Raw genomic sequence first — 142,807 nt, forward strand, 5'->3', positions numbered from 1 at the left:
GCCGGCAGAGAGGGCTCTGCCCCGAGCCCAGCGCGGCCCTCACTGCCGCCAGCACGGTCCTGCGCCAGGTATTTCTTTTGCCAGGTTTTGCCTCAGGTCATCAGGCATCTCCCCACTGCTGGGAGGCATCCGAAGGGACTTCACCCTCTGTCACCGCATGGACACCAGGCACCATGTCCCATCGCTGGAGCCGAGGCCCGTCCCGGCAGCGTCCCTGTGGTGCCCGTAGAGCGCTCAGTGCGCGGCCGAACGCGAGCAAAGCCGGGACACGCCACACAGACTGTCAGTCACAAAAGCACGGCACCTGCCCTGCAACCCGCACTCCCACCTTAACTTCCATCTCATAAACACAGCCGTAATTCAGCGTTGACTATAAAACCCTGTTTATTTCTGCAGAATCCCAGTTTATAATATTTGCATAAACCAAGACTGCGGAGCCCTGAGCTGGGCTCTCAGCCTGCAGAAACGCTCCCCCCGGCCCTGGCGCAGCCTCCATCCCCCTGCGCCAGCTCCCAGCCGAAACGCTGCACCAGAGAGCGGCGGCTGCAGTGGCCTCCAGGCAAAGAGCCCTGCCCAAGAGAGAGCCCCATCCGAGAGAGCCCCATCCGAGAGACCCCTGCCCGAGAGAGAGCCCTGCCCGCTGCCAGCTCACCGTGCAGCAGAGCAGGCAGCGGGCAGGGACCTGGGGGACAGCGGGCTGTGGTGAGGTATCGTGCAGCCCCACGCAAGCTGCACACTGCTGTCACCCACTGCACGCTGCTGTCACTGCAGCACGTGGCTGCAGCGGTCCATTGCTGCTTCGGCTGCAACGCCGGAGCTCCTGGCGAGAGCCGGCCCTGCCCTGCGCGGCAGCAGGGAGGTCCCTGGCACGTCCGTACAGAAACGACGGGGGAAGGACTGGCCACACACAAGCACACACACGTTAAAAACATTTAGTTCAAAGAAAGCTCGTGCTGACGAGTCAAGCCCGCGCTGGCGTTGCCAAGCATCGAGGCTGACTCCATGACTTGAACTTGACTTCTCATAATTACACACAATTTTGCAGTTGATAATTATGAGTGACTAAAGTTGTTAATCTTTATAGAGGATAAACAAGTTGTTTCACCGATGTTGCCATCATTTACTGTAGTGACACACTTGTTGCCACATGTATTTGGGACACGGCCTGCGTGGCGATGTAGATGTCACGTGTGGTCCCTTACGCTCCAGAAAACGCCAAAGCTGAGCTATTTTGACTTCTGTCTTCTGACTTTGCAGCACACCTTTTGAGAGACATTTGGGACAGATCTTCCAGGGCTTTTTTTATCTAATTCCCAAGGACAAAAAAAACCACAGCCAAAAGCCAATCACCTCCAGGGGACGGTGCCATCACCTCTGAAGGTGGCCCTTCAGATCCAGACGGTGGCTTTGGTTGGCCGAGAGCAGCCAGCACTGCGGGCAGCCACCGTGTCCCCAGCTCCCTGGGGGCTTCCCAGCCCCTGGCCCGCCTCCAATGACGCCTCTGCTCCTGCTCCTTTATTCCTCCTGTGCCTGCAATTGGGTCCCACCTTTCGCAGTATCCTTCACCTTCCCAGGCAGCTTGAGAGCGGAGGAAAAGGCGTCCCCGGTCTTGGCCCTCATGTCCCACCAAAACTGCTCAAAAAGTCTCCCAGGCAGAAGCAGAAGGAACCTGCTCAGCTGTGGGAAAGGAAAAAGCACCTTGTGAGTGAGTCTCACACTAAGGCACCCGCAACCCCTCTTCTTTCCTGAGACTCTCCAGTCCGAGGACTGACACGTGTGATTTTCTTCCAGAAGCGGACAGGAGACGGGAAGGATGCTCCCCTCTGCAGGACACCACTGGAAACACCCACCAGGCCACAAACATGGTATCATACCTTGGCAGTGTGTCAGGCCGACCCCGCACTGTTCTCGTTCCTCGAGCGCCTGTCGGGGTACTCGGCCCGATGCCCGCTGAAGCCCGAGCTCACGGTCAGAAGCATCACCTGCACCACGCAGACCTGTAATCCCAGCAGGTGCCACAGCTACAACCGCTCCAGGGCGGCTCAGTTCAGAGTAAGCACTGACTCCTGTTTCATTCCTCCTGATGTTTTTAACTACTTTCAAAACATCCAGGTTTGGGATCTGAAGAAGTCAATGCAACGATGGTGCAGAGGGGGTCCCAAGGGATGATCCTTTCCACTCCTGCAAGTCAGAGCTGGAGCGTTTTCAACTTCTCAAACTCCAAATTTAAAACACAAAGCACGTAGAATAAACTGATTAAACCAAGTTTTATTTAACAAATTATATTAAGAATACAGACTAAGTTATCACACAATGAAACTTCCCTTTGTAAAATACAGGAGGGTCATCTAAAATAAATATAAAACGTAGTAACATTCATAAGATTAATGCACAGTAAATTCACTTTCAATAACCCAACAAAATGCATAGCATCTTAGAAAAACATTTTGCAACTGCATAAAAGGTTTCTCTTCCATTTGCATGATGACATTTAAAACTGTTGCTGTTAGGAAACAATTTCACAATAAACGACCAGAATATCCAAACTGTTTGGTTTCCCTGTACTGAATGAATTGAGCAGCACCTTACTGAGCGTGTTTATCAGCAGAGGAGCACCCCCGGCTGCCCCACTGCCAGAGCTCCATGGCTCCGGGTAACACCGACGCCGCTCGCCTGCCCCGCTGCTGGCAGAGGTTCCCGGCTGTTCGTCAAGGCTCGAAGGCTGAGGTAATTATTTGAACGCAGCGAGACGCGCGTGCCCTTCAGGGGGAGCGAGAACGGCTCTTGGTGAGCGGCTCCGTCAGCACCCATGGGACGTCCCCAGTGCCACCCCGGCCAGAGCAGCCGGTGGTCAGGTCTGGGGACAGACCCCGTCTCGCCCGAGGGCAGCGGGGAGGTGAAGGCAAACGTGGGACCTGCCAGCTCCAAAGGCGCCGCACCCCATTTTCCCTCCCCCAAGGAGGTGTTCAGGGCCCCACCACAGAAGGTGCCAGACCCGTGCCGCTCGCCCTCCCACAGCGTCCCACTGGCCCGTGCCGTGCCCACGCCAGGACTCCCCCCGGCCCCGCGCGTTCAGGCCGAGGAGCTCAGGAAACCAGGGGGGGCAGGGGCGGGTGTGAAACCAAACAAGCCCAAAGCTACAGACTACCAACAACCTCTACTACACAGGAGGCGCGGGGGATCCTCGCCTACAACACCGTGGGCAAACGCAGGGACAGTCAAAGGAAAAAAGTTTGACAAAGTTTATTCCTACGTAACTACAGCTATGAGATGCTCCCACAGGGAAGGCACCTGCTACGTCTGTCCACACTTGAATTTTATCACAAAGTTCACACTCTACATTACTTTCTGGACTAATTTCTTGCCTTTCCATCGTTAACACATCAGACAGCACAGCCTGGCCTGGATGGCCCACGACTCATCTCGGCACGCTACCTGCTCCTGCCGTGAGAAATCCAGGAGGCAGCATGTCACTATTAATTCACATCAGAAGGTGTATTTTACAGTAAGCAAACCCCTCACTGCTGCTTTTCTGTCTCTGTTGCAGACATACGCTAATTTGGCAAACTAATTTCTCCATCAGCCACAAGATTAAGCTACCTAGAGACTAGTTTTGTTCTAGAAACAGAGGCAAGGTAGCCAAGCACATCTGGCAAAGCTCTGCAAATCCACTTCTGCTGCTTTCCAGTGACTCATCCCTCCCCTTAGGCTCCAGAAGGCTCCTCCGCAGCCAGACACCAACATCAGGCTCCCTGAATATTTATTGCCCAGGCCAATGTTACCACAGACGCCTTTTGGACAGGGAGGGAGGAAGATGCAGAGATGCTGGTACTGGCAATGGCACATGCCGGCGGGGAGGGCTTGCTGCGAGGACGCAAGGACCAGCCTTGCAATGAGCTGCTGTGGGTACAAAAGTTATGGACCTGCAAATAAAACCTGCCTGTGGAAATGCTGACCTGATGCCCAAGATCTTGGGAATTCAGAGGTGCAATAAAAAAGCTTCCAATAATCCGTGGACTGAGAAGATGACACACAGAGTCAACCACCCTGCACTGTGTCTTGCCGCGCTTGGAAGCTCTCCCCTTTGGAAATGCCCAGTTTTCCAGCCTTCGGTCAGCGGGTCCGAGAGCTTGGCTGGCTCTCGGCAGCGGTAGCTCCCTGCTCAAAACCTCTGTCACGTTTGTACCACAAGAACTGCGTTTGCACTGTCCAGTGCAGGGTATCCTTGCAGTGCCGCAGTGCAGAAACACACTGTGAGGATCAAACCAATCCCAAGTTTCTTTGCAGACGCACCCCTGACGCAGCTTTGCTAGGCCAGTGTAAGAGAAGGAAGGTAAGAACCAACTATACAAATATCTCCTGAAGATTTCTTAGATGCTGTCGCAGCCGCAGCGTTTTGAGCCATCCAGTGTTTCTTGTAGGTCACTGAGGAGAAAGCTGAGCTCACCACCTCCAAGAAGGCTGAACAAATGTGACTGTTGCTATAAATACTAAAGCACCGATTTCAGCTACCGATGCCCTCTAAGCTAAATCTCCCAGGAAGGGACTCGAAGCTACACTCCTGTACCCAGGGGTGTACATACCCAGGGGTGCCCCACTGGACACAGGGCTCAGCAGCCATCCGACCCCGCTCCTGCCGAGCTCCAGCCCTGCCCTCGGCGTGGGAAGACGCGGCTCGAGGAGGGGCTCCTGGCAGCCGTCCCCGCAGGAACTGCCTCCGGGGCTCTGCAGACTCTGCGCTGGCTGCCCTGCACCAGCCCGCGGCCCTGGCTCCTCCACCGCCAGCAACAGGCAAGGGCAGCTCTCTGCAGCCCTTCATCCCCAAGCAATGAGGAGGCACCACTGCGGACGGCGTCTGCCTACCTGCAGCGTCCGCTAAGCCACAGGAGAAGGATGCCATAGAAAACTACACAACAAATTACAAGCAGAAAAATAGAAAGACAAAAGATGGATGAGATGGGCATAGTACTACAGCATGGAGTGGATTTGAACTTCAAGTGAACCTGAGCCGAATGACCAGGCTGCCATGGTGTGTTCATTTGTCGATGTCGGCATCATCAATCTCGCCTTTGTGAAGCTTGGCAGCGAGGTCTGGCTTTGCTTTCCTGCAGGATAAATACGAACTAAAAATGGTGCTGCAACCTCCGAGTAAACGAGCACTTCCAGGGGGTCACCCAAACCTCCGGAGCTGGTGCAAATGGCAGAGCTTTAATTCTTTTGCCCATATACGACACACCTGCAACCAAATCGGCTTCTGCTTTCCAATCACACGGCCTTGCTTTACAGAGGCAGCTTTAGAAAATGATTTACCTGATTGGAAGAAGTTGAAGCAAAGACTTGGAATCAGTCTGTCCTGAATGTTACGGTATTTTGTGCTCATTATCCCAGGAATACGATATGGTGCCTTAAGACCAGAAATGGATCTTTGGACAAGAAATATTTTACATATGTACAAATAAAAAATACAAGCTGACAGTACAAAACCTACCGTTAGTCACCATTCTGTCCAACTAGAAAACGCAAGATCAATCAAAAGCAGTGCAAAGCGGGTCAGGGCACACGTATGACCCAGACTGAGAGCGACAATACTGTTATTTGTTACTATGGCAATTGCATTTCAATAGGGTTAGGTAATCAGTATTTTACAATATAAAAAGTTGTACGTTTTAACACTTACTTAAAAATTGCCATTTTGCTGCCATGATGTAGCTTTGTTCTACAGCAGAGACTTGAAAAAGCAGCACAGAGTCAGATGGGCACTTCTAAATAACTTATTACAGCAACAGACTTCTCCAAGACATGCATTTGGCTCGGGAGCGAGCTAAGGTCAGCGATCACAAGGAGGCGGAGGTCAGGGTTTAATGCATCCCGCTCTCCTCCTGCACTACGTCAGAGTTCAGTGCTTCCCGGCAGCGCGCAGGGAACAGGCACATCTCTTGTTTTAGCAGCCAGCGGGGCAAATATTGGAAAACTGTCCACAGCGACGGGCAGGTGACAGCATCCACCCTGTCAGCAAGGCCCCAGCTCCGCCGGCAGCTGCGGCCAGGGCTCAGCGGGGCATTGCCAGCACCCAGCCCAGAAAGAAACACGGGCCGTTCGTTGCTCTAGGTGCTGATGGGCACATGGACACCCTGTGCAAAGCAGAGGTGCTTCACCGCAGGAGCTGCAGCACAGCCTGTGCTCTCTGCGCCCTCCGCCCTGCCAGTGCCCGGGTCGAGAGAGGGCCCCAGGCAGGTCTGAGTGAGCGGCCCCGGCCCCGACAGCAGAAACAAGCGATCACAGTCCGAGGGTGAGCCCGGCCGCAGTGGAGCTGCTGCATGCCCGGACCTCGGCGGAGGCAGACGGGGCATCCGCCGCGGCTCGGTGCTGCCCGCTGGATCGAGCACCGCAGGGGCCTCCCCCCACGAGGTGTGGAGACCCCATCGGCAGCTCCACGCCAGCTTGGAAGTATGCCCGGGGGCTTGGGGATTAACCAGCTGTATCTTTTCCTTATTTTTAGGGCTCGCTTCTGAGCATTTCTTGACGGTCCGTGAGTTCGCAGCTTGCTGTTGGCAAGAGTTTGTTACAGCTCTGGTTTTTGTGACTGTCCTGCAGCAGGGGTTATGAAGTGGGGACAGCTGAGGGGCTGCCGTCAGGGTCTCGGTCACGTACTCACGTGGGGAGGCATCCACAGCAGCAAGGGAGGGTGGGGGCAGCTGCCGAAGGGTTGTGCAGTCCCAGGGCGTGGAGCGGCGTGTGCAGGAGGAGGTGGTGCAGCGCAGGGCGGGCGGCGATGGCCGGACAAGCGCAGGTCTGCCGGGACGGCCCCGGCGCCGCGTCCCGCTCAGTAGTATGCACACACACGCCTGCTCCAGCGCCGGCGGCCCCTCTCAGGACTGCGGGACCGGTGGGCACCTGGTGGGGCTGGGCGGCAGGCGGGCGGCCGCGCTCTGCTCCGTCCGGAAGCTGTAGTCGTACTGTGGGGAAAGCGAGAGAGGGGGAACCGTGAGGCACTGCCCGACAGCAGCCCCGGCCATGCAGACACGTTCCCTGGCCCATGCCGAAGAGCAAGCAGAACAATGAGGTAGGAATTGTGCCTGGCAGCAGTCTGAGCTGCGATCTCGTCGCCCTGCCCCACCAGGGCCGTGCTGGATGAGCCCGTGGCACCAGCCGACCCCATGTCAGTAACCGTCTGGGGTAGGATCCATCCCCCGCCCCTAAACCCAGTGTTAACACAAATGTGACCACTCTCATCCTGCGCGTAAAGCACCAAGGTTCCCCTTTGCAGGCCTGATTTACCCAACCTGGTACCGTCATAATTAACATTTTCGGTTTGGCAAGGTGGGTGAAAACACCTATATACCCTGCGCCCCACAGATATCACTGCAGCTGGCTAGACGCTGCTGCAGCCCGCGGGACATCCCTGCCGCCGAGGGACATCCCTGCAGCCCAAGGGACATCCCTGCCGCCGAGGGACATCCCTGCAGCCCAAGGGACATCCCTGCCGCCGGCTGGTGCAGGCCTGGCGCCGCAGTGCGCGTGGAGCATGCCGTAGCAGTGCCATCTCGTGGCACGCCGCGGGCCGCACCCCGACAGCCCCAGGCCACCCTGGACGCTGCTGTGGCCCCTTGCCATGCCCCGGCAGCCCCAGGAGAGACCGGGGCCGCAGTGGCTTTCCCGTGGCGGGCGGTGCGGCCGAAGCGGAGTGATGCGCCGGGGCTGCTTGGGCAGGAGTGGCACACGGCGCCGGCGCATCCACTGTAACAGCTCTGAAACGGACCATCCTCCCCCACATCTCCCAGTGTCCTGTTTGTGGCTCCTGGGATGTCACCGAGACATCGCCCTCTTCCCTTGGGCCAGGCCCGTTTGTCACCCACCACTCCTTGCCGGCCAGCCTGGGGCAGGGGACATGCTGCCAGCGAGGTGGCCCCACACTCAGCAACTTTGCTGGTGCCTGACCCTGGCCACCGCGTGGGGACAGGGCCACGGTGCCGGGTGGGCTGGCTGTGCCAGGGCTGCCACCAGCTTGTCCAGGGGGCCATGACCCCTCGGAGCTGTGGGAGGGCTCTGTGCAGAGCTGGCCCTGCTGCTCCAGCCGGCTGCCAGCGGACGTGGCCTTGGCCACCTCTGCTTCAGTGCCGAAGCCTCCTTGCCGTCCCGGTTCGGGGTGCCCAGCAGCCGTTCTAGTGAGCCCGGCCACCGCCGCCGTCCCCACCGAGGCGCCGGGCTGCCCCCGACCGCAGGGACCCGGCACCCGCCGAACCGACCCCGGGCGGAGCGGGGACACGCTGCGGGGGGGGGGGGGGAGACACGCTGAGGGGGGGGGGCACGCTGGGGGGGGGACACGCTGAGGGGGGGGACACACGCTGGGGGGGGGGGGCACGCGGGGGCTGCAGGGGGGCGCGGGGCCGGCAGAGGGCGCGCGCGGACCGCGGCGCGTGCCCCCGCGCCCCCCGGCGGGACCGGCGCCTCGCGAGCTGCCGCCGCGCCGCGTGCCGGCGGTGCCGCTGTCCCGGAGCATCTTCCGCAAACCCGGCTTTAACGGCAAACGCGTCTTCATTAATTTTACCTCAATGTCATGATGTCACAGCCAGCAGCGCCAGCCCCAAGCTAAATAAGCAATAAGCCTCATTTTTCAACACACAAACACATAAAGATGTCAGCTCAAACTGTTTACTAATTAACACTTAAAAAGACACAAATTAGATATGCGTGGCTAAGAGCAATTATAATCAAGACGAATTTCTCTAGTCATTTGGGAACTGAAAAAAATGCCTAATTGCTGGAACCAATGTTTTAAAAACTGAAATCATGCCAGTTAGCAAATATGTTCATTTAAAGAACATTTCATGTGACTACGCTCTGGAGAATTGACTACAAACATGAGAACAAGGAAAAATATTTCTGCATAAAATTAAAATTTTAAGCTCTTTTAGATTTACAACTTCTTCATTAAATATATTTGCAAAGAGCAGCCCATGAAAACTTGTAGCAATTAAGTGGTTAAATGAACTGCCTTCCTTGTCAGTTTAAAAGGAATGATTAATATTAGATGCTCACTTTGCTAATTAGACTCTCTCCAGACTTTTCGCTCAACGCCAAGCTGAGGACGGGGGGCACTCGCTGCCCCGCCAGCGCGGGAGGCACATGGTGGCCGACGGCCGACCGCGCTGCCGACAGCCACGCGGCACTGCCGCACCCGCTGCCACCGGGGCCACAACCGGTGCCACCTGCACCGCCTGCCGCTCGGTGACATCCCTACACCAGGACAGGCAGGACCAGCGAGGAGAAACCCCTGCAGCCCCGCGGGGAGAGCCAGAGCGGCGCTGCTGGGGCTCTGCTCCTCTCCGCCCCGCGTCCACCCGAAGAGCTGCGGGCAAACGGTGCCCTCAGTGCAAACCCACCGTCGCCCGCTGGGTTCACCCTCTCTTCATCCTCCCCTTCACGCGCTCCCCGGGCCCGGCCGCGCACCCCGGCGTGGCGAGGCGTGACTCCAGGAGCAGCCTGAGCGCGCAGTACGGGATTTGCGCCTACTCCCATCAGCTTTCCTGAAAGGATGGAGTCCCTTCCTTCGGCTCACCTCGCAGCGTGGAGGATGGGTGCACGCATCTGCAAACGTGGCGTCAGAGAACAATAACTCTTGGAATTCTTTGGGAATAGTTTTTGCAAGGCATCTAGCTCCAGGGAAAATGTTCTCGCTGCTTTGGAAATCCAGAAGATTTGCTGTAACGGTGCTATTGCTTGCAAGGGAAATAAAGCCATGCAGAAATTCACAATATTTATATGCGTAGCTATCTATGTGCAGACAAGATGCTTCATCAAGGAATATGGGCTGCATAATTATACTTTTCATTACTCTGAAACGCACACAGCCTGTATTGGAACAGGAGGGTGCGGGGACAGCCAGCAGGTATCAACTTCTCCCAAGGCCACACCAACGCCACTGGTGCCGGTGTCCCCGCGCTCCACAGGCCTGCGAGGGACAGGGACAGGGCTGCACAGCCCACCCCTCCGGGCAGCGCCCTGAGCTGCCGGGACCTCTCCCCGCGCGAGGCGGCACGCAGAGGGCTGCAGAAGCAAATCCAACGCCACTTTGCTTCCCCTTCAGTGAAAGGGACTAGCTGCCCCGCGGCCAGCTCTGGGGAAGGCGGCAGGCACACGCAGGAGCCACTAGCCCCAAGAACCCCCTGCTCCCAGCACTCAATGCCCTCGCGACAGACGCAGACAGTCCCCAACAGAAGCCACACGACAGGACTGCAGTGCCCGAGGCAGCAGAGGCTTCTGCCAGCTACCGTCCGCATGGGGCAGCATCTTCAGAGACGCTGTCGCTGCTGCCCTGGCCCAGCGGGTGCCTGGAAAGCCCTGGCAAACAAACACCTTCTTTTGGCACTCAGACAAAACTTCCAGGCAGGAGAAGGGTGGATTCAGGAAACTGGACTCACAAGCAGAATCAAAAAGTAGTGAAGCCATGAGGAGTCAGCAAGTTTTGCAATGCCTTCTTCTTACCCTTCACCTTTAACCCAGCTGGTTGGCACAAGAGAAGATGTTTGGGACTGATGGTCCCCAAAGCAGCACGTGCTGCTGAGACAATTTTCATCCTGGTCCGAGACTTCAGCTGAGAGCACCACGCCACCCAAGTCATGCATGTGCCAAAATGCTCCCTCAGGAACACGAGACCATCCTCAGTTTGATGGCTGTCTCCTCCCTGAGCTCCTGGAAACTCACACTCACTGAAAGCGCCGCCTGTTTTTCCTGGGAACAAGTTACCAGCACCATCAAACTGAGAAATGATGAGGTAGTTTACCTGACATTGCTTAATCAAGTTCATTTGCTTCCCTGAGATACAAGAGCCAACCTAACACAAACAGCGTCCTGTGCGCAACGTGTTTTGTTAATAAATGAGAACGAAAGGTTACATGATAAAGACATCTGGAATTAAACAGAGGGCAGCAGACTTTGCCATTAGTTTAAACGCCTAAAGCATCTTCACCCAGCGCAGATCACAGAGGACATCCCTAATTCTGAGCTTACTGTTTGACTCGGCGTTGACTTTACCCACCAGCAATGACTTGGGAACGACAAGAGCGGCCTTTTCCACAGGGGAAGGGATCTTACAACAGAGTGAACGCAGCTCCCATGAGACTTTTGCTTAGTGCCTGGCTGGGTACCTACCTCCTTTTCGATTTCTGCAAGGGTTTTGATTGTGATGCCCAAGAGATCAACTGGCTGCATCTGGCAAGGAAGAAAAAAAAGAAAAAAAGTCAAATTTAGAGTTTGTTTTGGTTTGGTTTTGTTTTGTTTGAAGTCAGCAAATACTCCACCACCAGAGATTTCGAGGCACCATCTGTAAACACATGCGTAATCCTGTTTCTCAGGCCACCACGAGAGTGGAGCAGCAGAAGGCGGGTTAGGGATAACAGCTCTAACGCCTTTCTCCCTCAGCGGGGACAGCTGACACTCATCTCAGTGTGGCTTTGCACAGGTAGGTCTTCAGCCATCTCCCTGCCGCAGGGCGGCTGTTACTGCAACGCGCTTTGCATCACTCCATGGATTGCGTAGGGCCGCAGCACAGAGGTGTGAGCGGCGCCGGCTGCGGGAAGCCCCAACCAAACTGACCATATGGTGGCAATGGTGTCTAAAGGATCCGAGGGGAGGATTAGCACAATCTAATCTCTCTGCATTTGTCCTCGCAGCAGGGACTCCAGCTTTCTGGGAATAGTGGCCCATAAACAACCCTTTCAGAAAGCAATGGTTGTGAAAAACCGCGTCCGGCTGCACACGCAGGTTGTGTCAGCAGGAAGAAGAAAGCACAAAGCGGGAGCACAATGTGAAAAATTAGATACAGCTGATGGCTCGGTGTTTGCTGTAACGGCTTCTTGTAAACTGATTTTTAAAGAGATAGTATTTTAGGATCACATGGATTAGGGAACTGGTAATGGGATGCTGAGCCTTTGAGCTCTGGATCACCAATTCAAATTAGTGCTGGGCCAGTGACGCTCAAAAGTCACCCTGAATTGGTACCGGGGTTTCCACTTCGGCTGAGCAAACCTGCCGTGCCCAGGCCGTGGGTGACACCCTCTGCTGGCCCCGCAGCCCTGGGCACCGAGCAGAGAGGACGCAGTGAGCAGCGCCAGGTAGCACCATGCCGTGACCAATGCCTTCAACTTCTGGCGGGCAAAAGCAAAGTGGGAAAGCTGAGCCCACTACGGCATCTCCACTGCAGGTTAAATCTAGGAGAGCTGCACATTTGCAGCTTTCGTTACAATCGATGCTAAGAAATGAGAAACGCCTCCAGCGCTGCAGGGTCCCACTGCCATTCCTATTTCTGATGGTGATAAGCCTTCACCTCCTGGGAGAATTCAGTTTTAGAAGAGATCTGGCAAAAGCCATTCCCACCCTATGGGAAAGTGTTGCGAAGTGCAGCTGTGGGGCATCTCAAGCACTGGGTATACATTAGGCCCCACAAAAGAAAAGCTCCCAGAAGCAGGCAATTTGTGTTGAGGCTTTGTGATCGTTCTCCATGAAAAGACGGATTTCAGACCCTGGGAGAACAAGGCAACTCACCCCTTCAGGAGCACAGGCAAACTTCTCCGAAATCATAAAAGGCACTCCGTCCATTGCTGAAAGGGACAAAATGAGCAGACACGTCACATTTCCAGCTGACTTCTGACATGCAACTTCCCACATTCCCAGTGACAGATCAAGCATTCATGGCACTGACACATGACTGATAGCTCGCAGAGTTCCTGCCAGCCTTTTCCTGCCTCTGCCCTGCCACTGATTTCCCTCTGTTCGAGACACAGCTGGGCCAGTCCCTACCAAATCAGGAATTCAGTGACCCCTCCCAGCTCTATCCATATACAATTTCATGGTCTCTATTTTGAGTCTTCCACTTTGGTTCAGCTGCCAAGCCAGGACAGTATTTGAAACCAAAACCAAATACAAATGGTTCAAGAGGACAGACATCTCTTCCCCACTGCCACAAAGAACCACCGGAGCGAACTCGGCAGCGTCTGAGCAAGAGGACACGGAACACGCCTGGCTCAGGCGACTTGTGCCTCCCCAAAGCAGACGTACGACGGCCCAGGCAGAACGAAGCCCAGCACCTGGGGCCCAGCACCCCCTGGCCTGGCTGCTGCCAGCGCGAGCTCTCAGTGACCTGCGGAGCTCAAACACCTGCGAATCGCAGCTGGGGGACGGAAACCAGCAGAGAGCGAGGGCAGACCCAAGGAGCCGATGGCACAGCCTCGTGTCACTGTGCCAAGCTCTCTCTGTAGCACAGCCTTAATGACACGAAGGGGATTGTTTGCCTTTATACTGTCTTGTGTATTCTTCTTAGATAGTGCAACGACGTGCGGTGTTTCTGTCTTGCTATCGCCACCTCGCAAACTGCACAGAAGCCTCCCACAAGACGTGTCAGTACAAGCGAGACACTTACTTTTAAAACGTGTAACTCAGCAATTCCTACACACGACTGAAAAGGGCACATTTCTGAGGCAGAGCGCAGCCCCAAATACACCTGCTTTATTTCAGTTACACCTTTAACATTTTAAGTCTTTAAAATGCAGCTCTGAAAGAAATCAAAACTTCAAACTAGAGCAAACTTAAGCCCTGAAATGCCCCCAAGTAATCCTCAAATAGGGTTTTCTTTCACAAAGCGTCTGCCCCCGTGAACCCAGCGTTTCTCTGCTTGCTCTTTGTAACTTCCCTCAGCACCAGTGAGTTACCAGGTTAGTGATTTAACAACAGTTATTTAAGAATCCTTGGCATTTTACATTTGCTTTGTATATTTTTGACTTAACTCCCCCCTCCACTAGAGTCATTTCATTATCAAAGGTGCTATGTGGCAGCCACAGCACTACTTGAAACAAAAGGAAACAGATGAAAAGCAGCATCACCAAACCCAGGAAGTTTTGAACCTGAAAGACCATCTGCGTTTGTTATCCCGACAGAAACCTGCTTTGATCAGTCGCACGCCAGCTTTTGTAAAGTAATTTAAAGACTAAGGCGCGATAAGCGCGCGCCCGTTCCCCCGCAGCCCCGCCGGACTGCTCCCTCCGGCCCCCGGCCCCGCGTCCTCGTGCGCTCCAGCCCTGCCGCAGCTCGCAACCGCCGAGCGCAGCAGCAGATGAAAGCAGGGTGTGCCAAAGGCTCAGCAGCGCAATTAGCACTCTCCTAAACAAACGAGCTTCAACAGAGCTGTAATTAAGCAGGCCTGTAATTAAGTATATGCCCTTTATCATAACGATCATGCTTAAAAATGGCATGATGCATGGAAGTGTGTTATTAATGCTGCACTCCCAACGCGCGCGAGCGTGCAGAGGAGCCGGCGTGTCAGGCCCGTCACCGGGCTGCTGGTAAAATACATTAAAGGGAGAAATCGGGAAACAACACGCTCATTCACCAGCTCTTTTCACAGCCAGGCACCGGGAGTCATGAGGATTTAAATACCCACCACAATTCAGGAAACTTTACAGAAATACAGTGGCAGGCGGCCACCGCTGGCCGCCCCCCCAGCCCTGGGAGCGCGGCAGTCCCACTGCCCCGTCCCCCCCGCCGCGGCTGGGCTCCGGCGGCCGCGGTGCCAGCCCGGGCAGGAGCTGCTTGGGCGCGTGAGGGGCTGCAGGCCGACGGCGGGGACCCCTGGGACAGGCAGGGAGCGGACGCTCGCCCCTCACCTCTGCTTCCCAGCTGAACAATGGCCCCGGACAAAGCAAAGGCTGCGCAGGAAGGACACCCCCGCGTCCACACCTTGCCCTCAGAGGTGCTGCCCCGGGAGGAGAGAGGTTCCAAGGTGCTCCTGCCTGAGAAGGGATTTTTCATGTTCACAAGGACTTCAAGGGTGAGGGACTCAGCTTCCTTTTAGGAGTGTAAATCCAAATCCAAGAATATCGACAAATGCAGGGACGATTTGTTCCAGCACAGCGTTGAACCACCTCCCGATCACGTTAGCTTTTCTATCTTGCGGACGAGAGCGTGCTTTGCGAGGGCCCCATGCACCAGGCTGTCTGCACAACCCCCAGCCGCAGCGATGCATTTTGGCAGCGATGTCAGAGGGGAGGCTCGGCGCTGCGCACCCCTGCCCCGCCGCCACGCGCTCTCCCAGGGCCAGGCTACAGCTGGTCCCTCCGGGTGCCCTACAGCGCACAGCTCCCGCGCAGCCCCGGCCCCGTCACCGCCGGTTCGGCAGCGCAGGCCCAGCCCCGGCAGACGCCTCTCCCCGCACAGGGCCTACGTCTCTGTTTCCCAGGAGGAGAACGGCCGTGCCGCACGAGCAGCGATGCTGCCCTGATGGGGCCGCACACGTGTAAGCTCGCGCTCGGAGCTCGTGTGGGTTAAGCCCTTGCAAGCAGGCCCCCACCGCACACCCGCTCACCGGGAGGTGCAGCGGAGGGAAGGCAGTTCCCGCAGGAAGCCGTCTCCAGGGCCAGGCGGGAATGAGCTCCCAGCGCTGCCTGCAGTCCGCTGGGGTGTCCAGCACCGGGGCCTGGCCGCGGGTGCCATCACTCCCACTGTGCACCGCGACACAGTACACGACTGCCGTTTACAGCAGCCAGTTAATTTCATAATAAAATTAAATGAAACCAGAACTGTAGGAGGCTTTTAATTCCATGTCCCTTGTTCTGATGTTGTGCTGTAAATAAACATCAGCAGCAGCCTCTGATTCCTCTCTTTTTCCTTTTTTTTTTCCCCCTTCCTTTGAAGCATTGCTGGCAGCCTCTGATGAGCCGAGCGCCGTGCTGAGATTCTGCCCGGTGTTACCATTTCCATGGGCGGCAGCAAGACTCACCAGCCAGGCTTTGGCCTGGAGCTGCAGTTCTTGTTTCAGTCTGGCCAAAAGCCACTGAAGGCTCCTCCACGTCCATTTGCACCACGTTGGAGACCAGCAGACGGTAACACAGAGAGATAAAAAGAATCGGTGCTGGTGAACGTCAAAGTACAGCTCTCCTTCCAAAGGCAACGTGTGCTCATTCAGAACAAAGAAGGTGGGCAAGGTCCCGTTTCTACAGCATCACCACCAGCAGCGTTACTCATACCACCACGTGACTAAGCTCACGCATTGACCCACTGCGGTTTCAACATCTTCAAAAGGCTGTAACTTTAAAACATTTTTAAAGACCTATCAACTGTTTGCACCTTGCACGCTTCACTTAAAGCCTCCTTGCACAGGTCGGCAAAGCTGCTCTTGCCCTCCGTGGCTCTGAGCAGGGCCAGCGGCAGGGCCAGCAGGGCCACCACCTCCACCAGCGCCTTGGTGAGTCCAGGAGGCAGCCGGTCCTCCCTGTGCAACTACACCCACAGCACCCACACCAGATTAGGGAGATGCCCGTGCGCTTCTCCCTCAAAGCAGAACAAAATAAAATGGCATTTCAGAAAGAAAGATGTTTTCAAAGGCCGTTTGCTGTTTCCCAGGAGCAGCTCCTCCCTGAGGGTCCCATCCAATTAGCTCAGTCGCTGCAATTAAATAAAAGAGTCAAAAGGTGCCAGTGGCCAGAGCCACCGTCCTAAAACCAAACCCTGAAGACCAGTGTCCCCGTGAATCCCTGACGGCAGGATGAAGGGCACCCAAAAGGGCACCAGAGCCACCCCCTTGGTCAGGGCGGGACCACCAAAAACCATGACCAACTTTTAACCGGTGGCTATTTCCTGATAATTTACCAAGCCTTACTCTCAGCCTTTAAAGGGCAGGCCACCAAACTGTGCTCTATAAATACAACTTGTTAGCTTGCTTAGAAATTCTCTCTTTAATCTGAAAAAGTACTGTCACCCTCCTCTAAGCACACGATAGATCCTGCCTTCTGTGCTGTAGACTCCAACTAAATCTCAGTTGTCAAATTAGTAATTCATCTTTCTTGAATAACTATATTTTTAGCAAAGCTACCAGATTTAAATAATCAGACCTGCCAATGCTACCCTAATTTAAACATGCTGACGAACTTTCACAGGCAGCATCAGCTAACATAATGACTTTCTGGATGACAAAGAACTTCAGCCTGTAGTTCTCTACACTACCCAGGGTAATAAGCACTTGTTCTTTTCTACAATGCGCACATAAAAGAGGAATCTAAATAATAATTGCTGTAATTATCTTGAAAAATATGTGGTGATTAATGGTGATTATGAAAATCTGTATAATTGTTCATTGAAATCTCCAATGATCAGATGCTTTCTTGAAACAGCCATTAACGAAGAACTTAGGAAGACAAAAAGCATCAAAACTCAAGCCAAGCTGCTGCCCGTCGGCAGCGGGCGAGGATGCGACTGCGCGCCCGGCCTCACCCCTCCCAAACTCTCCGCAAGAGGTTCCGAGATGTCCGCGATGTGACGCGCGTGTCATTGCGGTTCAAAGCCCCAAGTTCAACCTGTTATTTATGCAAATAATTAATTACTCTTGTATCCAACTAGCAGTTTGTCGTGACACATTAATGACTTGATAGACTTCTATGAACTAGTGAACACAGGACAGCAGAGCGCTTTTATCGTCATTTAATTTAAAAACGATCCTGTGTGAAATTATCTAGTCGTGAGTGATGGAAGCATAAAGAACAGACTCAGCAAAGCTTCTTTTGGATCATTGCTTTATTAATGGTAACGTCAGGGAAATGAAAAATGCTAACATTGTCATATTTAGCTCCTGGGTATAGATGAATAGCTGCCTCAGTGCTTGGCGGGTTCAGTTTGCACACTGCAGTGAGCGCTAATTCTTCACACCACTATTGTGGGGATACACAGCCATGGAAGAGTTTATACACCTCAACTCCCAAGGAAATAACAGCTGTTTCTGCATTTAAATTCTCACCATAAGCTTTTATAGCTTTGGAGTTCTTTATTGCTATTTTTGCATGGCCTTTTACACTTGAATTTTCAACTGCTGATATTAAAAATATTTAAATAAATAAATCCCTTGCAAAACACTTTCCTGCACGACTTTGAAAACTAAGCATTGCGAATCCAAACCAACAAAAAAAGCCCAACACTGACTGTACTATTGCCACCTTTAAAACTTAAATGATCTTAGATTTCGGAGCAAGCTTTCTGTAATACTGCAAAAGTCTTCAGATTTTCCCCAGACCTGAAACACTAGCAGAGCGTTTATGTTTTACCAAGATGAATATCTCATAAACCAGCCTACAGCGATACCATAAAGCCAGCAAAGCTCACCCGTTTAGAGAAAACCTAATTTTCAGCTAAATGACACCAGGGGAACTTGGAAGTGGGTCTTCACCAGGGGCTGGTAGGGAACGTGGGCACGGCAGCGCTGGGACCGGGTGGCTGCACGCACCCACCAGGGGAAGGCAGGGTTAAACCAGAGGGACCCGCGAGCCCCCGTCCTGCCTGGGGATGCTGCCCCCAGCACCCAGCCTGGCCTAGGGTGGGCACCCCGGCTCAAGGGAGGGCCCCTCAAACGCCAGTGCCACCTGAGGGAGAAGGCACAGCCCACATGTGGCCCTGTCCTCAGGGCGAGGAGGGCAAGAGACAGCTCTTGCCACCAGAAGCAGTGCCCTGCGCGGGGCGAGGCTGTGGCTCAGCCGCAGAGTCACCCCAGAGCACACAGAGATGGCTCTGCCCTGGGGGACACCCGCTCTCTGCAATCGCGACTGTGAACGCGGGGTGACAGCACTAGGCTGGTGGCCTTCCGAGGAACAGGACAGGGACTTCCCAAGCCCTCGCAGGGCACGGGGGCTGCCGGGTCTAACACCTGCCCGCCCATCGTGGCTGCTCCCGCCAGCGACACGCCAGGACCCGCGCTGGGTTGGCTGACCAGCCATGGGGAGCTGGTGGGCCAGCACCGCGCTGGCCAGGCAGGGACCAGGACATCGCCCTTCATGCCCCATCCCAGCCTCTGCCCGCCATGGCCACCTCGACCCCGCGCGCACACACCAGCGCCTGCCGCGCGCCCGGCGCGAGCTCGGCACACCCCAGCCTCCACACCTGCGCCTGCCGGACAGCACGGGACACCTGCATCAACCCGGCACGTTGTGTGACCTTGGTACAGGGGGAAGTCATTCAGAAGTATGGAAAAAATGTTTTACAACAGTCTGCAACGCATCAAGGGAAGGACGCAAGCTTTTCAAAATAAACCGCACTCTCCATAATGTAGAGCTAAGCCTCCTACTTCTGTATTTCTGTACACAGCCATTTAAATAGCAGTCTGAATAGTAAACATGTGTGCGTGCTCTCTGTGCTACCGTGCACGAGTCCCAGATGGAACACCACCACTCTGCCTTTCCAAATCACTAATGATAGCAAAACCTCAGGGGGAAAACAAAAGCAAACTCTCCCGCGAGCTCCTGCCAAGCCGGCTGCGATGGGGATCGCTGCGACCGCCCCGGGCTGCGCTCCTTGGCTGCAGACACCGCCCCCAAAATGCACACACTTCTTTCTTTAAAAAAGAAAAGTACCCAAACATTAAGACATTGACCTCGTTTCCTCTGGCTCCTCTCTGGTCCCTTTTCAGAGGGACTCGGAGCAGCCCCACAGCTGGGGACCCCCAGGCGAGGGGCAGGGGAAGGCAGAGCCACCCCCAGCTCAGCAGCCCCCCGCAGCACGGCAAACCCGCCGCAGCCGCCGGCTCCCAGACATATTGCAGAGTGCGCTACCGCTCGGGCTCGCCATCTGTGCTGTTCCCACAGAGGCTGCCGTCGCCGGCTGTGCCGAGGGGATCCGTGGGTTGCTGGCCCTGCGCGGCCCCTTGTTAGTTGAACACGCTGACGAGAGGAGACCAGAGCAGCCGGGATGGTCCCACGCTCCGCTCGAGCGATCGGCGCGGTAGGCTCAGCTGGCAGCACTGGTGGGCTCTGCCCGCACTCCCGGCCCTGGAGGTGCCTCCAGCAGCCCCCGGCCAGCCCGTGGCCACCTCGGCCCTCGCTCAGCTCCTCCAGACCTCAGCGCAGGCTGGAGCTCGCGAGACAGCCCCGAGCAGCGCACCCAGCTCCGAGGGAGCAGCAGCGCGCACCAGGGAGCTGTGGCGGCAAGCGAGGAAGCGGCACGGCGGCAGCCCCGTGCCAGTGCCCAGGGCTGGGCCAGGCAGCGGATGGCGGCAGCACCGACCCCCAGGATGCTCGGTGCGGGGAGCGGGAGAGCAGGGGCCTCCCGCGCTCTGGAAGGAAACCTCCGCCATGGGAAAGGTTTACAGCTTTCCTGTTCATCTTGAAACGACCTTGATTAAAAAACCAGACCTGGACTAAATTTTCATTTTTGCTAATTTGATTGTCAACCTTGATTTTCTCTGTTTCCTGCATAGCTCACGACATGGCACAATTAGTTCTTTACTGCTAGATCAAGCCACGACAACACTTGAGAAATACTCCTGGTTTTGATTATTTTCTTTTTTAAATAAAGTGAAGGTTAAGTACTGCATGGTGACGGCTAAGTAGTACCTCAGCGCTGCGGCCGTATCAGCACCAGAGAACATGGAGAGACTTCAAACAAGCTCTTCAAATTGCAAGTGTTTAGGAGCTCTTGATTTTATTATTTTTTAATAAAATGTCCCCTTTGAAGTCTCCGCACCACACTAAACTTCAAAGATCACACCTAAGCATGTGCTACTTCCAAGCAACAACCCTTAATTAATTATACCGGAGCAGATACAAACCAGGGCCCGGCGCGGGGCTGCGGCAGCGCCGGGGCAGGGCCCGCTGGAGGACGGGGCGGCGAAGCGGAGGCACCGCTCCAGCCCGCGCACGGCCGCCGCGCTGAAGAGAAACACAGGCGCTTTTCAATTACTTTCAGCTCTGGCTGTAATGACAGACAGACTCCTTGGAAGTCATTAAACATGTAATGTCTGTCTGCCGCAGAGGCAGGGAGGCGCAGGCAGGACTGGGGCTGGAGCAAGCTGTTGCAAACAGCATCTCGGGAAGCACCCACAATAGCTGCAGTGTTCCCCGGCCGGTGGCTGTAAATCCTCCCTCTTGATGAGAGAAACATCCTGTTGGGGAACGGCTGCTTCCTCCCAGCACTGGTGGGTTTTGCACTTCAGTCATTCCAGTTCTGCAGGTTAGGAGCAGGGTAGGTTAAAGAAACACACTGCGTTTTGTTACAATTTCTGGCCCTGGAAGCTTTGATTTCCCCTTGCTGAGACCCCCCCCGAAGGGGTGATTTCATACCACAGGGACAGGGAGGTTGTCACTGTGAGGGTACCGGGTCCCCTGACTCGGAATCCTCTCCGGACAGGGCCAGGGCACCGGGCAGCAGCAGACGCTCACGCTTGCAACGACTTGTTGCGAACTGGCCCACCACCAGCACTGTCACCTCCAGCTGTGCACTGGGCCACCATCTGTCCCACAGGGCTCCCTGGGGAGATAAGGGTGCACAGCACCCTCTCTTAACAAGGTTTTATTTTAAAGGACTTTTCTTAAACACACAGGCAGCTTTTTGCTTCCAGTAAAAGAAGGGAATGAAGACGGATGAGCTGTTCTGAAAGCCCCATGCTCTCCACACCGCGGGCACTGCTAAAGGGGAACGGAAAGCAGAAACTCACCACGAGCACGGACACAAAGGCCATGGCACCCTCGCCTCCTGCACACCGAATGTGGGCTCCCACCATCCAGGGATATAACACTCATCCAGCCAGAAGAGCCGTGCCACAGCCCCAGAGCCGATGTCTCCAGTGCAGGAGGGGACAGCAGCACGGCAAGGGCGAGTGCGGGAGAGGATGGCAGCATGGCAAGGGTGAAGGCCGTCTGCAGGAGACGGCGCCCAACGCCGGGGTCTGGGGAGGACTCTCACCCAACGCCAGGGTCTGGGGAGGACTCTCACCCAACGCCGGCGTCTGGGGAGGACTCTCACCCAACGCCGGCGTCTGGGGAGGACTCTCACCCAACGCCGGCGTCTGGGGAGGACTCTCACCCAACGCCGGGGGTCTCCCTAAGCCGGACCATGGAGCCATGGCCCCGCAGAGCCACAGGCTCTTCTGCAGGAGGAGATCACCATGCCACGCACAGCAACTCGGGATCCAGCTCTCCTAATGTAATTTAATTTTTAAGTGCTCAGAGTCATTAGTGTAGCCACATATTTCTATCAGGTAAATTTCATTTGCATATGCAAATTATATCTAAATACACTGCACCATTAATATGATCACTAATTACATAATAATAGTCACCAATCTCCACACAGATCAAACTTACAGTTTTGTAGCTATTAAGGAAATTGTGCTTTGTAATTAAGATAATCCTCATTTCCAGATGCTAATTAACTATATAATAATTAGCTTCTTTTGCTAATGCAAATTAAGTATTTTCATCCTTATTGGTAAAAGAGTTGCTTATCACTTAAAAAAAGAGACAACCTAGAAATAATCCCTCCTCCCCCTTAAAGGTGAAAAGGTAACCCCATTTTTATCAGTCTCATTTGCAAATGCAAATTAGCCCTGATTAATTGAGTCACAGATAAATGCGCCCGTCTCATAGCATGGACGGCTGCCCGGAGCTTCTCTCCTGCCCTCGGAGGAGAAGGACCACTGGTGGCCACGGGGTTGCCCACCCGGGCACAGCTCCTCTCCCGGTGGTGCTGCCAAGCCCCGGCCCAGTGCGCGGCAGGGAGCAGCTGCGAGCCCTACCTGGGCCAGGCCATGGCGTGCCTGTGCCAGCCGCCGTGCAGAGCCGCGACAGCGCCCGGCTTGTGCCATGACGGCAGCCGGCTCGTGCCGTGGCGGTGGGCGCAGGGCAGGAGCCCTCCCTGGCGCCCAACAGCCGCCCCGGGCCAGCCCGGCCACCTTGGCAGGGCTCAGCTTCAGCGGCAGCGCATTCATCATCCGCTAAACCAATCCACCCGCTCCGCACCACCATTTGTCATTAATTATGCTAATCAGCAAACCATTACTCTCTGATGACACCACGGCACTTATTAGCTAGTTATGGCTTTTCAAAAGCACAGCTTATTGTGTATGCAAGTGCCGCGCATACATTAGCCTACAGGGAAGAAATGTCCAATTATGAAAAGAAGAAATTTGCTATTATCTCCTTCTAACAAACCAATTTAGTAATTATAAAAGTCTCTGAACTCAGAAGGATTTTTTAAGAAGAGCTGAGTGATGAAACTGGAGAATTTTGTTTGCAATAACTTTCCGAGTTGGAACTAAAGTGACAATAGGGGAATGAACAGTTTTTATTATCATAATTATAATTCTCGCATCTTAACTTCAGATGATCAAAAAGCAGAATTAATCTAAAAGCACGACTGTATTCAGCTCTTTCCTTAAAGTTTAAATTTATTTATTTCAGTAGATATACAACCAAATTATTGTAACTTGTTACAGATATTATCGCAGGTCTGGCCTATTCCCAGCCCACAGCGCTACCCCAGAGGCGGTTATACGAGCGCCAGCATCCCCTGCTCAGCCCCGGGGACGCCGCGCCGTGAGCGGGACTGGCCGACCTTGGCGGGGCGCAGGTAGCGCGCGCCGGAGGGACGCGGGAGGCACACGCAGCCGCCCAGCGGGGACACGGACACAGCCCTAGGGCACCAAAGCGATGGCAGAGGGTGCCCGAGGCCTCGGCTGAAAACCAGCCTTGTTGGAGCACCCAGTTCATTCACCATCCCCGAGTTGTTTTGCTCACTGCGAGAGGAACACCACTAGTTTTAGAAGCTTAATATGTGTTAAGAGCTCATTAATATCATCAGAGTAAATGGGCCTATTAAAACATCTTTAAGCAATATCTGAACATAAATCTCCCTAAACTATATTTAATGACTGTACTTAAGATACATTATATGCAAGTCTTAATGAGACATTAGATAGCATTTTGAAGATTAAAATTAGAGAATCCATATAAAGTCTGTCCACTTAATGTAGCCTTAAGCTACACTGATGAAAAGCATTACTACCAAATTATTACTTCATTAGAACAAATATTTTCTAATCATTTCTGATTTATGCCATTAGTTGTCTCCATATATATTATTCGTATATATATATAAGAGTATACACAAAACAATTTTCTAGTTCCACAGGACATGGGAGAAATTTTGAGCTTTTTAATGGCTGAGTTAATTACTTGTCTTTTTTCTATTGAGTTAAAAATAAGCACTCTTTATAAAAGTCCATTTACTGTATCCCCACTTTCCTAATTTAATTGGAGATTTTAATTCCATTAACCACAAGGTCATTTTTTAAACACTTACTGGTTTGCTTTGCAAAGATTCGTAAGAGGGTTCAGTGGTGGTTTTGGCAGCGTTGGGTTGACGGTTGGACTTGATCTTAAAGGTCCCTTCCAGGAACGATTCTATGGTTCCATAAGATGTCTTGGACTCAGCCCCTCCGTGTCCCTTCAGCCCCTCCGTGAAGGTCCTAGCATGGCGGCAGAGACCCCAGGACGAAGCTCGAGGGACACGCAGGACCCTGCACCGCACGGCTGCTCAGTGGCGACGGCACAAACTCACGTACGGCTCCGTCGGGAGGAAGGCGGCAGCACAGCACGACAAGGGACGGGACGCGACATCAAAATTAACCAGGGCCCGCGGCAGTGCGTGAATGCCCGTTGCTCCAGGAAGCCCTGCCCATGGCAAGCCCGCGGGATGGGCGCCCGCTGCCGGGACACGGCACGGCACAGCCCGGACACAGAGCGGCACTGCCGGGAGAGCGCGGCGGCGGCGGGACACCTCCTCCAACTACTGAGTCACCGCCAAAACGAATTGCAATAACCTTATTAGCAAGAGGGCTTTATGTGTGGTTTATTTTGTATAAACAGCTTTTCATTAGATAAATGAAGCCCAACAACCTTTATAAATGTTTTCAATTATGAAATTATGCCATTGAGATATCCGGATGACGATAATCAGGGAAAACACCAGTGACACCTCTTGATAGGAGTCAGAGCGTGCTGCCTGGATGACTGCTCCTCCCAATAAAATACAGCCTCGCCACACCAGTCATTTAAAAAAATCCCTCTTTATTAGATGAAATCTGTAGCAACAAGACTATTTTCATTTGTTCTGCCCAAGTCTTCTATCCAAAAGAGAGAACATCTCATTGTAACAATTTTGCATTTTTAACTGTGCAAATTAAGCATTCTTCATAAATAACAGCCTGGTTTTCTGCACTAGAACTCCTTTTTATTAGCAGCACAGTAACGAACAATGAGCAATGTGTTCTATTATTCTTTGTCAAATCACAGAATGCTACATTAGAATAACTCTGCTGGTCAATGTAATATAGTAGATTAAATTCAACTTCTGTGCAAAAACCACTGTAAAACAGCATGATAAGAAGGCTATAAAAAATTTAATTTTACTCCAAACTCCATCAGAAAAAAAAAAATGGTGTGAAAAGTAATTTTGCATAATCAGTACACGCCATCTGGAACAATTAACCGATTTCTATAGAACTATGAGGATCAGTCATATCTGCTTATTAAAGATCAGAAATTATACAAGTAATAAATCCTTGAAAAAACTAAGCGTACTCCCGCCTGTCAACGCTATTTTAACTTCAAATACTGAAGAACGCCTGATAAGGCTGAAAAGAAGAGATTAATATATGCAAATTACATCCAGCATTTAAAATCCCCAACAACTGTCTCCGGTTTTCTGTCCCTTATTGCTGCCTTTATGTTTTATTCATACACCAACTCACCTGTCACTTCATAAGCTATAATATTATGGGGGTATTATTAAACAGCATAAAGCCGTGCTTTAATTGGAAAGCTTCATTGCATTTTCCAATTATTTGGAGTAAATTAAAAGCAGATGCACATAGTTTAATAAGGAGTCTAATATCAGTTCCGGGAAATCAAAATTCATTGTCATTACTATGCCGTGATAGTTTTGCAAACTGTACTCAATTTCTGAGGTTTTGAAAAGAAAATCTGTCTGTGCAATCTGTTAATTGTCATTCGGTTAATAACTGTTTAAATATCCAAACCACAGAGTGGCTTCCTATTTAAAAAAAATTAAACTACGGCACTCCGAAAAGCAAAACAAACCCAGCGCAGCCGGCCGCAAAGGTTGTGCTCGCCACGCGTCCCGCCGGCTCCTCCTGTGGCGGGCAGGTTCCTGCCAGCAGCGCCACGAGCACCGAGCTGCACCCCTGCCCTGGCGGGGCTGCACCGCAGCGGGGTCCCCCCGGCGTCACCTCCCGCCCTCGACACAGCCCCACTCCAGCCGCTCGCCGTGGCTGCGCCCCGCACGCCGCGCGGCGTCAACGCCTGCGCCACCACCCACGCCGCCGCCGGGAGAGACCCTGCCCGTACACCTGCTCATGCATAATTCACAGCGTGGGGGCAGCAGCCAGAGAATCCTCCCAGCAGAGATCAGCCGGCAGCTTCCTCGGAAGGTGACGTGTGATCCGAGAAAAGTGGGCAAAGGCTGTATGCGTGGTGCGGTACAGCGGGAGAAGGCACGCCACGCCGGCCTCGCGGGACAGCCGAGGGAACACGGAGCCACGGCCAGAGCTGTCGCGCTCTTGTACACGTACGCGGCAGTGAGGAGATGAAGATAAAGAATGCCACTTCGGACAAGAGCAGGTTAATCAGAAAATCACACGTCTGAAAAACGACACGGGCGGGAGGACTCGTGGCTTCATCTTTCACCGTTTGGGCCGAGCCTGCCCGAGCGCAGCACGGATAACCCAGCAGTACCCGGCAGCTGCAGGCACACAGGGAATCGGCACACCATGGATGAGCTAATTTAATAAGAAATACACTTTTTTGAATCTTGTTAAATACAGTATTAAGTAACACTTACATTTCCCCTCCTGAAATACGCAGCTGCAGCATTTTACAGGAGACTTCAGTCTCCCTGAACTGCTGGATATTAATAGAGCCTTTTATATTTTGAAGATTATCCAGGTCTCTTAGTCCAAATTGGAAATTGCAATAGGGCAAAGAACAGGCTGACTTTAATCTCAGCCTCAGTAAAGAGGTTTCAATGCAGAATAAAGCTTGTGTCACAACTTGTCTGTTTTTTTGGACCATCCTGATTAAAATTCAGTGTCACAAAAAATAAATTTAGTTCCGCTTCTATTCTTAAGAAGCGCAAAGAACACACACGTGGGAATCGGGATCGACAGGAAAATGTAGCACAGAGCCTCCCCCTTTAGAGAGCGGAATGTACTAAAACACTCAAACAGAGGAGGGTATCGCAAAACCACCAGAAACTATGCTGGAAGATGAAGATAAAAGCAATTCTTGTGCAGTGATCCAAAAAATAGCATCTTCCTTTTTTTCAAAATTACCTGTTTTAATAAAGCAGACACACTGTGCCAAGTGAACCATTTAATTATCTGCAAAAATGATGAAGCAAAACAATAGTTTGCAAAAATAAATGACTAACCTCTGATTAAAACGTCTGTCCTTATTACATACAGATAAAAGATACAGTATCTTTTAAAAGGAAATGTACATTGAAGAGAGGTAAGTGGCAGCTGTGGCACAGATAACCTGACATTTTGCAACAAGAAAGAAGCTGACATATGGGCACCGAAATGGAATGAAATCTTAATTTTTCTTCCATTTCTTAATCTAGAAAGACCTCCGAAAGATTTCTTTTGTAATTAAATAAAAAAGTGTAAAAACAAGAAAAAAAAAAAAAGGGGGGTACAAGCAACGAGGCACTCGGAGTCCCTCGCTGAGCAGGGGTAACACAAAGTGCACCCCCAGCCTGGCCCCGCAGCGGGGGCTCTGGTCACCCTCCCAGGGCACCCTCCAGCCCCCCCGGGCAGCCCCGGGCCTCGGAGCAGAACTGTCGGCCCCGCTGAACACGTGGAAGGAGCTCCGGAAAGGAAGGAGGAATCTGGGAGCAAACTGCTGCCGCAAGAGCGGCGTGTGAAACAAACGCTTCCAACAAAGCTGCCCAGAGAAACCACAGCTGCCCCCTGCCAAGACCGGCATCACCCAATACAGAACAGCAACTCCGTTTCCTTTTCAGGAATTCACTGGCTTTGATGTTTTTCCAGATCATTACCAGCAGTTTCTACTCTCTGCTGCCTCCAGAGACCTGGGTTACAAACCAGTGCAGATGAACACCAAGCCCTGCTGGATTTCCTACCCGAGCTAAGGAGCATCCCCCTCTTCCCGCAGCGGCCCCGGGGCACCGACCCCCACACCCACTCCCGCGGGGAAGCTCCCCTGGGTGACCCAGGGGGTCCAACTCCGACTGGAACCAGCGATTGCAAACGCTTCCCTCCCCAGCTGCAGCCCGACCCCCCCACCTCGCGGCCACGACTTCCGCCACTCGCCTGCGCCCAGTCACTACCCGCGGCCCAGCAGAGCGCGCACAAACCCGTCCCGCTACCCCGGCAGACCACAAAGGGTGTTCTGACCTTTCTACAAAGTGTCTTAAAGAGGAAAATAAATATTTAAATATCAGAAAGAATTATTTACATTTGAAATGTAACAATAAATAAACATTTAAATAAATAGTTACCTCCTTAAGGTAAATATTTAAGGTAACAAATATTGGTGCACAGTTCCAAAATAAACAAGCTGGAGCCCTGGAGACAGCATGCTACCTCTGAGAGCTGCCCACAAAAACATCCTTCTTCAGGGCGAGCTGGCAAACACGCGACAGCCGACGCCAAGCGGCACCTGGCTGCCTTTCCCTTCCTTGATGCTCAGTCCAGTTTCTCTGGGAAAAATACTTCCCACAAGCAACTGTGTTGACAACGTGGTTAAAGACAAATCACAAAATAGTACTTTTAAGATAAGAAATATAGATAAAGGCATTCCTGCATCAAATAACTGCTTTGAAAACACGTCGCTCCTAAGCAAACGGCCGGCCGGTATTGCAGCCTGGAACGCTGCTTCCCAGCAGATAAAGTGTGTGACACGTCCCAGGATGTGATATCTCGGGTCTGGCACTTGTGTTCGAAAAAACGAAACTCCGATCACCTTGTTATCTCCCAGTTGCTGCTAGAACAACCACCCTTCGCGACAGGATTATATGACTTAAGTTACGTTTCTGACTACGAGACGACAGCTGTAGCAGTATCTGTAAATTCATACACTTGCTTCATACACAAAATTGGGACAGAGAGGCTCTAATTACTTTGTACGCACACCGTGACGGGCCTGTGCAGAAGTACCTGGTACGTGCCATGCAACACCATTTCTGTCTTGACAGTCAGAGCAAGTCAAGAGAAGGTGCAATTATCAACTGCCCTATATTCAAATTCCCTAAGTTTGTACGCTACAACCGACAAACACATCCACCTGCAACACGACTTGGAAGTTGGGTACAGTAAAATTTCAGGGCAAAAGACGGCCATCCTACCCAGCAGCGCGCAGGGTGCCACACCGAAGCCAGCAGCGGCTCTGCCCACCTGACTTCAGCAGGGAAAGCCTGCGCTGCGGGGAGGGACGCGCCTTGGAGCACCCCGTGACACCCCAGAAACCACAGCTGAGACCGTAACAATCTCATTTTGCAAACTCGGTCACTAGTTTCCAGCCCAACACCCTGCCACGTGCCCTGCAAGGTGCACGAGGACTTTTTTCCATCCCTAATCCTCTCTCTGAGAGAGGGCTGGGCACGTCTCAGACTGGCAGGTCGAAAGGATTCTGAAAGCGCAGACGCAGCCCCGAGCCGGTGCGGGACGGGAGGCTCTGCCAGCACTGTCCCCCCTCAAGAGGTCGTGCATGGCCGGCGGAGCAGCCGCCACGCTGCCGGCCTCGTCCCCAGGCACAGACAGCTCGCGCCTGCAACCGGAATTTGAAGGGGGCTTTCAATGGAAAATTTTGTAATTCGAAAGGTTTACGTTTCAGTGGCACTTACACAGCAGAAAACTTATCGGAGACAGGATGCCCAAGAGGCACCAGCATACTGGTGTGAAACACGCTGTTTATTAACTTCGGGGAGCTACGGCAGTATCTGAGCCCATCCAATTAGTGGGGCCTGCAGGAGTATTTGCACTCCTAAATCTCTTGGCTTCTGAAAGGGTTAAAGCTTATTATTAGCATATAATTTACAGGTCCTTTCTCCCAGGAAAGAAATAATGCACAGTAAATGCCACATTCATTTTAATAATACATGTTACAGTCTGTGCCCAACATCTGCACAAAGGTAAAGCAGACAGATTTTTTTGACATGTCCCACTCTGCCACCCAAACACAGGCTTTTTGTTTCTTAAGTGACGGAAGGTTTAATCAAGAAAGCAGGCAATTCATCAATCGAAACAAGGCTGCTCGCACCGCCCTGACAGCACACACATGGTTTTATACAGAAGAAACCTGGCCACCTGTCAGCAGCACCTTTTACATCAGGATATACAAATACACCGAGTGATCAATCCTCCAAGCTCTTCCCATCCGTTTCTTCGTTTTCTTATTATATTTTTCTTTATGCTAGATGTTGCGCTCATTCTCTGCTGGGATAGATGGGAGACAAGGCAAGCTATGGCTGTTTATACACTATCATAAAAATTTATATACCCTTAGAGTGACTTATTTCCCTTCTATTTGAGTACCATTATTATAAATAATTTTTCACTTCATTCAGGAATTTTCCCTGTACGTTATTATCTGTGGCTGCCTGAGAGGGCTCCCTCTCTCCCTCACTGTCCTTGTGGCTCTGATAAGCCAAAGCAATATGCAGCCAGAAGATGCTGAAGGCTGAAATGAAGGCAGTATGTAGTCACAACAACATCTTAATTAAGCTGAAGGCCATGAAGAAAGACTACGCTGTGAAATACTGAGCAGTGTCTGTCGACAGGTCTGTCTGGAGCGAGGCATTCTTCTTCCAGCAGCTGCCCATTCCAACGCGCACATTAAACCTGTCAGCTCCCGGCAGCACCCAGACACCTTCTGCACACCGGCTTAGGAATGATTCTGCCTTTCGGTCCCGGGCGCATGGCACAGGGTGGGATGGGAGCCTCCGGGCGCAGGGGGCAATGCCAGCAGCACAGGCGGCAGCGCTGCGCCGCAGCGGCACGTGGTGGGCTCCCGGCACAGGGCTGCAGGCTCCGGGCAATAGTTTCCTATATGCACCTTGTCAAAGACTGATTCATTAGTTTACCATGCAAAGAGGAGTCTCCCTAACTTTGAATGTTTCATTGCCAAGACTGGAAACAACAAAAGGCTGGTTAAAAACTGTAATTACTACTTTCAGGTCCATTTTTTCCTCTACTCCAGCTTTGTGATAATAATTATATTACACACCCCAAGGAATAACGGGACAGTTCCAGTGGGGATCTGGCTATTTCTGCCAAAGTGTATTTTGAGATACAGAGGAGGCTCAACAGCCAAAATTCACTTCACCTTCCATAAATAGGCTATACCCCAGATGGAAGTGTCCTTTTCATTGACTACTGAGAAAATCTTGGGTGTCTACAGACAGAGAACTGAGACCGTGGTGCAGCTCTTAATTTTCCCCTCCATTACAGCCCACCCTGTGCCCCCACAAGAGCTCAGACTGAGGCAGTACCAAAATTGGAAGGTAAGAGACGGTTTGTAACGGCTTTTGTTTCCCTGCGCCAGCACCAGGAAACCTCCCATTTTGCTGCGAGCCAAGAGAGGGAGCCCGCAGGCTCATCCATGCACGGTAGGGCCGGAGCGGAGTCCTGCACCCACCGGCGCCCCAGTCACCTCACCCGCCACGCTGCCCGCTCGCCGCCGCACACCTTCCCCGGCATCAGGGCCCGCAGCAAAAGCACGCTGCAGCCAGGACCCACCGCGGCAAACCACCTCCCGGCAGAGCAATTAGGGACGACAGTGGAAGCGCGTTAATAAATTTCCCGTTGCCATGGCACTGCAGCGAGGCACTCGCATTGCGGCGCAGCTAAAACGGACCGGCTGCAAACTGCACCGACGTAACAGGAAACTTCGGAATGGTTTCCACAGCGCGTCTGGGGGCTAATCCACCTCGGCAACGTGTAAGCACGCAAAGGGAATTGTCCCAGCACCTCATCACAGCTGCTGAAAAGGCAGCAGTGGTCAGGAGTTACGCATGAAGATCCCTGCCAATGCACAGGATGTTTCATATGACGAGACCCTTTCCTCAGAAAGGATCGCAGCTGCAATAGCCATTACAGCACACGTATGCACAACAGCTTGTATAACAACGTGTCTGGAGGAGAATGTGCAGTTGGGGGGAAAAAAAAAAAAGTTATATACTTGGACTGAAACGTGCTCATGCAAATGTGGACTAACGCCATGCCCAGTTTTGCAGGCCTGTTTTCTGCTTTGCCTATCGTTATCGTATCTGGTAAAGCGTTCAGGTTCTTTGCAGAACGGGCACCTTTCCAGGCTGCACTGCAAGCAGAGGCCGTCTGCGGGAAGCCCCGGAGCAGAAGCGTTCTCGGTAACATCCACGCAGAGTTGCTGCCTCGCTGTTTGTGCATTTGATGCTTTCTCAGGAGAGAAAGCGCAGCTTCCGTCCTCCATGCAGGACTGTCTCACGTGAACGCAAGAGCATGCCTTCCCTTACATTTCTAAATCTATTAGGGCAGGAGAGTAACAAGGAAAACGAGTACTGACAAGAATTATGCAATTGTTATATTCCATCTATTTAGGAACCCGAAGCTGCAGTTTCAGTCAGAGATTACCTTTTAAATAACCCTTTGATTATGGTACATGAATTAATGCCATGTTCCCATGTTAGAAGTGTCACTCACTATTAATAGCAAGAACCTGTGAATGGCACATTTTTGCCATCTTCTCTTCCCTGATTATGCACAAGCACTATCTATTGTACAGCCCACTGAAGCCACTGCTGCTTTTTCTGGGTTTCCAAGCTGTCCTGAAATCTGAAGTTCTCCTTCAGCCAGATGAAGGGACTGTACCTTCATTAGGTTTTGACAGAGTCAGGTTTAAAGCCAATATTTTTCTCCTCTCGCAAAAATGACATAACAAAGAGAAAACTGTGGCTAAGTGTGATTCTACCACGCCTATCACAATATTTGTTCAGGTGTAACATTACTCCAAGAAAAATAATTCTAAGGAAAACCCCCTTGCACCCCAGCACTTCTCGGCTGAAGCCCAGAATACGAGCCAGCCCCAGCGCAGGAGAGGCAGGTGAAACCCACTGTTGCGCCCCAGCTGCACCTCACGTTTTTCTTTAGTTTGCAGAACCAAAAGCCCTTTTGCTGTGGTTCATGAGTAGCTTCCAGACCACACAGCTCTCGGCACACCCAGGAGTGACAGACTCCATGTGGTACAAGGCTGTAAAGCATCCCTGTCTCTCACTCCCAGAGACATTTCTTCCCGGGCCCAGAGCACCCGGCTACGCTCTTTTTTAGCTCGCTCCTCCTTGCAGAAAGGCAGGACCCGCTCCGGAGGGGCAGAGCTGTCAGGGGCAGCTCACAGGGACCCCAGCTCCAAACTGAACCCCCTGTATCATCCTGACGCACAGTAACAAGTACCTGTACCTGCAGGGGCGAAGGAGTGGGCTTGAGCCTCACCGCTCTAGTTAAATACACATTTTCCCTGCAGACTAGTACTAGTTAAAAATAAAAAACAGCTAAAATATTCATTGGCAGATTTTTTTTACACAATGACACCTGCAAACTATCACTAGCTCTAGCACTTGTATACTCGCCTGGAATGGTGAACAGAGAGAAAGCTGCAGCTAGAGAGACCAAGCGTGCATGTGCAAGCGCACGCTTCTTAAAAATAACACAGAACCCCCCCATATCCTAACATCCAATTTCAAATTTGCCCTAATCTAATGCAGTACCAGTATTCAGAATATAGAAATTAGAAAGAGTAAACATCTCATCTTTTTTTAACGTGTCTGTTGAGTGTAGCAAAGAGCAGTGTGTACAAAACTCATCCTTGCTAAGCAGGACAAAGCCTCCCGTGAAATGGGCAGAGATGTCGTCTCTTATGACTCACCTGTGAGACCATGAAAAAGATGAGGAGGAAAGTTTGCGTCAGTGTTGCTTTCCATCACAGCTCTCCTCTAGCACCTCTGCAGGCAGCAGCATCCCTCCCCAAGGGCTGCGATCGGTGATCAGTACCATTTGCTGCCAGTAACACGTGTGCCTGGGCACTTTCTGGGGTCTCTCTGCACCCCTTCTGCTCTCGATATTTACACAGCACCGCGGAGAAGCCGGGTGTGTGTTCCATGGGTACCACACACGGGGCTGGTTGTGTGAGCAGGGCTGCTTTGCTTGGTTACACTTCTGATTACACAGAAGAGCAGAGAAACCATTGCGTGCGCAGCTTACCTGATATGGCATACAAATTTGAGTGCTGGTGCTCCAAGTCCAGGCGAGTGCTGTGACTTTTCCCTCGAAAGCTGGCGGGAAGCGTCAGTGAGATATGTCTAAGGAAGAGAGATGGGAAACGGAGATGATGTTACTACAGAGTGGAAGATGCTGCTGCCATCGGCTCGCTCTTGCCTGATGGTTCCAACCAGGTTAAGCAGCAAACATCAATTTTAACAAATACCAAGAGGAGGCCAAGGCGGTGATTCAGCCATTACAACCAAGGCTGGTTCAGATGTTTTACCGGCTCCTCAGTCCAGCTGTGAGCAGGACCGTCTACACCCCAGCGCAAACCCCCTCCGCGCCACTGAACACTGGACTCGGCCAACATCCGAAGCGCCAAAGGCAGCCATCCCCCTCCGGCGGGACGCGGAGGCTCCTCGCGAGCCGGCACCGGGGACAGCCTGTGTGTGGCTGGGGAGAGCCATTCCCCCCGCACCAGCCTCAGACGGCATCGAGAGCGCGGCCAAACACTCTGTGGGACTCAGCCGCGCCTCCTTCAAGGTAGAGAGCGTTAACAGCAAGTGCTCTGGATTTATCTGTGCCAAAAAATTCTGAGTACATTCATAAATACGATCTTTGAAACTCTCTTGATGACGAAGGCCTGCCCAAACCTACCCAGGGCCCGCTGCATGCTCCCGCGCTCCCCGAGGCAGGGCCGATGCAGCCCCTGAGCAGAGGGAAGCCAAATTACACTCATCACCTCTAGCTGCAGCCCCACGGCCTCCCTCCCACCATCGCCCTGCTCAGCATTCCTGCAGCAGAGAGATTTGTTACACCTTCCATTAAACCTTCCTAGGACTAGGAAAAAACAGAGCTCATGGAAGTGAAGTTGAAAGTATTTTCAGCGGTTCAGAGCCTATTAAAAGCAAAACCCAGCACACGGCAAACCTGGACATGGGCTGGAAGATGAGGTGGGCGACCTTCCCAGGACCAGGCGGTGCAGGAGGGTGGGATGTGGCACTCAGCGAGCCCCGCTCCTGGCAGGCCCTGGGCCCGAGCCGGGGCTGCACGCAGAGCTGCCAGACCTGGAGTCACGCGGTGCCAGGCTCTGGCACCGCAGATGGACCTGACAGACCCACGGACAGGACAGGACCAGCCAGTGCTGGCACCCTGACAGCAGGACACAGCCCAGGACAGCTCAAGCGGGGCTGCTGGCCATGGGGGACATGGCACTGCCTCCGCCATCACGGTGCCCCCGGCGCGGCCAGCGTGGTGCCCAGCCAGCCACAGGGCTCCCCTGAGAAGTCTGCCAGGAGAAAAGGCTTTTTGCTAGTAACCGCTACTGATAGCCCACAGATTTCCACGCTTTGATGAGAAAGTCAGGCTTTTTCCCTTCTAATTCAAACCTGTATTTTTCTAACGCTGATCCCAGGTCTGTGTGAAATTTTTATAAAACACTGTCATTAATCTTCTGGACCCCATTGCCATACGTAATGAAGATGCTCCCTTTTCACAGAAGGGCTTAGCGCAGCGCGAGAGCCGAGGCAGCAGCTACTATTTCCCACCAGCGAGAGCTACTGGCCACGGCCAGACCCCTGGCATCGCCCTCCTGCCCGGAAAACCTCGTGTCCTCCCCCAAACGCCCTACCTGCGAGAAAGCCCCTGTGCATTCTCCAGCAGAGCATCAAATCCACGTTCTTAGCTAGCAGGTTTTATCTATTGAGCAAATCATCTGGAAATTATCTGCCTTTAAAAACAGCACACATTTTGTGAAGAACTATGTATTTTTAGACCGTGATGCAGCTGATGGTGAACAGCACGGATAAAATAAGAAAAAGCAAACCTCAGTTTGAGTTTGCTTGTGCTTCCCAAAGCTCTTTCTAACCAAAAAAAGATGGTGTGAAAATATTTTCGAATTTGGCTAACAGTTTGCTGTTTAAAACACAATCCATATGAGTCTCTTTGCGAGCAGAGGCAGGTTTGTCATGAACACACTTTAAAACAGAAGACCAGTGCCTGTAGGCATTACATGCTTTTCATTTGTTTTTTAATAGCAGTATCCAAAAATACTTTCCGAGGCACCAAAACAGCTAAACAGAAAGACTTTTGAATTTCTCTTGCTTGTAAGGGGGACTGCTTTCTTCATCCCAAACAAAACAGCAGGAATTGGTTTGGAAGTAAACAAAGCAGATCTACATAAAAAGCCCATCTCTGAGCAGAGTATTTTAAAAGTTTCTACCAGCTTCTGCTGCAGGAGAGGCTGACCCCCTGCCACCCCGCCAGCCCTTTTCCGCAGCCCAGGCTGCGAGAGAGGTGATGAGCGTCCCTTCGGCCAGAGGGGACAGTCCCACGGGTGGCTCGCAGCGGGCACCGCGTCAGCGCCAGGAAGGGGCCGTCGCGTAGCAGCCTTCCAGTAGAGCTACGAATCCTTCCTCTGCAAAAGGCTTTCTGACCCAAGTCCCCGGTCGCCACTGGTGCGTCTGGCAGCTCACACAGGCACCAGGCTTCCCGATCGCCATATGCTGAAGCGGTGCGCACGTTCCACGCGTGTAATTAAAATGAATCGCTCGCCATCCGAGGGACTGTGACCACACACGCACAAATCGGTGGCAGAAGATGACGTATCCAGAGCTCGCTGCCTAACTCCACAGGGTATCCTCTTTGCTCTCCATTTCAGACGTATCAACGCTGGAAGACACGCCGAGGTATCCCCTTGCAGCAGGGGAATTGCACGTGCCCCATGTGGGGACGCGCCGTGAGACCTGCTCTCAGCAGACCGGCACTCCTGCGACCGCTCCTGGGGCTGGCGAGGAGAATGTGCCGGCTCAGCCGCTGCCAACGTCGGCTTGGCAGCCCCGGGGGGCTGACCGCGGCTGTTTACAAGGGCATTTGTCACGACAGCCTGTGTCCCCCCTTCCATGGCCACTTTTCATCTCCGAGGTAGGACGAAGGGGCACTTCATCACTCCCACCGAGCTGCGCCCAGGAGAGCTGGGTCTCTCCAAGGAGAACATTCAGCTGCAAGACCACAGGATGGAGGGCAGCAACTGCTAGGAGGAGATCAGCTCTGCCCTTCCCTTTTTTAAAAGCATGACATTGTTGTAGGGAAAAATGGGAAACAAAGTCTAATTTATTTTAAATTAATGCAAACTTTGTCCAGGATCAATATAACTTATACCTACTGAGTTGATTGCATAATGCATTTTCCTTATGTGTTGTGAAAGCCAAATCATTTTGCATTGTAGAAGACAAAAAAAAAAAAAAAAAGAAAAAAAGGCTGCCATTGAAAAGGAAGAAAATCCCAATTACAAAGTCCCCAAGTTCCTAAACACATATCGTGAAAGTATGTGCAGCTCTGAGGCATATGGCAAATCAATTACTAGTTTAAATTTTAAAACAAAAACATGGTAAATGTGTTGCAGAAATAATCAAGAACAACGGTTTGGTTTAGATTACAGCGGCCACTAGAGTTTTGAATACAATTAATCATCATTCCAGGCAATGGGAAGCCATATTGACACTTATTCCTAATTTGAATATTTAATTAGGGTGAAGTTCTTCATCAAATTATCACAGAACTGGGAGGAAAGCCTAAAAGATTTAAACAATTACTACTTTAACCCTTCACCAACTGCTCACCTGTGAGCGCAAGAATCTTCTCCCCATTCTGCAAAGCAAGAACCTGCTCAGGCAAGAGGAAGAGACATCTTTGAAAGACACTACCAACACCCTGGGAAAGGTACACGGGCACTTGGCATCCCGCAGGGCTGCTCCGGAGATGCCAAACCCGCACAGGCTCCTGCCCACCTGCGCTCTGTGACCTTTACCACAGCAAAGCTTTCAGGCCAGATCTCTATTTCAGCATCAAGTCCGGTTCCTATTACAGCTTTAGGGTTTTGGTTTGGGTTTTGCTGGGGTTTTCTTTTGTTGTTTGGTTGTTTTTTTGGGTTTGTTTGTTGTTGTGTTTTTGTTTTGTTTTTTTTTTTTTTTTTTAAAGCCTGTCCAGAATCATCCGCCAGGTTGACATGTGGAGGGACAAACCCTCTCCTGAGGGACACCGCAGCGGCCACCCACTGGCTGTCCTGGCGCAGCCGCCCGGTCCTGCCTGCCCCTCTGGGGGCTCTCCCAGCCCCTGCCCCGCACCGGGAGCTGATGGGACCGGACCCACTGCACCTCCCGCCACACTGCGGGCTCCCTCCCTCCGCACAGCTCTGCCTCAGATCACTCAAACATCCCTCTATGTGCTGTATTAATCCATATAAGAAAATCTCTTTTAATGAGGAGTGATACAGTTATGAACTCTCTAGAGCCATAATTAGAGCAAACTAATTGAAGTTGTGTTTTGACACACTTTCCAAATTCACGGGTACTGCATGACATATTCACAACACTACTGCTGCACAGCCATGGCGACAGCAAAATCATTAGGCTAATAACGCTTATTTGCATTCTTATCATGCCAGCAGCATGCCGTTAAATAGTGCTTCAACCAGTGCTAGTTTACTCTGAAAGTTTCCACTGAAAGATATTAACAGTAATTATTAGTACTTTAGTGGAATCTCTGATGTTAAGGAATGGCAACTCACGTTAACTATCCCCATGCCAATTATTTTCCTTTCGAACTGTCACAAAAAGCAGCTTTTTGCCTCCCCGCTGGACGAAAGCAACAAGGCGGATCTGGTGCTGCTGGGAGGGACAGACAGACGCCGGCCCCAGAGAGGCTCCTGCCCGCTCCCTCCGATGCTGAAACCACCCTGTTCCAGCACGGGTTAAATACAAAAAAATATTTTTCCCCAGCAGACGATAATTTCCAGGCAATATAGGATGAAACAACAGCAACAGCACAGTTCAGGACCGGGCAGATTTAATTACTCTCTTAACTTCAGTTTTTCTTTTAGTCTTTAAATCTACAGAACAAGTCTACATACGACAGCAACAGAAGCAGCACGTGCTGAGAGAGATCCTGCACACGCCAGCAAAGGTAGTTTGAGGTCTGTGCACATTATGGCCACTTTTTGAAAGTTTTTGGAGAGAAACTCGCATAAAACAGGCCCAGGAATGCCCGACAGTTCCAAATCAGTTATTAAGAACTGTCTGCAGGAAGGTGATGAACTGCTTTTGAAGTTACGGGGCAAGTACTCATAAAAAGTAACAGAGGATCATAAGGGGAAATGCCAGATATCAAAGGATGCTTCATAATTCATATAAAAATATCAACAACGCACAGCCAAAAGAACGGTACGTTTTCACTTTCCAACTGGATTGGATGAGTGCAGTGGAGAAATCAGGCAAAACTTTTTAAGAACTGCCCCACGTAATCAAATATATTAGAAACCATACTGCATGCTGCAGATGAATTGTCCTGTTCTTTGATGTACCACTGTCATGACTACAATTTATTTTAAACAAATTTAAGAACAGCACTGCAAGAACTGCCGTCTCATTGGAACACCTTCAGATAAAAAGAACCAAATCTTCCGCAACGATGGCTTATGCAAACATCACGCCTCATGAAAAACCGAGGACGGAACAATTAAATTCCAAGCTGTAGAAAGCTGAAAACACGCCTACAAGAAGTTAATATCAGGCTGCAGCTCTCAAGAAACATAATCCAACCTGAACGCATTGCCTCTGGAGGGAGGAAAAAGCCCGTTCCCGAGAGAGGAGCTGCCCGAGCTTCACTGACAGGCAGAGGACTCTCAGCAGCTGCTCACTCTACCAAATGCATCTTCCAAACTGCAGCTTGCAGACAGCACCACAGCAGATACCTACGGCTGCGGCGGCGGCCAGAATCCCATCGACAGTATTTATTCACAGCCCTTAACTTTTACTGTGCTCAGGCATTGCGATGCCAGAACACCTACCTCATACTCCAAAGAACTGCAATGAAAAACAAAACTGTGAGGCAAGAATCACCTCGGGTAATGGACTTCATTCCAGACAATCTATTCTAATCGTGTAAACCAAATATTTAAATACTTTCTAAAACCTTCCTGACCCTTTCCCTAAAACAAGCAACATATGGGCTTACCAAGCATTTCATCTCATTCCAAGCTACTAAAATATCCTGTTTCCCAAAAATCAATGAGAGCTGGTGGTGCCAGATTCAGATTTTATAAAAGCCCAAATGCATGAGAGAATGAAAAAGGGAGTGAGTGATTCTTTCCACTTTTAGATTTACCCGTTTCATTTTCCCAGCTGTAGAAAGGAAGAAGGGCTGTCCACAGCACACGTACCCAGCGCACTCCACACAGCACAGCGCTGCGCATCCCCCTCCCGAAACACCCCGCCGCGAGGACAGAGGAAAAGGATGCTGCGCTTTCTGTCAAAACTAAAGCCGTCACCAGCTGAACGGAACAAGCCCCGATGATGCTAACAAGGGAGCATGATCTGCTGCAGACCAGCAACCCAAAATGTAAGGCTTAATGCAGAACGAAGCTCCTGCAGCTTCCTCTATACAGGGATTAATTTAGATCAGAGGACTTAAGTAACCAGGATAGAACAGCTGCCAAACAATAGCAAAACCCCAACAAGTTTAATTTACGCTGCTTGAAAGTCTGAGCTGCAGCCCATTAAATTGTTATAGGCAGAGAACTGCATCAAAGAACTAAGACCTCATACTGTAAGCATGAAGTGCTTATGAAGTGGTTGTCGGAGATGAGCAGCGCGGCGTCTCTGGAGGCTGCAGCGGGAAGAGCGCAGCTTTCCACATCCTTCACTCCCCGCTCTCCAGAGTCAGGAGTTTTCAGATAATGAAGCAGTAGGGAAAAATTGCCAAACAGCAGAAATACTCCAAAAAGATAAATTACACACAGTGTGAGCGTCCTCAGTTAGGATTTTAAATTCCGTCAAATTAATCAGCACAACAAAGCCTGGGCTCCCGCATCTGAGGAGACGCGTACCTGCGAGGGGAGCCCCTCCTGGGGGGGCTGCGTGGGGACCCCCCCAGCCCCGGGGTGCTGCAGGCCCAGCCCAGCTCGCAGGGAGCAGCGACACCCCCTGCAAAACCTGCTAAACAAATATTCCACATAAAGACTCATTTGGGAAGAGCACGTTGTCAGCACTTTGCCAGTAATAAATAATGACAGTCCAAACACTTTACTAAAAGCAATAAACTCAAGAAGTGTTTTGGAAAATGGTGAAAGTGATTGATTTAAAGAAGGAAATATCTGAACACAACCACATGCACTTCAGGGTGAAAGCACAGATTACAAATCAACAGTGGCAGAGATCATATTAAATAGCAGACAACACAGAAGTTTTAGGGAAAAAACGCTCAATTTCCCTGCAGGGCTTATTTAACAACTGAGTATATAGCTTCTGTGAATGAATACCTTCGGTTTGTGCTTAATGACCTTACGCTATACCCTAAAGAAAATATGCCTCCAGGAATATTACTATACCAGGAACAGGGCTCTATAAAGAAAAATGACTCTACGGATATCGAACCCTCTTCACTCAGAGCACTCCACAAATTTTTCAATGCATCCTCAAAATCAGCTAAATCAATCAAACTTCTTCTAACTACAGTTAATGTCTCTCTCTCTCGGCTGCTGCAAGGGGTTCTTGTGCCTGGAAACCACTCATATTGTTTAAACATTTTTTCCTAATCATCATTTTCTACCACTAAAATATACTGGACTGTGACCAATTTTTGCACGTCTTCATCCAGCTGAGTTGGACGCGAGCCATACGGTCAGTGCCGTTTCATAACAAATTCCTTATGGGAAACAGGCCCTGGATAAATGGATGCCAGCACCCCGTACCCACTCCAACCATCCTGTTCAGATTTGCACAGCGTACACGCATCACGGACATTTCATCCTTAAATTGTGCTTCTTACCGGCCCACTGGAATGGGTCTACGGAAACACTTCCTCCAAGCTTTAACTTATTATTTCAACCTCATTGGGTTTTTTAATCCATAGCTACTGTGATGTGAACCCAGCCCTTGTACCATCCTTGTCCTCTTGTAGGGTACATAGTTTAAAAACTAGGGATATTGTGCTGTATTGCACAAGTGATCTGAGCGTTCAAGCCAAGGAATCTGTTTTATTAGTTGTAGATCAGAAGGTAGTTTTACTTTAGAGCTCTTTTGATGAAACAAATTAGAAAACATAACTCCACCAAAAAGGGTGCATTTGGTAGAAAGGATGAGACTGTCAGAAGATCCCACTGGCAAACCAGAAACATCCATCCCAAAGTACTCCTGATTTGGCAGCATCTGCTTCAGATGAAGGCCTTGAAGGTAGACCCCCACCACGCTGCGAAAGCATCCTGGCCATCAGGCTACCCGCGGTGTCTGCCTCCAGCCCATGGCAGCCTGCTCAAGTCTTGGCTTTGTTCCCCACCAGAGCAGAAAAGCATTGAAACCCTGGAACCTCTTCCTCCACAGACTCTCCATAAAATCTATTTTAAATGTCTTAAAGAAAAAAAATTAAGATTGTTATTTATAAATAATATTGCTGCTACTTAAAAAATAGGGAAGGTAAAAGGCTTCCCACTTCCCTTCAATTAACCCAGTGCAGAGTAAGGCTGGCTGGTCGTCAGCGCGAGTTCAGGTCTCCAGCACACCGGGCTGGCGGAGCTGCTTTATTAGCTGCCACCTATTGCACATCGTCAGCCTCCAGCAAAAAGCCACACACTGATCACTTTCCAAGCTCACACGACAAAGTCCAAACACCATTAATAAATCAATTTGAAAAATCAGACTTCTCTGCCTAGAAAGGAAATTCTTACATTCCTTAACATTAAGCTCCACTGGGAGCTGAGGACCAGGAGCAAATCATTTCCCTTTTCTAAGGAGGGGTAGCATGGCTATTTAAAAGGTAATTGGGAGCACAGGAGGAAAACTTACACATCCTACTCTTATTTCAGGGGTTTAAGTAGGGCAGTTGCTATCTTCTTATCAAAGCCAGAGCAGCACTTCCCCGGTGCAATACTCCTGCCAGATCGCTATTTCAAGACCCGAGCACTTGGTGGCACAGACTGACCACGCTCAGAGGACGGAGAGGGTGCGGGGAGGAATGGCTGCCAGCCACGCTGCAGACCCACAGCTGCGAGGGATGTGAGCTACAGCAGAAACGAGCTGGTTCTGTACCTTATTAGCCATGCGGATCAGGCAGGAGTTACAAGCACAGCAGCCGTATGCTGGGGTCCCGGCTCTGGCATGGCACGCAGCCCAGACACCGGGCAGGAGGCCGGGAGAGGTGCGACGCTGCTGGCCCTGGGCATCGCTCCTGGGCTGGGGCAGAGCTGCTGCAGGCAAAGTCCGGAGGGACTGTCACCTCCTCTGGGACAGAGCAGCCCTGTGGCCACACTGGTGCTGCCGTAGGCGCCAGTACCCCACCTGTGGCCCCCCCCAGCCAGGGCAGTACAGAGCACCCACTGCCTTTTCCAGCTGGGCCCCACCTCCAGCACCGGCAGCCCAGTCTCTCGCCTGCCCACGGCAGGCATTTTGTACTGCCTGGACACAAACCCCCTGCACCCAGGAGGCCTTGCCTGCTTCCCCCCGACTGTGACCGGCTGCCGTGCTCCAGCTTGCCTGTCGTGGTTTAGCCAGGAGAAAACCGTGCCCCTTAGATCCGGCAGGCTTGTGCCAGCTCCAGCTGTCCCTGTGGCTGTGTGCACGGGAGCCACACGGCACCAGCGCCATGAGGCTCTCGGGGAAGCGGTCACCCCTCTCCCCATCCTCCATCTGGCTCTGCAAACCACTGCCTCCTTCTGCGGGTGCCCGTGACAGTTCGTGCCTGGCTGCACCAGGAGCTCCATGTGCAGAGACCTGACCAAGCCACTCAGCGTTCCTGACTGCCACCCACCAGGACGGCAACTCCCTCCCGAGCTGCAGCATGCCCGCACCGCTGGCCTCTCCTGGCCGGGCCAGGTGTCCTGCCAGCCCTGCCGCCTCTCCTGGGCACCGGGCACACTTGGAGGTGCGGCACTCAGGGCTGACACGGTTTTCTCACCCGTGTGCCTTTCTGGTCAACTCGTGGCTCTGCCTCCCAGACAGCGGCAGGCACCACAAGCCCCACTGAGACCTGCAGCTGGGGCTCACCTGCCCTCTCCCCTGCCCCACCGCTCTGGTTCTCAATTAGAACAGCCATGGAGAAGTGCCACAGGCATCCCAGGAAAGCAACCAGAGGGGTTCTGTCCTTCTGAACGGAGAGGCCGAGTGCTCAGCCACACTAACGCATGATATGAATACAAGCGGACTGCAGCAAGATCTTCCTTCTCCCTGGTAAGCCATTAACCTTTCCGATGACAGCCCTGCAAACTAAATGACTGAACGATTCCCGGGGTCAGCACGAATCTACATTTTCAAAACCTGACATCAACAAGTAAAAGTTGTGACTGAATCCCAGTCTTTCCGAGAGGAAGATTAAACGCCTGTGACACATCATCTGCAATCAGAGTGCTCCGTTTCCCAAAGTATCCGTCACAGATTGATAACATCCACGCAAAAAGTTAAGTGCAATTATGTCTGTCACTGTAAAACACACTTCAGCAGTACTGACTGACATCTTGCTTGCAGCTGACAAATTGTGAGAGGGCTGTTTGAATGACGGTGGTAGAGACTCCTGCAGCACCTTGGGAAGGGATGCGAAACGCACTCCCCAACCACAGAAGCCACAGGGGCTCACAAAGCTCCGTGGCTGTGATGGAAGCCATCGCGTAGGCAGCCACAAGGCAAAATGGTTCGAGGTTGGCTCGGGGTACATTCACAGAAGTCAGGGACCTGCTCCCAAAAGGCTGGAACTGGACTCACGAGAGAGGAGACCGTCACACGCAACCCGTGCTCTAGCCTACTGCAACAGAGCTTGAGGCACCCAGGGGCTGAGCCACAAGACGCTGCTCAAATGCCCCTGACATGAACTTTTCTCCAAGTCCAGCCATGCACTGGCAACCACCGATCCAAGGGCTGGGTGAAGCAAAAGCATGAAGAGGGCCAGGCGAGTTACCCATTACTAGCACCTTTTTTGGGGAAGGATTACCTTCTTGCTCCCCAAAGCCACGTCACCACGGAGGACCCAAGAGCGCAGGCCTTGAACACGGAGCAGAGGCACCGAGGAAAGTCACATTAAACTCCCACTGGTGACTCAAGTCAACAAAAGCAGCTCTTTAGAAGCAGCCTTCGAGGATGGGAAACTGCAAGTGCATTTCTCCAGGCTGCCAAAAGTGCCAAGAAGCTGTCGCAGGATTTGGAGAGAAAAGACAGTAAAGCAGCTTGATGCCTTGCACAATGGCACGGTTGTGCTCCACAGCACAGCATGCCATCCTCACTGGGACGCGCAAGGGCTGCCGTGAGAGACCATTAAGCCAGATGCCTGCAGTAGGAAAGACCAAGGAGAAGAAATGGCTGAAAAACAACATATGCAGTCCAGCACGAATATCAAACAAAGCCTCCCCTTGCGCAGCTCTGACTGCGAGCCGTAACCCCGCGACACGAGCTGCGGAAGCAGCATTGCTGACGTGCAGCAAGCTATGGAGGTCAAACCCCTGACACATGACACAACTCTGATGTGCCGCCATCCGCTGCCATCAGTAACTGACATCATGGAGCAGAGGCGAAAACGTGGCTGGTGCAGAAATAAGCATCTCCCACAGTAAAAAGTCTTCAATTTAGGAAGGTTTTGCTGTGCAGAAGCTCACTGGTGTGTTTTACCGGTTTAGTTTATATCCAGTGTTAGCAATTGTTCCGGAGCACCCAAGCATACACTCTTGATTTAAAATTATTTTATAGTGGTAGACAGCAACTGAAGAGAACAGTCTAACAGCAGAATCTCCATAGCGCTCTCCATTCGGCACTGCTCACAGATTTTCTCTTAGCATTCATGGCAGCATCAGAATAACTCACTGCTGTTTCTGTCAGGATATATCCACACGGAATAAAACCACAAACTGGCTACCAGCGTAATCTCATCTCTCTATGGTGATGTAAAAATAAGAGGTTACTTGTGACTACAATCTTCCACAAAATATTAAGTGTTGAGTAACTTACCACATTGCTGATAAAGTATTAGAAAAGGCTCTCAAGCAGTATGTGTTCCCCGTAATAATGAAATATTTGCAGGATGTACCTTTATATACATTTCTATTTCTTAAAAAATATATTGGATAATAAATAATCAGAGTAAAAAAAGAGACATGAAAGATGCTTTGAATGATCAGGCTGGTGGTGTAAAAGTTACCTGTAAATCACGCGCAGGGCATGAGAGTGGAGCTGGCTACAGACAGGTGGTTTTTACTAGGAGGCATTAATGTAACATTCAATTATTCCACTGCATACTGGCTGTTTTAACTCAGCCAAATTAGAATACATTTTATATTGACTATTTTGACATTTGCTTTATTTGGCAAGTAAAACAAAACTGATCCAATTTCCTTGCAGCCATTGTAAACCATAAACTGTACAACAAGAGGTTATAAAATATATAAGCCTTGTAAACACTTCTTTTCAGACTGTCGCTGATGCTCTGAGCTCTAATTTTGGCCCTGTTCCCAACAGCTCTGACGCTGCTCTGCAGCCTTCCCTGCTCGGCCATAAAGTGACCCTTCCGCACTTAGTGATTAAGGACCGCCATTGACATTCTCTTGCTATGATAATTTTTTCTCTTTATTGTGGAAATCTGCCCAGGCAGGAATTTCTTGCAGACAGAAAATGAAGATCTGTGCCCTAAAATCAAGACATCTTTTCCTCTGATCTCACATGGCCTGTGCCAGCATGTAGCTTATGTCCAGTGGAGCTTCAAAACAGCGTACCAGGTCCCAGTGGGACAGGCTGAAGTCTCCAGCAGACTGCTGGCTTTTCATCTCTTTTGCCTCCATTTCTGTTTGAGAAGCAAGACAGCATCTCTGCCTGCAGCACACCTGACAGCACAGGACAGCAAGCAGAGTGCCGTGGCGTGGCAGGCGACCGAGCAAAACTCTCAGTGAGAGAAACGCCCAAATGCTTTGGAGAGTTCACGGAGCCACCACAAGACAGTAGATTTACGCCTGGGTCATAGGTGAAGGCTCAAATGTACACGCCTGCCTTACAAAGATATCCGATAGCTTTTTCGGGAACAGTTTACAGCAGTTCAAAAGCGTCACTCTCTGAAATGACCTGTAAATCAAGACTCCAAAGGACATGAGTATTTTCCACCCATACGATACAATACCCTTTGTATACAAACCAATCCCCTTGGAATTCCTCTCCACTGTCTCCTTCAAAATTCTAGCTCTCAACAGTTACTGTAATCCTGTAAACTGTATCTGCAGTGTACCAAATGCCTGGTGCAAGAATACATGTTCGCTTAATTAAGCAAAAGCCCAAAGGGACCCATAGAGAGCGTGCTGTGCCCTGGCAATCGCGCAGCCCAGAGCTCAGTCCGCGAGCCCGTCTCTCTGGATGCTGTGCTCTCATCGCAAATGCCAGCAGTATAAAGCACTCACTTTAACCTCTGTCTGGGTTAGTCTGTTGCTTAACACCACTCTGTCCAGAGAAATCCAGCAAGTAAGCTGTCAATACAGGACTACTGTTACATGCCAGTATACACACAAGTGCATACATTAATACACACACACACAAATATTGTCTACAATACCGGAAAAACAATTTGGGCAGACACTGGCCAAAGTGCTGCTCCTGTCAGTCACCGCAGGACGAGCGGTCTGCTCTGCACACTCAGGGTCAGTTGGGTCCAAGAAAAGAAAAAACAAGGCCAGTACTTCAAACCGCGAGTGGGCTGACTCTGAAGAATGAGCAAAACTTGTCTCCCTATACATTAAAATCTGCATGAGTGCTTCTCCCTCCCTGTGGTCAAGGAGAGAAATCGACTTGGCTACAGTTCTGCCCCATCCTCCAGGGACGACCCATGTGTACTTGTTGAAAACTACAACATCCTGCAGAGTTCAAAGCAAAGAAAAGGTGTGGTTTGCTGTTTCCCTTCCTCTGCGGGCTTTTTCTTTCTTCTGACTTGTTCACCCATATGTCTTTATGCAACGACAGCCAAAGGAACTTCCAGTAGGCAAATACTTGAAAGAACAACACACTCCCTCACTATCAGCTCATGCCATGTAATCATTCCTAGTGAAGCAGTACCCTGCTCTTGATTCTGACAGGCGAGGTTAGTAACAACACACCACACAGCACCAGGCAGAAGGGGCTGGAAAGCAGAAAGCTTACCTCGGCAGGTTGGGAGCTGGTGTCGAAGATGGTACTTGGGAAGGAGGAGTTGCAGGCTGTGAAGATTCATGGTTGCGTGGAACTTTGCCCATCCGGTACCAAATGCCCATGTTGTTCAACTCCCTGTGCAATCAACGCAGAAGACATTAATGCTCCAAGCAAATGCTGCACAGTACACAAGTATCAAGCACTGACGTGTTTCACAAACACCTTGGTTAGTGAGAACCAGTCTAATTGGAGGAAAAAAAAAAAGGGGGGGGTAGTTAATTTCTATCTCAAACTCAGTAAACACTTGTACTTATGTAGACTTTTCTAATGACAAGCTTCAGCTCTTACAACCTACTACTTAGTAATTACAGGAAAACAGGGTGCCGAGCCTTTGCACAACTGAATTCATGACAACAGCTTCTGGAGCGAGGGGCACTTACCCTATGAAGGTGTACTGAGGAGGGGCTTGTTTAGATCTACCCAGGATTCGGATATCGCAGATCGCTGCCTCTGTAGAATCTCGAGGGATGAATTTAATGCACAGCCTCTTCTTTCTGAAAGCTATTTCTTCTGCAAAAACAACCCAGGACAGAGGGTGGTTTTTATGCAAGATTAGGGTATAAGTGTTATTTATTGTCTCTCCAGATATTAGGCAGGTAATTATGGCAGGAACTGGAGCCAAAGAACAGATATATGTCAGCAAACCAGACAGTGCAGTGCCAGTCAGTGACTGGAGAAATTTCCTATCAGGAGCTCTCTGCACACTGTGTGAGATTTGTTATTAGGCACTGCGATAAACCAATACTCCCTACTACCCTCTGCAGAGAAGATAAGACATCACGTATGCCACAGCGTACTGCGCCACAGAACAGACACGGCAGGTGATTCTTCCGCTTCCACGTACTTCTCACATTCACTTTCTCTTTCCAAGGTAACGTTTGCCTTACCAGCCTGGATAGTCGTATCTAAATATTCCTCCCACAAGCATCACCTCTAGGAACATTCCTGGAAGCTGCTGACACAACCGGTCAGTTTATTCTGCCAAGTGCTTCCAAACAGCCAACCAAACCGAGAGGAGGAACAGGCAGAAAAGCAGACTGACGTGCAGAGGGGCTAACAGTAAAAGCGCTCTGCCCAAATCGCATGCATATTAAGCGCTAATGACCTCTCCTGACTCAGCGAGCACTGAAATGATACTCCCGCCGTGTTTGCCCTGGTATCTTTGTAGGAATAAACCAGATTTACAAAGCAGTAATTGCTAGGACCTCCTACGGGGCACGTGTGCTGCACTGCCCTGTGTTCAGAGGGTGGGTGAACCTGCTGCACGGCCCTTTCCTGCTGTGCACCTCACAGCAATTTCACTTGCGTCCATGTTATCCATCAAGAAAAACTCAAGCCCATCAGAGTTCAGGCTTATCTGTATAATGAATTCATGCATATGCACGCTGTCTGCCTGCATGCAGATACAATCCACATCCAGCTATGGGTCAGCCGCACGACGACGGGTGGTGCTGGCACACAGACAGATTTGTGGTGCTTGGAAACCATTGCTCCACCTCACCCTAGAGAGTCTGCGAGAGTCTCAAGGGGAGCAAGGTGAGGTTTCTATTTGTGAGCGCAGGCACTTGAAAGGCACGACAGAAGTCTATTGATAAACTGAAAATCTAAAGTGCAGATACTGAATGAAAATCTGGAAACAACCAACAAGTACAAAACAAATGCCTGCAAAATAAAACCCCATCAGTTTAATATGAAAAAATATCCTCCAGTTTAAAAATGTGCTCTCACTTCAACAGATGGCAAGCAGCCCTGTCTCTATAGGCTCCTCCTGCTTTGTAATCCACACGTCGGAGAAAGCAATCCATCCCGGCCTCTGAAATCTGCTGTCACACCAGCACCAGTAAATGTACAGGCAGCGCGAGGTGTGTCACAATACAGCATCTGTGCATGCAGCTTTGCAGCTACAGTGCTGCTTTTTAGAGATGGTAAATACCTGCACCCCTGAAGTCTAGTCTTCTCCTGCTTTGGAAAGCTAGGGCTTTTATCTGAAGTGCCTAAAACTGATTTTAGGAGCCCAGCATTTAAGGCTTCCACATTTGAAAATTTTGCCAAAACCTAGTAAGGATTACTATATTTAATATACTTACTACAAGTCAACTGTCACTTAGATTAGATCACGGAAACACATACAACCACAAATTTTACCCCGAACAAAATCAGTGCCTCTTATTTGACTTTCACAGTAAGTGCAAAGCTGGCTGTTTGCGTTTGTCTCTTCCACACTTGGCTAGAGTCTGCAGTCTGTAGCAAACTTGGTTTAGGAGCTGGATTCATTAATTACACATGCTTAACCAGAGTTAATTTTAAGTAAACGTATTATAAACAGTCAATCGAAATGTGTTCATTCATCCTAACAGAGGCAGGTATACGCACCACTTCACTAATACAGACAATGCCTCTGCTTTAGAGATTGTATGGGTCGCAATCCAATGCATTTTAAATTAGTTATGAAGTTTCATTCCACCTTTCCACCAGGACTTTCACAAGAATTGCAGCAGGACACGGTAAGCGTCCAGCACTCCCAAGGGCGAGCAGGATTTTCTGACAACTCCTCCCTGCACCACACGCGCCCAGGAATTCTGCAGGGAAAGGGGAGGACCCAGGGGACTGGGAAACGGGCTGCAGAGCCTCTCACTTCTAGCTCACGGTTCAAATCAGAACCAGGTCAGTAGTGACTGAAAAACCATCCTCATTTGCTGCAGACCCAGATGACTTATTCCCTGCAAAGCAGGCTCGTATAACTCCTTTCCACTCACAACTAGGCTGGATTTCATTACTGACGAGCCCTGGTACTGGCCCTGCTCTTGAGCAGCAGCTGTAGACTCAGCACCCGCGCGTGGTGTGCTGCCGCCCTTCCACACGCAGCTCCAGGGGCTCGTCCCCAGCCTCCTCCATGCCGCAAGCCCAGAGCCCTGCACGCCTGCTGACAGCAGAGTGCTGCACCAGACCTGGCTCCAGCTGCCGTGAGTCTCAGGGGATCCGAATACACTGTTTGGGAACTGCTGGCTTAGATGTTGCAGCAAAGCCATTTCTGCCTCACAGAAATGAGGATGGTATTTTCCCTGGACATTCCACTTGTGCCTTCTCTCAGCAAGCGCAGCCATTCCCTGCTGTTCCATTGCAGCCCAGAGCTGCCCCCAGCCATGCACACGGAACCCCAGAGAGCAGCAGGGCTGGGAGCATCCCTCTGCCCGGGACACAGCCCTCCACCACCCAACCCACAGGCACCCATGGAGCAGCTGCTCCCAAGGCACGGGACTGGAGAACAGACGCCAGCTTACGAGTATCGATGGTCTCCTGGATGGGGATGAAGCCCACAGGTAAAGTGTCCTTGATATCGATGAGCTTCATATCAACCAAGACGTTGCCTAAATGACTCTTTGGAGAGAGAAAATAAATAGGTGACTATGACAATTTCACCAAATTCAAACCCAGCTTTTCTCACCTGCTGAGCCCCAAAACACCTTGTCATTGTATCTGGCCACCAACTTAAAAAATGGTAAGGAGGTACCAAGCCAACACTTGCAATTGTCCTCTCTGCAGGAACTACATGATGATTGACTAGGAGATACCGGACAGCTTTCAGCATTTACAGATTCTCACACCTCATCCGCTGCCATACTTCTGGATCCTCGGAAGCACAAGCAAATTCCTCTCTTTGAAAACATGGCAGTTCAAAGTATTACCTCCACCAACTCACCCACTAAGCAGGTCACCTGAGTTCTCACACACTTTACATCTACAATAGGAACATGACATTTCCGTGACAGTAACAGCAGAAAGCATTACGGGAAGACGGTTCATGCAGACACAGCCAAAGTTATTACATGCATTAGCTAATTAGTACTGAATAGACATGGTTCTAGCTCCAAACGCAGGCGCACTCCAGAAGAGCAGGCCATTTGGAACAAAGAACTTCATTTGGAGTCCATATGAATTCTGAACTGATGCCTTGTCCTATTAATCAAGGCTTGAAGAGCTCAAAACACAATTCAGAATGACAGCCTCCACAATTGTTTAGAGACCAGATTTTCTTTGCAGTTCTCGTTAAAGCCAGCATTGCTGCCAATAATCTGGATTCACGTATGGAAGAAAAACACTGTAGTTACTGCACAGCCTTTATAAACAGAAATGCAATACAGAACAATTAAAATTTCATCCTAAGCCACCAAACCACATCAGCGTGTTTTACTGTTACTGGTTGCTAAGTATCTCCTTTAGTTTTTTATCTGGCAGAGTATTTCAGGCAAACCTCCACTCTCTGATTATTACACTGAACTATCTTAAAACATATTTAAATTTGCAGGGGAGATCAGGTCTGAGTTGATTTTTTGGAGGTTCTGCATTTCACGGACAACTCCTTGCCAGGAGGGCCACTCGTGCAAAGTGGCCAAGGCCAGGCAGCCCCCACATGCCTCAGCCCCCACTTTGGCCAGGGCAGCTCAGAGCGAGCAACGCTGGATGCTGCAAAGCCTGAATGTATCAGTTAACGTGGTCCTGGCACAGCAAATAGTAGAAGTGGTCGCTGCTGAATCATCTTTCGTGTTTTATTTATCCAAACTGTCTGGCTGTGTTACATCAGCGTGCAACTTCCAGCTGAACCAACCATCATTCCTCCATCAACAGCAGACAGGTAGGAGAGATGCCTCTGATAAGTTCGTTAGCTGCGGAAACGCGGGGAGTCAGCACCGATGCTCTGCCACACACCCAGGAGAAAAGGGCACAAAGCCTCCCTGTTTGAGAGATGCACCACTCTGGGTCTTCTCACCATGACACTCAAACACCAGCAACGTCCTCATAATCTGTCAAATACTGGAAGCTGTTGAGAATGATGATTCTGATAAAGACACACTACAGACCGTCTCCGTTATAAACCTGAGGTGCGTTAACTCTAACTACAATGTGTTCTTTAGGACAAATAGTTCCCAGTGTTTTGTTAAAAACAAAAAAACTCTGAGCAGTAAAACTTCCAACTGAAAGCACAGCACCACATCAGTGCCCAGGCGAGAGGAGCCTCTCCGTCCTGGATGAGGTCACTGCTACTGGAGAGGACAAAGGCCTTTTAACCCACTGAGGTCCCCACTCAGGCAGCACATTGTGCCCCTGCGTGGCTGGAGAGGACTGGGAGGGGAGGGAAAGCTCTTGCTGGGCTAACTGGGGACAAGGATGCTGCTCCCTGCACAAGGGGAGAAGGCTGTTCCCCCCTGGTCTGGTCCCCTCCTTCTCCCAGCCCATCAGCCCACTGCCATCCATTGGGTATGGCCCACGGTGAACCACACAGTGAACCGAACACAGGCAGCGGTGCCCGCAGGCTGCTGCCCAGGAGCGCTGCCAGAAGCGCCCGTGGGTCTAGTGTGCCAGTGATGCAGGGCTTGAAAGAACCTGCGTGCGGGACGCAGCGACACGCAGCACAGCTCACACACCAGGCTGCTGGGCAGCTGGGACCGGCAGTGCTCCACCACACTCCTTTTAATTCACTCCTCATCAATATGAGGAACATATTCCCAAACCGTGCCGAGCAGAGGATTCGTGCCAAAAGCCCAACAGGCACCCACGGAGGGTTTTTGCATTGTCTTTGGTAGCCAGCAGTTGCTACTATCCTGTAATTATTTCTGACAACCTCACATTTAAGGTAGCCACAGATAAACTTAATACTCAAACCATCACAAATCTTTCTGTTTAATACCCTCCCTGCCTATTCTGGGGCTATTATTCCTGCTATTGCAGGTACTCCAGGATGAAAAGCACAATTATTGTCCATTCTCCCCAGGAAGTGATATTTCCCATAGCTCTGGAGCTTTATTTTAATCTAGAGGCAAGCAGGGAAGCGGATGGAATAAAGGTCAAACGCTGCAAATTGGCAGCCCCCGGCTTTCCTGTCAGGACCCACGATCAGCCTCTGAAGTCGCAGTCGCTTTTCTGTTCTTGTCATTGGTGAAAGCACGAGTACAAAGTGGTATCTCCATACCCTGACAACTGAGTCACTGCGAATAACCAAAACACGACGAAAAGCAGGATTACCCACTAGATGGAGTGCATTCATTGTAGAATTAAATAGTTCCTCCAGAAAAGAGGAAGTTTTCACACTAGCCTCAACCAAAAACACAGTAGAAGGCATCAGGCTCTCACTGCACATGGCCTCCTCTCCTCCAGAACATGTGGGCAGACAAGCGCCACTAATCAGAAATTAACTTATGCTTAATAGCCACACTGGAAGATTACAAGAGCGTGGTAGCAAACGCACAACATGGGCAAGTTTTCAAGAATCAGCACCAAAAAATAACATAAAAAGAAATGCTAACCCTACAGAAAATATCTGTGATGCCCCTGGATTCAGAGACTAACATTTCCTTCATCAACACTACCTGCAGCATTTGCCTCTCTAGGTAGAGTTAGAAACTCGTCAGGATGATGAGCGTGAAGTGCCCATTGCTGTATCAGGAAATGCTGTCGTGAGGGGGTTGCTGAAATGCAAGCATTCCCTTTTCTGCTGCTTTTATTGCCGATTTTGCCAGCAATTTCTTTCCATGAAGAACATAGACAAAATGCAAATACCTAGCCATTGCAGTTTGCCTCCTGACTCACCCAAACTCAGTGAAATGCCTGCTTGAATTATAATTGGCTCCATAAAATGAATCACCTTATGGGTAAGAGCATACCAGGCACAGATGCAAATCATGCAGGCACTCAGCAAACACACTTACATTTTCTTTTGAAAATGATCTCGTGAAGCACAGGTATCGTGTGACCTTGGATTTAAATAAGCCATCTTTCCAGAGGTCAGCATCCAAGCCATCTGCTGTTTGTGCAACCTGCAAAGAAGAGACAGAGGGAGAGAGGAGACATGTGAGCCAAGATAAAGTTAATATATGTGCAGTACTTCTTCCTCAGACCTCTTCTAATTAACGGTAGCCCGAACTCTCACAGCATCTCATTAGTTTCTTCACGAGGTGCGGTGCAAAGAACTTCCAAGAGGAGGTATAAAAAGAAGTTCTAAAAAAGCTGCCTCTCGGGAGGCCGTTGATTAAAGATGCTCTGACAAAGGCTATTCTAATGAGGCAACAGCAACTTTGGTTACAGGCTCTAAACAACAGTTTGGAAAAGTCAGCATATCGAGGCTCTCATTACCACCCTACACGCGAGGGCACACTGGGGCAGGCTGAGAAGAGGAGGGCTCTGTGTAGACAAAGCACAGAAACTGCCCAGTCTCAGTATTTTCTTCACAGAAAAGCCACTGAGGAATTCCGGCTCCCAGGCCCAAAAGCTGCTTCCAGCAGCTGGGGAAAGCCCTGCTCAGGCGCAGACTGAGCAGCAGTGCCATGTGCGAGGATGCACCCTGCGAATGTCCCTCTCCAATGCAACCCCACGAGTGAATCAGTGGCGCACACCTCACGGAGGGCAAAGGAAACAGACCCCGAGCCCTCCACCGAAGAGACGCAGGCACGAGCAGGAAGAGAGCGGCAGAAGATCTCACCTTCGAGCTGACTCAAGCGGTGGGCACAAGGCAGCCCCACGCCCAGGGAAAAGGCTCTGCTCTGTCCGCAGCTGGGCACTCGCCCTGCAAGGTGTGAGCTCTACGAGCCTCTGCTCCAAAAGGTTTGTTGTTGAATAAGAGAGGAAACAAGAGGGAAAACACAAGGAGGAGGGTAGCAGAAATAACATCGCCCCACCAGACTAGCGCCCGACTGATGGCTCCCAACAGAAGACTAGTGTGGTCTGAAGCTACGCAGAAGCACAGCTGAACTTCTGCCTAACGCCTCTCAGATGGGGGCAAACGGCCCCACTGCAGCTCTTCCAAGTCTAATCTTACTGAGTCGAGTAAGACCTCGGCCCCAGAGCAGCCTGATAACAAAGAGCTGACATTTGTTGTTGCTGTTTGCACCCATGTTTTGTCGAGCAGAGACCCTGCGCAGGGCGCAGGAAGCAAGAGATGTGTGCTGACAAGACCCTCCAATTATCCAAAGTGCGGGAGAGAAAAGCATGTTTATTGTCTGATCAGCAAAGGAAGCGAAGTGCATTGGCTGCTCTTCACATTTCGGCAACTGCTGTCCACAAGCCCCTGCTCAGCTCAAGCACACACAGCTTTTGCAGTCAGGCTTCTGCAAAAAACATGCATTATTTTTAAACAGTAAAATTTTAAGGATTTTGGTGGGTTTCTTTATTATTCCTTGAATTCAACTTTCCTTAAGTGTTAGTTTATATAAAATCCACATGCATCTCCCTGCACTATGGGTAAGTGAAAAGATATTCAGAAAACAGACTGCTTAGAAAAACTGTTAGCATATAGGGACACTTAGCTTGAACTCCAGCCCTTGTCAGAAACAGTTTGAGGGAATACAATCGGATTTAATCACTTTGTTAATTAATACGATTTGAGTTCTCTGTTTCAGTTTTTCTTGTGTTAGTCAGTTTTGTTTTCTTTGTTCCCACATTAAAGATGCTCAAAACTCAACAGGCAGCAATAGACCCTGCAGCTGTAAAATTGGTGCTATGCAAGTTGCTGTCAAGTGTGCTTTTTATCTAACCTCTGTAAGCTTTAGGAAGTTTACGCTACTAACAACAATACCAAATAATTTCTGAGGTGGAAGTACATCACTTGAGTTGATATCATCTCCTCTACAACCCACTGCCCAGGGCACAGCTGGATCACAGCTGGCCGAGACCTTCGAAAGGCCCCCACGCTGACACTGCTGCCCCTCTGGAGGAAGGGAGGCCTGCCACTGCTTTACTCTGACTTAACGATGAAAAAAACCCCCAAAACTCCAACACACACCACACATCCTGTTAGGAACAACCCTGCCATTCTAAACCATCAAATATCTAGTAAAAAGACCCAAGATGGTTCTGCAGGGAGACACAGCAGTGAGGCACCCGACCCATCTCCAGGGAGACGCAGCAGTCCCCTTCCTGCTCCTGCCTCTGCCCGATGGCTGGCCTGGGCAGTGTGGGAGCCGGGCACCGCCGGCACCCAATGGCAGGACCCAGGTCCTCGGCTCCCGGCAGCGCCAGGCCTGGCCCAAAGCGCTGCCCCTTGGGGACAGGGTCCCTGCCGAGCAGCCGCTCGGGCCCCTCCAGCTGAGCTGCCGGTCGCTGCCCAGCTGCCTGCCCCGACAGCCCCAGGCAGGTCGCACCATGCCCCTGGAGCACCGGAGCAAAAAGCAGCCGGGGTAAGGGCTCGACAGCCCCAGGGCCCTGCGGGAACACCAGCAAAACCATTTCTGCTTCTGTTGAGATGCAACAGTCGCAGGCGATGTCCCCAGCAATTAACCCTGAGCACTGTGCCTCCGCATCATCCTGCTGAAGACTTTTTCCAAGCCTGCAGAATGTAAGCATGCATTAACTTGTCAGAAAACTCATGCGGAAAGAAAACAGAGCAATATAAACAGGAACTTCTTACATCATCTGCTGGGCTCCTGCAGGCAAGGAGGATCCCCACCACTCTCGAACCAGAGCCTGGGCAGCACAGGATGGCAGCGTGCCCTCGGTGGGGCAACATGGAAAGGAGCCAACCTGGAGAGGTCCAGAGACCTGCCCAGCAGGACGGGTGCTGTGCAGCCCTGGCTCACTGCCTCCTTCACCTGGCAAACAGGTGAGGAACGTGAGGGATGGAGGACCCGGCACTGGGCACCCAGTGCCCCAGGCACAAGGAATGGTCCTTCTCCTCATGGAGCTGGGGGAAGACACTCCTCAAGCCATGTGCCACAAACAGATGGACTTGATGGAGTGACATCCAGTAAGAAGGTGACCCTCCAAGTGTGGGGTGATCTACCTGCTGCCCAGCAGTCAGTATGGGGTTACTGCTAATGCAGAACAGGCCTTTGGCAAACGGACCCACTAAACCACCTGCCCCACGGCATGGGTCTGCCCCACTGGTGGAGCACGGGGCCGGCCCTGGGTGAGCAGCACGCTCGGCGCTCGCCCCAGAGCAAACCCCAGCACGGAGCTGGTGTTCAGCTCACAGCAAGGAACGCGGCTGCACAGCAACCACACCTCTCTCCTACCCCAGGCTGCCTGCTCCTACCTCTCCTCCCTTTCCTCCCCACCCATGCGCTCAGTCTTGCCAGTTTGGGCAGATTTTCAGGAATCTAAGTTCAGACACACTCTGTACATTTTGGCAAAATCAAGTCTTTGGTGCTTCAGCTGTTAAAAGACCTGGCTAGTCATTACAACCATCAGTAGCTGTTTCCTAAGCAGACACAAAGGCAATGGAGGTTTCTGAGTAATTAAAAAACTACTGAGGGGAAAAAGATCTCCGACCCATTCACCAAGATTCCCCCAGGTCTGGTACCCTGGGCTCTGCTGCAACACCAACTCCAGCTGGGCGGTACGCCGAACGCCAGGGCTCCATGAGAACCTGGAAAACGGAGCAGGACATCCCCTGGGCATTCAACTTACACCTGGCTTCCAGAGAAGTCACAGGGCAGTGGCAACCCCACATAACACATGCTGTTCCAGAGCCCTGACTCACGCAGAGGAGCCACCTTCCCAGACACCCAGGCAGGGAGAGCACAGCCCTGTAAGCCACTGCCCCATGGGTTTGGGCACCAGGACACCCTGTCGCATGAGGCTGGCACTCAGAGCGGCCCCATCACTGCAGGTGCCGTGTATGGAAAGGACCCCAATCGCAGCTCACAGCATCCAGGCGCAGAGCCGGACTGCTGATTTGCTGTACACGAGGCTGAAGGAGTAAGCGTGTGGAAGCCATGCTTGGGGTAGGCCAAATGCAGACAGCAGGCACCTCCCCACGGCCTGCAGTGGGCACTGCTGGCCCCAAGGTCAGAGGAGAGCTCCTTGTAAACTGAGAGGAAGGCAGAAGAACCAGAGGAAAGGCAGCCTCCTCCCCATGCCCCCTAGGAGAGAGCGACCCACATTCACAAGCATTATTACAACACCACCATAATTGGATTAAGCCACAGGAAGACTCTTTTATCTTGTTTAGTTTAAACTGCGTTAGCGCTGAAGCTCCCTATTAAACCACAGACAGGCTATCTGGGGTGAGCGCTCTCTCTGCCCAGTCATTTAGGCAGAATGCAATTCTGTTATCACAACTCTCACATTGTCCCGTGCTCCTTTATCAGGCCAAGCAGCTAATTACACAGCCTGGCTCACACAGGTAATCAACACTCAGAAAAATGCAGTAAATGCAGAAACCTTCCAGGTCTTTAAGGAGCCTTTTCACAATTCCCTCCCTCGTGTCCTTACTTCAGCCTGATCCATTTTCTTCCTTCTCACACTGAACAGGGTATGCAATGATCCAGAGCTGAAAAGGTGTGAGCAAAGCCCCAGGTCAACTGGTTTCCACTCCCGCCCACGCATGCTGTGTGACTCTGGAAAACCAAGATGTGATGTCACACAGTTGGAACAGGATACAGAGAGAGGTGAGCAGATGGACTACGGGCCAAATCTTTCCATATAGAGCTCTGCAAGGTCAGTATTTATGATATTTCACTGTTTGGGACACTAGTCTATGGGGAGAAAAATCACGCTGTTGGTTACACCACAACTATTCCAAGGAACAAGCAGCTGCTAAACAGTGACCTCCCTTTATCCATTCACATAGTCAGCTCTGCTGTATCCAGCTGCTTTTTCCTGTTTCCCAGCCTCCTGCCAAAGCCTAGTTTAGAGGTTTGCATCCTGTCCATCAAAATCATCTTTGCAGTTTCAGCTGGATACAAAACCCTTTGCTTCCCACTCTGGAGCTTCTCATCATCATTGTGCAGCGCTGATATGTGGGATTAAACAGCTGATGCGGGATCCATTTATTCAGAGATATAATTTGTGCAATACTTAGGACTCCTCCAGGATGAATGTTACTAGGATTATTAAATTTGCATGCCACAGTGGCCAGCTGTTTCTGAAAACCCCTCCTCCAGGTAATTACACTCCTCTGGAGTGGCACAGATGAAGTAGCACGATTGTACCCACAAACCTCCACTGAGGGAAGGCACTAAGTGCTGCGGGCTGAGAGGTGGGCAGCTGGATATCAAATTACTTCTTAAAGTACACATCTGAAGGCAAGCCCTCTCTGGAAGAGATGCTGTTCCCAGCGAAGTAAAGCCTCATTAGTGCAGAACCAAAGCATTAGCAACAGCAGCTGAAACAGCTCTACTTACTACATCATAACCCGTCGGTGCTCGGTTCCGGGATGCGACCACACCAACACCCGTGATGGGATCCATCGGCAAGTCGGGCAAGGCATCTGAGAGGTCTCGCACTTCAGGCATTATGGACTGATCCTGAAAGAAAGGACTAGAATTAACGGGCTGCTCGGCAGCATACCGCAGCAGAAGACAGAGAGCACCGAGAGCCTACATGCATGCCACAGTGCCTGTGCTGACACACCACAGACTGCCAAGTCAAACAGAGGATTAGGCCAGACACACCTTCTGCACTTTCATTTGCTTTTGATAAGAGGGTACATTTGTGCAATGCCCAATAGGTTTGGAATTTGGGCCAGCAGCCCCTTCTGAGATTAATTTTGATGTTTCCAGGATACTTAGCATGGGCTGGTTTCCATCTAGCAACGATGGGAAAACCCAAGCTCGTTCCCTTTCCTCCCAAACAGAGAGCAAATTTCATCCCTGAGTCAGGCTGGTTGAAGCAGCTCTGCCATTTTAAGCAGCAAGAAATCTGCTCCTAATGCCTTCATTGGGAGGTTGCCCATCCACTGCGGGTGTTAGACACGCTGGGGGTTCCCCTGCGAGTTGTCAGTCCCATCGCACCCTCCTGAACCAGACCATTTTCATGTAGCAGCACAGATGTATCTGGCGCTGTATGCGAAACCGCACTTGCTGCAGAGAGCCTCAACACCAGGGGAACACAGATGAAGCAGCACGGGATGCTCTGATGCAAAGCAGACAGAGGCCTTGAAGAAGCCTGAGCATCTTCCAGGAGAAGGGAGCCATCACCAAGTACTTCAGGGGAGGGGGATATGCACAGGGGGATAGAAGCAGGTAAGACCAACTAATTCCGGAGAGATGCTGTGGCAGGAAGCAGGAGGAGAGAACAAGAGAGCTGCTCATACAACTCGCTGAGGAGGAGAACGGGGAAAGGTGCCACTGCCTGAGCATGTGGTCTCCTGCAGAGGCAGCCAGTTAGGGCAAGTCTTCTCTGGCTTTCAGGCAGGAATGCCCCAGGAAACCGCCCCCCACGCACCCCGAGATAAAAGGGCAGTGCTTTGTGTAAACAAGCGTCACTGCTGCGCAGCCAGACAAGCCGTGAACCAGAGCTACCTAATTCAATTCCCTCCTCAGAGCAATTAAACCCCAGCATTTCTAGGCCATGTAGACAGCTTGTTACTTACTGCTTCTAGAAAAGGCAGAGGTGAGTGCTGGTGCCAGTGGGACCTGGGTTTACACTTCACAATGCCCAGTCAGAACAAACATCGTGCTGCAGGCAATAAAAAAGAGCAAGTCTGGGCCCTATGTAAATAATAACAATGTCACACGAACAGCCAGACTACCTGAGGAGTCCAAAGCACCAGAAGCTAGTGACCAGTAATGGGGAAAACACTATTGCCGGTGAACCAAACCCAGGAGAGAGCTTTGCTTCGGCACCTAGACAAGCACCCAGCAGGCACAGAGCAATGCAGTCCCACTTTGCTCCCTACGCAGTTGAAGCCTCCGAAGCATGACTAGAAGCGCACACCGAGTCGCAGGGGCTCACCCTCCCCTCCCAGAGGGCTCCCTGTCCTCAGGGCGGGTGAGAAGCCGAGGACCCTGCCACAGCAACGCCAGCGGCACCGGCACAACCCAAAAAAGCTCGCACCGCTGCCTGCGCTGCTCCACCGGCTCGGCCAGATACCTTGCAAATAATCCAGAACCCATTGCCTTAAACGCACAGTATCAAGCAAACATAATGTGAATTTAAGGAAGAACTCACAATCTGTTCTTCATACAGATGCACGTTTTCTGAAACTTTTCCAAGTCACTCTCAATAATGCAATGACTTGTTATTACACATCGGGAGGAGCTGGGAGATAATGAATGCTGATAGGAGCTTCTCTTAGGCCATTTTGAACTGAAATCCAGGTAAGTGAGGACACTCCCCAGCACACTAAGAGCACCGCACAGCAGGTTCCAGCACAGCTGCACCAAGGGGAAACAGATCCACCTCCCCGGCACCTCTGGCCTCCACCAAACCTGCCCTAAGTGCCAGCTGCTCTGCAGAGGCAAGGACGGCCGGGATGGCACCAACACCTCACCTCAGGGGAGGAAGCAGAGGGGCTGAGCCCCCTCAAAGCCCTGGTGGCCAGGCAGCCCCAACACTCCCTCCTCTTCCGCAGTGGCGATGGCAGGGACGGGATTAACACAGGCCAGGGACCTGCTGCCAAATGCTGCCCATGGTCCGGCTGGCCACACTGGGCCTGCTGCGGGGAAGCCCAGCAGGACCCCGAGCAGCAATGTTGGCCTGGGGAAAGCTGGGACAAGGCCCTGGGGGTCCCCAGCCCCACTGCAAGGTTGGGAGGGGAGGGGGGGAGTGTGCCTCTACCCATGGCCTGGTGCTGCTGGGCTGGGACCCCCGGCCTAGCAGGAGGAAGAAGGGTGCCTTTGTCGGAGGCCTTTGCGGTCCCACTCAGCGCAGCAGGGGGAGGGGACACAGCATCAATCCCCACTTTGTGCCGGCTCACACAAAGACCCTGTATGGCGGCGGCAGCAGCCGAGCACAGAGAACGGGGCTTTCCGCCTCGGGAGGGCGGGAGGCGGAAGCCATGGGGTGAGACGCCATGCAGCACCGGCACAGGGCCCGCAACAGCACCCTGCTACAGCAAGGACCCAGCGAGCTCCACGCAGCCAGCACCCTCTGCCCAGAGCTCGGACCATGCCCACAGCCGGCAGAGCATCCGCCCAGGAAAGGAGCTGGTGGGCACGTCCTGCCCGGCCGCTGCCGCACTGCACGGCTTTGCCGCGCCTGGGCCCCACTCAGGGGAGCTTCCGCCCAGGAGGGTGGCACCAAGGAGGCATCTGGAACAGATACGGAGCAGCAGCAATCAGTTTGTGCACTCCGATAAATGTTTTTGTGAACTCTGCACAGGTCAGAGGGGAGTCTCAGGCTGGGCAATCATACAGACGATCGGTTACATTGCCCTTCTCCCCCAGGGTGCCTGCAAAGTTTGGTTTCTTTTCTATCCCGCCTTTGAACTTAAAAATAAAAAACAAACACTGAAAGAACTGATTAAATTAAGGAGCAGGATTCTATAAATACTCCTATTAGGCAGCTTGTTATTTTAATAAAGTTCTCTTCAAACGACACACATTTGACCTATACACCCGCCTAACATCATGGTGGCCAAGAACTCAAACCGGCTGACCAGGAGATGGCCTTTCACCATCCAGTGCTAAGGGGCCTTTGCCGAGCTCTGCAGAAGGGCCTCAGCCACTCCACCCACTGCGGGGTTATTCTGGGAACAGCCCAAAACAATTAGAAGAACATTTTTCCCATTAGTAGGGAACATGCTCCCTGGAGGTCATTCTCAAGCAGGGCCACATCCAGCCCCCAGCACGCCCGGGCAGCAAAGAGAAGCCGGATGCGAGCCCTGGGGCAGGAAGAAGCTTCAGAACTGCTTGGACAAAGCCAGCAGGGAAAGGATGTGCCTCCACCAGAGAAAGTCACCCTGCATCCTGCTGGCACCGGACCCAAGCAGCACATGGCAGAGCGGGGCAGGATGGTCGCAAGATGAGATGCAGAGAACAGGCTCTTGGCACGCAGCCGCCACGCTGCTGGCTTTATCACAAACGCTTCCCCGCTTCCCGCCCCCTCAAACCAGCCGTGCCATGGGGCAGGAGGCACAAGGGTCTCAAGGATCTTGATGCCCGGCTGCAGCAGAGGCCTTCAGGGACCCTGCCAGCCTCTCCCACAGCCTTCTTCCCTCTGCCGTCAGCCAAGGCCCTGCTTTACCTTCTTTGCCTCCTCCCGCCCAGGGTTTGGGGAAACCACTTGCTTCATGTGGCAGACCCAGACTGGCCCCAAAAGGCCCCTGGCACAGCCCCCATCCTGCTCTCTCAGCAGCGCAGCAAGGCCCCCTGCTCCAGCCCAGCAGCGATGGCTCCATGGGCCGCAGCACACGGAGCGGCAGCAGAGACCAGTGCTGGGGTGCCCTGCAGCAGGCAGAGCTGCCGACCAGGCTTCCAGAAGCCTTTGCACCAGGGAGTTTGAAGCCAGCGGGCTGAAGGCCTTTTACACACATCAGACCAAGCGGCACTATCCTGCCCTGCCATCCCTGACTCCAGAGGCTGCCAGCCTGCACAGCAAGCCACCAGGTACGGGCAGGGGAGAAGAGCACAGGCAGCAGGCAGTGACATTTAGTCACAAAGCCACACACGTACAGTCCAGCCAGGGTCTCAGTTTGATCCCCCACCACACAACACTCATTGGTGCTCCGCTCTGGGTCCTCCAGCACCTCCTTCAACCCGCACAGCGCATCTGCTCCCTAGATGTGCAACACGGGCCCGTGCTGCCCTGGCAACGCAGCTCCAGGCAGCTGCCTCAGCACCCCGAGTCCCGCACCCTGCCGAGACGGCAAAGCCCAGGGGAGCTCATCACCCCCAAGGGGGCTGTCCTGCAGCCACACGCCTCCCTTTCTCCCAGCACCCCCACAACTGACTGTTCACGTCCCTTTCACTCGCTCTCACCCATTCTCCCGCTAGCTCATCTCCGCTTTTATTAGTTTATCCTAGGCATACTTTTCTGCTGGCTTCACTGTCCGTTTCAAGTATTCCACTGAGGTGACTGACCACACACACTGCTGGGCTTTGGCTGGGACACATATAGCAAAGGAACATGTTTTCAGAAATAAATGTATTACTGACAGTTTGGACAGTATTTTTCCCTTTTGGTGGTCCTTTTCAACAAGTTAGGCAAGTTCAAGAGCTGGTGGGTACATGATCAGATCAGGCCTGATGATGTATTTGCCACAGAAGCTTCACGCTGCCAGCAAAGCGGGTCAAGTTCTGAAGTTAAATAGCAAGTGACTTGGAGAGAGAATGGTCTTATTGTTTCTTCCTTCAACTAGAAGCCCTGCACTTTGACACGGACTTGCTCTTCCCACAGGCAGAAAAGTATGAGCTAAGGCAAAACTGGAAAAAAATTATCAACTACCTCACTGAGTTCCTGCACCCTGCAGGAAATAATCCCATCAAACCAAAGCAGACACACTTCTAAAACCCTCGCTCACATGCTCGTGTTATCGCTCCATCATTTTGAAAAGGCGGTAGGTACTGCTGGCACAACGCGGGTTGCTTAGAAGTTACACTGACGTACTCCTCCGCATGCCCGGTCCTCCCACCGCGTCCGGGAACAGGACACAACCCCAGCCAATTTTCTATTTCCGTTCATGGAATAGGACATAGTTTCAATCAGAAAAACAGGAGATCGTGGCAGGATGCAGGGTCAGGGCCCTGGAGGCCTCCATCACAAGCAGGCAGGATTTCACTTTCACATTTCGCCCCAAATGAAGGTATGTCTGGAATCACCCCTGCACCCAGGTTCCCATCTTCAAGACAGCTGTCCCATATCAGCTGCAGAATCTCTACAATTTGTGACCAAACTGCATGGAAACAGGAACTTAAGTCATGGAACGAGCAAAATCGAGAACTTGTATTGCTTCACAGTACTTCTAACTATGGACACACATTTGTGAAGAGTGTCCTATTTCAAACCAAAATAGGTTTCTGCAGACAGATGACCTTGCACCAGGGCAGCAAAATTTGAATAACATTCAGTTCAGTTATTTCTATCTTGGCACATGTGTGAATAAGTCCCTGGTGGCCACAGGAACCCTTGAGCCTGGGATTCACTTTGTCAGAGCAGCACGCCCTACAAGACCGAAACGTTGTATGTTTTACTTCACACCTCCAGAAGCTCAAACTAAGCCTTTGTCCCAATATGGTGAGGAAATCTACTGGGTAAGGCTATCTCAGCTAAAAATTACAGAGACAACACTGCCAGCCTGCCACATGATGCGCAGACTCCACTAAGGTATACGTGAGCACGTTCTCACTCAGTTAAAATAAAACACAAGATGGAGAAACCTGCATTTTAGCCTGACCAGCTGCACACCTGCTGAAGCCCAGCCCGTCTTGTGTCAGCAAAGGACTCTGCTTGCGTTGCCATGACCAAACTGTCAATGTCCTAGCTCAGAGAAAGCAGAGAAAACACTGAAGCTTGGTGGATCTTTGAGAACCTCTGCAGAAACCACAGTGAAAGCTCACAAGCCTCAATAACACAAGAGGCGAGTACATAAAACACAGGCAGCTCAGTATCACTGCTCCGGCCAGCACTGCAAGGAGAGTGTCCACATTATCACCTCCAGATATGCAGAGACCCGAGAACTGGTGAGAAAAGCGGGCAGTCAACTAAGCCCACGCTGTAAGCACTTGCAGCAAAAGACCATGCAAAACACAGGGTTTTTGTTATTTTCTCTAAGCAGTCACTAATATCTTGCAGTAGACTCCTCGAGCACGTCAAGGTCACCAGGGCTTTGCCCCAGCGCTGGTCACCGACGCCGACCCTGCTACCGACGCCAGCCCCAGCAGAGCCCTTCCACCTTCCCTGAGGGCACCGGCAGCTCCGGACCAGACCCCGGCCCGGACACCCGCTCGCCGGGCGGGCAGCGCGGCCCCTCCGTGACGCGGAGCGCCTGCAGGCCCCGGCCCGGGGGGCTCCCGCCGCCCCTCCGCCGCGGGCACCCAGGGGGCTCTGCCCCGGCCCGCAGAGCGGGGCCCTGGGCCGCCCGAGCGGGTGGGGGTCTCGGCCGGCCCGCCCGCCTCGCCCGGGGCCCGGCCGTGCGAGCGTCTCCGCCGGGTCCCCGCGGGGCCGGGGGGGGGGCGGCCGGGCCGGGCCCCGCTCTCGAACGCGCCGCCCCGCAGGAGCCCCGGGCGCCCGGCCCCCCGCCCGGGAGCGCGGCGGCCGCGCCGGGCCGGGCCGCGCCGAGGGGCCGCGGCGGGTCGGGGGACACTTAACTGTTGCCCGGGCGGCGGGCGGCGGGTCGCGGCTCCCCCGTCGCAGGCAGAAGCAGCTCCTCATCGCCCGGCGGGGCCGGCGCGGCGCGGCCCGGCGGGAGGAGCGGCGGCGGCGGGGGAGCGGCCTGCGGGCCCGGGCGGAGCGGAGCGGGGCGGGGAGCGGCGGGCAGGCCGCGGCCCGGCCCCACGCCCAGCCCTCGCCCGGCGGAGCGCGCCGTGCCGGGCCCCGCGGAGCGGCGAGGCTGGGGCCGCAGCGGCGCAGCTCGGGCTTCCCCCGCCGCCGCCGCGCAGGCCCCCGCCGCTCCGCGCCCACCGGCGGCCGGAGCGCGGCGCGCGGAGCCCAGGGCCCGCCCCGCACCGCGACCCCGGCCGCCCCAACCCCCCCGGCCCACGGGGCACCCACTCACCGGCGCTGCCTCACACCGCCCGGGCACGGCCCACGGCGCAACCGGCCCCGCAGGCCGCCGCCGCGCCCGGCCCGGCCCCACCCCCGGCTCGGCGGGGCTCTGGACCCCAGCACCCCCGGGCAGCTGGCCCGGCCTGCTCCCTGCCGGTGCCAGCAGGCTCGGGGCCCCAGCGTCAGCGAGCCCCACGCCACTGAAAATTAAACTTCATGGAGAAAACGATTCATCCACTGACCTCTGCTTGGGGGAAAGCTCCTCGGCAGCTTCTCCTGGCTGGTGGTCTCCCTCCGCGCGAGCTGTCGTCCTTCAGCCTTTGGGAGATGGGCCGTACCAGGTGGAAAGAGCTGAATAACCGTAATGTGGTCAGTGTAACCTCAGTCTTCCTCCCCAAACAGACTACATCTAGGAGATAGGCAGCAGCTGCTCTGTGCTGATGAAGGGCAAATGGTGTCAAACCAAGCTAGTTTTCTTCTTCTTGAGTAAACAGTCCCTGGGGTTAGGGGATAAGCAGCCTTGGGAGCTACCTCGACTTCAGTAAGATATGCGATGCTCTCTCTCACCGTGGCCTGAATAACAAGCATGGTCCAGAGAGATCAGCATTTGCCAGGCTGGTCAGGTAGCCAGAAGCTACGAGCAGCTCAGAACACATCCTGCCTAACCTGACGGTCTGCAGGGGTCTGGTGCTGCTCAGTATTACCACATGCCAGCAACGAAATTGAGAACACGCTTAGTAAATTGGCAGATCATGCAAATCACAGCATAACCTGGAGCAGTAGCATGGCCTGGAGCCATAATCAAACTAACTAATGCTGCAGCTGTCCTGCGTTTGGTTTTGAGCACCTTACCTCTAGGAAGGTCCTCAACCATAACGTGGAGAGCAGCAGGATTGGTGTAAGGGTTAACATCAATGGCCTTTGATGCAAGACTGAAGGAGCTGGAGCTGCTAATGAAAAAATCCTGGGGTGAAGAATAAAATAAAGGAGTGAGGAAAAAATGTTAATTTATAGGTGAATTAAAGAGGAAGGCAGTGACCTGTTCTCCTGTCCTTTGTGGCTAGTCTGAGAAGTGGTGGGTGTGAAGTGCAGCGAGAGATTCCACAAAGGTAAGGTGGCAAACTTCACAATAGCAAAGACAGCGAAGCACAGCTCGGAGGGGTTTTTATCACTGGTCAAGTTGAAAGCCCTCCTGAAAGCACTTATCAGACATCGCTCAGTTGTCCCCTCAGGGCAGGGACCAGGCAGGATGTCTTTTCCTTGAGCTGCTTTCCTCTGTTTTCCATGACATGCTGCCTGCTCGGAGCCACCGTTTCCTTTGTGCTGGAAATGTGGCCTCTGTAGAGAGATGATGTCACCCAAATTTCCTCCCACTTCTCTTTTGCCCTGACAAAATCAGGTATCATCTGAAGGGGTGGCACGTTTAACGGATGGTCCATCTCTGTTACTGGGCGAATCCTTGTCTGATATCCTGCCTTTAACTACACCACTAATTCCCAAAAAGTCCTGATTTTCTTTTTGCTCAGATTTGGTCATCTTTTGAGGAACTCTGTTTAGTCTGTTCTTTTCCCATCCGGATAACGGTTTGCTTCTTCCATCCTGTTTGGACTCTCTGTCCGTGTACATCCCTTTAGCCAGGCTGAACTGAGCAACAGCTGATTCCTGGTGTCCCACTTACTCCTGGAGCCAACCCTGGGCTGGGAGTAAACCTTCCTCCTGTCCTGGCTGGTGCTTCTCTCTAGTAAAGCATGTTAGACCAGTGCTTGCTGAACCGGGTAATAACTGGGTATTCTGAACTACGTCCCTATTCCCTCGCTGCTTGACCGAGGCTTTCTGGCTTCCACCGCACACAGCCCTGATGGCTGGTAGTGGCTGCTGGGTCCAAAGATTAAAAAAAAAATATATATATATTTTGAGTGATAAGGAATACAATGCATTTTTTTTTGATTTGGAGAGTAATTTAGAGAGAAGGAAAGATGATGCCTGGTGGAAATGAGAAATATATGTCCCATACATAATATATGCCCCAAATGCCCTATTACAAATACAACAAGATTTCCTGAACTGGAGAAGTTGTTACACATTACAGTGTGCTAATGCTCCCCCACGGAGATGCTGATACTGAGAGAGTCTTTAGTGTAATAATATTAAAAATCCTAGAGTTTCAATAAGATCCTCCCTGCTACCACGGTGGTAGGAAATGAATTGATTCCAAAGGAAGACTCTAATTGCTGCTTAGTATCCACGAAATATTCTAAGATACACTGCAAAGATATATCCCAACATGTCTGTGGTGCGATCGGCAATAACATTTTTTCCAAAGGGACAGTCACTTCCCAGCACAGTGAAGCTGCTGCCTCAGTGTTACCCTCGGAGAAGCCGCCCGGAGCCGCTGCTGCGCCCAGGGGGCTGCACAGAGCAGGGACAGCTTGGGCACTTCTCCCTGCCTGGACCTTTAAACCCTGGCAGAGTCCGGATGCCAGGAAAAGGCACCATTGTTCTCTCTCCCAGAGCATAAGCACGGCTCTGCGTCAGCAAATACTTGCACACTCGGTATTAGGTACATGAATAACTATACTGGAGTCGGTTAATCTACCAGTGTAAAGTTACTCAAAAGCATAAGTATTTGCAAGTATAATGTTTTCCTCTGAATATTTTACATAAATCTTTTCCAAAATGCATTTATTTACTTCTGTTTATTCAGAGCATGTCTTTTCTCACGAGTTCTGCAGTCACGTACATGCTGTCCAGTTCGTACCAGTGTCTTGTTTTCAGGACGCTGAATAGGAGGAATTTAAGTCAGTCCTGGCTGCGACGCCGGAGCTGTGGCTGAACAAACAGGGCTTACGCATCCTTGAGTGGATGAACGCCAACATTTGCATCCTCCAGAACACCATTCCCAATAAGCGTGCCTGCTAGCCGGGTTTGTCAGCTGTACACAACTTGCTCTGTCTGTGTTACCCGGCTCCGTCCGACAGCAGCAGCACGGCTTCGCTGGGCAGCAGCACTGGTGCCAGGACGGGGACGCGCAGCACTGCTGGATACGGGGGCACTGGCCCAACACTGCTTCACGGTCCCTGGCTCCCAAGGGCAACCACCAGTCAGGTTTCACCATCAAAAAACATCCCAGTTTGCAGGGGGAAACACGCCGACCAACTGTGAAGGATCCTGCATCCTCATCCTGACTGTAAGCTCGAGCCCTTATTTGTTTGAAATCCTTTACATTGCAGGAGTTCATCTCTCTCTGTAGCCACATTTAACGTAATGCTGCATTTACCTTTTTCCCCGTGCCTGCCTTTAGGGGAAAATCAGCCCAGAGTTTAGTTTCCTGCTGGAGCGGCTGCAGGTACTGGCTCAGCCGCTGCCTGGTGTTAAGGTTTCTTGGAGGTAGGTTTAACCTGCTGCCTCTAACTTAGCACATCAAAATGTCTCTTTGCAGCTACAACTTCCCTTCTATATTTCTGTTTTAAATCTTGATTATTCTGAAAGGAACAAAAGAGTCCTCTTATCTCCTGTGCACGTTTTAGTTCGGGCCCCTCTGTGAGTGGGAAGGCGGTGGCTGTCCCTGTACGTCCAGCCCCGGTCACCAAAGCGTCCCTCAGCACAGACCCCGGCAGGGAGAAGGTGGGGAGCGTGCAGCTGCCGACCAGGTGTGCCCTGGGAGGGCTCTGGGTGGTTTTGTCTCTAGCGATACCCAGGCAGGGGTGGCCAGAAACCCTGAGAGTTACCGAACTTCCCTCCGCCTGTCCTCAGCATTACCCAGAGCCCAGCCCTGCCCCAGGAGATCAACAACGGCAGAACTAAACCCCACTTTTACAATAGGGGTAAGTTCTTAACTAAAGCAAACAAGGCACTTGGAAGGTTTTTAAAGACCTGCAAACTCTACAGTGGGCACCTGCTTTCTCCTGGGATGCATGGGGTTGCTTTTTAATAAAGAGATCCCAAAGCCTTTCAGGTAGCAACACGATCCTGAGAAGAGATGCGGGGGTATTTTGGGAGCTCGCTGTAGCCAGAAACCCCTAGACCACCCACCAGGTTTCACAGCATTTTTGCATTTCATTTTACTTTGAGTTTAATCTTTTGTTCTTGTTCAGCAAGGCTGTGTAGTATTTCCTGCAGGGAAAATCGCTCACTATTTTACTACTGCAGTCCTCATTTTTGGCTGTCTGACACCGCACGGTGCGCGTCCCCACTGGCAACCAGGCTGCAGCCCAAGCCCAGCTCCTCACCGGCGGGACCAGGCACCCACCTCGCCTCGAGCTGCGCGTTTCTTCCCTGCCACGTCTGCTCTGACCCTGTCCTCTGTCCCTTTCCGTTGGGTCTGGGCACCACACTGAGGAAGCCCGTTCAGCCATGGTTAAAAGACATCATTTCTGAATTTGAGCTGAAGAGTGAAGTGGCACACAGCATCACCACATCTTTAGTTTTGGGGCAACGCACACAATTCTCATGTGGCAGCCCGTGGGCTGTTCCCAGCCTGGTGGCACAACTCCCAGCTCTGCTGCCTACCCCACAGTCTCTCCCACCGCCCACCTCACCCCCCTCCAGCCGCAGCTTCATTAGCGAGTGTGCTGCGTGACCCCAGGATGGGGTGGAAAGGGATTTTTAGCAGTGCCCAGTGTCTGTGTGAGCCCACGGCTTGCAGACACCTTCAGCTGGTGCCGGATTGCAGCATGCTCTTTACAGCACAAAGCAGCAGTGCTCGGCCCACTATTTATATATTATGGGTCGTAATATTTAAGTGGCCTGGCTATAACCCTGTAACTAGTTTTCCTTGACAGAATGAGTATTGCTCAGCACATACTAACAGCTGTCTGTAAAACACATTTATGAATTGTTCATAAATTTCCCGACAGTGGCAAACCCCACCTTGAGGCCCCCACACTGGTGGGTGCTGCCTGTCCCCCTCCTGCCGCTGCAGGCGATGCCGGCACTGGCCACACCCTGGGGATAAGGAGCTTGGGACCGCAGTGGTGGGTGGGTGCTGGGGGGGAGCCTGGGGCTGGGTCCCTCCCGCCTGGCCCGGGGCACGCTTGGGCAGACCCCGGCCCCACTCTGGAGTATGGCTCATCCAGATGGGACATCAGCACGGAGAAAATAACGCCCTGCTCGCTGAGTGATGAGTCCTCATCCCTGTTTCTGTTCCAACTTCGGTCCTACCTGGCAGACAAGGTGTCCCGGGGGCAGGAGCACCACCTCAGCCCTTGATGGTGGGTAGACCCCAGCAGAACGGAGGGCTCACTCCCCTGCGCTGGTGTTGCAGCTCCTGCAGCAGCTATTGCTGAGTCCTGAGGATACGCAGCAGCTCACGCGGGAGCCTGCATACAGAAGGAAAATGCCGTATTTAGTATTTAGTGTTATCAGCTCCTCACTTAGCCCCGGGTCAGCTAAGCACTAAAACCAGCGTTCAGTCTCAAGCACGTGCTTAACCAGCCCCTGAATTAGAGGGACGGCTGCGGGGTCAGCGACTCAATGGCAGCCCCCAAGGAAGGAGCCTGTGTCTGCTGGCTGCAGTCAAACAGCCCCAACAGGAGCGGCGAGGTCACCACCGCGTCCCTGCTCTGCCAGGCTCTGCAGGAGGGCAAGTCCCTCCCTGTGGGGCACATGGCCGTGGGGCTAGGCGCTCTTAGACAATGCCTGCACCCTCAGCGCTGGGTGGGTTCAGAGCCCGGTGGGCACGGGGTTGAGGCGAGCAGGGTCCCGGGCCACCAGCCCTGACTCCTCTCCCTAAGCGGGGGGGATCATCGGACACCCCAAAATACACTCGCTGTGGGGCAGGGGAGGCACTTACCCGCGTGCGCAGGTTGGTTCCTGCTGGTCCCTGCAAGCACATTCCCAGGACCCAGCTCCGGCTGGCAACCGACTTCCTCCATTCCCACCACACAGCGCTTCGGAAAATATTGTTTGCGTTCGCTACCTGGAGCATCGCACTCACAGGACACGAGTGAGCAACGCCTGGAAAATTACTAAAATAGCCTTTGTGGAAAATTGCTCTGAGCTGTTGTTTCAGGGATGCACTCTGGAACAGATGAAGCGATCTGCAAAAGGCACTATTTCTTTATTTATTTCCTGTTCACTTTCCTACCCCATAGTTGTTACTAAATAGCCCTGATGCTGTATAGGTAAGCCCTCATATTTGTATTACATTCCCTGTTTCAGTTATGATGTACACAAGACCGCTGCTAATGATAATTGTGATTGCCCGAGCACCCGGTGACTGCTCCGGCCAGGGCAGACGTTCAGCCTTACCCCCGTCCTGGATTGACCAACACAGCATTAATTTATCTTTCAGTAATTTTACTTTTCAGTAAGGTCTCTTCTAATGCTTTGGAAAACTGCATTTTTAGAAGACTCTAGTGTCTGAATTCGTAAAAATATTTACTTTATAGCCAGGTCTGCTGTGCAGGTTTCAAGGTCTCAGTGTTTTCAAGCTCACCAGGTGCAGGGACGAGGAGGAGAGAGACCTGGGCGCTTGACCCAGTCTGGCCAACAGGGTTATTTCATACCATGAACAGCACATTCCATATAAATTAGAAAGTTTGCTGTGTAGTGTTCTCTCTCCCTTGATAGCGTCGGTCCAGGGAACTCCTTGCTCCTGTGCTGGAGCCCAGAGCCCTTCCCTTCCTCCCAAAGCCGCAGCGTTGGCAGTGTCCCACATTGGCTGTCCCTGCAGGGAGTGCGCGGCTTCTGCTGCGGGAATGGGCTGGGTATACTCCTTGTGTATTGTACATTAGTACCAGGATCAATACTGGTTCTTTAGTATTATTAACATTAATTATTTAGTATTATTTAGTAAATCCGGTTATATTTCAACCCTCAGGTTTCCTTGGTTTTTCCTAATTCCCTCTCCTGGGTGGGGAGGGCTTATTGGGTGAGAGAATAATTGTCTAAACCACAATAAATTTTTGCGGGTCCCTCGAACCCTAACACCCCATAGGGAAGCTGAAGGCATTCCTCAGCTGCAGAGATGGTCCCGGAGGAGGGTCTCTCACCAGCTCCCTCCCACCACAGGGAAACCAGGGCCCGAAGCATCCTGTGACCTGCTGGGGTCACAGGGAGCCACTGCCCCGAGGTGGCACCGTTTAATGGCAGGAGGCTGAAATCCAAATCCGCGAGCCCAGCTTCGAGGTCCTGCAGGCAGGACCGGCCCTGTTTGTTCTGCAGAGACACCCCAGGACTGAGGCACAACTGCTGCTACCCCCAAAGAGAGGGCAGAAAGACCGCCATGCGGCTTAATTACCAAAGGAGCACCACACATCCAGCTCCTCAGATTATGAATAATAGCCACAGTGAGATGGAAACCTTTGCTTGAATAATTTTGAATGATGAACACATTTGGGGAAATAATGTTTTCTTTGCAGGCCTCCTCTGACGAAACGCTACGGCTTGCCTTGCTTTCCCACTCAGGGCGGGCACCGTCCTGTGGCGCTGCCGGCAGGGAAGCGGGAGCTGGAGTGGGCAGACCCCACTCACCGCCTCCCCACGGCCGCCCCCGGGGGAAAAATCCTCGGACAGCAGCTGTCTGGGCCCAGACACTGCTGTCCCAGGGACACGCCAGCAGCAAATGGCATTCAGATGACCGGGTGCTTGCATGAAGGAATGCCAGCCAGCAAGTTAATAGGTGACCATTTTGCAGGCAGTGCTGGGAAGCTGGTCACGGTTCAGCTGCCTTTGCAGGACTTACTAATGCCCCGTCTCCATTTAGCCACACAGGACCCCAGAAACACAGCTCTGGTCTTCAAACTCCCCAAAGCAGGGCCGCAGCCAGCACCCTTCACTCCTCTTAAACAGAAATAAATAACTAACATACTGGTTAGAGTGCCACAACCAGAGAATTAATGCCCCCTGTTCCTGCCCCACGTCCCACCGTGCAGCGCGCACAGGAGCAGCAGCATCGGGTAACACCGCGGGCCCCGTCCCCTCCTGCAAGAGCACATCGGCTCCCTCCGCCGCAATTCCCAGGCCAGCTGGCAGTATTAGACACTCCTGCTTGGCTTCTTGGCTACTGCAGCTTGTGCATATTAGCACCCCAGCGAGTTTCTCATCCGTCTGACAGGACTCAGTGTGGATAATGATGCCAAAGTCGGTCGTAACTGGACAATTACAGTATCACTGGGAGATCAGAAAAACTGCAATCCAAATATCCTTAATGAAGCGCCAGCGGGAGCAGTGAGAGCCTCCCCAGCCTCGCCTGGCTGTCCCCAAACACAAGGTCACCCCCCAAGGGCATCACAGCACCCTCAGGCGAGGGTAGGATCCTGCCAACTGAATTTCGCAGCTGAGGCTCAGGACCAGAAACGGGGGTACGAGCTCAGAAATGGGGCCTCCATGGGGAAACCTAAACCCGTCGTGGCCAGTGGTCGAAGCAGAAGCTCCAGCTCCGCTGAGCAGTTCTGAGCCCCACCGCGGCACGAGCGCAGGCAGAGCCCCGTGCCGGCAGCGACAGCAGGGAAGAGGCTTTAATGTCCTCCCAGCTTTAGTGATACCTGAAACATCACATCTGTAGGATCCCTTTAGCAAAACACACTTAATCCTTACAAGGAGAGAGACAAAACCAAACTGAAGCGCATCAGCCAGTTCCCTCAGAGAGATTTCTGCATCGCTGGGAAGTACAAGAGGACGGGTATCGTGTGATGGGAGAATTTACAGATCACCCAGCATCACTAATGAGAAGCCATTCTTTGAATACATAATTTGACATCCCATTTTATTTTCTTTCTAGCTTTGCATTTACTCCTACGTAAGTTTTAAGGTTTTTGTTCCACAATTACAGGCCTGCGGTTCCCTCAAAGCACATCCTGAGCGCGCAGACACTTCTGAGGCGGGACCGCTCCCCTGCTGCCGAAATCATCAGTTCCTTGCTAACCAAAGGGAGGTTCAGCAGAGAGGAGAGCGGCTTTCCTTTGGGGGTGTAATACGCCTCAACAACGCGATAATGAGCTGACATTAGAAAGAGAAGCTTCCAGCTCCTTTCTAGCCGAGAGGATGCTTGTGCCAAGCATAGCTTTTATATGGAAAGCGGTGCATTTTTTCAATGTAAATATTTTAAGAACAGTGTTTTATAAGAGACAAAAGAGAAAAAACCTCACGAGTTTAAGAGGAAAGCCCGTTCACAGAGTTTCTTCTTTTCCTGTCAGAGACCTTGTTGCAGGACACTCTGCTCCCTCTGTCTCGTGGGATTTATTACAGTAACTTCTCTCGTATTTCATCTCTTGGCTGTTCCGTTTCTCTCACTGGTGCCACCCTGCCCTGCGAGAAGGGAGGAATGGGCACCTCGGCTGCGCGCCCATGACAGGCATCAACAAGCCCCTTCCCGGGGCCCGGCTGGGTGGGGAGCAGGTCCCTCTGCCCCGGCGACAGCGCAGAGCTCGGGGCTGCAGCAGCACCGCAAGTGCTTGGGCAAGCACGAGCTACATGGGCAAGCTTGTGTGCGCACATGGGCAAGCACGAGCATGCAGAGGTGCTGGGGCTCTGCTGAGGCAGCCGGGCAGGGACCCTGTCCACCGGCTCCCTCACGGCACCGCAGCGATGCGAGCAGGGCTGGCCATGCCAGGGTCACCCCCCATACACCCCCCGGCAAGTCCATGGGATGGGGCAGGTCCGAGGCCACGCCGGGAAGGTGACCCACAGGTTGGGCCCAGCGGCTGCTGGGCAGGTCCGTGGGGACAGGGCTGGCCAAAGCCCAGCCCGTCTGCTGGTCAGGGGCTGGACCACAGGGCCCATGGGGCCTGAGCCCCACACAGCACAGCTCAGGGGGGCTGGGGGCACAGAGCTGAGCTTAAATGGGCTCCTGGGCCCAGGGCAGGAGCATGGGGGGCCCAGGTGGGGCTAGTCAGGGCCATTAGGGCAATTAGTGCCCCACACTCCAGGTGGAGCTCCCCAGGAAAACACTGTCATGTCCCACAGGTGTGATGAGCTGCGCCTGTTCTCAGCAGGACAGAAGCTGTCAGGTGTTGCTGTGACAGCCCACTGAAGGAACCCCAGTTATAGCCATGCTCGGGGCACCCTGCCCGCCCTCTCCAGTGACACGGTGACTGTAGACTCTGACCCTGTGTCTGTAAAAACCATCTGAACTAATCAGAGACAAAACCCTGTGAGGTCCTCGGGGCGCCCAGCGGATGGGGGCCTGCTGCTCCCTGGCAGCGCCGGCTCGGGCCCTGGCAGCGCCTGGAGCAGAGAGCCCAGGTGGCTGCTCGCCCACACCACCGCGCTTGTGCCAGGGCGGGGGCTGCCCGAGCACGAGCCCCTCGGGTTTATGGGGGGACGTGGCCGTGCAGCATGTTCCAGCGGGTGCCCTGTCCCTCCATGGCAGCAGCAGCTCACATACCTGGGCAGCAGAAAAAGGGCTGAGAAATGCCTTGTGCTACCCTGCCCCATGTATTGCTGTTTTCGTCTTAAAAGTGACAGTAAAACAGCATCCATATTACGGTGACATTAGCAGAATAGCTGCCACAGGGTTGCCTCCTGCTTTATGCTTTTCAGGCAGAGGCCAGCAGCAAGAGATCAAAAACTGTTTTTATGTTGCTTCAGAGCGGTGTCGGCTCAATGAGCCAACAAACCCTGCAGTGCCGGCGCGCGTCCTGCTAGCGCTGCTTAGCACTCGGAGCATTAAATTATTGACAGGATGCTGCTTGTGAACCTGCAGCACTCCTGACCCAGATACTCGTCGTCACTAAACCTGGAAGACAGAAGTCTCCAAAATGTCAAATTTGCTGAAATATTCATGTTGTAAATACAGATGGTATAAAATCTCCAGCTAGGTTACAGCCTGCGTATTTACTTATGTCAGCTCCACTACCGAGAGCGAATGAGTCACAGCCACTTTATTAAATTCACACGCAATAGCAAGGAAGGCGACACACGATGTTGAATGGGCTTTAGGTGACACAAGCTCCTTGCATACATTACCGCCTCCAAGAAAAACCGCTCCTCTCCTCTCTCCGCTCTGACACAATATTAACTCTGCTTTCCCCATTGCCCTGCTGGAAGCAAGTCAGAGCTGCAGCATTATTTCCGCAACAGAAGGTGCAACAAGCAAATGGGCATTAATCCTGAATAATGGATCCAGCGATGTCAGGGACGAGCCTCTCCCGCTCGTGGGGAATGCAAAATTCCGGAGCAGGCGAGCGCTCCCGGCCCAGCCCGGCAGGGGCTCAGGCCACGGCAAGCTTTCGGAGCAGCGCAGAAGAACGGTCCTTTTGCAGGATTAAACCCAGGTCCATGATGGGAACAGAGTCTCTGTCCCGGGAGGATGGGTGTAGGGGAAGCTCTCGATGGAAGGCCGGCTGGGACCCTGCCCTCTGCCCGCTCCCTGAACCAGCCTCTCGGGGGGCCCCTGCAGCCACCGCGCGGTGCCGAGCTCCACAGGCTGGGTCAGCAGTGCCCGGGGCGGCAGGGAGTTCCCCGGGGGCTGTTCCTCCAACCCAAAATGCATAGAGACGCATCTCCCGCAGGGACCTGGCTCCCACCACCAGCCACAATCCTCCCATTTAGGTGGAAGCACAATTTTCCCTACACCCCATCATCAGTGACAAAACGGGTGAGCAGATGCCCCAAGTTGCTTGTTTAGAGCCTGTAGCTTCCCTTCCCGCTGCCTGCGTGTTTGGGCAGGAGAAACAGCGGATCAAACCTGGATCTGCCGCGGCGATACCGAGTTGGGCCGGTCCCAGTTCATGCAGGAGTTAGCACTGGAGTCACAGGACCAAACTCCCTCCTCCTACAGGCAGAAACGCCTTTGGTGCCCACCTGATGGTGACTTAATTCTTTTTAAGGGCTCCGTAGCCAGGCTGGACCGTGCGTACTGTGCAGAGAGGCTCACGCCTTCCCACCGCAGGGTCCCCTGGCCGGCAGCGGTAGCGTCACGATGCCGTCCGCCCTCGCTCGAGGAAAAAGCCAGCTGCGTTTTCCCCGACACCACGGGGAGCTGAAAGGGACGCCAACTCCCAGGAGACAGCTTTGATGGAAACCGTGACGAGCAGCAAACCGGAGGCTGCTCCTACCAAAACCGTTTCCCAGGGGGGCACGTGTTAGCAGAGGATGGATGTACCCACCGAGAGGGGCATGTACCCACCAAGAAGGTCCTCCTTGCACATGGGCTGTCCCCGTTCACCCCTGCAAACACCCCGCAGGGGTGTTTGCAGGGGTGAACGGGGGCAGCCCATGTGCAGAAACGTGCACGGATGCTCCGGACAAGGGTCCAGGAGCGAAACCTTCCCTCGCCTGCAAGCGGAGGGTACAAAGCGAAGCGCTCCAGCTGCCTGTGCCTCGCTGCCCTTGTGCAGTTGTCTGCCAGTTGTGTGTGCCGATTGCTATGAATGCCACCATCTGGTGTGCCACGTGGACATCATAATCTTTTCTTAATTACATTAGCAGTGCAATCAGTTACTGCATTACAAGGCCGGCGATGAGCTTTTAAATCTTGGTGGAAATCATAAATAATTGCACTAAGTACCAGGCGCCAGATGTGAGTGCCAACTTCAGTTGCTCTAGATAAATAGTAACCTTACAACAGTGTTAGATAACGGTCCAGTCACTGCTTTTCATGGCTTAACAGTGGCTGCACTCCCATTTTTTTCCAGGCAGGCTCTATCCCCGGTGGTGGATTAAAAAAAAAAACAAAAAACAAAACCACAAACCACAAACAGGATTTTTCAAAATGTTAAAAATAACAGCAACGCGGAAGAAAAATATGTTCTGGTTTAACACGGCAGAGGGGGTGGGTTCCAGGCAGCCCCCCCCGCATCGCCGTGAGCCCCTTATGCTGCTGCGGGGGCAGGATGGGGGTCAGCTGAAATCCAGCAGGGCGCAGGGACACCTGGACGTACAGACACGGCGATGGGGCCGCAGCAGGAACAGCCCCGCTGGACCATCCTGGGGGGAGTCGGGCTGGGCACGGGATAGGGCTGCTCGGGGTCACCCCTGGGCCGGCTGAGCTGGGGCTGTGTGCTGAAAAGCCTTCTCATCTCAGGAAAATTTGGGATTTTTTTTATAAAAAGTGGATATCTGAGTCACTGACAAACTTTTTTGCCAACTTTCTTGGAGTCAGGAAATTCACTGAAATGATCCTGCCCATAACTAACGTACGATCCAAAGGCAGAGGCTTCATCACACCCGCAGAAGAGCCTCACAAGACCCCCCGCATCCCAAAGGGGCTGCCATCCCCACGGCCATCCCGCTGCCAGGGAAGCACGCCGATGTCTGCGGGAGCAGGCGCCGAGGTTGGCTTTGCCATGGCCGTCCTTGTGCCCGTCGCAGCTGGGTCACCGGTGGCAGTCAGGAGGAACCGGCGCCTTGTCAGCGACCGTGGGACTCCCAAGCTGTGAGTGCAGCTGTATTTCTCAATGCTGTTCCGAAACCACCCGGTGCCTGGTACATCACCAGGGAGCTGCCGTCTCTCCGCACGTGCCGGGCTCTCTGCCGGTCCCGCTGGCACCCAGCGCAGCCCTGGGCTGCTCCGAGGGGCCGTTGCGTTTTTAGCGTTGCTCAGAGATGGCAGAAAGCAGCACGGCAGGGCTGTGAGGTGCTGTAGGTGTGAGATGGGCACGGCCCTGAGGGCTCCCGTCCCCCTGGGGAGCTGGTGCGGGGTGGGATGCTCACCCTCTGCTGCATCCCCAGGGCTGCGGGCGAGCACTGGCCCACCGGCCCCGCCGGCAGAGCGCACGGCGGCATGGCAGGACGCAGCCTGAAGGAGAACGGGAGCCGATACCCTTGCAGTGTTTAAATAAGCAAAGTTTTTGTGCAAAGCAGAGGTTAATGTACTTTATTGTTCAATGTCATGTTTATAGTGGATTGTTGGAGGAAAAAATGTGATTAATTGCCCAGAAACCCACGGATCTACAATTATTTGGTTGTTGTGAACAAATAAAGGGCTACAGTATTCATCATATTCAAATGAGGCAGTAAAATAAATGATGGCATGCCGTTTATGAACAAAACCTAGCCGTGTTCCCTCACAATCTGAAAATGTACTCGAAAAATTGTAAATGAGATACAGCCATTGTCGAGGGCTCACTGGTGATTTGTCTTTGTGTAATGTTTTGCAGTGCTGACCCATCACTTGCCTGTTTTAATTTATGTCACAATATGCACCTTCATTATGCACTTTATGAAAACGAAGTGCCAATTTGTAATAAAGACTTGTTTTCAATGAAATCTCCTCTTTTTGGTAGGTGTTCTGCTTTTCATTAGCACCCATTTCACCAGGCCTAGTTAAAGAGCACAGGTACAGACTAAATATGTCCGATCATTCATCATAATTTTGCTTTCCACTTTGTCACAGCTTGGGTATTTAAGGAAGATAGATGATACAAGATGTTGTCTCCTTTTCAGACTCTTTATGCTCTGCTAAGTGTGTCCGATACAGAATTATTTTGCCACTTTATTATTTTCTAGTGAGTGTTTGTCACAGCCCGCGCTGCCTCTCGGCGCGGTGCCGGTGTTTGCTGTCACTCAGGCCCAGTGGCCGCGGTGGGGCCAGGGCAGCGCTGCCTCCTCGCTCTCGGCGGCTCTGCAGGAGCTCTGCCTGCGCCGTGCTGCTGCCGGTGCTGCCTGGCCGCAGCCGAGGCCCGAACGTCTGCACCCGCTCCTCGGGGACCTGCTGCTTCTTGGCCCGGGCAGCCACCTGTGGGTGGCACTGACGCCCTCGGGCAGCTCTGCCCGAAGGGGGGGGTATCACGGTGCAGGGTCTGCCCGCCCCAACGCGCATCCATCCCATGGACATCCAGTCCTTTTCTGCCCAACGTCAAGCCCATCCCATGTCGTGCCCGGACACCCTTTACTGCCCAACGAGCCTTCATCACTTCATCCTTCTCTGGGCTGCCCTGAGCCGCCCTGCGGTGGCAGGCGAAGGGGCCGCTGGTGGTCTCCCCTTCTCCAAGGCTGGGGGGTGCCCAGTGCTGGGGTCTGTGGTCGGTGCTGGGCAGGGCCCGGGGGGCGGCGGGGCTGGGGGAGCGGGGGGTGCCAGCTGCGAGGGGAGCCGCTGTGCTGGCGCCGGCTGCCCGTGGTGGGCACTGCCTGCTGCCCGCAGGCACGGCGCGGCCCTCGTCCAGCCGTGGGTGCTGCCATGAATGGCTGAGGGCCAGGCCGTCCCTGGCATGGCGTGAGGCTCCTGGCACTCACTGGGAACGTTCCCCCATCATATTGCTCTGTGATAGCTGAGCATCAATGAGGAATTTAAGGGCGTTCCACGACGCTCTGACCAGGTGTGCCTTGATCCCGGAGAGCCGTGCCATGCCTCAAATTTGTCTTCTGCGTCCCTTTGCATTGCTGGCACCTCGGTTCACAGCGTGAGAGAGCACATCTCGTGGCTGCACCGTAAAAAGGACTAGAGAAAACTGGCGAGCACAAGGTCCTTTAGGCAAGGGCTCTCCTCGGGGTCTGCTCTTGGTGAGCACTCTCAAGGGCTGGACCCAAATTCCGCACCTCCCTCAGGCGTCTCCGGCACTTAACAAGGGAGCAGCTGGCTCTGCTTTCTGCTCCTTGGCGGACGATGACCACAATGTCGGGAGAACAAGCTCCTCTCAGGCTGCTGCGCCTGGAGCACTGGGAGCGGACGAGTGTCCCCAGCGTGGGTGCCCGTCACCGCTGCAGTCGGAGAAGCCCACGCCGCCGAGCGCCAGCCCGCACGCAGCCGTCCAGAGCGGGAGTGCTAACGAGCTAACAAATGTCTCACAGGTTTTGATAATGAGCAGCGCGCTGGAGCCAAAGCCCTGCTCCCTGTGCCCACACCTCCCTCTGACCCAGCCCAGGCGGGCGCTGTGGCACAGATCCCACCTGCATACGGGGACGGGGCGCACCCGGGCACAGTGCGCCCCAAAAGCTCTCCCGTCCTCTCGGACCGAGGAAAGATCTTGGCCTCAGCTGCCGAGCAGCGTGTTGTGCGTAGCAGGAGCCCGGGAGGAGAGCGGCTGCGGATGCTGCTCGGCGGCAGGGCGGGCTCTCCCCCCGGCTGGCACGCAGCGGCGGCAGCACAGATGTGCGAGTGCAGATAGAGTGGAGAGCAGAGGTGCCAGGAGGCTGGTGGCTGTGCCAGGGCTTGTTGTGCTGCTGTGGAGCAGCCCGCGATGTGTCGCTGGTGTCAGCTGCAGCCTGCCCGGGGCAGCAGCGCTGGCTCTTGGCAGCGCGGTCCCGGCGGCTGCAGGCAGCTCGGGCGGCTTTGTGTTTGTAATCTGCTCGTCACCACACTCCTCTCTTTGGTTCTTCCCAGATTCTGCCTCCCTGGCACGTGTGCAGGCGCTCAGCAGGACTCATGATGTAGCACCAGGTATTTTCATCCATTCCTGCTACCACTGGAGCCTTTGTGTTCCAGGCACCCTGACTTCGCAGGTACTGTGGCTCTCCCCAGTCCGCAGAACCAGAAGGGGAGAGAGCAGGAGCTCCCCGAAGGATTCTTCTCGTGTCTGGAGCCCTCCTTGATATTTAGACACTCACCAGCAGATGCACAGGCAGTGCCCCAGAAGTCCTGGGCAGGGAACAGCTTTTGCCGCACAGCAGAAAGGAGGCTGAGCACGTTTTGCCATTGCCCACGCTTACTAGGTCTGCAAAAATCCAGAGATTCATACTTAAACTCCTGGGCCTGGCAAGGCTGAACAAATCCAGCCCCACCAGTCTGAGGAGGACCCCTAGCCAAGAGGTGCTTTGGGATCATGGTACTGGGCATTTTACTTGGTCCTTGCTGGGGTTCCCCCGCGCAGCCTCGACCCCCAGCCTGGGGAGGGGGCTCTGCCCCGGCTGCACCCACGGCCCTGGAGCCCCAGAGCCAAATGCAGCTCTTTTTAAGGTGATGCTTTGGGCTAGGACAGGGGTCGCACTGGGAGGGGGGCTGGTACCAGCCTCCAGGACAGGCTCCTCTGCCTCCTCTAGCCCCTGTAGCTCCTGTGGCTCCTTACCGGGTGGAGCACAGGCTGTTTGAACATGTTAATTCAATTTCTAAAAGTGCGAGGGAAAAAAAATACCATCAAATACAGCTTCCACTTCTGCTCTTTAAGTATCATGTAATTTAGATTAGCAGATATTTTGCAGATGCCACCGTACTTGACAAGATATAATTATTTTTAACAAGAAAAAGTTGTTTTTTTCGACTGTTCTCTGAATGCAGGGCTGTTCCCAAACAGTGATCGTGCCGCGCATTGTGCCGGAGAGAACAACTCTTGCAGCAGAGCCGTACAGTCTCCTTTTCTATTTGCATGTAGTATTTATGCTAATATTTGTGACTCCTGAAGATGTCCTTGAAAAGACTGTGCAATTCGTTTCAGGGGCAAAATCTCTGAGTGTTTCAAACCGGTGCTTTTCCCTTCTTCCCCAGCCTGCCACAGATGGGATTTGCAGAACGGCCACAATGAAACCCTGGCAGCAGCCCAAGTGATGGCTGGGCAGAGCCTTCAGCTCCCTGGAAGAAATGACCCACTAATTAATCTCGACTGAGGAAAGGAAAGCGAGCAAAGCCAGAGAACAGAGAGGGAAGGGAGAGGAGGAGGAGAGGGAAGGCAGAAGATGGAAAGAGAGGAAAACAAGGAATCGCTGCCGTGCAGCACGTCCGTGTGCGCGGTGTCACACGCGTGGCCTGTGCCAGGTGCCCCACGTGCTGCGCTGCTGGTGATGCACGCCCCGTGTCCTGCGTCCTCCCGTGTCCCCTCGTGCCCTATGTCCCCGCGTCCTCCCGCGTCCCTTCGTGCCCCGTATCCCCCCACATCCCCCGCGTCCCCTCGTGCCCCGCATCCCCCCCACTCCCCCACAGCCGCGGTGTCCCCCCGGTGCCCCGTGCCCCGCATCCCCCCGCATGCCGCCGCATCCCCGTGTCGCCCGGTGCCCGCCGTGTCCCCGCGCGGCGCGTGCCGGGCAGTGCCCACCAGGCGGAGCTGTCGGCGGCCGCGGCGGGGCCGGTGCTGCGGGGCCGCGACCCCCGCCCCCCCCCGCCCCCCCCCGGCGCCGGGCTCTGCCCCCGCTTTGCGGGGCCGGGAGGTTGAAGCGGGGCTGCTGCCGAGCTGCCCCGGGAGAGCCCCTCGGGACCGTGCTGCCAGCCGCCGCCTCCCGACACGGCCCACGGACCCCCCAGACCCCCCGGCCCCCCCAGACCCCCCCGGCTCCCCCGGCCCCTCCCAGACCCCCCTGGTCCCCGGCGCCGCTCGGGAGAGCCCGGGGAGGGGCCGCCCCCCCCGCTCCGTGCTGAAATCTCAGCGCAGAGTTCGGTGACAACAAATGGTGAATGAAAGTGTCCCAGCTGAAAAGATCAAGATCTCCATTAAAACACAGATGAATAAAACCTACATCCAGAGAAATCTGACCAAAAAGGACAAGATACATTTCTTTTAAAAATGGTGGCCAGTCCCGACGAAAATCCATCTTGTGCCCCGTGTTTATAATTTTACAAAGATACCAGGGGAAGCCGCAAAGTTGCCCGCCCTGGGCCAGCAGAATTCCCAGGGAGGTGGGGCTTTTTTGAGCAAATGGGGTGTTTCTTCATGAGAACGACCAGAACAGCGTGAACGGGAACGCGTCCTACAGCACTGCAGGTCTTTAACCTGACAATATGGAAACAGCCAACTTTGAGGATTTTTCACGTCCCAGAGCTCATCTGCAGGGTTGCTTAAAAGATTTTGCATTTAAATCTTTCTCTGTAAGAAGCCAGGTGAGCAGCTGAGAGGCAAAGGCAACACCGGCCCTCGGAGGGGAGAAAGAAACCTCTGGGGTGATCCGCAGCGGGAGGGAGGGAACGGGGCCGTTCCGTTCCCGCGCCCAGGCAAGCTGCACCCAGCAGCAAACAGAAACGGTGAAATACGAGCGTGCACTTACGGCTAATACCTGCCCGGCTAAAACTCCTTTATCACCAGGGCTGGAGCCACATCCCTGTCGGTAGTGACACCGGAATGATACCGCATCCCTGTCGGTAGTGACACCGGAATGATATTTATGTTTATCATGTGAACGATTACATCTAAAAGCAGCAAAGAGGGAAGAAGCAGGAGTACGCGCATGTCCCTGCTGCCAGCGTCAGCGTGGGGACACTCCAGGCCTGGGTCCCTCTGGCCCCGCACCCCGAGTTCTGCCTGCCCACATTCCCCATCCCTGCAGATCCCTGCGGGTAAAAACCCCTCTGCCTTCAGTGCCAATAGCAGCACAGAAGTTGTGATTAAGTGTCACTTTGCCGGCCAGATCCTGGGCTGGACCACCAGGACCCCCCTGGAAGCAGCAATCGCCGTCCCGGCCTCTCCCAGCGGAGCAGGCAGCGACACAGAGGGCAGCAACACTTGGGGGTTTTCCTGGTTTTTTTTTTTTTTTTTTTTTTTTTAAGGAGAACGTTTTTCCATCAAGGAAAGCATTTTCATTGAAATGGAAATACTCGTGGGGATGTCAGTTTTGATGACACCTTTGATGGGAGAAAGATTAAACATTTTTTTTTTCCTTTTTATATTTGGTTGAAAATTTTGATTTGATAAGGTAAAATATTAAAAATAAATGCACTGTTCTTACTTAAATTACTTTTGCTTAAAATTGCATATAATATTAAATATTTAGCACTATAATATATAGCATGTTGTATTTGTTAATATATATTTATACATAATGGAACAATTTGTTATTATCAAGAAGGCAGCTCAGATGCTTCTAAATTAAGGTTTGGGGTTTTTTCCCCCCCTATTCTATGGTGGATATTTAAGTTTTGTTCCAATTCAAGAGGAAAATGCATTTCGAAGAACCAGTATGTTCCATAGACCAGAAATGCCGTCTTCTGGCCGTTGGAAATGCCAGGTTTTACTCTGGTTTTCGGGCTGATGCGGTTCCTGAGGCACAGCGGTCCCTGCCCCTGGGCAGCGGCTCGTCCCCCCACCCAGCGCCGGGGCTCCTCTGCCTCCTCCCGCCCCCCCCTGCTTTACCACACGCCAGACTAAGGAGTAATGTTATGCAGAATGATCTCAAACCATTGCTTATTAATAATCGTGTATTATGTGAGATGCACGGGATTGATTTAAACCCACGGGGCAGCTTTGGGAAGGGAAGGTTTAATTTATAGAAACACTGATGTCTGATAGCAATAAATAATTAGGGCGATTGCAAAAAAAGGGTTCATAGGGCACTGCCCTCCAACTCCAACTGGCTGCTCTTGTCCTGCTAATAAATTGGTTAATAAAAGGAGAGAGAGAAAGCCTGGATTCTGGGGTTATAAAAACAAATGACATTTTTATGTTTAGTGGACAGGAAAGAAACGGGAAGGCAGAGAAGTCAGGCGGGTGCACCAGGAATCACTTTGTGGTTCGCAGTCTGAATTCCTTAATGACATTCTCATTAAAAGTTCTTGCTGCCAAATGCTGTTTGCTTTCGCCTTCAGAACTGTCTGCATTAATAATGAGTAACTCCGCTTGGAAGTTATTTACATAAAGTATTGTTCTCATGTCACTGCGCCGACAGCCGCGCCAGGCTCGGGGAGGGGGACAGCACTGGGGAGCCCCGTGCTCGCAGCCAGTGCGGTGGCAACCGCCGCCGTGCAAAGGGCAGCACTGAATGCTTCAAATGTGCGATTCCCCTCCTGCTCGAGCCGGCGGCTGCCACGCGGTATCCTGGAGAGGGATGGGCACGAGGCATCCGAGCAGTGCAGTGGCCTGAGCCCACCTGAACCCCGAGCCCCCAGCTCCCCATCCCCTGCTTCCCCAAGCGGGAGCTCGGGCAGTGCCCACCTCTTGCCCTGCACCGAGATTTATGGGCGTGAAATCTCACAGAGGACCTGGAGAGGTGCCTCCTACACCCTTGGGGACCCCAGCCAGGGAAGGAACTTGTCATTACCCAGGGCAAAATTGTAAGACCCTTTTCCCATGCAAACTGCTTATGTCCCGGTAGCCGCTGCACTGAGGCTCCGCGCTGAGCCGTGGGGGTCCCAGCGCTGCCCAGGGCTCACCCCGGCTCTGTCCCACCTTCCTGCCCCGCACCCCGAGGTGCCGCTCACCCCCAGCCCACCAGCCATCGCTGCCCACGGTGCCAACCACACACCGCTCCCCAGCTGCTGCGGTGGCCCCACACCAGCCCGAGCCCCCGGGTCCCCACCCCGTGCCTGGGCAGCACCCGGGGCAGTGCTGCTCTAAACCGGGCAGGAGCAGCCTCCAGGCTTCCCCCTCCTCTGGTGCCTTCTCTCCTTTGCTCACACGGCTGCGGGTCCCGGCTGCTGCGAGCTCCCCGCGCCCTGTCCGCAGCTCCCCCGTGAATCAGGCCCCGTGCGGTGCAGTAGCTGTGTGACGCTTTGGAACGGCACCCGAGCGCTTGGCACCTTGGCCGCCAGCCCCGCGGGCTTTTGGAAAGCCGGCAGCCAGATGCTGCAGTTTGCTCACGCGCCGGAGGAGCCGCGTCCGTCTGCTCCATGTGTTCACTGGAGCTTTTGACTTGGGAGAGGATCTCTGCGTCAGAGGCATTTGAGCAATGTCCTCGAGCTCCTTCTGCTTGTCAACTTGAAGGATGCTGGTCTGCCCCAACAGCAGCGTTTTTGGGTGAACGCGGGGCCGCGGCGCTGGGCAGGACAAGGAGGAGCTGAGGTGGCCGGGCACACGGTCCGCGGCCCAGCTGCAGCCCGGCAGCATGGACAGGGTTAACGGTTTTCATCCTGGGAACATGAGAGAATCAGCTCTGTCTGCTAAGTATAGAAACTTTTTAGATTTAATGGAGAGTTTTGAAGGTTCTGTAATGGATAGAGATTTTTTAATTGGAAGGGTTGTGAGCAGCGCAGAGAGCCGGGAGCAGCGGGGACGGCGGGTACGCCGCACACTCTGCTTCAGGGGACAGCGGTGGGTGCAGTAATTACCCGCGGTAGTGCCCCATCTCTGGAGTCGCAGCACTGCAATAAGCCACCAGAGTCAGCAGATAGCGCCTAGTAACGTGATTTCAGGTATTGTCAGACAACAGCATGGCCCAGCACTGAAGAAACTGCCCTTTTGACCTGCTGGGGGCATGACGTGGCACCCCAGCGTGCCTGCTCCCCCCGCACAGCGCCCTGCCTGCGGCCATCGCTCCTGCTCTCGGGTCCCCACTTGTTGATCCCGGCGCTGCTCCATGCCGCACACGGCTGAGCCAGGAAGCGGAGCAGTTAATGCGTCCCTTCCCAGGGAAAGCATCCCATACCCTGCAATTATAGCAGGGGGACGGCAGGAAACAAACCTCGTTTTAACAGGTTGTGCCAAGGCCCGTGGCACCGCAGCAGCACCGGTCTGAGGAGCCGCAGGCAGCTGAGCCTGAAGCACCGTCCAGGTTGGCATCCCTCCCTTCTGGAAGCTCCTACCTGCTCCACTGTCACGAGTGCAACGCTAACTGGGGCTCATACGTCCCTCGCTAATATTATCATGTATCATTACAAATTTTTGTTATTTACATTACAGTAAAAATAGCAAGGCCTGTGGGAAATAGGAGACCCTTTCACCAGGCAATAAACCAGTGTGAAACAGAAAGCCAGACCTCGCCGTCCGAGAGGGCAGCTGGGGCTGGGCTGGAAGAGGAGCCGGTTCCTGAACAGGAGGAGGTGAGACCATTCCAGAATCTTCCGTGGAACAAAATTGTATAAAAAGCCTAATTTCTCGTTAACAGAATGACTTGCTTCAGGAAAATTTAAACACTTAATTCCAACTTTTTGCTTTATTTACATTTTTAGTACAAAACTGAAATGAAGCATCAGTCTGAATCGGAAAATTGAAATGTTCTCCTCTGAAAAGGTTGAGGCTGAATGTTTTGACCTTATCAGAAAAACTTCCCCACACATCCCCCATTTTCTTTCAAAACAAATTTTTGTCAAAGGCAACACGTTCCTACACAACATCTCGCTCCTGCCCAGCTGGCATTTCCCAGCAGCGGCGCCCAGCCAGGAGCCCCCACAGCTGGGGGGCCCGGGGGGGTTGGGGCCAGCAGGTCCGTGGGTCCCGGCCCCTGGTGCCGGTGCCAGCCGCCCCCAGAGCAGAGCGGGGACACCCTGAGGTGTCACCCAGCGCCTGTCACCCCTGTCAGTGGCGGCTCCATGAGGTGGGAAGTGCTGAGGTGTCACTGGGCGCCGCAGAGGGAGAAGCAAGGCGTCCCGTGCCTGCTGGGAGGCGCTGCCTGCACAGCCCAAAGCTCTGACAGTGTTTTCCAAATGTGTTCCCTTGGCTAAACAGCACGGTTTACCTTCCCCTGCAAACCTGGCCCTGCCACGGAGACATAAACCGATGGAAGGCAACGCCTCCTTGGCGCTGGGGTTTGTGAACTCTCCTGAGCAGCACGGGAGCTGCCGACCCCAGACCCGACGCACCCACCGCCACGCCAGGCTCCACCGCGGGCCCCCCGGTGACCGTCACCGCCGAACTACCCCCTGCTCCAGCAGATGTTGAGGATGTTAATTCCCAGTAAATTTTGATGCATTGTGTTTACTCCGGGTTTGGCTGGCGGCGCCGTGCCCGTCCCTGCGGGCGCGCTCGTGCATCCCCTCCCGAGCAAACACCGTGGCTGCCGCCGGCTCGACCGCAGCTGAGCGCCTCGGCCGCCTCCCCAGCTGCCTCGTGGCGCCAAGAAATCACTTTCTGAGTCCTGCAGGTGTTCTCACTCCTGCTCTTGGCACGCGGTGCCCGACGGCCCAAGTCGCCGCACACTTCCCAGCGATTCCCCCAGCACGGCAATAGCCCCGCAGTGCCATCGTACGCATGCGACCCTGGGGGGTCCTTGAAAGCCACGGCCTGGAGATTTGCCATTTCGGTTTCGTCAGTGATGCCACCACCTTAACCACGGCGTCGCAGGCACTGCTGACAGTGCTGGGCCAAACCTGGCCTGGGCTTCACCGACCAGCACGCAGAGCCTGCAGCCCTGTGCAGAGGCCAAGCAGGCACCACGTTGCCGCCCCAAGGCCCGCGCCGCGGGGAGCAGCTGGCCCACGGCGGGGCACCGGCAGCGATCGGGGGGTGCCCGTGCCGGGGGAGCTGCAGCCGCACAGCTGGGTGGCAGCAGGTCCAGGCACGGACGGGCAGCAGGAGTGAGGGCACACGCCGGAGCGCGCGCCGGGACCCATGCGTGCAGGCGGGCAGCCCAGGGACACGTCACGGTACACACGCGTGCACAGGCGTGTAGAGGCGTGCACAGGGAGGCACAGGCATGCACACGCGTGCACAGACCATCTCGGCGGCCATGCGTTCGTGCAGCCTGGCTTTCCCAGCGGCATTGGCAGACCGCTCCCCTGACCGTGACTCATCCCGGCGCTGCCCGCATCCCCGAGCCTCCTCCGCGGCGCTGCTTCCCTCTCCTGAAGGAAAAGCTCTGCACAAAGGGCCATAAGAAATCGCCCAGATGCAGTGAAAGATTTTCATGGCAAGAAATCAAATAAAATGTTCATAGTGATGAAGTGAAAAATAAAACATGCTTTCAGAAAATGGTCCTTTTCTTCTCTGTGCCTTGGGGGGGGCCTGAGGGGGAACACAGACAAAGGTGCCGAAGGTCTCAATCATCTCACCGCTTAATTATTCCATCTCTCAGAAGGCATCTCCAGGCAATTAGAATAATCATTCATGCCTGTGCTTTACCAGGGACTCCTGCATTCTTCCTGTGAAGCATCAGAGCTGGATTGTAATTTTTTTTTTTAACTTTAGCAGTGACCTGCAACTAAAGGCAAAATAAAAGTTTTTTTGAAATATTAGTTTAATAAGACATGAGAATAATATTAAGGATATGAGCCTCCCTTATTTATTATTTATATGTATAGTGTGATTTAGAGATGCACTTGAACCAAACAAGTCACTACCAAAGAGTGGATCTATCTCTCTCTATATATATTAAAAAAACCTACAATATTCGCCTGGAGATTCTGTCCACATATTTGGAGATTGTGATTTAACATACACAGTTTATCAAGGCTGGTGTGCTGCACAGAGAGACTGGAGTTTTATGTAAGGGTATAAATAATCAATGCACATAGCAACTTTAAATTACTGCTAATGTGTTTTACTTATGTTCCCACTAGAACGATATGTGAAATAACAGGGAGTTGCTAGGCACACACTTGACAAATAATATCCATGAGTTTCCATTTTTATTATTTTTATACATTTCTTATTAAACCGAGCGGTACAGTTCAAGCCCGCGCAGCCCGCCTTACCGGCGGATTACAGTAAGCGTGTGAGATGGGGGGTTAATGCTGCGTGGCCCGGCGGCGCCTCGCAGCAGGGCTGGGCGTGACGCCAGGGACGCGCGTCCCCCTGGTCCCTCGCGCGGCATGCCGCCGGCACGTGGGGCTCAGCTCCTCGGCAGAACCGTCCTCCGTCCCCCGCTCCCGCCGAGGCGACGGCGCTGGCTCAGAGGCAGCTCTGCGGCCCGCGGCTCCGCTCCCGCTCCCCTTCGCTCGGGGAGGCGTTCACTGTCTGCTGCTTCCCCGTGTCTGCGCTGCTGCACCCGGGCAGCGCCAGCCGGGCCTGGCCCATGTGGGTGCCAGGACTGGATGGGCTTTAAAGTTCCCTTCCAACCCAAACCATTCTGTGATTCTATGATTCTATGCCGATTCTATGATTCTATGCCGATTCTATGCTGGTTCTATGATTCTATGCTGATTCTATGCTGATTCTACGATTCTATGCTGCTGCTGGCTTCAAGCAGCCCCGATAACGTTTACATTGGGCTCAAGGCTAAAACGATTTCTTTCTTTTCATTTCACTTTCAAAACCTATTCCTTTCCCACCTTTCCCCGGCTGTGGCGCAGGGGGAACCGGGCTCAGCTGCCTGCCTGGGGCAAGCCCCTGGTTTTGGGGGGTTCTGTGGAGAAGCCGCTGCAGCTGTGTCATCTGCCGCTTCAGCGAGGAGGGTGTCTGTATGCTCTGATGCAAAACATCTGCTGATGCAAAACATCCATGGGTGCTCTGGCCCTGGGCAGGAGGGTGCAGAGCAGGCACCCTCTGCAGTTGCAGGGACGGCATTTAGGGGAGCAGGGGAGAATAATCCCACAGGCTTCACGGTCCTCACTTGTCATCGGCACCAGTGGAGATTTCCTCAAGCGCAGTTTCTTGATGACTTTTTCATCCCCAGTTGGATTTTGGCACAGGAGGAGTGACACGTGGACCCCGTCTGCCTGCTTTGCCTCCATGAGCTGCTACATTCAAACCACAATTCACTTTTCTGCCATTTACTTTATACAGTGTCTGTAAACTTCTTTGCTGGACCAGGACCTGGACCCAGAGGCCTGGATTCCGTAACAGTCCAAACCCCCCTGCACTGGGGACAACATGCCGCGGCGCCGTTCGGGCAGCGGGGGCTGACACAGGCGCAGGCAGCCCGGCGCCGGGCAGAGCTGTGCCAGCACCCCCGCAGAGACGGGGGGCAGAAGCAACCCCCTCCCCCCGGCCCTGGGAACCAGGAGCACATCCCCTGCTTTATTTTGCCCCCAGATCGGGCGACAGGCAGCAGCCAGCCCGTGGAGCTGCCAAAGGCGAGGGGCTGCTGGGCTGCTGCCCGTGGCGGGACCTGGGCACGGCTCGCAGGGGCTGGGGCTCAGCGCTTCTCCCAGAGAGGATCGGGCCCTCACGTGCGGGAAATGGTCCTTAGAGGAGCATCTGTGGCGGGAGCCGGCACGCACACGTACACTTTGTAGAAGCACAGCCTCACCCGGCGAGCCTGGGAGATGCCATCCACAGAAATTCAGATATTACGCATGGCACCGACAGGAAAGACGCTTGACTAGATGGGAGGAAAGATTTGCTTTAAAGCATGCAATCATCTGATATTTGGGCGCTGGAGCCGTTACAAAAACCTTTTCTGCGCCTAAGTAATTCGTACGTGAGAAGCAGAGAGCCTGGTGCTGCGGGGCTGCCCGCCCTGCACCCGCAGCCGTCCTGGACTCAACCCCAGCAGGGAGCTTTGCTGTTTTCCATTAGAACTATTTAGCAAACAATAACTATTTCTTTGTAAACAAGTCTTTAAGTGTTTATTACTATGTCACCACCAAACCCATATAGCTTTGTACTGTGTTTAATGTAAGAAAACGAACGGAGTGTTTTATGAACCACTCCTCTAAGAAATGCTAAAATGGCAAATGGATTTCCCAAGGGTGGCAGGTTGGGGCTGTCCCCAGAGCAGACAGGTGCCTCCGCTGACATTGCCACGACCCAGTTCAGCGATACAACCCCCCCTTGCCGTGCAGATAAGCAATAAAGAGCCAGCAGCCTTTGCACAACATGCTTACTCACAAACCAAACGTCATTCTTCTCAAGGAGAACAGAGCCCAGTCCCACACTATTAATGTTAATTGAAAAACTTGCATTAACCTCAGTCAGGGTACACGCAGCCTCATAAATACGAGACCTAAATTAAGTGATTGTCATACAGGACAGTAGCTTACAGGTCCTTTTTGTCGTGGGTGGACAACAGCGGGCAATAACAGGTATAGCTGGGTTAGGAGCTGGGAGCGAGGATATTAATTTGGCCGGTATGACCATCAAGGTTACCCTTAAAATGCGTTTCCAAAGAGTGAGCCCCTGTGACCGCCCACAGGGGCACAGCGTGGCCCTCCCCGCGAGCGGCGGGGCCCAGGGCTGCCCGGAGCTGAGCCACCCTGGGGCCACCAGCGCCTGTCCCCGTCAGGCTGCAGAGGCGGCGGCTGCGACACCGTGCACACGCGCAGAGCGCAGGGAAGTTATCCTTCAGCGCCGAATTTGGTACGGGGAGGGGGGAAAACCCCTATTCGAGTGAAAAGCAGCTTTGGATCTTTAATTAAAAAACAGGGTTCACAGCACCAGGGCATTGACTTCCACTAGTTAATCTCCATCACTTCATTTCACCACCAACTTCCATACTCTACAAAACTGCTGGAGACAATTTTTATTGATTGCTCTTCAAGCCGTCAAAAGCGTCCCTGGCTGATCATATGTTACCCCCAGACACCTTGTGCATTTCAGATAATAACTTGGTGCTCTAGAGAAGAAATGAATTGGATGTGCAGTCAGTAACTGTCCAAGTGAATCATGTTACTATATGTCAGCGGCCCAGGCTCTGACTATCATTTTAACAGAGAGAAATCCGCTATTTTCATGGCTGTTTGAAATTATTTTCCAGATGAATAAGATATAACAACAACTACTTACAGTAAAGAATAATATGGGGAATCTATTTGCTACTTGGAAACAAATCTTTCAAGTGTAATACTGTTTAATATTATTTAATCTGTAACTACAAACATGAAATTGTGAAACTAGCTTTCATGTCATACAAAACCTTGTGGCGTGAGAGAGTGGGAAGCTGAAGTCGGTGTGGGTGCCCGGTGGTATTTTGTGTCTCATAATTGCAAATATAATAATTCATACAGAAAATGGAACATTACTAAAATACCGTTGACAAAGATATATACTAATGCCAAACATCGGCAGTGACAGTTTATTTTCCACAAACAATTACCACGTATCAAGATCATTCTCTTTTTTCAGGTGTGTTTGTCAGTGCGTGTTTCGTTTGGAATTGCTATAAATAACTGCAAATGGATTTTGTGAAAAGTTAAAAAGAAGCGAATAATTTCGAAGCTCTTATCAAACTGGTAACTCTTTAAGCATATAATCCTTACATTTTTTCTAGAGCTGCAGTAACGCTGTCTGCTTGGGTTTCATGCCGCACTCGTGTCTTCCTTTTGTGCTCTGCTGGCAGACACTGCTCTGGATGTCGAAAACGAACCGCGAGCATTTTCAAGGATGCCATTTTGCAGGCGGCCAGTGGTCTTGCGGGGACGTGCCGGTGCGCGCACTGCCTGGGCAGCCATGCCTCCGTGCTGGAAGCACCAACCCTCGCTTGATGGCGTCTCTTTAAAAGCACTTTTAAGAAAAATGTTCATGTATCCCAGAATGGAAAAAGCTCATAAAATAGCTGCATTAAAAAAATGCAACCTGTGAGCTCTGCTCCCTCTCGCCGGGGGGTGGCGGGGTGGCCTGTGGGCTCTGGGCTCACCGGGCCGTGCCGGGCGCTGGCACGGGGCTGCGGTGAGGGGGCGACTCCGGGGCTCTTGGGCAGCTGAGCTGCTGCACGTCCCACCAGGAGCAGGTGCCGGAGCAGGCACTGCCCGCAGGTGCCGGGCTCCAAGCACCCGCCGGGCACCCAGAGCCCAGGCAGGGTCCCCGTCCCGCTGTCTCTGGGTGCCCGGCGTCCCGGCTGGAGGGGGCGAGTTGCAGGACGCCGGCGCAGGCCTGGGTTCTGGCTGCTTGTGGAGGTTGCCGGGGCAGCCCTGCTGTATGGGCAGGGTGACGGGGTGCTGCCGGCAATGGAGCCCGACCTGTGCCGGCTGCGGGGACCCTCCCGTGGGAAAGTCCCCTGGCACTGACAAATCTGCTGCAGGAAACCCCCACCCACCGCACGCCAAGGAGCAGCTGTCCCTTTCACTGCCTTATCTCCTGCTTTACAGAAGACTAATGAGAGGGATTATTTGAGTGATACCAGCCTGCTTTCCCTGTCCATCACACGCGGGTTCCCCTCCAAGGGCTGCAGGCTCCGTGAATGGCTTTACAGACCCCTTCTGGGCAGCTGCTGCAGGCTCCTGACTGCCCCATCCCACCCTGGCTTTTCATCGGTAAAGGGCCCAAAAGGATGCTCCCTTGGGACAGAACTTTTCCATGACTTCTGCAGAGTCCCCTGAGGGCAGAGCCCACGGGCAGGGCTGGGACCCCTCGGTGCCCCATAACCCCGCTCAGCCCTGGGAAATCCCTCAGACCGTCCTGAACTGGGGCAGCGTGTCCTGGGACACGGCAGCTGGTTGGGGCTGGGCAGCTCTTCACATACAGATGTTTTCCGAGACGTGTCATATCTGTGTATTAAAACAGCAAAAGTGACATAAAAAAGAAAAGGTTGGTTGGTGACTTGGAGGAGGTGCAGCGATGACTGCAGGTCTGTTATCAGCAGGGACAGAGGTCACGGCCACTTTTAATTACTGTTCTGTATTAGCTCATCATCTCTATTACTGTTGAGTTATTATATTGAAATGGTTAAATGTCATGAGATACAACTGTTGCAAAAGAGCAGTTTACTCCTTTGGTGGATGAAAAAATGGTGAGGCAAACCATATTTATTCTGATGAGTTCTGGGGTTTTTATGAGCCCGGAGACCGGGATTTACTTGCATACAGATTTGCATCCCTCCTGTGAAAGCAGCCATCCCAGCTGGGCGCTGGGAGCTCTTTGCTCACCGCGATGTTCCAAGACCAGTTCAAGAGCCTGTACCTGGATGGGTGATGCCCCTCCTGAGCACGGCCGTGTCGCCGCAGGGCACTGCCCAGCAGATGGGCCTTCCTCAAGAATTCTTCCTCTTTCTGCAGTGTCCGTCCCAGCAGCGCTCCCAGGGGCCGGGGGGTGGGACGGGCCAGGCAGGCACCAGGAGTGGTTTGGATTTGGCACAAGGGAGCACCACCACCTTCCCTCCCTCCCTCCCTCCCTCCCTCCCTCAATCTGTTCCCCGGCTTCTCGCCTTCCTGCACCGGTCCCTGATGTTCTGTCACAGGCTCCCCGTGGGAGCTGGAAGCAGAAAATGCTCCTGCCACTCGCGACGGCTAAGCCTGCTTGTGTTCCAGCTGGTAAGTCATAAAGAAATGGTAAAACACAACCCCCTCAGGGCTGCTGGGAGCCGGATCGAGTTTTTCCATCTCTCCCCAGAGACGGCTCTTTATTCTCACACTGACAAAACTAATGGCCTCGCCGGGTCCGACAGTGACAAAGCAGCTGATGGCTTTGGCCCCACCTGTGTGGTGTCACGCGTGACAGGGCCAGACCCCCGTCCTGGTCCAGGGACGGCTCTCTGCCTGAGTCCCCCTTGTGCTGACGCATGCCCAGGCTTCTCACAGCTAGAGATCATGTTTCCCGATAAATATTTAATTTTTAAGAATGAAATCTTAATTACTACACCGAGTTTCACAGTGAGACTGTGATGCAGGTGCCCTCCCCATGCTTGGGCAGGTGCAGGGCGGTCGGGGTCCCTGCACGCCCCCGGCCCCGCTGCAGCATCCCCCCACCAGCAGCCCCACACTGCTTGCTGTGGCATTTGGGGTCTGCACTGGGGAGGTCTCAGAAGCGTCGAGTGGGCACTCGCCGCTGCCGGGGGAGGCACCGCCACCGCCCGCGCGTCACCTCTCGAGGCTTCCTGCACCCGGCGGGTTCGTGCTGGTGCCACACGGCCGGGCGAGGCAGGTGGATGCCTGCGCACGGCGTGCTCCTCCATCATTTAATCTGGAGTGATGCATATAGAAATTTAGATCAGGCAGCTTGACATTCCTGACTGCTGAGGCTGTGAATCGATGGCCTCTCTACTCCCTGCCGGGGAGATCGATTCCCCAAGCACAATGGATTGGTTTCATCACTTTGGTTTCACCTTGTCAAAGTCATGTCTGGTTTACTTTAGTCTGGAGGGCAGATTTTAAGTATTTCATTGCATTTTGTAATCTCGCTGTGTGTCTTGCTAATCGCCCTGCCCTCCGTCAGGCAGGAGCTCACCTGGCATCCGACATGGACCACAAGCACCCCGTGGATGGAGCCCACCTGTTCCCAAGGAGGGAGATCCAGCAGGTTCGCCAGCCCCGGCTTTCCCTGCGCCGCTGCCACCTCGTGCGCTCGGCCGGGCCCATGCTGCGGCTGCGGGACACGACTCACCCCGTGGGCTCGGGCCAGTGCCGGGGGCAGCCCCAACTGCCCCACTGCAGACCCCCAGCGTGGGGGGTGAGGGCCGCGTTTGGGCTGTGTGTGGGCTCTGTCTGCTGCAGATGGGTGGGCTTGGCCTCTGCGTGCGCTTCCCACCCGGATGAGGAGAGAGGAACAGAGTGCTCGGTGCAGGCAGGGCCGGGTCAGAGCGTCCCCGGGAGGCAGCAGCGAAACCTCGCCAAGACTCAGAAGCAGCTGGGAAACGTCCCCTGGGATCAGCGTGTCCCTGAGGGGAGTCCTGGGGCTGTCCCGAGTGGCAGGAGGCTCAGCCCAGCTGGAGCGTTCCGTCTGGTCAGAAAAATAAAGTTTTGCGTCCTTCCCCAAAAGGAATGAAAATAAAAAATGTTACTGCAGCTAGCGTGGCTGTACACTCACCCCGGGATAGATGGCGGCCGGTCCTGCGAGCTTCCTAATGGCTTGTTGTTAGCAAAATTATTTTCCTGGTGCTCAGTTTGGCCCAAATTCTGCTTTGTCCAATTATACTCCTGGGTGAGTTTCCTGAATGTAAGTATTGATCACTCTTCAGACAGGTTTTCTGTCTGTTCTGTACATTACCTCTGCTCTTCTTCAGGTAATCAATTATATTTTTATAGCTACGGGTATTAATCAATATACAGTAGCTATCTTAATTGATTTGTCTGAGGCCTTCAATCCGCAGCCCATCAGTTATTGGGTGGGTCGGGGCCGCGTGTGCGGCACGGGGGCGGGCGCGAGGTGACACGGGCACTGGGAGAGCACCGGCTCCGGGCCCTTCCCAAACGCCTCCGTCGGGCTCCTGCCGCGGTCCCCGCCATCCATCGCCACTCCGACTCCCCCTCACTGCTCATTATCATTATTTATCTGTTATGGCCACATCTGGAGGCCACGGGAAGGGTCAGGGAACATTTGTACGGAGAATTAGCAGTAATATTTCAGGGGGGAAATATTTATCTCCTGTTTTAAACAGAGCTAGGAGGGGTAAGTGGGCTGGGAGCCGAGCCCGAGCTCCCCGCTCCTCCCTCCACCTGGTCCATCTGTCACCCCGACGGCTCCCCCAGCACCGCGCCACACCGGGGACACACATTTCACACCGCCGGCGCTTTTATTGACGCTAGTTAAATGGATGACTTAAAGTTTTGATACTCGCATGGACAACAATAAACATTTACGATTGGAAAGGACCCTCGGGATGCTCCCGCTCTCCGGGGGTGGTGGGAGGACGCGTATTTCCGTAGCGCAGGGGTCCCCTCGCTCTGCCCCGGAGCCTCCGCCAGTGGCACTGGCCGGCAGCACCGGGCTGGGCGAGCACCAGGCTCGAGCCAAGCAGGCGTGCGAGGGTTAATTTGGGAAGATCTGTGTTGATAATAAAGCTGCTTTTTTCCTGGCGATGATATGATCGGAGCGGGGTTGCTATGGCAACGGTGGCTCTAGAAACCCCCGACCGCTGGCGGCGGCTGCCGGGCGCTCCCAGGCCGGGATGTGCCCACCACCCCATCCCCTGCCCACCCCGCCGTCCTTCCCCACCGCCCCATCCCATCCCACCCCGCCGTCCTTCCCCACCGCCCCATCCCATCCCACCCCGCTGTCCTTCCCCACCGCCCCATCCCATCCCACCCCGCCGTCCTTCCCCACCGCCCCATCCCATCCCACCCCACCATCCTTCCCCACCGCCCCATCCCATCCCACCCCGCCGTCCTTCCCCACCACCCCATCCCCTGCCCACCCCGCCGTCGTTCCCCACTGCCCCATCCCATCCCACCCCGCCATCCTTCCCCACCGCCCCATCCCATCCCACCCCGCCATCCTTCCCCACCGCCCCATCCCCTGCCCACCCCGCCGTCGTTCCCCACTGCCCCATCCCATCCCACCCCGCCATCCTTCCCCACCGCCCCATCCCCTGCCCACCCCGCCGTCGTTCCCCACCGCCCCATCCCATCCCACCCCGCCGTCCTTCCCCACCGCCCCATCCCCTGCCCACCCTGCCATCCTTCCCCACCACCCCATCCCCTGCCCACTGCCCTGGCCCACTCCCACCCAGGGATGCTGGGGGTACCGGGCAGCCACCGTGGGACGGGCTATGGGTCAGAGACCCTCCACAGTGGCCCTGGGCTGCTGCCAGCCTGCCCCAGGACTGGCAGCCGTGTGCTGTCCCCTTCCCACCTGCCCTGCCCCTGCCCCCTGGAGCTCTCCCCAGGGCATGGCCATGCCCAGGTCCCCCTTCCCCATCCCCAGAGGGTCCAGGCTTTACTGCGTCACCCCCAGACACCGCTGGCAGGGTGCACACCGGGGCCTGCGCTGCCCATGGCACCTTTGGTGGCCCTTGGCCTTGGAGGGTGGGAGTTGGCTGGGACCCCCAGTGCCACCATGGCACGATGCTCCCGCACGTGGCCTGCAGTGGTACTGAGCCCATGGGAGACCACGGGCCAGGCTGTCCCAGTGTGTCTGTGCCCCACTGCTGCGGGGGTCCAGCATTGCCCCACAGCCTTTGGGGACACCTCAGGGACACCTTGGGGCTGCGCTCGCCCCTGGGTCCGGCCGCGGCGGGTGCTGACATGGCATGTGACGTGCTGCTCACTAAATCACGCGCCCTCCTCCCGCCTCTCCCTCCCTCCCTCGCCCATTAATGAAATGAAATAAATTTTCCGTTTTTAAACATGAAGTTTTAAAAAAAAGCTGCAGTTCTGCGCACAAGCAATTCCCACTGGGAGGGGAGAGCGAGGAGCGCGGGGCCCGTGTGCTAAATACAGAACAAAGCCTTCTGTCTGAAAATACCTACGAGGAGCTAACAAATGCTAATGACAAAATAATGTATGGGGGGTTTAACGCTGGATGCTTTTTATCAGCAAATTAGCACGGTTATTATGCTGTAAATGCATTTAACAATAATTTGTTTCAATAACTGTAGAACTGGTATTTTAAAAAATATACACCATATTTAGAGCACTTCATCCATGAAGGACCATTATTGTTTTTTTCCTCCCAAGAGAGTTATAAAGGTCTCTCTTACAAGTGAAAGAAATACAATCATCACCCTTCACAGTTCAGTTATTCTCTTTTATTTTATTCAGAGCCATTTAAAGTTTGTGTTTTTAAAGGAAAAAGAGAGAGTGTCTTTAAAGGGTTGGGGCTGGAGAGGGCTTGGGGACACGTGGACTGTGCTGGGATGGCCGGGGCCGGTGGCCGGAGCGAGCCGGCGGTGCCGCACGAGTGGGATGCCGGCACAGGGCCTGGGGAAGCTGATGCTCGCCAACACCTCAAGTGCTCCCATGGGGGCTCTGCCTCCGCTGCTCCACACCCGGCACTGCTCACCCTCGACGGCAGCTCCGGCGTGGGCTCCGCAGGAGCCCCACGTGCGATCGGCCACCCATGAGTCCCCAGGGCGCGGGAGCAGGGCAGGGGCAGGCAGCCGTCTCTGGGCAGGGCAGGTGGGTGCAGGCTCCTGTCCACACTTCGGTGTGCCGGGACTCGCTGGACATGGGGCTGCAGGCAGGGCTCTAGCAGGGAGCGTGGCCGGGTCCCTGGTGAGGGGACGTGTGCCTGAGCTCACCTCCCATGGTGCCTAAAACCAGGCAGGAATTCCATCCCCTGGAAGGAGCGCATAAAGGAGCAGAGTGGCTTGGCTGCAGACACAAATTTTTATGAGCTATTTGCTATAAAGACTATTAAATGGCAACGTCAGGCCGTGGATCCCTTATTCCAGGGGCTGTGCAGGTGCGCGAGTCACTGGGATGATGCAGGCGGGATACTGGGATGTGCCCTCCGCCAGCGGGAGAGTGGATGCCCCAGCTCCTGCAGCCCCTTACAGACCCCCGAGGATGATGAAGAAACGCTCCTCACTGTTGAGACGGAGCCGATGGCCCAGCAGTTCCCACCTCCAGCAGCGTGCTCCGACGCCGGCCCTCTCCCAGCATGGCTGCACCCGACGTCGGGCAGCCAGCCCCAGCCCCGATGCCCGCTCTGCCTGCGGGCGATCCGGCCACTGCGCAGGCAGTGCTGCTCTGTGCCGGAGCTGCTTGTTTACAGCCCGGCTCTTCAGTCACAAACCATTAAGGAAGAGAAACAGCTACATAGACACTCACCGAGAAATGGATTCATGTGTAAATCAGCTGCTTTTAAAATTTCACTGAGCATGAAAGTTCACCTTTAAAATCTACATAAACCACAGCTGTTCCCAGGGCATCCAAGGCGTAATGCCGTGCAGGAGAGGAAACGTTTACGTGTTTAACACAAGTACAGGATTGTCAGAAAGCCTTTAAACCCCTTCTGCATTGGGGGGGTCGGGAGCCAGTGCCAGCCGTGGCACCCAGCACCAGGCAGCCATGCGCCACAGCCTCTGGAGCCTCTGCTCTGCTGTGCCGGTGCCGGTGCCGGTGCCGGTGCCGGTGCCAGCTGGGAGAGCAAGCCAGCCGGTACGTGCCACGCCAACGCCTGGGGAGACCGCACCGTGATCTGGAGGGTGATCAGAAAGGGCTGCACAGTTTGGCTTTCTGGGAGATACAACCAGGACCCTCGTCCCCACCGGGCTGCGGGCTCCACGGGCAGACGCAGCCCAGCCCCGGGCAAGCGCTCCTCCGTTCAGCAAGGCCGTGCTGGGAATTCCCAAGAAACGCAGCCCTAGAAACGTGCGGTGCTTTCTCGGGCCTCGGGATGAATCCTGGTGTGTTTGGGCTGGAGAGCCAGCTCCTTTCTTAGCTCATCCTAGCAAACACTACTGATTTATAAAATCAAACAATAACTTTCAGGACAGTCTACTCACACCATAAACATCTGAAAGAAAATCCATCTCTTCTCCATGCAAAACCACTGATGAGTTCATGAACTGTACTGTGCAATAAATCAGTTTTGCTTGTGCAGGAGAGCTGAGGTTTTTTAGGTTCCTAATAGGCACTCTGACAATGTGATTGCTCCATATTTCTTTGTAGCTGTCACCTTTGCAGGCCTGTCAATGCTCCTAATCTTTTTTCATTGTGATGTCAAGTTTTGGTAAGTGAAGAGGTGGGAGGTGGGATGGGATGTGAGCGATACTGGGACCAGTTCCCCCAGTCACTCCCGAAGCCCTGTCGCTCCCGTCTGCAGCACCAGGGCAAAGCAGCGTCGTGGCGTGTGGCTCCGGCACCGGAGTGTCGGGATGGCCGCCCACCCCACGATCCCTCCCTGCTCCCCGTCGTCCTTCCCCTCTCCCTGCCCTGCCCTCACCAAAACCGTCCTCCACCTTCTCCCGCTCCCACCGCCCCCGCAGAGGCAGAAGTGCCGTTCCCTGACGAGACAGCGCTGAACTGCTAATGCGTACAAGAAAACATACTTTTAATATTCAGCATCTGGATAGACAATAAAAACTGGGACAAATAATCTAGTTGAGGCAATTACCTTAGCATAAATGTATATATTATTTATAAATGGCTTTGAATATATAAATAATATTGATAAAATTTGCATGAGTAAAAAGAGACATAATTACCAAATGATGCCTCAGAGCCGTGGATCCTGCTGGCTGCTTGCTGCCCTGATTCTCATCCTGGGGGACCCTGCCCCAGCCCTCTTTTAGTGCTAAAAATACGACATACACATTAAACTGAGCTAAAAAATAGAGCCTAAACGAAGTGAACCAGTTCAGAAAAGAGCGCTGCCCCCACAGCCTGCCCGAGAGGCTCCGGCTGGGTTTTGGGTGGGGTTTTACACTTCGGTGTTTCCAGGGTTGTGACTCAGGACGGGTGTCACAGCTCAGCAGCGGCGAGAGCCCCCTCTCCGGCAGCCGGGGATGCGGGGCCACGACCCTGCCCCGCTGCCAGCAGCACCCTCTGTGCTGCCTCCGCGGTGATTCACTGCCCGGGCAGTGCCAGGGGACACGACGCTGCGCTTTCCCGTCTGGCCAGCCACCGGGCGCTCACCGCACGACAGCCCTCGCGATCCCCGACCAGCCCCTGCCTGCTCTGCCCTGCTCTGCGTGAAAGGGCCAGGAAACATCGCGGGCTTTCACCGCTTTCCAGGCTTTGCTGAACCCCACGAGGAGCTGTTGTAAAGTTAAATTCACCAGCAAAGTGAAAACATGAGCGAGGAGAAAACGAGCCAAGCCCTTGCCTGGTTTCTGAGCCGCGCGAGATGAAGTTGTCTGAGCCTGGCACGTCCCACACACCACACGCGGCTCTTTAATAAAATTGGCTGAGATTTGTTGATAAGCCTGAAGCAAAGTCAATGTGAAGTGTCAATCCTGCCGTTCGCGGGAGCCTTCGGGGGTCAAGCTGCTTCCTCGGTATGATCGTCGTTTCAAAGATATGTCAGCCGCGTGTTAACTGTTTTCTTATGAATCGCGCTCGAGATCAGACACGAGACGCAGATAAACCAAAGCAAAGCCGAGTTGTGCTTTGCCAGCCGAGGCTTGTGGTGGCCCGTGGGGCCTCTGTAGCCTCCGACCTGCGGCTGCACCACCGAGCCCAGGGCGGCAAAGGCCAGCTGGCGTCACAGGGGTGTCCGGGGGCGATGGGCTGGGGGGCACAGATGATAAATCCCTTTTAGCCCCAAAGGTGCCACCGCGTGTGCCAGGCTGTTCTTTGTGGGATGAGCATCTAATGGTTGTACAGTCCGCACTAAGTGAAGCTGAAAGAGAAGAAATCAAAAGAAGTGGGGTTTAATTAAGTATCAACCAAGATTTATGCAACTTTCTCTCCCCATCATAAATATTAATAAGGAGCAAGCAGTGGCTCCGAGCGGCAGGCACTGTCGAGCCATGAAGGGATGTTAATTCCAGGCTCTTTGAGATGGACTAAGCGTGACACAGAGCCTCTTTGATTTGGAATATTCCTTGGGTTTAAAAGTTAAATAACATGAAGGGGGATTTAGTGGGTAGTAAACCATTAGTGAGTCCGGGATTTAGACTCCAGTACGCATGTAGTGTATTTCACGATTGCCAAACTGATTAATAGAAGCGTCGCCGGAGGAGCTCCTCGCCTATGCCGGGTGCGTGCCGCCGGCAGGGTCTGTGTGGCTGGGCTGGCAGCGGCGGGCCGTGGGGCTGTGGGGGTGCAGGGGCCGCGGGGTCAGTGGAAGGGACCTCCCGGGGTGGGGAGCGGGAGCTGGGGCACCCAGGGCCACCCCCCCGTCCCACACACCCCGTAGGCAGTTATTAAAGGTGACACAGCCAGCCTAAGTAAGGACGGGCAGAGCCCACTAAATCTCTAGCCATCCCTTACATAAAACTTTATGCTGGCTAATAAATTTTAATGCCACTTGTCAGCGCTTGATAACTGCAATCATTTAACGGAGGAGGAGAAACCCCAGTGCTGGAGCACTATGGCTGTGCCGTGCGCGGTGCCCGCGGTGCCCGCGGTGCTGCCCCTCTGCATCGCTGCTCACCGTGTCCACCCAGGGACAAGCAAATCCTGCCAGCTCCCTCCCTCCGGCGGCAAACCGACCCTTCCTGGCATGCGCTGAGGAACAGACGTCTTCTAGGGCTGGAAAACCACCGCGGCCCAAGGAGAAGAGCAAAGGGCTCTGCAGGTGACGTTCACACTGAAGCTTAATGACAGCGCCAGCAGTGTGACACAGCTCACTGTTTCACATGCACCACGTCTGCTCAGTTGATGTCTTCATTTTCTCATCCTCAGACCGCGCTACCTGGTGCCATTATGAAGTCTGCTGGCAGCCCTGACCATTACACAGCACAAACCCGCAATTTCAATGCTGCGTTTGTGGTCAGTTGAGGTGAGAAGTGTACGGAGTGTGTCTGTGAGGGCGAGGGCTGTCCCCTGGCATAACGTGCACAGAGGGGCTCTGTCCCTTGGCTGCGGCTGCTCAGCCACACTGCAATAATCAATAATGATAATAATTATTACAGGAGCAGCATGAATTTCCTATCAAATTAAATCACACAATGAATAATTTTCATGTTTTATTAAACAAAAGCCTCTCTCTGAAGAGGTCTGATGGTGCCACAGTGTCTTTGGTTTGCCGCAGCAGGGCACCGCGACAGACCTGAGCACGAGCCTGCTCTGCGGGATGGGGGCATGGACGTGCTCTGCTTCCCCCCCCTGCTCCCACACGCCCACGCTGCGCTCGGGGTGTGCGCAGACCCGCGGGCACAGGAGCTGCGGGACCCCTCGGGGCAGAGGCCGCGACCCTCCTCTCCCGCGCTCCTCTGGGTTCCTGCGGGGCAGGACGGGGAGCCCAGGTGGGAGGAGCGGCTGGTCCCCGCTGTGGCGCCGGGGCCGTCACCTCCAGCCCAGCCCTCACCATGAGACTGGCCTCATCCAGCGGAGCAGGAGACCTGCTCGGCCGTGCCTCTGAAATCCGGTCTCATTAGCACAGCTTTAAGCCACTCTGAATTAGCACGGCTTTAACCTACTCATCCTCTGGCCACCTATTTTTAGGAAATATATAAAGCTGGGAAAATAATATCCCTAGATGGCCTCCAAGCTGAGCCACCGGCATGCGACTGTCGTCCCCTCTCTGTGCAGGTCTCGCAGCACCCCACAAGCCCCAACGGGCTGCAGGGACAGGGGCATAAACCTCATGGCTGGGAGGACACGTCGTAACTTGGCTCAGTCCTGCGCTGTGCCAGCCTGGCGCTTGAACCCGTCCACCGACTTGGGCAAATAATTGGGTTTTTTTAAATTCACTGGTCGAACAGGGAGGAGGGAGAGAAAAAAGCAATTTATGCCATCTCAAACCAGTAATTTTCTGTGTGTTTGGGGATAGAAAATAAAAGCATTTGCTTTTGGAAGAACGAAATGTTGTGTTTGGGATTTTGGGGGAAATTGTAAAGAATAATCAAAAAAGTTTTCCATTTTCAGAAAACTGCTTTTCAGGCCAACAAATTTATTGGATTTCACAAAAAATTTCAATAGTCCGGAAACTGTGTTTTTCATCACTAATTCAAAACGCTTTCCCAGCTTTCCTCGGGACCCAGGTTAACACCAGAGTTTATCCAACTGCAGCACCTCCCAGCCTCCTCCCACGGATGCAAGGGGCTGTTGGCACCCGGCTGCTTGGCCGAGGCAGTGGCCGCTGCTGGGAATGGCGGATCTCACCACAGCCCCATTCATGACCCTGCTGATGGATGGGCCCGCTCATGAGGCCGCTCATGGGGTGTTTAATTTTTGTGTCTGCCTCGTACAGCGCAGGAATGGTTCCGGCCCAGCGGCTGCAGGGCCAGCCCGGCAGAACCGAGCGAGAGGAACCACCTGGGGAGGTGGCGACTGGGGACAGACGAGCTGTACCTTGCTGGCCAGGGCAGTGCCGTGCGGGCAGGAGGGATGTGAGGAAGGATCAGCTCGCTTTGCATAATAGCATTTCCTTCCTCCGCTCGCCTCGCGTGCCGCCTTGCAGCACGGCTGCACACTGAGATTTCATGTAATTTTGTTTTAGTGCAGAATTTAATGTTAAGTTTAAATATGTAATTATCTTTAATTGAAATTACATCCATGCTTTTCATTAACAAGATGCAAAGAGTGAGCCGTGTAAGGCAGGGATGTGAGCTCTGCAGGGCGCCCCAGGCCAGGGTGCGGGTTGCCGGGGGGCTCGGTGCTGGGACAAGGCCCGGTAACCGCTGAGAAGTTTCCCCGACGGCTTCGCCCGGGGCCGGGGGGGTCGGTGGGTCCCCCCTGGGCAGCCCCCCCCCGGGCCTTGGCTGCGCCCAGCACCCGCTCCCCGCCTTTGCGGGGTGCGCCCCCCCCCACCCCACCCCGCCGCGCCCCGGCCGGTCCCTGCGGGTGCCCCTGTGCCGCCGGCCCGGCCCTGGGGGCCACGGGCGGCCCCCCCGACCCCTCACCCCGGCCCCCGCGGCTCCTCCGGGGCAGCGCCGGGCGGCCCCAGCGCCCAGCCCAGCGGGAGCCCACCCCGCTCGCCCCCTCCTGCGGCCCCGCCGGAGCGCGGGCGGGGGTCCCGGGGCGCGGAGCCGCGCGGTTGCGGTCACCAGGGGGTAGCATCGGCTCGGGCTGCGCGCGGCGCCGAGCTCCAGCCCCTCCCGCAGAACACGCAGCGGCGCCTTCCTTAAAGCCGCCCAGAACAATGCGTTTCCGTAAGCGCGGGTACAATTGCATTTGGAAGCGGCCACAGCCCCTCTGTCATGTCGCATGGAAGAAATCATCTGTTTCTGGGTTTAGTCCTTTTCAGACCTTAAGGTCAGTGATTCAAGCGGACGTTAAACTAATACAGCAGGACAACGTTGTTACAATTGTCTGGTGGCTCTTCTGAAAACCCATTGGTCCTTTCAAATCCTCCTGCTTCATTCAGAGCCGCCCGCCAGCCATTTGTTCCCTCGGCGAGCCCCGGGCGCTCGCCAGCACACCTAAATACGCATCTTTTAGAAACCAGACTGGGCCACGATGTATTCTGCACCTTTACGGTTCCAATGGGATAATCCGATCCCTCCCCTGTCGCCGGCCGAAGGGCAGCACAGGCAAACCCCCATCCCGGCGGAGGGGGTCCTGGCGCTGGCGGTTGTTACTTAGGAGCCCTGGTCGCTGTGAAGAAAAGGCTTGTCAGAGCCATATCTCAGCAGCCAGCACTTGCCACAGACCTTGGTTCAGGCTGGGAAAAGCATTCTACATTTTTGATGTAATGTTTCCTAATGTTTCACCCAACAACCCATAAATTTCACAAGAACAAGCCCATAAAGGGTTTGTTTGAGGAGAAAAGGACAGATTGCTACAGGCTGTAACTCTGCAGAGTGAGAGGCCTTTAAAGAAGCCCTTGACAAAGAGCAGAAGCAGCGCTGTGCATGCACGGGCCCATGGAGCTCACCCGCCCGGCGCGGGCTGGATCCTGCCCTCCCGCCGCAGCCGGGGGCGGGGGAAGGCAGAGCCCCGTGGTGGGTGCCCCTCCGAACCGGCTGCTGCTCCCCATGGCGCGGGACGGACCCTCCGTCTGCACCAGTGCCCCACGGCGGTGGCAGCACCTCCCGGGGGCAAACAGGACAGGGCAAAACCGGCACAAACGCTTCAAAGGAGGTTTCCGAGAGCAGGGCACAGCGCGTTGCTGGGGCAGTAGAACCGAGGACACTTCTTACCCAATCTGACCTGCTGCATTCAAATTTCTCTAAACAATTATTTTAAAAGCAAGGAGAAAGACCTTTCTGTGTGTGAATGATGACATTGCTCACTGACCGTGCTCCATGAACTCAGGTCTTTGTTGCCACCAAAGCAGTTTCTGTACCTTTTGCGTGCACAGCTCCTGCGGATTTATACTAAATGCTCTTCAGACTTGTTAGCAACAGTCAGCGAGACAATCAGCACATGCTAAAGTCCTGCTCTGACAGTGCAATCAATTAAATATCAATTAATCAGTTAATCAGTATAGAGGATACGCAGAGCAATGCCAGCGATGGCTAGTTTCTAACCATGGATGTTTCGTGCCGGTTCTGCGTGTGCAGCCTGTCAGGTACGTTATTTTTTTGCGAGGGCGTTTCAGGCTGTGGGGTTTCCAATCTGCGGGGCAAAGCGGGACCAGCGCGGCAAATGCTTTCCCACGTGTGCTCATTAGAACAGCTAAATAACTCCTTCCTTCCACATCGCCTGGGTTGGCATCTTCCGCCGTGGTCATTTTCAGCCAATATCCCTGCAAGTGAATTTTAGTAATGCTCCTGAAAAGCGCTTTTTAAACTCAAATGCTCCAATATCCTGATAACAGATCATTAGTGTGAAGCTGACACTCAGAAGCATGATTAAAATGGTGTGTCCTTGTTGTTACCTGTGTGAGGCGGGAGGAATGAGGAACGAACCTCATGTCCTGCATAACTCAACACCTGTCAGGAATTCCCACTGCTGGCCTTTCCTGTCCTGTAGAGCCAAGGCTTTATCAGTGCAGAAAAGCACAGAGAGCTTGGAGAACAAAAATCTTAGAGAATTTAGCCATTTGCTTCTAAATAGGAAGAAACTAAATTTGCCATGGAAGCTGTCACAAATTCCTCCTCCAGCTGTGGAGATAGGAAAGATGCCAAGATCCTGGTGTCCCAAACCTTGGCACTCTGCAGGCCTCTGGCTGATACGTGTTTCTCGCGTGCTCCACAGAGCCGAAAGCAGCCGGCGAGCTCCGTTGCAGCCCCCCCAGCACCCCGCTGCCCTTTTAGTCCTGGGGACACGCCTGGCCCTGGGAGCAGCCGCCCCATGGGTCAGTGCTGGGTCCCCTCTGCATCCCCTGCCGGAGCCGGCTCCTCCTGCCCTGGGTCCCTGGTGTCAGCGGCTGTGTGACACGGTTCCTCAGCACTGACATTTGGGGCACTGGTGCTTCGCTCCTGGGGGGTTGCTCGCACGGTTTTATTTCTAGAGCGTTCCTCCTTGCTCTTCCTTCCTTTCTCCTCCGCTCCCGTGACCGTTCACACTAGAAAGTCTCCCCGTCTGCGGCCTTTCGCCCTGCGAACCCCTGAACACTTCTCACGGCAAAGCCGGGACAGGTGGCCCCGGAGACCTTTTCACCTCGGGCATCTCCTGCCTGCGCCTTAACCTGATTTGGATGTGTCTGTGATGTGAGTGATACACCTACCCCGAGCCTGAGACCTCCAGAAGCCACTGCTCGTTTCCATAGACCCCCGTAAATGGATAACTGGCTCTTTTAATCTTGTTACTAAATTGTAATGGAATTATCCCTCTAATCCTTTGGAGCAAGAGCAGAACTCAGCCACCAATATAAAATTAAAAAAAAAACCCTACAGTAATCATAGATTTTAAAAGTATTTATTTTGTGCTGCTCTCAGATAGGCTGTATATAAAATTTTATTTCAGAGGAATAATGCCATGTAGTGCACTTTGTGGCTGCACTGTGATTAAGTCCTTTTTAATCTGCTGTGTACGTTGAGGTGCAGCGCTTTCCCAGCACAGCTCCCTCCATGCCAGACTCTCTATTAATGGGGTTACCGGCTTATCGGAAAGAGGCAGAATTACCCAGCTCCAGGAGGTTTTTACTCTGATCTGCTTAGGAACCCGGGCCATTTCAGGGCAGGGAGGGCTCAGGGACGGTAAGCCTGTTTCTCCCTCAGGACCATGTGCCCCTCGCTGCTCTATTTTCTTGCAAGGCACTTTCTAGCTGGTAAATCTGTTTAGAGTGAGTGGTTCCTGCTGCTGCTCTGTCTGTCTGTCTGTCTGCCTCGCCGCGGGCAGTGCCGGGCTGTGCCAGGCCACGGGACGGGGAAGCAAAGACGGAGCCAGCAGACGGGTCAGCGAGTGCCCGGCAGCCGAGGTTGCCTGGACGCAGCCAAAGTGGGCACAGCAAAAGCATGTTTGACAGCAGAGATCACTGGCAATAGGGTGGGGAAGTGCAGTCGGCTCCGGAGCCCGGCGTCCCCGGTGCCATCAGGAAAAGGCAGCCGGTGCTGCCGCGGTGCAGTGCACGGAGCCACCCTGCTTGTGACCCTGCTGCCACGTCCTCCTCATCCCCAGCACTGTCCAGTAACGGGTCCTGCTCACCCCTTTTCAACCACAGCTGCCAAATCTTGACCCTGGGAGGTGGTGGTGAAGCGGGGACGGGACTTGGGCAGCGGGGACTGTGCTCGGGACAAGCAGAGCCCGGCAAAAAGGCGCCTGTTCCTGCAGCACAGCCCCGACATTGCGGGGGCACGAGGAAAATCATTTGGCTGATGCAAAAACATCCCCTGGAAAGAGACGGGGTTACAGACAGAAAGACATCCCCACCGGAGCAGGGTCTCATAGCGGTGTTTGTGCGATGTGAAGGAAGAGACGTTGGCGTGAGGGACTTTTGGTCCCGGTTCTCTCTGTGCCTGGCACGTGGGGCAAGGTGGGGAGAGAGAAAGGAGTGGGCTAGGGATGTGCTAGCGTCCTGTCACAAAGCATTTGCTGACCTTTCTGTAAATATTTCTCAGAAAAGGCTAAATGCCCGGGTCAGTTCAGAGGGTGCTGTGCTGTGATCAGCACTTTGCCTGGGGCCACGGCCACGGCTGCCTTTGACAAATAGCAGTTGACCCGAGCCACTGCGGGCGCAGGCAGCCGCGGCGCGGGGGCAAGCCCGGCTCAGTGCCATCGCCTGCGCCTGCTGCCTGCCGCGTCCCACCGTTTGTTCTAACGGGCACAACTCCGTGCAGCGGGCAGACGATGTTTTAGGGAATATAATGCAATTTAGTCCTTAATAAAGTGAATGCCGCAGAACACAAGACATTTATGAAATGCTGCTTGTCACCCGATGACTTTGTTGTCGCTTCGGGACAAAAACTTTGCCTGGATTTTCTAACCCCAGATTAAAGAGTCCTTATCCATTCACGTTGCAAACACCAGACATGAAGTGGAAAGAGTAATTTAATGGAAGTTCATATCATCTGACTTAAAACAGCTTTACATGAGGGCAAAAAGAAGGGGTTTCACAGGGTGATTTTAAATATGAAGTGTGTTCCTTCTTTTTTTGTCATTTGACAGTAGAAACTACTGCATGGAAATTAAAGCTTGGAGATTTATACAGCGAGTCTTATAGACCAGACCCCTGCAAATATTGTGCTGCTAAATACAAACAGCTGGAGAAACGCCCCACAAACCCCGTCTATCGGAAGGACGTACTGCGGCTGGCACGGCATTTTATCAGTTCTACCAGGCCACGAAAAAGCTGCCCTGGTTTCTTACATTGATTCAACTCTGGGTCACATTGGCCAAGCTTGCATTGGTGAAAATGAAGCTGATGTGATGGAACCTGATAAGAAACCTTCGCGGCAGCGTTTAAGCGCAGGAGGCTGCAGCGAGAAGCCGGGCCGGAGCGGGCGCCTGCGCAGCACAGCGCTGGGTGCTGCTCACGCCGCCTTGGCGCCGTCTGCCAGCAAGCGGGGCAGGGGCAGGGGGGCGAGGGAAGGACTGGCTGCTCAGCGAGCCTTCAACGTGCTTTCCTTTTCACGCCAAGCACCTGCCATGCCAGGGCTTTCCTGAGCTGTTTTCTCTTCCCACGCTGAGCCAAACACTGTCTGTGACTGTGCACGACTGCTCCTGCTTGCCCTCTCCTCTGGCACGGTGACGTCCCCCTCCCATTTCCCGGAGGCGCAGACACCAAATGGGAATCTGCTACGGGTGGTATCAGAAGTTCAAGACCCCCACAGCATCCCAAACGCTCGAGACATCTCAGGAGGTTGGCAGGAGCGCCAAGGATTCAGGGTGCCGCCCCGCTCTGACACGGACGGCTCGGCGGGCGCGTTTGCACGGCAGTCGTTCCATTACGCGTGTGCGCAGGAATGTGTGCGTGTGTGCGTGGGAATGCCTTAGGCCCCCAGCCCGCAAAGATTTATGTACGTGCTTAACTCTTAGCAGATGAGAAATCCCATTGAGACTATGCATGTGCTACAGGTTAAAGACAGGCATAAAGCTTTGAAGAGTCTAAATCTTAGATTATAAAGATTATAAATTTTAGGAGGACAAGGACAGCCTCTGTCTGTACGGCAGCAGTGTCCTGCAGACAAGGGACAGCTTCTGCCTGCAGTTGCACCGCCGCACCGTCATGCCTGCCATCGGTACAGGCACGGCCGGGGCGCCCCGGCGGTGTGTGCAGCCCTGGCAGGTGCCGAGCAGGGCTGGGGGAGGCTCTGGGTGGGCTGGTGGTCACGGTGTGGGTGTCAGGGGAATGCATTTCTCAATGCGCTAGCTTCAGCAACTCCAGGGAGGGGAACGCAACGAGAAACAGATGATACAACCATTCCTCTTTTGGCTGGAGCTCCTACACTCACAAACGGGACGGTGGAGCGAGTCGCAGGAGAGCTTGCGGGTCTGGGGGCTCCTGGCGGGCACTGGCCCCTCTCCTGCTGCCATAGAACACCCTGGGGAGCTGATGTGGCAAGAACTGAATAAAAAAAATGGGGACGTGTCTGAGCTTTTCCAGAGCAGCCGTGCTCAGGTGGGGCTGGTGCCATGCAGGGACGGGGGTCCGGGGGTCCCCGCTGGCCACCAGCGACCCAGCGCTGGGAACGTCGCGGCACACAGGTGGCACCAGCCATCCAGTTTTGTGCTTGGTATAATTACAAAAAGACAGGGCAAGAGGAAACTATTTCCTGCTACTCTGTATTTTTAATTCATATTTTCACAGCTCTGCCTGTCCTAAATCCCAAGCAGATGGTGCAACTCAGCCCGTCTCCTCCAGCAAGGATGATCCCCGGGGCCTCCCTGCAGAGAGTGTACATTTCAAAGGATAATTCCACGAGCACTTCTTACCCTGATCCGCAGCCTTCTGAGCATCCGTATACTTCATCACTCCTCACACAGACCTGCCCCTGCCTTGCACCAGCTCCCGCTGGGGTTTCCTGTCCTCTTTTCAAAGGTAAGCTGGGTCACAAGCTCTTAGACGCGGCCTTGGAAGAAAAGGTAGCTGTGAAACGCAAAACCAAGAATAAAAAACAAAAAGAGAAAAGAAGGAAAATCCCTGTATGACTTCCCTGATTTATGCTACAAAAATGGGAAGCGTCCCCCCGCCTTCCCAGCGCCAGAGGGGCAGGGACAGCCAGGAGGGGACCCGACCTCGGTCGAAGCGGGGGCAAGAAAAGCCCTTAACAAAGCGGCCCCTTCCCTGCACCCGCAGCACCTTTTTGTGCTCGTGAAGCATTTCTGCACTAACAAATCCCGTTTGATAATTGTGTTGCAAAAGCCTCACTCTGAATATTTAATAGAATTATTGCTAGTTATCAGCACAAGTAGGTGATAAATCACAAGCCGCCTTTATCCAACACCAGGCAGCGCCATTAGGGGGTTTCAATCACGTTTCCCACCCTGCCCCTGTGCCAGAATGACCATGAATTAGAAAGAAAAACAAACAAACAACCTGCCCCCACTCCCTGGGTTTCATTCCTTTAAAAAATAAAAAGGTAAAGGAACGCTTATAGGCTCTGGCCCGGGCCCAGCTGTCCCCGAGTGCCACAAGCCCAACTTTGGGGTGTCCTGGACTCCCCTCGGCTCGGGCTCTGCCCCCTCCGCGGTGTGCGAATGAGGTGATCTTTTAGCTGCCCTTTGTCTTGGAAAAAAATTAATTCTCATTTGCATTACCTCGACTAAATGTCACCCACCGATATTTTGTTAGACATTAGCAATGCTGGCAGAGAGGGGCACGGGATAATTGCGTTCTGCCTAGCGGTGGGATTTACATAATTTCAGACAGCAATTAAAGAATCCCTGGGATTTTTTTTTTTCTCTTCCAACCTCTCCTACAAAGAAAGTGTTCGTTTACATTAAGCGCTCAGCTCCTCGCTGTTCATTTGCATAAAATTAAAGGTTTTTGTGTTCTGGAACAGCAGGGTAACATTTAAAATTCCGTTTCAAAAAGCTCACCTTAGAATAATAAAATGTTAATATCATTTCATGGGCTGGAGAAGGTTGCCAGCTGCCTTTCACTTCAAACTTTTATCCAATACTAACTGTTTGGGTGGGTGATATTATTAGTATTTTTTTTGGTTAAGATATAAACTTTCTTGAAAAAGTGCAGGGATGTAAATGTGCCTACGGATGGGTCTCTGCAGGGCTACTCCAGAGCAGAATGTTTGTTTACTCCATAGTTTTTTAATTAAAAAATCATGCAAAAGAGCAGCAGTGGAATATTATAGGCTTTAATGTGCCGTCATACTCCAGACTACGAGAGGAAATGCAATTTGGATCAAACCCCTTTCATTTGCTTTCATGGCGATGGAAGTGGCACTCCAACGCCCGTCTGTGACACGAGATAACTTCCACTCTGCGCGGCGTTTCCGTGCCCGGAGCAGTGCCGGGTGCCGGTGCAGGCAGGGAGGCAGGAGCCCAGACAGCAAAGGGGGCATCATGGAAAGAGAGCTGAGACCCAGCCCCTCACTCCCGGGGCTGGCAGGGTCCCCATCAGGTCCCCCCCAGGATCCCCTCGCTCCTGCAATCCCTCCTGGAACCCGGGGGGGGGTGGGAGTGCTGGCGAGGAGCAGTCCTCACACGCTCCCAGCCCACCCTCTTCACAGGCCCCACGAGGGACCACGCAGCCCCTCGCCAACCGCCGCCGCTCGGGCTGGGGGCAGCGGTCCCCCCCGCCGCAGCTCATGGGGGCTCCATGCCACCGCGGGTGCGGGAGAGGGCTGGGAGCAGGGTCCGGAGGCCATCCAAGCTGAAGCTCTCCCAGCCATCAGCTGCCTTTATTCTGAGCACTCTATCAGCACTAAATAATAAAAAATGACATTTCCATTTGAGGACAACACTGTCGAGGTCCCTGAATGACCTTTCTCGTATCACCAGGGTCTCTCGTGCCCGGGAGGAGTTGTCAGCAGCGCAGCCTGTCCCGTGCACTAAGAGAGAGCCCCCCAGCAAGGCACGCTGCGGGAAGGACAGGCTCCGCGGGGCTCTGCCAGCGCGGCCAGGCGGGGAACATCCCACGGGCTGGCAGCCACCAGCAGGCATGTCCCCTTGCAGGGGCATAGCTCCCATCCCCTCGCACGAGCACTGGAGACGTGGAGCCTCACCCTGTCCCTGTGACAGCCCCAAAGCAGAGCCAGCCCCAGTGCAAGCAGGGGGTCCATGGCCGGGGGGGGTGTGGGTGACCCCTCCTGCGTGGCACTGGGCTGGCGCAGGCGGGAGGAGCAGCGCTGGCACCGGTGCGGGGCCGTGGGGAGGTGGGACATGAGCAGCGCATCCAGCTGTCTCGAAGCAGCATGGCGTGCCGGAGCGCGCGCTGCCGCTGGCAGTGCCACCGCCCGTGCCGTGCCAGGAGCGCCCAGTGCATCAGGCCCGCGCCAAATGGGTCCAGCACCCAACGAGCCAGCACGGACCTGGGGCAGGGCCACGCTGAGGGTCTGGCAGCCATGTCCATCTGCCACGCGGTGACAGAAGGGGCTGGTGGGCTGCAGGGCCAGCCCTGCCCTAGGGAGCGGGACTGGTGTCCTGCAGGCCGGCAACCCCGGCCAGTGGGGCAGGGCAGGGTCCTGCATGGCCACCCAGAGTGGGTGGCAGCCAAACACGGGGCAGGGGTGCCCTCATGACAAAAGCACCCCCTTGGCCTCTGCCCCATGGCTGCCAGCCTGGGCACGGGGCCAGGTGAGAGGTGTGGGGCTGCCCAGGGCCACCCCCCGCCCTGTCCTCTGGCACTCATGGGGTCAGGGTCCCCACCGGGCCCACGCTCACCCTCCCTCCCTTTGTCACCCTTGTCCTCGCGCCACTCGCCAGCGCTGACACCGCTCCTCTGCGGCCCCCTCCCCACCGGCACCGTCCCCGTGGCACCTCCCGCCATCGCCGGGGCTCCCCATACGGAGGAGCTCAGGAAGCAGCCGAGGCAGGAGGAGATCTTCCACCTGGCAGTCCTCTTATCTGCCACCATTTGGGGCTGCTGTAGGATTGTTGCAAAAAGTATTTCATTAAAAATGAATCTGAATCCCAGCCGTTGTGTTATCTGGCTGGTTCGCAGGCGGGAGAACATACAGCACCATGTACGGTCCCCGGTGCCCATGTTGGATTCCTGCTTTTGCCTCCAGGCCACTAAAACTCCTACCTGCCTGCCAGCAAGTGCCATTTTTTCTTAACGATTTGCAGAGGGAATCTACGCCTTCACAACTACAGTGGACATGAGCACAGGACAGGCTTGGGCTTGTAAGCATCCAGCTCACCAGTGACCTGTTATAAATGTTTTCCAAACTGTTTTGTGTCTCTGGGAACTGAGAATTATCATTGTATCCCTGTAAAAATGAATATAAATTAGGATCAGCATGCCGTACACTTCACATGAGACGCTCCCAAGTAAAACCTGTGCCAGTCTGGTGTCAGCCAGCATCTTCATCACCCGCCTCGCCTCGTCTGCCGGGATGCGTCCCCCTTCTCCAGGGTCTTCTCTGCTCTCCACGTGCTCCTCCTGAGAAGTTTTAAAACCCAACACAAAACCTGACTATTGTGAGTGAGCAAAGCAACGAGCAGGCAGCAAAGCAGAGGATGAAGAATAAAATGCTTTACTTGGGAAAAAGCGGAGTAACCCACCTCCTCTGCGCATGCCCGGCAGTCGGCAGCAGAGCAGGGCACCGCACCCCCAGAGAGATGGGGACCACGCACCCGCTTCTCCTCTAACGCCCCAGCCCCTGTGACTGAAAGGACGAGACGGTTTAATCTATAAAGCAAAAAGTTTGCATTTTCTATCGCTGTACATCTAGCACACTGACTATTTTTCACATCCGTTGCATTGAGACCAGCAGGAGTGACATTTTCCTGCTGAAAAAGACCCGCTAGGGCTGTTGTCCTGCAACACGGACGTGTTAGCACACATCACCCGGCCCTCCTGCTCATGGGAGCACAGAGCACCGCGCGCGAATGCGGTGCACGCGCAGAAGCACGGACATGCCGCCACGTGCCGGGCTCACGGACACCACGAGCGGGCCCAGCTGAGGAGCGAGCTGAGGGCTCCTGAGCTGCTCAAAACCCCGGGCTCCGTTTGTGGGACGCGTTAACTCCTCAGAAGCCGTTTGCCTTAGGGGCGAAAATGAAACGAACTTTTTTAAAATGGAAATGAAAAAAGAGTTGCTTGGGAATTTCTCTTCGGAAAAAAGTCATGAATTCATTTAAAAATTTTTCATTTCAAAATTTGTTTTCATTACTTTTACATTATTTTATGACATCAGTAGTAGCGCATAATGTGACCTGTCATATCATGTCAAGTCATGTCATAATATGCATAATAGTAGTAGAAGTGCATAATATTACATGTCATATTGACATAATCAGAGTATTCTATTATTATTGACTTTGTCAAACTAATTACAACACAGACAGGAAATATTTTGCTCTAGAAAATAAGATTAAAAAGGTGCAACAATAAAAAAAAAATAGTTATTTCCCTTTGCAACAACATTTTTAGCTGTTTTCAATGTATTTGTATAAAACCACTTAGACTAGTATATTATGTCATGTCACGCACTGCTATATACAATTCCACGAAGTAACGGAATAAGAAAAATTAAAACAGTCCAAGTAAAATTTTCAGTTTGAAACTCTTATTTCAATTTTTCATAATAAACAATTCTCAAAGCAAAAATTAGCAAATCCTTCTAGATATGAAACCTGAAAGCCCCCCTTACGAAACACCTCCACGAGACCAGCCGTGCGATGAGAGGGCCATTCCCCGGTAGCTCTGCGGTGGTTGCGGCGGAGCAGCGGTGCCGGCGGTGCTGCCCTGCAGGGTCTGAAGCGCCGCGTCGCGCTCATCCGCGCACCAACGTGCTCACACCCGCGTGCGCACGCCACGCGCGCGCAGAGCCGTACGCGCTTCGCCAGAGCCGCTCCCCCCGGCGCCCGGGCTCACACTGAACCCACTGGGATTTCTAATTGACTTGACATGTTATAAATTGCCTAACTTGGTTGTGATCGCTGTGAAGAATGGTACTTTAAAGGACTCAATATCTGTATATCTCCCTTTGATAAACATTGGCTTGCTGAGCTTAGATCTTATTTATTTACCCTTGGAGCAGGTTCATTACTATGTATTAGGTAGATATGACATATTTATGGAAATATGGGGACTCTTTATGGAATATATTAAGATTAAATAAATCATTGACTATGTGGTCAAGAACTACAGCAATCCTGATGAACGATTCCGTGATTTTTTTTTTGATCCTTGTATAATTTTAAGAGCCATCCCCTTTGTCTTCCTGGACTCCTGCAGAATTTCCCGCACCACCCCTAAGGGACTGGGAAATGGAGACGTGCACCTTTGCTTGGGAAGAACGCTCCGGGTCCCCCGTGGCCTGTGCCCTGCGGGAAGGGCCGGGGGCAGGCGCCTGGGAGACCCCCAGCCTGTCCAGACACCGAAACCCAGCCCCCGGGACCCTGCTTAGCAAACTGAGAAATGGTTCTGATTTCGTTATCCCACGTCATCCCGTTCACTGTAATCTGCCGCGTGCATCCATTAGCCAATGAATTTACATATCTAATGGCGCATTTTCACAAATTAGTGGTAATTACATTTAAAACAGCTATTTTGATACAAATCAATGAGAGCCACGGCTAATGACATAAACGCTATTTCACGTGTCCCTTGGCCTCATTACAAACATCGGAGGAGGCTCGGGGAGCTCAAGCTGCGTGGGAGCGGCGGCGGCGCGATGCCTCCGCCGGGCCCAAACGGCTCGTCTGCTGGGCGTGAGCCAGCCCGGCTTCCACGGAACAGAGCTCCCACCAGGATCACGGCCACCCTCACCCTCTGGTGTTCGAGCTCTTCTCTCCTCTCGCCTCCCAACGCCTGCGCGTGTTTTCGTGGTTGGTGTTTGGCAACGGCAATGCCAGCTGCGGTACAAACCCGGCATTGGCGCGTGTGGTTTAGTGACCCAAGGGCCCTGGCTGTCCCCGTCCCCGCGCAGGCAGGGCACCGCGCCAGCCCCTTTGTGGACACTCACCCTGTCGGTGGCTCCTGCTGCGCGCACGGGGCCGGAGCTCGGGGGGAGCTCGCTGGGGCTGCTCCCCACCATGGGGAGCGCTGCACCCACACACGCATGGGAGCGCCTCGGGTCCTCCTCCTGCGTCAGGTGGTTTGTTTTCAGCATCTTTGCTCCCATCAAATGCCTCTCCCCACCCTGTCCTCCCGGGCTGCCGGCTGGCCCCTGGCGTGGACACGGGGCCGAACACAGCTGTGGCCGGAATACCTCTGCAGGGCACGCGGTGTTCTCCTTTCGGCTCAGGACAACTATTAAAAGCCTGTAAATACTGGGGGATTCTTAAGGATAGTTAAGTAGCAAACTATCTGTTGATAATAAAATTTGCTTGCTTCTCACAGATATCCAATTTGCCTACTATCCAAAGAAAGGAATTGGGTGTCTGCTTCCTAAATTGTTTTAATCTCTGGCAAAGAGTGCTTCTGGCAGAGTCCCTCAGCTGGAAAATAGGAAATGAGTTAGAAACAATAGACAAACGTGAATAATACAGAGCTTAAGATGTCTGATCTCGATCTTGAGAAGTGAAGTTTAAATAGATTCCTCAATTCACCTGCGTGTGACCATGCTGGGGGGGAGCGCGCCCTTCCCGGGAGGGCCGGGGTTGCTGTGTCGGGTCTGGCAGCGATGCGCGCGCCCACCCAGCCACAGGGCAGGGGGGACAGGGCTCCCCCAGGGAGAGGGGACACGGTGCCACCTTGTCAGTGCAGGCAGATGCCCGCACCACTGGGGACTCACGTCGTACCGTGGGCTTCAGCAGCCTGCCCAGGCCTCGGCGCAAGTGATCTTTTTTCTTCATCTTTCCTTCCGAGGCGTTTATACGCATCCCACTACTCCGGCCCCCCAGCTCCCGGCCCCACGCAGGGCTGCCAGCGAGGGGGGTGCGTGCTGCTGTACCTCCCCTGCACCCTGAGCCTGCACGGCTCTGCTGTCAGACCGCGGCTTTGCTTTATCTTCACCAATATTTCCTCAATTGATCTTCAAACAGTTTTCCACAATAGTCTTAAAGGATTTCAAGAAATCTTAAGATCCTGGGGAAAAAAATAACCTTCTGCTTACCTGTCGGCAGAGAGGCTTTCTTTTTGTAACCCTGTTAATAACACTCACGTCACGGTGACACTAAATGAACTTTCCAATGCAAAGAGGCCCCTGGGCAAAAAGTTGCCCCCCGCACCCCAGGGTGACTCCCGCGGCAGCCGCTCCTGCGCCTGGCTCTGCTCCCTACGGAGACGGCCCCGGCCCCTGGGAGGCTGGAAACTCCCCACTGGGAATCTGCCCCATGCCTTCTCCTGTCGCAGGGCAGAGGGATCCTCCGAGCAGGCGTGCGGGTCTTGGAACGGATACCGCATTTCTGCTTCTTATAATCCCAGTCCCCTCTGCGAGGACAGTGCTCTCGGCACCGCGCACGAGCGCTGCCAGGGCTGCCCCGGACACTAAAGGAAATGCTCTTTTCCATCGCACTAAGTGAAACAATTCAAACCAGGAAAATCTTGATAAAAGTTTAATTAGGAAAACGGACTCCATCTATAACGTATCCCCATTCTCCCCATGTATTAACCCTTTTGCCATAAATCTGCCACCCTTGAAGAAACCTGCCTTCCTCACAAAACCTACTCAGGGTTCACATTATTTTAATCAGTTAGAGGGGTTTAATACATTATTGATTTTTAGGAGAATTGAAAAAGCTCCCGTATTAAGTCCAGGTTGCTTATTCTTTCTGTATATGACATTCAGGTACTTGTGAAAAATTATACCAATTATGAAATCAGCCATTTACTGCTTCAAAGTGCAATCAGTTGTCACACTGGAAAGCACTTGCTCCTGAATATTATTAGTTGGGCTATGTGCACAGGAAAGTGCTGAGAGGAAAGACTTTAACCAAAGGGCAATTGCATGAAATTTACTTAGAAATAGCTATTTATCACCCTTGGATTTCCTACTGTTCAAATCCACTGCAGACACTTTATGGAATGAAACAGCCATCTCACCAACGTAACTCAGCCAACTGAGGGGGTTTTTTCCTCACTGACATTAAATGAAAAATTTAGAAGTCATTGTAACAGCTTAAAGATGCATTATCCTTTTTGATGTGCAATTTTAGCTTCATATCAAAAGCCATATAAAATAACCCCCGCACAAACACAAAAAAGGAACTTTTAAAAGTTTTATGACATGTAGTTCATCTTACCTTTTATGCATCTAACAGGCACCGCTTCTCCTGCTGTTCTCAGAGACCATTGCATGATTACCACTATGGGGGAGAAAATATTGCCATAGCAGCGGCAGCACCAGCCGAAGGAAGGATTAGTCTCTGGAGCCTGGGAAATGGAGGGGGAGAAGCTGAGCACCACAACGCCAGCAAATTCCTCCGAAGCCAGAGCGCGGTGGAATTGCGGGAGAGCTGCCCATTAGAGAAGCCTTCAGTTGTGTCACAAACTGCCACCATTAATGGCTTTTGCCGCGGGCAATGAAGTGAGAGGGAACATAAATTAAAGAGGGTACATTCAAGAGAAATTTCTAGCTCAGTAAAGATGTCTTGTCCGCTTGTTTTCCAGAGTGGACAAGAATTTCAGAAGGCAAGGTCAACTTCTCAAAGTAGGGACGGAGCTGGTCAGCCTGGGAGTGCTGGCGCAGCACCATTAACGCACAGGACTAACGCGTACGGCATTACTGCTCGATGTGACCATCGCTCCCGTTCACAGGGCGAGCACAGCCGCCTCCCGCGCCTTGCACACAAGGCGCTGCTCCTTCCCTCCCTAGTTTCTCCAGGTAAAATGCACAATAGGGATGGAACGATCGGGCAATTTCCATGTTGGAAGCGTGGGGAGGCGGGCAGCGGTGAGTCTGGACACAGGGCCAGTCACCACGGGAATACAAATAGTGTTCCCGTAGGAAAATGGGGAAGCAGCTCCTGACCCACCAGGTCTTGAAGACCTTACCCAGGAGTGGAGCGAAGCCCCCGGACCTTTGAATACGGCTGGTTTATAAACAGCAGCACGCCCAAACCAGCCCAGGCGTTTGGAGACCACACAAGGTGCTTCCCACTGGCAGGTCCCTCCCAGCTCCTCTCTGGAGAGGGTCAAATCCAGGGATGAAGGAAGTACTGAACCGGAACCAGTCTCACCCTCCTCTACATGGCAATCGGGCCTCCCACCAGGTGGGCTGGGGACCCGCTGGTCCCACCGCCGAGGGCTGCGCACTCACCGCTTGTTATCTGCGTCGCACTGGGCGAGCCGAGGGCCCGCAGGGATCGCTCCTGCCGCCTGGGTCAGCACACGCGTGGCCACGCTGCAGCTCGCCAAGACAAACCCAAAGGGGCTTCCTGCGAGCACGCAGCCATGGCTGGGGAAGTCTGGCTCCGTGCACTTCGAAAGCAGCCGAACTGGGTCCCCAAAACATCCACCTCTGCTTCCTACGGGACCTGGGCACGTGCCGCCTTCGCTTAAGAAGCCAAACGTACAATCATGGACAAGGTCTGTGTTATTTGCCGCAGTCAAATCCCATGCTCCAGAAAATGGGCAACCTTAAAATTACTCTATTTTAGACTTTCAGGTCCAAATGAAGAAAGGGGAAAGGAGATGCTGAAACGAGCTGCCTTTACAAAACGCACCAACGATACTCTTAGCAGGTGATGGCAACCGAGATCTAATAGCCTGCTTCATTGCACAGAAATAATGCAAAACCAGAACACTTACTATATTTTAACTTAGCAAAAGGATTGTTATAATACCATTTAATTTAATAAATAGTAAAGTATTTATAAAAAGAACCATTTCATAAAGTGTTACCAATTTCTCCATACACAATAATATGATTTGCACAAACGTTTGTCCTTGAGGCAATAGAAATTTTCTTTGCAAATCAATCCTTACAAGGATTGTAATTAGTATCTGTTAAGGCAGCTAGCAGTACCTGTAGCTGTATTTCTCCCATAAAAGCCCTGATTGCTGCAAGCTCTCACACAAAGCTAACGACACAGAAGGAAAATGCACACATCGTCTAGACTATTCATTTTAATCAGGCAAGAGTGATTTTTTGTGGCCCATTTGATATGACTTTTACACAAGATACAACCTCGCTCCACAGGGGCTCGCGGAAAAGGTCAACACTGCTGTATAAAAATACATTTAAAGAAGGAGTTTAGAAAAGCGAAAACTACAGATAAGGACCAGCATTGTTGAGGCAGAGCTGCAGGTGTTACATCTATCTAGTGATTTCTGAGAAATTTATGAATCTACTATTTTGTTTTAAATGCTCAAAAATTAAATTAAGAAGTCAGGGGCTTATTTTCTGTTAGCTTCTTTCCTTAGCGATGGGACACAGAGAATTGCCGTGTGATGCTCTACCTTTGAGTTAAGGTGAGTTTTAGCAGATACCCTTCCTTCAGAAAAGGCTTTACACCCAAAAGTGAGTCCAGTACAAGCTGCTGGATCCTGCCCAGCTCAGAGGGCAGACACCCCGCAGCTCGGCGAGAGGCGTACGAGGCTCCCGGCGCCAGCACAGATGCTTGTGCCCCGCGAGGTGACTGAGCCGCCCACAGAGCCCCGGGCCAGGCGGCTGCTGGCCAAGGGACACCGTCCCCAGGACACCGTCCCCACAGGGCACTCCCACCTCCTGAGGGATGATCACGTCTGGGGCTATCCGGGGCCAGCGCTGGCAAGTCGGGTGCCTGCCAGGAACCCGCAGGAGCAGAAATCGCCTGATACCTCGTGTTGAAGCACAACCACACTCAGGAACGGCTGGAGGCGCCCAGAGCATCTGGATTACGCCGGGGAGCAGGACATGGGGCTCCCCGCGCTCAGGGCTGCGGGTGCCCTGGGAGCGTGTCTGCGGGCAGGAGAGCGCCCAGCCCGATGCCGCTGCCCCTTGGCATGCTCTTGCTGGAGCAGCACACAGCCATGCCAGCTCCCTCGTGCTTAAATCAATGTTTTCCAGACTCTGTCATTACTACATGCTGTTCCAAAGCAATGTTTTGCTGGATGCAGTCTAGCTAATACTGCTCTTGATGATTAGTGCTAGTGCAAAATAAAATTACCAACCCTCCCGTGGCCGGCAGGAACAACAGAAGCCGTCTCCGTGGAGCTGCTCTGACAGCAGCGCACGACCCCGGGACAAAGGCAGCCCTGCACTGTACGCTGTCTCCTGCTTCCCCTGGCAATTCACTCCCATGGCAGGACTCTGGCGAGGGCAGCCTGCCCAGGAATCCCTCCCACCCAGCACCCAGAGGCACAAAAGCCACTGTCCAGTGGTTTCTGCTCCGGGGCATCCCACCTGCGGGTGCCCCACACCTCTGCCGATGCCCAGCACAGGACGCTGGTGCTCCTTGGCACAGCCATGACCTCCCCGGTGGCAGCTCCGACCCGAGCCAGACATGGGAACAGGAGCCCTGTGATCCCCCAAGCGCAGGCGGGAGTTGGGGCATCCATCTGTCAGGGGGTTCACCTGGAGCACCCCAGCGCTTTCAGCTGCACTGTAAGTGCCACCAAACAGCACAGCAGGAGCCAAATTATTCTGTGAACGGGGTCTAAAACTCCAGCTTTAGGTCCAAGTCTCAGCATTAATCATGCCATTCATCATCATTACCTGCAGTCACTCCACTCGCTGCCCCAAAGGCAGCAGCAGGGGCAGGGGCTGACACTTGGTTCCTTTCTCCCTCCGAAGGAGGGGAGGCCAGGCATCAGTGAGATCATTGATCTGGAGCATTCGCCTGTCCTCCTGAGCAAGGAGGAGGTTAATTTATCACAGGATGGAGAAAACCCAATCTTTAAATTCCCTGCTTGCTCTTAATTAAACAAAACCCTACTATGTTTGCTAAGCCTTGCTCTGAAGACCCAGCCGCAGTGGTTCTGTAGCAGAGGACAAACAGCCTGTCTTCCAAGCGAAGACCCATCACATGGGACCAAACTGACCCCCCCCGCACTCCAAAAACACCTGCAACAAGAGCTGCCTGGGTGCGTGGCTCCCACCTCACGGCAGATCAGCTTCTGGACTCTCACGCTCTCCAAAATGCACTATTCCGCAAAGAAAAGTACACGTACGGGGAGATGGTACTTTAGAGATGACGTCTCTTTCCCCAGAGAGGAAACAGCCCCAGGCCCAGCACCCAGCAGGGGCTCTGGCTCCTGAGTGACAAAGCAGTGGTTGCCCCATGTGGGATGGGGACCAGCAGTTGCACAGAGCACCAGGACGTTAACGCTGCCAGAGGAGCTGCTACCCCCGTGCCACCAGCTTAATTGGGGTCTTTAAACAAAGTGCCTGCAGCTTGCATGTCCCCGTGAGCGCTGGACAGGAGGGTGCTGCGGCGAACGCTGGGTGCTACAAGGACGAGGTGGCCCCACGCTGCGGAGTCGTTCTGCAGAAGAGCAAAGCTGAGCATGGAGAGGTTTCGGGTGCCCCGACACCGCGTAACTGCTTCAGACACTGCTGCCAGACAGCCCGGCTCGGCGCAGCTGGCCAACGCTCAGGGCTGCCCCGAGGGCAGAGCCACGTCTCTGGCATGGAGAGCAATGCTGAAGACAGAGCTGGCAAACCAAACCATTGCTCGGGCATCCTCGAGCAGCCGCTCCGGGTGCCAAGGGAGCATCCTGCGCCCGACACCCACCACATGGAGGGGAACAGGGCACCGGCCAGCCCCCGTGCCCACCTCCCACCAGCCACCCGCGGCCGCAGGTGCTGCTACCCGGGCCCTCCAGAGAGCAAGAACAGCCAAGTCCATCACAAACCTGGCTGCAAGGCCGCCCGAGAGTTCCTTGTCATGCTCCAAGAGGTGTGAGTGGAAGATCAATCTTAATAATTACTGTCCTCAGCTTGCCTGGCCCCATCCAAGCTCACGCCTCCCCTGGACGTGAACGCCCCGGCCCCCTCCCCAGCCTGCAGAGAAATCCCACCCCGACCGCCGGGCTCAGCAGCGCTGCGAGGCTCTTCCCTCCTGTCCACAAAGTAAATGAAGTGGGGAGAGTAATACAGTGCGCTCTCGCCGAGACCGACAGGCCTGCGCCTCTCCTGGAGCCGCTGCGCTGGTATTAAACAGACAAGACAAGCTTGCAGTCAGTTATCGGCCAAAAAAATAATGAAGAAACAAGTCGGCAAAGCAAAGCCAAGTCACCTGGACCAGCCAAGTGGAGAATTTAATTTCTCGCAGGTTCCCCAGCAGTGAAGCGTCTCGGAGCCGTGGCCCGGCACACACCGACAGCTCCGACCCAGAGGCTGCAGCCGCTCCGTTGCCCCCGGGAATGGGGCAGCCGGCGGGAAGGGGTGGCCCATGCTCATGTTCGAGAGCAGGGCTTGGTCATCACGGGAGACAGCTCTGCCTGACGCGGGGTGTCGGAGGGTGACATTTATCTGTCACTGCACCGCTGGCAGTCTGGGCTAAGCACACAAGGCAGCGGCAGGAGAGCAGGGCTCTCGGGGCGCTTTCAGCCCAACAGCAGGACTGCTGAGGGCAGAGGGGTCCCAGCAGAGCCCCTGCACCCACAGCGGCACAGAGGGGCCGCAGCACCACGGTCCCACCAGGGCAGCCATGCAGCAACTGGGGTGCATCGGTGCATCCCACACCCCCGGGCAGGGAAAATCTGGTGTCCTGGTCCTGGTCCTAAAGCCACCAGCATTTCTTCAGTTTGCAGAGAGGGTGAGAGCTTGCAGGAAATTAAACTGTGAAGAGATCCTGGTGCCAATAGAGCTGCCTGGACCAATTTTGGTCTCCTTCCATTTGAGCCCTTTTCCATCCCTTTGCTTCCAAAAAACGCTTCTGGGAACTCATCCCTGGTGTCAGCGCTCTGCGCTCAGTGTCACAGGCAAGTCTGGAAAAACAGTCAGTGGTCTGGGACAGCCCCAACAATAAAACACATGCAGAAGCAGAGGGAATAAATCAGCTGCCAGAGAGGGTAAACACGCTGTCTCTCGATGCGGGTTAGTGCAAAGGTACCCATCTCCTTAGTTACTCCTCCTAGGGCAGAAATATGGGGCTGAGCTGTAATCCAGCTGGGAATTGGCTCCAGCCTCTCCCCTGTTCCCTGTTTATTTTCTGTTTTGCTTTTTTTTTTTCTTCCCATTATTCCAAGTACAGTCTTGATGAGAAGAAAAACCTACAAAACTACTTATCGTGCCCGTGACCATCGGGGCACCACAGCTTGGCCAAATACGTACCTTTCGGGGCTGATGCCTGAATTTCAGACCCATTTCTGGACGCATTTTTAAGTTCACTTTTGTGAAAGGGGAAGAGGCAAGGTGCTCCAAGCGTAATAGATCTTTTTAAAAAAATGTAGCCAAGGGTTGGCAGCAGCGTGGTTCCCCGGGGCTGTCCTCCCTGCCGCTGCCAAGCCGGGACACGGCACTCCTGCCCACCCGCACCCCCAAACCTCCCGCAGCCGCGGCAGCAGCCCAAGAGCCGCAGGCAACCAGGGCAGCTTTCTCCTGGCAGAGCACGGGGCGAGCCCCAGCCCCAGCCCGGCACCCCCCAGGGGCGAGGGGTCGCCGACCCCAGGACAGTGCTCCCCACGCCACGGAGGAGCTTTGCCCTTTGCAGCCAACAGCACCTGGGCAAAGCGACAGGGGAACAAATGCGCTGAACCATCCGGTTTCTGCCTGGGAGAAATCATGCAACAATTTTCAGCTCCACACAAACACTCACAGCCAAGTTATAAACTCCTGTAAAATGCTGACAGACCCTTCGCTACGACAGCGCTAGCAGGTGCCCCATAACGAATGTGCTGAATGACCTACCAAGCAAAGTTATTGAGGCAAAAAGCACCGCGGTCATTCAACGAACAATTAGAGAGTGTCCTGGTGGGGACGGCATACTAACAAGGGAACGAGCCCGGAAGAGCTGAGTAAGCATCCTGCCTTCCCCCCAAATTCCTCCTCTTTCCAGCCTGGGCTCTGATCTATAGCATGACTCACTGGAGCTCCAATAAAGCTTCCCAGATTGTTATGCTAAATGAGAAAAAAAGTAATTGCCTTTCCCCCATCTAGAACTCCAGATATATAACTTGGAGAAATATAATTAGCTGCTAACTTCAAAGATGCATTGGAATTTTTGTAATGGGCATTGAGACCCTGTATTAAAAAAAGCTAAAAGAAAAATGATGCACTCCTTCTTGTAAATGGAATAAGACTTAAAGGTTTTAATTAGGATTCGTTATGCATCTGCAGCTAGGAGAACAGGAAAGATACCCATGTAGTATCTTACTGTTTGAAAAACACAGCGTGGGTTATGAAGCTTTCTGCAAAAATAGTTGTGTGACACATTTTTGTCTTATGAACAGTAGTTATCTATTATTAAAAATAAACTGTTATTTTTACTCTACTTAAAATTAAGTTATTTCAAACAAAGGGAGATCTTTGCCACAAGGACCTGGGGCACTTACCTGTTTCGAGTGGCAATGGTGGCACAGCACGGCCAGGAAAGCACGAAACACTTTCTGCCCAAAAAGAAAATGCCCCTGCCAGCAACGCTGCTTTGTGTCCCCTCTCGACGGCAAGGTGGGCACCTGGGGCTCCAGAGCCTCTTCTGTGGCCACTGGGAGTCTCCCAGGCCCCCCGACACCACCAGCCCCAGCTGTGCCTCTCCCAGGGGGCTCCTCTCTCGGAGGGCCCACCCCAACGGGGGCGGAGGGGCCCAGGCTGCAATAAATGTGGGGCTCAGAGGGTCCCCCATTTGCTGTGTGGGGCTGGGGCCAGGCTGTGCTGTGCTGGTACATCATGCAGGAGCACTGCAGCATCTCCTGGGGCCATATTCATGTTTCAGGGGTCACAGTGCTATACGGTGTCTAGCGTGGGGCCTTTTTTTGTTCTTGCTCTCTGCGCTGTGTGGAAAAAGCTCAATTAATCTCCTGAAGAAACAATAAAGTTTGGTCTAATCTAGATTCTTGTCTCTAATGTGAGCTTGAACTAGACTGGAGGAAAAGATTACTCTGAAAGGTGAATGTGGTTAGCATTTTTTTAAGTTCTGTCTTTGGAGCGACTTTCAAGAGAAACAAGAAACACCTGTGATTAGGGAAGAAAAAGACTCACTTTTCCGATATCTTTTTGTGGGGAAAGCATTCAGTCTCTGAACTCCATTGCTGCAGCCCTGCTCCTCCTTGCAGCGCAGGGAAACTCTGCTGTAGAACAAAACTTGTTTTCTCTTGCTGCTTGTCTTTTAATAAATCCTTTCCCTTTTAGACTCTGTGTAGGCTAATTCTTGATTTACTGCCTAGGCTTTAGGAGCAGGAGCACATCAGTCTTGTGAGCACTAGCTGGCTTGACTCCGGGAGCAGAGAACGCTGGTGTCCTCCCTGGCCTGGGGATGAAGCTCTGAGCCACTGACTTGCAGAGATTTTCTGTGTCTGCATCAGGAGAAGCAGAAGATGCTTCTGTCACTTGGCTTATCCTTGAACAAACCCAGGTGGCTGGAGAGTGCTGGGGTGTTACCCGGGGTCTGCGCTCCCAGCAGTAGCTTCAGACCTGGAAAAGGGGCTCGGTGGTGGGGGAGCAGCTGAGCTCATTAGCTGGTGAGGGAAGGGACACTGGTGAGAGCTCACCTGTGTGCATCTGAGAGGAGACAGAACAGCAAATTCCTCTCAGCTAATTATAAAGCTGCCAGCTCAATAACAAATTGGCACTGGGAAGCCAGGCCATGGGAGTTGAAGCCTTCAAAGTTCAAAATGTTCTTAATGCGGGGAACTTGCAAGAGCTGGGCACGCTGTCCCCGTGTCCTGGGACAGCCCCGCAGGCGCGTGGGCGACGCTGAGCTGCTGCAGGGGGGGTCCCTGCGGGGAGGGAGCTTGGCAGGGCCACGGGGGCTCCTGCGCTAATGGATGGCTTATTCTGGGATGCTGTGGATTATAATTTATCTCGTGTTTGGCCACTTGTTGGACTGGGCCTTGATGAATTGTTGATAAACTGTGATACAGGCTGTTGCCTTTAATGAATTCTTGTGGTGCAGGCTGACCATTTGAGCGCCTTGCAGGCAGGGATGGGGCTGTGCTTGGATAAAGAGGGACTGGGAATATTCATGGGGAAGAGGGGGATTGCTGGTTTTTAGCAAGCCTGAGCTGCTTTTCCTTTTTTTAAGGAGAACCCCAGGTACACATTCTCTAGTATGAAATAATGAATTCCTACTTGATGTGTTCCTTGCGTAATACTAACCACGAGCTCATCTCTAATCTGAGCTACACAGGAGCTCATCACCACATAGCTCGAGAAATCCTTTATTGTATATGCATGGGCAAGCACATTATAAATACAGAACTTGGCAATAACTCCCAGCCTGACAGCCCGCCGAGGGGCCGGGCGCCGCGTGAAGGCAGCTCTCACTTCTGGGGCAGCCCCTCGCCGTGGGGCTCCGTCATGGGAGCTGGGGGGGTCCTGCTGGCTCTCCCCGTCCCCGAGCGGCATGGCACAGACCGTTTTCTGCACAAACCTGTTCTGGTTTGGAGTTCTGCACTTGCCTGTTAAAGAGTAAAAATGAGAAGAGGGTTTATCTTATAAGAAATCCTTGTGCTAGCTCTAAACTGTTATTACACTGCTTGTTCTGGTGCATCCCAAACCTGAGACTTCTCTGGTCTTGCTCTTTGGCCTTGACTCACCCGCATGGCCGTGGCCCCACAGAGCCATGCTGTTGGAGCACCTCCATCTCCATTTCTCACCCATTAGGCTTGTTCTGCCACCGCTGCCACCACCCCGCCTGTGCCAGGGGTCCAGCTTGTGATAGCTACTGGAGATGCAGGAGGCTCAGGGAGCCGTGTGGTGCCGGGGACAGATGGAGTGACAGCCTCCAGGCCCTCGGAAGTGCTCTGTATGCCTGGTTTTCCCCCACAAACCAGGGCGTGACAAGACAAGCACCGCTGAAGTGCCAGGGGGTGTCTGGGACAACCAGGCCGGTGGAGGGGCTCTGCAACCTGGAGCCAGTGGAGCTTCCCATACCAGCCTCTGCTTTTAACACTTACACGGGTGGTAGGAAATGGTTTGGTTTATATTGGTGTTAATTGCACTTGATTAACATTATGACCTCTTTTCTCATGATTCCTGATCTCGTTACCTGTGTGGAGGGCCCTGCAGGTGGGGTGGAGCAAGGCAGGAGTCAGCGGCTGAAGTGCTCGGGCGGCCGATGCTGCTCCGGTGGCAGTCGGGGTCAGTTGATCAGTGCGAGGATTAGAGCAGGAGAAGGGCCCAAATTGCTCTACCCAGTCCCCATCCTGTCCTGTTGTTTCCTCTGAACTGGAATGATGGTTCCGTGCCAGAGCGGGACGAGGGGAGGAACAGCGTGTGGGACGGTGATGCCTTGGGCTGGTCCTTGACTGGTGAGAGGGATGGACGCCCCAGCAGCAGCAGCTGGGGACCCTCGCACAGCACTTCCAGAAATGACTTATAAATGCGGCTGTTTCTGTCCAGGCCCATGAGCCGAGTGGCTCCGCGAAGGATGTGTCGCACGGATGTGGTGGGAAGATGGTCCCCAGGAGCTGCTGCCCATCTGCGTGCCTTGTGCGGAGGACAAATACTGAGCACTGGTAATACAATTTATTTCCACTAGTGAGTGAATTGCCCATAATTCATGACAAGTAGAGCCTCGAGTGATGATGAAGGTCAGCCCATCAGATCTGGAAATAAATTGTATCCTATTACAGCCTCCTATTAGGAGTCTATTTATAGCAGGGGTTCGCAAACTCCAGGAAGTTTGAAGGTTTTTTTTGGTGGGACTTTTACTTTTTGCTTGGCTAGTGAGCGTATGAGGACACTGAATACTTAGGTGTAAAACAGGCCCCACGCTGGTGGTATAAACTAGTTCCTGTCGCGGCGAGATGCCGGGCCCTGAACCGGCCGGGGGGTTCGTGGGGTCTCGGAGCTGGAGGCACCGCTTGTCTGGCTGAGGGCTGGGGGGGCGGACAGAAACCCGGCGAGTTTGAAGTGTGTGATCTACTGTAGCAAATGCTCTGATGCTTTTATGCTGGCAGTACGGCTTCTTTCTGCAGACAGAGAGGCAGCGCCTTTCTCCTGTATTTACCCCTTCTATTTACCATGGCACCGTAATCCCCGATTGATAGATACTGTGCAGGATGTGGTTTGCCATGGAAACAGAGCCCTAGTTCTTTACGTTTTTTAAAAGATTAATATTTCTCAGCTTGGTTTCATTATTCTGCTATTAAAAATCATTAGTTATGTACCATTTCACGACCTGCGCAGGCCATAATATGCCCTTTTGGGCACAAGCTTTCCTACAGGCAAAATAAAGCAAGCCCCTGGACTGGCAGGGCTCGGTGAGAGCACCTGGTGGCACCTGGGCTGCGAAGCCCCTCTCCGGCACCCCTGGCTGTCACCGCGGGCGACGAGACACGTCGGTGCTCTGGCAATACCCTGGATGAGAAAAAATGGAGCGGCTTCTAAAACCCCACATATGAGTACGCAAGTTTGCCTGCCTCGCGCCTGAATGCCAGATCCACAGGCAGTGAGCGGGAGAGATCATCCTTCAAAGCCCATTAACTGCCAGAGAATCTCACCACTGGCAAATGAGAGAAGTTACAGGTTTTCATGTTATCCTCTATCTCCGTGAAAAATATTTGAACTTCCAAAGGATTTGGGACAGAGGAAAATTGCTGTGAATTAAAATGCCTTATTCTATCGAGGAACACGGGTTTGGGAAAAAAGGGAGGCTGCTCGCTGGGAGGCGAAAGCGCTTTTCTTCCACCAAATGACTGCTCTAACCGAGATGCCTACGGAGGGCAAGTGTCTTTAATCGTCCGGGAGCCCCAGCCATCACTCGGGGGCAGGCGCAGGACTGTATGTTATTGCTTGCTGGGGTTAAGAGGGGTGAGTCACTCCTGCTGGAAAATGGCTGGAAGTTTAGTTCCTTTAAGGCAAAATTAGAAAAACAGCTGTCTTTTAAACCTCATAAATCTGTACAGTTAAAGGTTTGGGCAAAACCATATTTTATTGTTTTTGCTGTCAAAACCACAAAGAATTAAGGGCCATGTGACTTGGTAATTGCTGTGGACTTTTTTCTGACAATAAACATTAAACTTAAAACTGTATTAAAATCATTTGACAATTTTTATGCTTTAACAGCTGAGAGTGAATAATGTTTTTTGCATATAAAATACTTTCTCTTGTCAACCTATAAAACTGTCAGAAATAAATTCATCAAAAAAGATTATATAATTAAAAGTCACTTCCTTTCTTTCTCTAGTTTAGTTGGAATTATTTGTTTGTCACTTTTTCAGGACTAAATTACTGCATTCAGAGACAACTTTCTTTGTTAAGACTATTATGAAATGTATGATTCTTACAAAAGGAGCCCAACTTTCTCCTCTAATGTATCAATTCAATATCACTTTTCAGAAAATACTCTTAGATAGTACTGCTTCTAAAAAGCTATTTTATTCTGAAGAGGAACAGGAGCAGTAATGGAAAGCATCCAAATGTAGAAATGGTATTTTTATTATTGAGCTGCATATAATTTATGGAAAATTGCTGAATTAATTTTTTTAGCAAAGTAAATTGTTAGCACTTCAAATTGCAAATCCTCTCTTAAAGTGAGAGCCATAGAGGTGTTTAAACGCTAAAGTAGCAATATTGATTTCTGTCTCACGGCGATAGTGCGGCAGCACGGGGTGGCTCAGTGCCTGCAGGACGGGGGTCTGCGGGGGAGCATCCTCGCGGGGGTGGTCCTGGGCCTTCATCCCTATGGAGGGGTGCGCAGGGAAGCCCTTCGCCTCTGCCCTGGCCCTGTCTTGGGAGACTTGCATCATTTGGGGGAGGCAGGGGGTGCTGGCAGGGGAGGGGGCACGGGGGGAGGGAGCCCCTGCCACTCTCACCGCGGGAAGGGGGGTTCTGACAGCACAGAGTCTCTTAACAAATTGCTTCTGCTCTTTAGCCATGAGAAACCGTGAACATATCAGAGCTGGGTGGATTTGGGGGTGACTGGATTTTCAAGGCTGGAGGGTGATAATGGTTTATTGATCTGTTGTTAAGTTATTGGAGCCTTAATGGAGGCAATAAACCAATAGTGCACATTGCTGTCACACGGCCGCATAAGCTGGGAGAGTAATTAAGCAAGCCCGCCTTGGCATGCAGAGGAGAGGAGGCCTGTGGTGGCCACCTCCGTGGCGAACCCCGTGGAGACTTCCCCCTCGCCGGCCCCATGCCCGTGTGGGGACCCTTCCCCGGGGCGGGCGGAGGAGCAGCAGGTCCCCCCCGACAGCACCCAGGGGCCGGGGGGGGGGGTGCAGGGTCCTGTCCTGCGCTGCGTCAGACTTGCTGTTGGGAATTTCACAGCTCATCCAAAACGTGCTGGTGTGAAATACCGCGCGGCTGGTCCCCCGTGTCCTGCAGGTCCTGTTAGTGGCTCCCGTGGAGTATTTGGCTGCATTTTGTAGGGATGTTTTGCTCCGCAGACAAAACGGGCCCTTGCTTGGAAGCCCTGGTGGACGCAAGCGGCCGCAAAGGCGCTGCTGTGAGTGGGAGCAGAAGGTTAAAGGGATGCTGAGCCTTGCGCAGGGCCGGGGATTTGCTGGCTTGGTGCCATGTTTCTGATCTGATAAATCATGAAATCTGGATTTACTGTGAGTGATGATTTAATAAACAGTGTGGGGGGTTCATGCTAGGATGCACCGCAACTGCTGTTTCCCCTGGTTTCGATAGGTCCCGTTTGCCCGGGAGCTGGGAGGCAAGGCTGATCTGCTGGAAGTATTATCTCTTGGTATGGTAATTATTATCTGTGATTAATCCTGCTCATGCTGAAGAACTGTGCAAGCCTTTTCCGGAGGGTTCATCTTCATGTTTGCTTCTGCTGCTCATACGTAATATGAATTGATGTGAGCTATTGTTGAAGGGGGATAGACGGAGGTGTCTGTACCAAAGAGGTTTTTAATAACAGGCTGGGATGACTGGAAATGTCCTGGCCGAAGGGAAGCCCAGCGAGGCCGTGGGTCAGGGTGCGTGGAGGCCGGGCGATTCGGCTGCTCTCAGGGTGCCTGCACTGCGGCTGCCCTGCGATAAGGGTCAATGAAGCCCAGCTTTCCTCTCCCTCATCCCCCTGCCCACCCAGCACTTGTGCTCAGGGAGCAGCACTGGTGCCATGGCCGTGCCGGGCTGTCTCCCTGCGCCCGCCAGCATCCGCATCGTCCTGCCGTGGGAGCTCCCTGGAAAGGGAGCTGTGCATCCCTCACCTTTGCTCATGGGGGCAAGTTTCATTGCAAAACAACTCCCAGGGGAAGAATTTGTCCTCTGGAAACTGGTATTATGCCACAGAGAGTGTGCTGTGGTGCTACAGCAGGTGTCTGCTGTGATGTCCCTGTGGAGGAGGCTGAGACCGGGAGCAAAGCGGAGTGTCCGGCTTCAGAGCCTCTGCGGCAGGGCTGGGGTCCCGAGGAGCCACCGGCTGCTGCTGCGGAGCTCAGCCCAGGGCTGGGCTCCCCGTGGCCGGGAGCGGCTACCTGCGGCCTTAGCGGCCAGCCAGAAAATCCTTCTGCTGGCAAGACATAAATATTTATTTGTGAAAAGCTGGAGATACCTGTGAAATTCTCTGAACCCTCAATAGCTCCACAGTCATCATTTAAGCAAGTTCATGCTCCATTAAAAACAGTTATTTAATACAATAATCATTCAATTAAAAACCTCTTGAAGCGGCTGCCAGAGCCTATTTGTATCAATACAATATTTTAATTGTAAAAAGGCTAAATACAGACCCGCCAACTGTGATTGTCAAGAAAATGTTACTGAAATGAATGTTCAGTCTCAGGGAAGCTCTGGCAAGGGAGCAAGTCCTTGGGCAAGTACTGGGGGTGGCTGCGCTGGACAAGGAGCATCGTCCCGGCCACCCTGCACTGGGGGGGGCTGGCCGTGGGGGAGCCTGGCTCCCCGGCACCGAAGGACTCGGCACAGAGCTCCAGCTCCTCATGGAGGCAAAACGCTGCTCTTCACGGGGAGACTGCATTGTGCGGGAAGAGCCCGGGCTGTGGGACGGTGATGGGGGATAGGAGCAAGTCAGACCGACTGCTGCCGTCACTGTTCAAAACAGCCCGGTGGAGCTGGGGTGCTCGGTGAACGCGTTTCCGAATGCTGAGGGTGCCCAGAGCAGGGAAGGGTCATTCCCCGGTAGCCGTGCTGTGAGGGCACCTAAAGGAAACAAATAAAAGCACCCAGGAGCAGGGGGTCAGCAGCCCCCGCTCAGCCCCGTCCCCTGCTCCCACAGTGACAGCCGTGATTCCGAATAGCTGTGCCAGGGCGTGATGGGGGTTAGCAAAGAGCAGGGAGGAGGGGAGAATCGGTCCGGGTCTCTGCTGCAGGCTCCGTGCTCTGGGCTTTGCCGGAGGTCCCTGCTGACAAAGCTGCCGGCCGGGGCTGGGCAGGGGTGGTGGGGCAGGGGGCTCCATGTGCTGGGGGAGAGAAGCTGGAAACCTCTGCCGGGATTCCTGCCGGCACGTTCATAGTCCCACACCCTGCATTTTGCCTCATTACATAGGTGCCATCACATAAATATTCCAGTCACTATTGCTTACTGTCAGACCCAATTTAGAAAAGTACCTGTCTGTTACAAATATTTTATAGTACTTGAATATGCAATTTATGTAACATGCCCAGCAAAAGAAATCCATTATACGGTTTTGTCTGATTGAAATTCTGGCATCGTAACAGTAGGAAAAAATTAAATTATTCTAGAAAGTTGCAGTCCATTATGAAGACCTAACTGCTCTTCTCTGAAAAAGAGCCAATACTCCCTCAGTGGTGCCAGTGCCATGATATGAGCGCTGCGTCCCCTGGCTTTGTTTCCACTTTGCCAAAGGAAAACGGGGCTTCCCTGAGCAAACGGGGGGTTTGTTCTTTCCCACTGCTGCTGCCTGCAGCCCCCGCCAGCCCTGGGGCACTGCCCGAGGGCCGGGTCTCCCCGCAGTAACCGTGGTGTTTTCACCACACAAGGACGGTCCCTGGCCTCAGCCTTCCGCTGAACCCCGCTGCCCCTTGGCCTTCGCGCAGACCTGCCCGGCTCCGCGCTGCTGCGGGGATGGGCTCTGCTCTGGCAGAACAATGGCATTTGCACCGGTCGGGGCCAATCTTGATCAACCAAAACCCACCGGGCAGGTGGTTCCTGGCTCCCCTGCCCTCCCCGCCATGCCGGCTGTTCAGTAACCGCCTGCTGTAGGTACCTTCTCTTTCCCAGCTGGGGCTGAGGACGGTCTTGCCCAGTTTCCCCCTGTGCTTTCAGAGGTGCTGGGACCTGTCCGGGGGGGAGATGGTCTCAGTGGGTCAGGACCCCCCTGTGCTGGGGATGCGGCCGCGGATCCCCAGGGAGAGTGGAACGGGCAGAGCCGCTTTTAATCAACCTCCCAGTGGAGCATCTCTCTTTCACAGCTTTGCAGGGCTGGAGGAAGGAGCCTGTTTCTCTCACACTTTCCACCCTTTCCCTATTCCAAGCAGCTGGAATTAAGGGCAGTTAATGGTCCCGCTGCTCTTACACAGGCTGCCATTGAATTCCCATTACTTGTATCTCTGGCTTCAGGTTCATTTACATTTTGCAAAGTTGCCTCTCTTTTACCTTGCTCTGATGAGGTCTGTTTGAAGTAAATTACTGAGTTCATTGATCTGAACAGTTTTATTTCAATTGGAATGAAACGTAGCCGGTGTGTGGCCGTGGGAGTGCCCGTATGTCCAGCGCGCTCAGCGGGGACGGCGCACCGAGCCCTGCCCCGAGGCGCCCTCCCAGCGCGGGGGCTCCTGAGCTGCTGGTGGCAGGAGGCTGAGCAGCAATTCCCCACATCCCCCTCAGAGATGCCGCCGTGCCGGGTGGTTTGGGAACATTGTGTGGCTTATGCGCAGTAGCAAAGTCTTTGCCTGACTTAGCAACAATCCTCTGGGCTCGGGAAGGGGGTGCAGTTCCGATGTCTGGGCTGAGAGTGCGTAGTGCTAACACTGAACCAGCCTAAACCTTTCGACAGCACCAGAACAACTTGTGTGGTAGAAAGAGATATTGTAGGTTAACTCAGGTTGGAAGGACTTTGGGGATCTCTAGTCTGACCTTGTGCTGAAAGCTGCGGGGACAGGGCAAGTTTCAGGGCTTTGTCCCAGCCCTTGGATGCCGTGCTGCAAGGAGAGCAAGCTGGCACCGAGGGACGCGCCAGCGCTCCGTAGCTGGTCTGGAAACACTTTTGGGGTGGGCAGCTGGAGGGGTTGGCTATCAGCAACCTTTGTTTTCCTCATCCGAGGTACAAAGCCATGGGGCTCTGCTCCTGCCAGAGCGGGGCTTCGCCACAGAACCAGCCCGAGCCCTTCGGACGCTTCCCCCAGGACCCGCAGCTTTGGCCTGGGAGCGTCTCTCAGCCGGGGGAAGGTGCTGGGCTACAGGAAGGGGTTTGGAATTGATGTCCGCTCCTGCAGGGAAACATGTCTTCATGAGCGTGTTTTGGGAGGAAAAACCAGGTCAGAGTACAGCAGAGAGTATTTATTTCCTCTGGGACTTTGTGTGTTACTTGTGGTATATTTTATGGATAGAGTCGGCCCCATATGTCTTGGGGAAGGCGTTTGGCTAAGCAATGTGTTAACAGTTAGTGTGCTAAGGAGCCATTGTTTGGGTACTTTAGTTTTGACATTTAAATGCATTTTTCAAATACAGTGAGATGAATGTGATGTCACCGGGGAGTCGCGAAGGACTCTCAAGCATAAAAGCAGACGGCTGGGTTTTAATCTTTAACAGCACACTAGCCTCTTATCCCTGAAGGTCCCTTCAGTAGAAGCTGTGTTGTGCTTTAGGTACCCAGAATATCAGGTTTTTTATCCGCTTATGACACTCTATATGAGAGAAAAATGTGTGTAATGCAAAAGTGATATTTAATGCCACTCAGACCTTATTTTGTTTGACCATGGGAAATCTAGAGGCTAGAGATCTTTGCGGTCTTTGGTAACAGGCAATGGGTCAAACACAAAATGGCCCTGGACTCAAATTTTTATTTTTATTGATGTATGACTTCTACAGAATATCAGGATTTTATGGTTTGACTCTGCAAAGCATTAACCGGTAGAACATGAGTACCCTAGGAGGAAAGATGTGAGGAAGCAGTGTGTTATTGATAACCGAGTGCAGGGGTGGAGATCCCACGTTTGGAAATACATGGAACTGTTTTAAAGAAGGTATTTCTTTAATTGCACGAGCACAGAGAGAGCTGGAGCGTGCTTCCCTTTTAACAGGAACAAAGTGGCTCCCGAATCCAAATGACTCAATTCATTCCACCGCGCCTTTGGAATACATTTCTTTCAAGTTAAGGCAGACAATTTTTAATCTTAGCTCCACCTTCTTATAATTGTGGCGTGTTATTCGGTGTGTAAAGAGCTGGAGCGAGCACTGTTTGGTGTGTAAGAGCTGGAGAGAACAATCCCCTGGTTTTTCTTCTAGGTGGGAATCCCCCTGCACCTCCGCCCCTCTCGGATGGCGGGTGCTTGCACAGCGAGGGTCTCCAGGATGTGTCTGTGAACCGAGGGTGGCTCGGACCCCCTAGGGGCTATTGCACAGGCACCTCCACGCATGGCAACCTTGTAACGTATTTAAGTATTAGTAAATAAAAACGAGAGGGCTAGGTTTATAAATATTTAGGAAGTACTTGTTACTAAGGTATAAACGTTGGGTTTCTCACACACACGCGGGCTGCCAGCAGCCCCCAGACGGGGTTTCTCTGGCCCCAGCTCACAGTCGGGTGTCAGGGTCTGGGACTGCAGGGAAGGGGATGGGCAGGAGGACGTTCCCGGGTCCTCTACCAGCTAAACACTGGCTTTTGTTTTCCAACAGGAAAATAAGCCCCCACGACTGGCCTGGGCTGGGTGATGCCTGGTGGTGGGTGAGCGCCTGGTCCACGTTGGGCAGGGGCAGCAAGGGGGGTGGGCACGCATGGCTGTGCCAGCCCCGCACAAAACCCTGCCGGCAAACCGCTCCGTGGGCTCAGCCGGGAGCTCCGGGGGAGGGGAATGCCGGGGACGGGCCCTAAGCCTGGTCTTCACCCTCACTTCTAATCAGCAGAAGGAAACGGAGAATCGCATCTTTGGTGTAACCCACCGGAGTTCAATGGTTACCCCAGGGATTAATTTGTCCTTGTGTCGCACGTTCTGCTGAGAATAGCCAGAGCTTGCACTTTTAAATATTAATGAAGACCAGGAATTTTTCCACTGGGGAGAATTTATTGTGGAAATGTAGAAGTAGGAGTATCTCCTAAAGTTAACCCGTTGAAAAGTACACTGTGGCTTATTAAAAATGCAACTGTTGTATGTTCAGTAGGACCTGGATATATTTGCAAATGTT

The 142,807-nt window shown here is 53.3% G+C and overlaps 1 protein-coding gene across 9 annotated transcripts; it reads right to left on the reverse strand.

Annotated features, from left to right (window-relative positions):
- Nucleotides 1–2,248: 2,248 nt before the first annotated feature.
- Nucleotides 2,249–67,955, reverse strand: MVB12B (multivesicular body subunit 12B). 9 transcript variants are annotated; one of them, XM_074608267.1, is made up of 11 exons: nt 67,869–67,955; nt 61,574–61,659; nt 60,384–60,506; nt 54,975–55,082; nt 51,552–51,648; nt 48,651–48,780; nt 48,223–48,345; nt 34,079–34,176; nt 12,544–12,599; nt 11,152–11,211; nt 2,249–6,956 (listed from the first exon to the last, which is right to left on the reverse strand). In XM_074608267.1, exons 3-11 carry the CDS (start codon nt 60,492–60,494, stop codon nt 6,870–6,872), a joined length of 870 nt encoding a protein of 289 aa, XP_074464368.1. In that variant the 5' UTR covers nt 60,495–60,506; nt 61,574–61,659; nt 67,869–67,955; the 3' UTR covers nt 2,249–6,869. The 9 variants fall into 9 exon arrangements, with proteins under 9 accessions (XP_074464368.1, XP_074464367.1, XP_074464363.1 ...); XM_074608266.1 differs by lacking the exon at nt 67,869–67,955 and adding an exon at nt 67,637–67,715; XM_074608262.1 differs by lacking the exon at nt 67,869–67,955 and adding an exon at nt 67,231–67,388.
- Between the last annotated feature and the right edge of the window lie 74,852 nt (nt 67,956–142,807).

The sequence above is a fragment of the Larus michahellis genome, chromosome 15 (assembly GCF_964199755.1).
Source record: "Larus michahellis chromosome 15, bLarMic1.1, whole genome shotgun sequence".
Classification (NCBI taxonomy): Eukaryota; Metazoa; Chordata; class Aves; order Charadriiformes; family Laridae; genus Larus; species Larus michahellis.

Bases quoted from the DNA above. Each gene is read 5' to 3' on its own strand.
- MVB12B (XM_074608261.1), bottom strand. From the start codon at position 67,293: ATGAGGAGCTGCTTCTGCCTGCGACGGGGGAGCCGCGACCCGCCGCCC. The intron at 48,346-48,650 runs GTAAGTGCCCCT...TTGATTGCACAG, and splicing joins CCTCAGTACACCTTCATAGG to GGAGTTGAACAACATGGGCA. The intron at 34,177-48,222 runs GTAAGCTTTCTG...TCTCTTCCTTAG, and splicing joins CCAGCTCCCAACCTGCCGAG to ACATATCTCACTGACGCTTC.